This window comes from Peromyscus maniculatus, chromosome 1 (assembly GCF_049852395.1).
Source record: "Peromyscus maniculatus bairdii isolate BWxNUB_F1_BW_parent chromosome 1, HU_Pman_BW_mat_3.1, whole genome shotgun sequence".
Taxonomy (NCBI): domain Eukaryota; kingdom Metazoa; phylum Chordata; class Mammalia; order Rodentia; family Cricetidae; genus Peromyscus; species Peromyscus maniculatus.
In genome coordinates, this window is record NC_134852.1 from 119767811 (window position 1) to 119911989 (window position 144179).

Genomic DNA, 144179 nt, shown 5'->3' on the forward strand with positions numbered 1-144179 from the left:
CCCAACACCATAGACGGGCCCAAAACAAAACAGGCTGGGAGTGGTGGTGCACACTCAGCACTTGGGAGGCAGAGACACGTGGATCTCTGTGAGTCTGAAGCCAGCCTGTACACAGAAAACCTCAAGCCAGCTAGAGCTACACAGTGAGACCTTATCTCAAAAAACAAACCAAAGCAAAACACAACAAAGGAAATCTCAGACCCGGGAGATAGCTCAGCAGGTAAAAACACTTGTTGTGCAAGCCTGATGACCTGAGTCCCATCTGACTCCTATAAATTATCCTCTGACCTCCACAGGTTCATGTACACACACATATACCCCCCCCCCACACACTCTCTCACATACACCCACACCTAACCACACACATGCACTCTCTCTCTCTCTCTCTCTCTCTCTCTCTCTCTCTCTCTCTCTCTCTCATATATATATATATATATATATATATATATATATATATATATATATATATATATTCAAGCTAACAGAAGTGGGAAGTAGGATAACTGAAGATTCAAAGAACTGAAGGTACACAGATGATCTCGGACACAGTCTGAGCTGAAGTCAAGACCTGTTCCCTAAGGTCTAGGTGACCGCGCTAGGTCAGGAATATCCGGGGACGGCACCTTCCTGGTGAGTCACTGCTCCGTGCACAGACGGCGGTATCAAATTAAAGTTGCCAGTTCCTTTTGGCCCAGAAAGAGTGGGGAGACAATTCTCTCCGGGGAGGGGAAGCTCCACCCTGTAAGGCCTGCAAGGACCCACATTTCTGTTAGCTCCCCATGCAGGGGCAGTAAAGCCGTTTTCTTTCATTTTGACTTTGAATTATGACTTTTTTGCTATACACCCCTGAAAATATGGCCAAAGATGAGTGTTTATTGACATGGAAAGGCGCTCATAACAGTACGTGAGGTAGAAAAGGCAGACTGCAAATGCGCAGGTTAAATCTCACTTCAAAAGTCACATGTGCAGGGGCTGGGGAGACGGTTCAGCAGCTGAGGGTGCTTAATGAGGACAGGAGTTCTGCTCCCAGCACAGGATCAGGTGCTCAAACTGTAACTCCAAACAGGGGATCTGACACTTTCTTCTGGCCTCCAAGGGCGCCCCTACATATGTGCACATACACACAAACTCAAGCTTTTAAAAAATTTGCCAAGCCTGATAACCTGTGTTTATTCCCCAGAACTCATGGAAGGAGAGAACTGATTCCCAAAATACACACCGTGGCACCTGTCCATGCTCCAGACTCCCCCCCCACACACACACACACACTAGAGTTTTAAGTTAGATATGGAAGTATATGTATACATAGGAAAAAGTCTGGTGGGGCCGGAGATATGACTCACCTAGCATGCACTAAGCCCTGGGTTTGATCCTAGCACTACATAAACTGGGCATGGTGGTATACACCTGTAATCCTAGTACTTGGGCGGTGGAGGCAGGAGGATCAGGAATTCAAGTCATGGGAGCTGTGGGAGGCGGGGGGGGGGGGGGGGGGGGGGGAGAACCCGGGGGAGCAAGGCCAAGGGCCAAAAGACATGCAGAAAATATGCGCTAAAATGTTAGGAGTTATTCGAGTTATTGTCCTCGTGGTGGATGTGGGGACTTTTCCTTCTCCCTTTGTGCACGCCTGTAGCTCATTTGTCGGCTGCCCTTGAGTCCTCAAGTCCTCCAGACTTTCAGATCATCCTTTGGCAAGCATTCACCCCATATAGTGCGCACATTCCAAGGCCCTCCCCCGGCCTTGCGGTAAGTTTCCTGGTTCACGCTCAAGTTTGCTTCTCCTTCCTCTTCCTGCGTCTCCCTGGCACCCCACTCCCTGCAGCTGTTCTCTCTGTCCTCAGTTAACCCAAATGTGGAACGCTGCCCCCTTTCCTGGGTCCCCTCCCCAAAGAACATCTTACCCGAGGCGCTCCTGAGAGGCCGCAGCTCCACGCGGTGCTGTAGCCAACTTAAAATCAGCAGGAGCACCCCTGTGCATGCCCTGGCAGCAGCTGTTTCAGGAAATGTCTCACTGGACAGGCTTCTCTCAAACCTGCTTCTCATTACGGGAGATCAGTGCCCTCGCTTCTGCCCAAGGACCCACCCTGCATCCACCTGGTCCCTACCTGCCACCGAACTTCCACATTTTTAAACATTTTTTGTTTTCTTCTCTATGGTAGGTGACCTCCCTTGTGGAATCTCCTTTTCCCAGAAGGAAAATCTTACCATACCCAGAAGACTGTCAAGAAATCTTTTGGAGCTGGAGACATGATTCAGAAGTTAAGGTCCTTGCAGAGGACCTGAGCTCCATTCCCAGCCCCAGGACAAAAAACAAACAAACAAAACTGAACAGGTAAAGACAGAAGACCAAGCCCCAGGGAAACGGAAAGTAGCCAACCACTTTATCCCTTTGGAATGGGAGGGGTCCCCCAAACAGATGCTGGCTTGGGTATTTTCTAGGGCCCTGGGTCCTCCCCTTTTTCCTATGGGTCCTATCTGGATACTTGCCTCACGCCTCCCTGACATTTCACCTCACAACGTCTTCCACGATAAAGCCACACTCTTAGATTTCCGGCTTTCTACTGACTTCCCACTAATTCTCCTTCAGCACCATGACTCCCTGCAACCCTCAGCTTCCCCCCAGGCTAAGAGGAAAGTCACCGGGACCACTTCGGGTATACAGACTACCACAAGCCCAGTATGCCATGGGCTGCTGAGTTCAACCCTGTAGGTCAAGGGCAGGACTACAAAGGAGCAGGTGACCAGTGCAATTAAGGTAGGACTATATCCCAGCTAACCAGGACACCTCCCTCTTCCCTCCCTACTGATATTACCTGCCCAGGCCCAGAACAAGGATAGTCCTTTCTTCTGTCTTGCCCAGATGTTCAGTTTTTGTCTGTGCCAAGAAATAAGCTCCGTGGTCCCCTGGACATCCACATAACGGTGTCATGGAACTTGGTATTCATACAGTTCACTGGCCGCCTTCCCCAAGGGCTCCAGCCCCCTCTTCTAGCTCTGCCATTTGTCAGCAGTGTGGCAAGTCTGTTTACTTCCCACCAGGCCTTAGTTTTCCCACCTACAAAGCAGGGATGATAGTTGATAGAAGCGAGTGAGTACTCTGTGTAAAGTACTTGGATTGGTGCTTATGGGTTAGTGCTCCATCACTGTCCTAGTCAGCTTCCTGTTGCTGTGATAAACACCATGACCCAAAGCAGCCTGGACAGGAAAGGGTTTATTTCAAGTTATAGCTATAGTCCATCATAAAGGGAAGTCAGGGCAGAAGTCAGGGCAGGAGCTCAAGGCAGGAACCTAGAAGCAGGAACTAAAGCAGAGGCCATGGAAGAACACTGCTTAGTGGATTGCTCTCATGGCTTGCTCAATTCGCTTGCTTGCTTTCTTCCTTTTTTTTTTTTTTTTTTTTGGTTTCCAGACAAGGTTTCTCTGTGTAGCCCTGGCTGTCCTGGAACTCATTCCAGGCTGGCTTCAAAATCCTCCTGCCTCTGCCTTCTGAGTGTTGGGTTTAAAGTCACGTGTCACCACGGCCAGCTCAATTGGCTTTCTTATGTAACCCAGGACCACCTGTCCAGGGATGGAGCCGCTCACAGTGGACTGGGCCCTCTCACATGAATCATTAATTATGAAAATGCTCCATAAGTTTGCCTACAGGCCATTCTGATGGAGGTATTTCTTCCGCTAAGGTTCCCTCTTCCCAAATGACCTGACCATGTGTCAAGCTGAAAAAAAATCACCAGTACCATCATGTCAGCCATCGTTCCCAGCACCGTTACTAATTCCACTTATCATGCCTTCTGGTGTACAGGCCCCGGTGCCATTCACTTCTGTTTCTACCCTTATCAGCAGAGCCAACAAGGAGCCTGTGCGCACTACCCGGCTGGATTAAAGCTTTGGTGTGAGGCAATGGACCTCTGAGAAACCACATGGCATGTCTTTCCTGATACCCTTGCCAGCTCCTCAACATCCCTTCTTAGATAGTCTGTTTTCTTCCTCTACAAATCCTTTCTATCTGGCTTTGAAAATTACCACCTACTCCTCATAGAAACGTAAGAAGAGAACAGCTGGAGGAGAGACATCAGGGCTGACTGCTCTCCACGGAGAATAGGAAACTCTGTAAAGGGGAGAGGCCTGGAGTGTGGCTTGGTAGCTGAGTGCTTGCATACATGAGAGATGTCTTAGTTTGGATCCCCAGCATGGAAAAAAAAAGGAACACAATTTTTAAAGCTGCAATTTATATAAGAACTAATTTATTCTGAGTGATCCCCTAGGGCTGATGAACCCCTCCTCAAAAGGTGGCTTTTGTTCAGTACCTCTCTGAGCTGATAGCTAAAGGAACGCCATCTGACCATGGGCCATTGTGAACACAAAGGAGGGGATTGCCTCCCAGACATGGATGATGACGATGTGGACGTACTTTTGTGACTGGCAGAGGGCGATTACCTGGGAGTTGGTTCTTTCCTTCCACTGTGGGATCTGGGGGTTGATCAGGTCATCGAGCTGGCACAAGAAGTGTTCCTACTGCAGTGTTCTCAACCTGTGGGGTGAGACCCCTTTGGGGTCGAATGACCCTTTCACAGGGGTAGCAAATCAGGCTGGCCTCAAACTCACAGAGATCCACCTGCCTCTGCCTCCTGAGTGCTGGGATTAAAGGCGTGCACCACCATTGCTTGGCCGATGAAAATAACTTGATGGTTGGGGTCACCACAACATGAGGAACTGTATTAAAGGGTCACAGCATTGGGAAGGTTGAGAACCACTGTTCTACTGGATGGATGAGCCATCTCCCTGGCCCTAGACTTGTAATTTTATTATTAAATACCTATGTCCCACCCAAGCTCATACGTTAAAAGCCTGCTCCCTAATGTGATGGTATAGGGGACATTCTTTGGAAGTAACCAGTTGTGGTGGTTTGAATGCAAACAGGCCTCCACAGGCTCATATACTTGAATGCTTGGTCCCCAGTAGGTGGAACTACTTGGGAATGGTTAGGAGATGTGTCCTTGTTAGAGGAGGTGTGTCACTGGAGGTGGGCTCTCAGGTTTTAAAAGTCAATACCATTCCCAGTTAGCTCTCTGACTCATGCTTGTAGATCAAAATGTAAATTCTCAACTACTGCTCCAGTGCCACACCTGCCTGCCTGCCGCCATGCTCTCTGCAATGGTGGTCATGCACTCCAACCTTCTAAAACTGTGAATTGTTGTAGACTATTGCTTTAACTGGGTAAAGGTGTGTTACATTGATTTATGCTGCATTTGTTTAACTATGTAAGGATGTGTGTTTCACTATGTAAAGATGTGTTGCATTTGTTTCACCTTGCCTGCCCAAGGCACCTGATTGGTCTAATAAAAAGCTGAATGTCCAATAGCTAGGCAGGAGAGGGATAGGCAGGGCTGGCAGGCAGAGAGAATAAATGGGAGGAATCTAGGCTCAAGAAGAAAGAGAGGGGAGAATGAAGCACAAAGAGAGGGACACACCTGGGGCAAGAAGCCAGACAGCTGCCAGACAGACAGACAGACACAGAAGAAGCAGGAAAAGTAGGACACACAGAAAGAAAAGGTTTAAAAAAAACCCTGAGGCAAAAAGTAGATAAACAGATTATTTAAGTTAAAAGAGCTAGCCAGAAATGAGCCTAAGCTAGGCTGAACACTCTTAACTAATAAGAAGTCTTCGTATCATGATTTGGGAGCTGGTGGGTAAGTCAAGAGAAATAGCCTGGTACAGTAAGCCCCAAATAAACTCTTTCTTCTGTAAGTTGCCTTGGTCCTGGTGTCTTATCACAGCAATAGAAAAGTAACTAAGACAACAGTATTAGACGAGGTCATGAAAGTGAAGCCCTCATAAATGGGATGAGCATCTTTATGACCCAAGAGAGCTTGCTTCCTTTCTCAATTATGTAAAGGCATGACCAAAAGATAACCCATCTTTGAACAGAATTGTGCCCTCAGCAAATACCAAATGGGGAAATATCTTATTCCTGGACTAAAGTATAGGAAAGCACCCAGACCCATATCACTCTGTGGCTGAAAGGCACTCCCCTGTTTTCCCAGGGAAGCCTATAGATTCTTGTTCCTCCAGCTCCTTTGGCCTTGGCAATCCCCTCCTTGTGGCCCCCTGAATCCGAGCTAGAGGCTGGAAAATGGCCGTTCTCAGGCCACAGCTCCTTAGACCAGAGGACAGCCAACTCTCCAGCTGCTCTCTGCAGTAATGAGTGTGTAAAAGTGTTGTAGAAGCACTGTGAGTAATTTAGCAAAAGAGCTTTGGGATAAGAGTTAAGCCATGGTGGTAGTCCCAGAGCCTGCAAATCAGAAGTGCTGGTAGCTAGGAAGCGGAGCCGATGTATGTTAAAGGGAGAACCATGAAGACCTTCAAGAACACATCAGAGCCCTGTCTATTTGTGCTGGACCAGGACTGATCACATGACCCTGCCTAGCTTGGAGAACATTGGAAAATACCTGTGGGGAGATACAAGGATCTGTTTAGTTTAAGTCTTTCCTGCATGAGACATTAGCTGTTATTGTGTGACAATGTAACTGTGGAGACAACTGAAGCCTGATGGAACATTCTCTCCAAGGTTTGGTCTCTAGTTTGCTCTATGTTTTAATCACCAGGCTTGTTTTACTGCCTGGAGGTGAAGGAGAATGTTTCCACCACTCCATCTCTCTCCCAAGAACAGAGCTGGGAACACAACAGTCCCTGAACCTTCCTCGGGTCAGGCAGATGCTGGACTCCATCCTAAAGGAATATCCCCTGGAGGAAGGTGTCCAGCTCATCCCTATTTGTTCTGGAATTTGTGGGCTTCAGTACAGACTGTCCTGTATCTTAAGGACCCCTCTCAGAATGATGTCCTACTTGAAGGGGATGAACTGGACTGTAGGCTGTAAAACTGGATTTAGGAATTGATGACATTTGTTCTGTTTCTGCAGTGCTGAGGATCAAAGCCAGGCTCCACACATGTTAAACATGTGCTCTACCACTGAGCTGTGGCTCTAGCTCCTGACTTAAACAAAATATATAAATAACAGTTTTACTGAGATACAATTCACACACCACAGAGTTCACCGACTTAGACTGCAACTCAACGGTCTTAGTATATTTACAGAGTTGTGCCAACTGTCAAGATTGACTTCAGAACATTTTCACTCTCCCCCAAAGAAACTATCCGTGTCCACGTTGTTATTCTCTGTTCGTTCTCAGGCCTACAAGCTCTTACTTTCTGACCCTGCAGATGTGTCTATTTTGGACATTTCAGACGAATGCAGTTACAATACACATGTTCTCGCTACATCTGAGTGCCATCCAGTATGCGATGTGTTTAACACACAGCAGTGTGTGCTGACCATTGGTCAAACAGCAGTGTGTTAACCACTCCTCAGTTGACAGACATTTAGTCTGTTCCCACCTTTGGAACAATCCTCTATAAACTTTCAGGTCCAGCCTTTCTGTTAACATACATTTTCATTTCTCCTGGATGGATACCTGGGGATAGAATTGCTGGGTCATTTATTAATGCTTAATGTTTAACCTTTTGATGGCTGCTCCAATGTACACTGAAGGCTTCTATTTCTCTGCACCCTTGCCAGGAACACATTTATCTTTCTTTGCTACTCCATTTTTCTTTTTTTTATTTTTCTTTCTTTCTTTCTTTCTTTTTTTTTTTTTTGTGGAGGGGGAGGTTAGGATTCAAACCCAGAGCCACAAGAGTGCTAAGTACATGCTCTATGCTCTACCACTGAGTAACAGTCCCAGTGAGCTGCCCTCAAACTCTCAGGCTTAAGCAATCCTGCCTCAGCTTCCCCTGTAGTAGCTGTGACTACAGGCCATCGGGTCCTCTGGAGCTAGAGTTACAGATGGTTGTGAGATGCCATGTGGGTGCTGGGAATTGAACCTGGATCTTCTCAGCTCAGTGATTAAGAGCAGTTGGTGCTCTTAACCACTGAGCTATTTCTCCAGCCCATTGTTTTTGTCTTTTTTTTTTTTTTTCTCTTTTTAAGGCATGGTCTCATGATATACCCAGGCTGGCCTGGAACTCTCTGTGTAAATCATGCTGGCCTGGAACTCTCTGTGTAAATCATGCTGGCCTTGAACTCACAGAGATCCAAGTGTTGAGATTAAAGGCATGCACCACCATACCTGGATCAGGTTAAATCATTCTGATATAAAGAACAGATATGGCTGGATTTTTTGTCTCTCTATAGGTTTTGTTTTTGTTATATTGGGCCTTGAACCCAGGGCTTTGCACATGCTAGGCAAGCAGTCTACCACTCAGCTACATCCTCAACTGCCCGTGAGCTTCTTATACACGTGCACGCACCAGAAGTTTCAACCTCATGCTCCACTCGTTCTTCTGTGCTCTGTCTAAATGAACCTTTAGAAGCCGGCTGCCATCCAGTTTCACACAGATCCTCTTCCTCACAATTTCACTTGGGAAGACCAGGTCCTCAAGGATGGCATCATGCACTGTTGTCAGGGTGTGGCTTCTGGGGAGATTTTGCTTTTGGCGGGTAGGAGGGATTGGGACAGGGTTTCTCTGTGTAACAGTCCTGATCATCCTGGAATTCGCTTTGTAGACCAGGCTGGCCTCGAACCCAGAGATCCACCCGACTTGCTTTTGCTTATCTTTCGTATGGTTTTTCTGAGTTGGCTTGGGCAGAATCCTCCTCTGAGGTATAAGACTATGTGCTTCCCACAAAACTTTTTCTCCAATTCACAAGCCACACTTGGATTTTCTGGAAAGATTTCGGCTGAGGAACCTGTACAAAACTTATGATAGTTTTCCTACCACCAGCTTCAAGGTCCTTGGCCACAGTGATGTTGAGTTCCTGTACCTACACCTTGAGATCTGAGTTCATCTCCAGCTCAAGCAGCACCCAAGAGATGCCAGACTCGAACTCATCTGGCTTCTTGCCATTGGACTTCACAATATTGGCACTCGAGCTGAACATGGCCTCATCCTTAAAGAGTACGAGCTTAGAAAGAACTCTTTACCCATTTTTAAACTGGACTGTCTTATTAAGTTATGTAAGATCTTTATATATTATAGATATTGGTCCTATGTCAGATATATGATTTAGAAATATTTTGTACTATTCTGTGGATTGTCCTTTTAACAACAATCCTTTGAAGGATAAAAATTTTAAATTTGAAAAAAAAATTGCTTCTGTTTTGGATAGCATAGCTAAGACTATTGCCTAATCCTAGGTCACAAAATTTTACTACATTTTTCCCAGGAATTTTATAACACTAGCTATTACATGTAGATCTTCAGTCCATCTTGAGTTGATTTTTATTTGTGCTGTGAGTTAGGGCCCAACTGTACTCTTTTGCGTGGGGTAACCAACCAGCTGTGCTGGCACCAGGTGTTGTAAACGTTATCTTCCCCACTGGACTCTCTTGGCACCGTGGCCAACAACTGATTGACCATTAGCATGGCAGCGGATCTCTAGACTCAGTTTCATTTCACATCTCTGTATGTCTATCCTTATGCCTATACTACACTAACTTGATAGGAAGTTTTAGAATGAGGAAATTCAAGTATTTCAACTTTAGTCTTTTACAAGTTTGCTTCGGCTAGCCTGCATCTCTTGATTTTCACATGAGTTTTAAGATTGGCTTTTTCTTTTTTTTTTAATTTATTTACTTTTATTTCATGTGCATTGGTTTTTGCTTGTATCTATATCTCTGTGAGGGTGTTGGAGCCACTGGAACTGGAGTTACAGACAGCTGTGAACTGCCATGTGAGTGCTGGGAATTGAAGCCAGGTCCTCTGGAAGAGCAGTCGGTGCTCTTAACCGCTGAGCCATCTCTCCAGTGCCCAAGATTGGCTCATTGTGTATATAAAGAAGTCAGATTGGATTGTACTGGGGAGACAGTGTGAGCACGCTGGTGTCATGATGTGCATACTGAAGTCAAAGGACCTCAGGAGTTCCATCTTGCTGCTCCTGAGCTGTATTCCAGCCTCACTGGGAGAGTCTCCTGTCTCCACCTCCCATCTCATCATAGGAGTGCTGGGGTTACAGTGGACACCCCACACCCAGTTTTTAACGTAGGTTCTGGGGGTCAGAATTGACTTATCAGGCTTGCGTACCTAATGCTTTTACCTACTGAGCTATCTGCTGGCCCCTGGGTGGAACTGTAACAGAGACTGCTCAGTTGGGTGATATCTTACCAATACTAAGTCTTCTGATCCATGAACATGGGCTATTAATAAGGTCTTTTCCTATCTCGCAATGATCTTTTGTGGTTTTCAGAGTATACATACTGTATTTGTTTTTTCTAGAGATTCCCTAAGCATTTTATTCTTTTGGATGCTATTATAAATGGAACTTAATTTGCAGTGTGTTTGTTGATATTGTATAAAAATATAATTTATTTTTGTATACTAATCTTGAAACCTTCCTTATCTCTCCTATTTGTCCTAATAATAGTCTTTGTAGATCATTTGGAATTCTCTACATACAAGATCACATCATAATGTTAACTGTGGTGTTGCACACCTGTTTGGGGTTATTATGTGTGTGCCTCCATGTGTTTATGTACACCATGTGCATGTAGTACCCACAGAGGCCAGAAGATGGCTCAGTAGGTAAAAAGTAGGGTATGTAGGCAGAAGTTTCTCCTCCACCTGCCTACTCCCAAATACTAGGTAGCTGCTTCCCACATAACTGACTCCAAGGCTTAATATTACTTATAAATGCTCAGCCAGTAGCTCAAGATTATTACTAATTAGCTCTTACACTTAAATTAGCCCATAATTCTTTCTATGTTTAGCCACATGGCTTAGTACCTTTTCTCAGTGTGACATTCTCATCTTGCTTCCTCTGCATCTGGCTAGCAACTCCCTAACTCTGCCCCCCTTCTTCCCAGAATTCTCCTAGTCTGGTCGTCCCACCTATACTTCCTGCCTGGTTACTGGCCAATCAGTGTTTTATTAAACCAATTCGAGTGACAAATCTTTACAGTGTACAAGAGCATTCTCCCACAGAAAGGGTGTCAGATTACTTAGAACTAGAGGTATAGGTGGTTGTGAGCTACCTAGTGTTGGTGCTGGGAACCAAACGAGGGTCCTCTGGAAATGCAGTTAAGTGCTCTTAACTCTTTGAGCCATTTCACCAGCTGTGATGGTGCACATCTGTAATCCCAGCTCACTTGAAGCCAGACCAGGTTCCATGGGATCCTGTCTCAGAAAACTAAAATTAAACAACCACAAATCACATGCTCTGCAAATACACATTTTTAATTCTTTACTTATCTGAGTGTCTTTTTTCTTCTTTAAGAGAGTTGTTTTTGTTATTTTTTAATTTTAGGTATATGGGTTTTACCTACATGTTTGTCTGTGAATCATGTGTATGCTTGGTGCCCACAGAGGCCAGAAAAGGAAGTCAGATCTCTTGGACCTGGAGTTCCAGATGTTTGTGAATCTCCACATAGGTACTGAGAATTCAACCTGGGTCCTCTGAAAGAGTGGCAAGAGCTCTTCACTGCTGGGCCATCTCTCCAGCCCTGTATTTCATTTTCTTACCTAATTTGCTTTGCTTATTTTTGGAGACTGTGCTGGCTAGTTTTATGTCAACCTGACACAAGCTAAAGTCATCTGAGGGAGCCTCAACTGAGAAACTGCCTCCATAAGGTTGGGCTGTAGGCAAGCCCTCAAGGCATTCTCTTCATTAGTGATTGATGTGGGAGGGTCCAGCCCATTGTGGGTGGGTCTACCCTTTAGCTGGTGGTCCTAGGTTCTATAAGCAAACAGGCTGAGCAAGCCATTGGGAGCAAGCCAGTAAGCAGCACTATGCTGACCAGGAGAGACCAGCTTCCATGATCTGCTCAGGGTAATAAAAGGAATGCCTCAGAGTAGCGAGGGGAAGGAAACTTTTTATCGGAGGGTAATTAGGAACAAGCATTAGTCTATCTATCACATTTTACTCACTCATTCTTTCACCCACTCACTTCCTCACACTTCTCTCTTCATGCTGCTTCTTCATCTCTCACTCCTCCACGGCCTCTGCATCAGCTCCTGCCTCCAGCTTTCTGCCCTATGTGAGTTCCTGTCCTCAGTTTTTGATGATGGACGGTTATATGGAACTGTGAGCAAAATAAACCCCTTCCTCAAGCGGCTTTGTGTTTCTTCGTAACAACAGAAACCCTAATGAAAACAGACACCATTTACTGGCTCATCCTTTTGTCTTCAGGTTGAAGTGCTTATTTCATACATAAAAGGAACTGGAGAACAGAGGCCAGGCTGTGTGGGTTCCACAACAGGCTGAGACTAACGCTTCACTGACTCAGGTCTCAGATTAATGCCCACCCTTGGATTCACTAACATTAATAAATAAAGAACACCCTCAAAGACTCACTTATAGTCACAAAAACCAGTACAGTATTTTGTGAACAAAACAGAGCATCAGTCTTCACTTAACCTTCTGTTGGCTTCTTGCTAACAAAGCTGTACAAACTCACAGTCTCAGGATGGTTTAAGCTTGAGCTTTGCAATGTGCATGGCCAGGGCCTCAACTGCAGCCCAGACCACTCAATTTCCAGCCTCACCAGAGGGAACCCCAACTCCCAAATGTAAACGAAGAGGCACAAATACAAGGCCAGGGGAGAGTGGTTTTTAGAGTCTTGTAAGTAACATTTTTTTTTAAAGGCGAGACAAAGTTTTACTTTTAAATGATTACAAGCAAACCAAATAACATGTAACAAGTTCTTGTGTCCTAGCATCTAGTAATTTGGGTTAAGATACACTAACAGCAGCCTGAACAAGCATATCCACTGTCCTAAATTAGCCAGAATGGACGACTGGAAGGCTGGCCGCTGCTTCATAGGAGTTACAAATGCTTTTTACTACTTTTTCATAGATAACTGCCCCTGACCTTTAAGAAAGTGGAAGGAAACAACTTACTCTCTCTTTCTCTTTCTTCAAAGAATTGATTTGTTTTTTTTCCTACTAGACTAGTAAAGGAACAGTGATACCTGCTGTTTGCACAAACACACTGGAAACATACACTCCTTAAAGACACACAAGGTAAAAAGGTGGAACTTCAGGTACTTGCTAAGATGTACAAAAAGCTAGATTTGACTCTCAACAAGTGAAGGGATCTCCACCAGCATAGCGAAACTGAATGCCTTCCCGTACAGAACTAGAGCTCTGGGAGGTTTTCCTGCTGTGTTCGGGCATCTCCCATGCCAACCCACAAGGCAGGTGCTTCCACCTCCCATCCGTTTATGCACTAGTTTTCATGGATTTCTGGCCGGATGTGGCACACAAAGGCCAGGAGGTTATCCAGGACTTCATCCCTGTTCTGCTAGCAGTAATTCTGGAGGACGGTCATCTTCTCCTGGGTCTCCCTCTCCATCTCACTGCTACAACTGCCATGGGACCCCAGGGACGCAGCCTCCTTAGCCTTGACCTCCTCCTCCCTCTGCAGGCGGTACTGTTCACTCAGCCTGGACTTCTCCTTTGGCCTGCTTCAGCCTCCGATTCTTTCACTTGTGGGTCTCAGACACCTTCTCAGCCGCCCGCTTCTTGGCATCCAGCAGCTGCTGAATGCCCCAACTGACTCGCCATCGCTGCAGAAACTCTCCACCAAAAGACGCAAGGGATCTTTTTAAATGTTGTTTGGTTGGTTGGTTGGTTTTTTCAAGACAGGCTTTCTCTGCGTAGCTTTGGAGCCTGTCCTGGAACTCGCTCTGTAGACCAGGCTGGCCTTGAACTCGCAAGAGATCCACCTGCCTCTGCCTCCCAAGTGCTGGGACTAAAGGTGTGCACCACCACCGCCTGGCTGTTTTGTTTTTGTTGTTGTTGTTGCTGTTGTTGTTGTTGTTGTTTTCGAGACAGGGTTTCTCTGTGTAGCTTTGTGCCTTTCCTGGAACTTGCTTTGGAGACCAGGCTGGCCTCGAACTCAGAGATCCACCTGCCTCTGCCTCCCAGAGTGCTAGTTTTAATGTGTATGTGTTCATATGTGAGTCCGGTGTAGGTCCTTGCCTTCTGTGTGGTTGTGTCTTAGTTTAGGTTACTGTGCTGAGAAAAGACACCATGACCAAGGCAACTTATAAAAGAAAGCATTTTATTGGGGTCTTACTTAGTTTTAGAGGGTTAGTCCATGATCATTGGGGTGAAAAGCATGGCAGCAGGCAGACAGGCATGGTGCTGGAAACCCCAAAGCCCACCCCCAGTGACACACCTCCTCCAATAAGGTGACACCTAATCATTCCCAAACAGTTCCACTAACTGAGGACCAAACTTATGAGCCTATGGGGGCCACGCTCAGTCAAACCACAGTTTCAGAGGGTCTCTTGATTATCGCCTATGCCAGGCTAGCTGGCCCACAAACCTCCAGGGACTCACTTGTTCCCATCTCACATCTCATTTTAAGGGCACTGCCCTGGGATTACAGACACACACCACCACCACCACCTACAGCTTAAGTGTGTTCTGGGGATCTGAGCTCAGGTCCTCATGGCTTGGGCAGCAAGCACTTTACCCAAGGCCATCCCCCAGCCGCTAACAGCTTACTGGAAGGCCTGCCCCTTGTGCATTCTTGGCTTCGATTCTAGTTGATGACCTCACCAAGAGTACAGTACAGAGCTGCCTGGCCAGAGTGAGCTGAAGGGTGGGGAAGATAGAGCCACTTCCTGAGGACAGAGAACGGATCAGGAGGAAAAGTTTGAAGCAAGATGGAAAGTTTGGTCAGGGGATAGATGGGCCAGCTGTAGGGCTGGGAGCAGCAGCCTAGGATCTGGCTGAGAAGTTCGTGCAGGTTCAGGGGAATTAATCCTGGAGTTCCAAGGCTGCTGCAACTGTCCAGCCTGAGTTAAAGGTCAGACCCTATAATAAGCCTTCAGGAAGCTGAGATCCCTGGGACCCTACAGGGCCAGGGGGAAGTTTTCAGGGCGTACTTGCTCCACCCGGAAGGAAACTTCAGAAACTGCCGGCTTCACTTTCAGGGTCAGTGGAAGGGAAGAACGTGCCCTCAGTTCCCGGGGCTTCTCCAAGGTCAGCCAGCCCCAACCTTCTTTTTGATAGTATAAGAACTGAAGTCCCAAACAGCCTGATGATACACCAGCAGGGGACTGGTTCGCTTACCTCACATCCAACCCAGCTAAGCCTCGGCCTCTAGGCAACTGTAGGATCCTCCAACTCCCTCCATAACCACTCGCCCAAGTCACGCTCACCTTCTTTGACCCCTACTTGGAATGTTCACGTCCTTCCTCAAAATGCTAACCTGAACATGTCGCTCTTCTCCAGGAAACCTTCTGTGACTTCTCAGGCTCTAGAGGGAAGATGTAGCTCTCTCGGGTGTCACCTCTCAACTGGGAAGCTTTGCAGAAGCAGCGGGTACCTGCATCTTCACAGGGGAGCACCAGTCTTGAAAACGGCTCTGAGAAGCTGGGTGCTGCTTGCCTTTCCTGCCCAATCCCATGATGTAATCATCAGGATGGTGTCTGGTGCTCTGTGGGCTATCCAAACGGCCACAACCTCTCTGGATGATGCCTGAAGCCAAGAGAGTTAAACACAGCTCTGGTGCCAAATCAAATGGCTGCTGTCTTTTCCACATGAATGCCTGACGTGTCCAAACTTCTTCTTTTTCCATTGGAGTAGATAAGAACATATACACAAGTTTTAGGCAACCAGGGGTCACACTCTGCCAGAATATCCCCCTTCAAGGTAAAATCCACAGTGAAAGGTGAAACTGGTCGAGTATACACTGAGCATGCTCTAGAGTCTAGACCTGGGGTTCAATCCTTGGCACCAAATTAAATGAAAAAATAAATAAAAAAAATAAAAAGAAGTGAAAGATAAGCTGAATCCTCTTGCATCTTCTAGAAAGGAAATGAGCCTCCTTGTATTCTGGAGGGCGCATCCCACTCCTAGGAATTCTCTGGTGACACGGAAAGCTGCTAGCTTGCAGTGAAGCCCTGAATGGAAAAGATCTCTCCAGGAGGCCCGGGAGGCTGGGCAAAGGGCTTGGCACTGGGCTCCTAAGATGTAACAAGCCCTATGTGCTGGAAGTAGCAAATGGGAGAAATTCAACATGGACCTCTCTCTACAAGCCACAGCAAGACACTAGACAGAGCTCCTGGGACCTAGAGTGAACTGGGCCATCTGTGGCAGGGGATTTTTAAGAAACAGCTCCTGTTACATGAATGGGCCCTCCTTTTGATGACAGGCTCAACCATAAAGTGACAGGACATCCAGAACTGCCTGTATGAACTGGGTAACTCAGACTTGCCAAGGTAGAACTGTTACCCCAGCTTGCTTGCTGATGGGCCAGGTAGAGGGCCCAAAATGGACAGTGGCTGCATGACAGGCACATTTAAGGGTCATCTGAAGGACAAGACAAGACCTCTCCAGCACACAGAGCTGCTGCTGTGCACCTACTCACACAGGAAGAAGACACAGGAGACTTCTCACATCCCTGGGCCAGGGCCGGTGAGCTCCGTGATCCTGACTTTGAACAAGGGTTATTGTTCGAATCTTAGATGGTCTTTTAATAAAAATAAAAAATAGAAAACAGAGCCATATATCAGGGTGAAAGCTGAAAGATCAGAGAAGCAGAACAGCCAGCCAATAGTTCTTACCTCTATGAAATCTTCAGCCTAAAGAAAGTGAATTCCTGTTTCCTCATTCCTTACATACCTTTCTCTGCCTTGAGTATTACTTCCTGGGATTAAAGGCGTGTGTGCTTCTCAAGCAAAGGCATGAGATCTCAAGTGCTGGGATTAAAGGTGTGTGCTACCACTGCCTGGCTCTGTTTCTCTCCTATACTGGATCAATCTCATGTAGCCCAGTGTGGCCTTGAACTCACAGAGACCCAGACTCTGCTTCTGAGTGATAGGATTAAAGGTGTGTGGCGCCACTGCCTGACCTCTATATCTAATCTAGTGGCTGGCTCTGTCCTCTGATCCTCAGGCAAGTTTATTAGGGTACACAATATATCACCACAGGTTATCACTTTCCGATCCCAGGATAGTCAGGGGTCGGGAAGGAAAAGGTCTGGAAGGTTTCTGACAAGAAGACCTGGTGGAGGCACATGAGGGGGACACTTAGAGGGCACAGAATGTGGAGATTTTTGTTTCACACATAACACCCACCAGAGAGCAGGGCCACAAAGGAGAACTGAAAACTGAGTAGCCCAGCCATCCTGGAGCGGGCGCACTGAGCACAAGCACAGCATTGGTGATGGTCGTTGGACTGGACCAACGGTGCAGTTCCCACATACCAAAGCTGCCACCATCTGATTTCCACATGCACAAGTGGCTTCTATACCCTCACATACATACAAAATTAATTCATTTTTTAAGAATTATTTCGGCTGGGTGGTGGTGGCGGCACACGCCATTAATCCCAGCACTCGGGAGGCAGAGCCAGGCGGATCTCTGTGAGTTCAAGGCTAGCCTGGGCTACCAAGTGAGCTCAAGAAAGGCGCAAAGCTACGCAGAGAAACCCTGTCTCGAAAAACCAAAAAAAAAAAAAAAAAAGAATTATTTCATGTAGTATTTTGCTTGCCTGCGTCTATATACGTGTGCTATGTGCATGCCTGGTGCCTGTGAAGGTCAGAAGAGGGCAGAGGATCCCATGGAACTGGATGGTTGTGAGCCACCATGTGGGTGCTGGAAGCAGAACCTGGGTCCTCTGCCAGAGCAACAAGTGCTCTTAACTGCTAAGCCACCTCTCCAGCCCCTAATTAATTAATTTAAAAATGTTTTTAAAAACTGTCTAGCAGTTTTAAGGAGGGAGGCCCCTGGGACTGGGACGGGGACGGGGAGGACATGTAGTTGGGGCTGGCAGAGGTGTGGAATGACCTGTGTGGAATGACAAGTACTGCACTGAGTTCACGTGCTTGTTCACTTACCCAGAAATCTTGGCGTGTGAGCAGCATGGGATGAGAGCAGGCACAGACGCTGAGGCAGGCAGGGCTGTGTGCTGGGTGAACGGATCCATCCTTACCCAGAGCTGCTACAGCTCCTGACTGGGCCCCATGCAGGATACAACTGACTCAAGAGTCCTTGAAATCTAGAGTTGCTGGATGTGGCTGGTCTCTTACGCCACTCCTAATTCCAGTGATGATAAAAACACAGCAGAGAGAGACAGTCCCAGCAGAAGCAGCTGTTAGCAGCAGCAGCAGCAAAGCCCTAATTTAGGAAACATGTTCACACCCACCTTCTCAGCAACCCTCTCTGCTCCTGGCCGACCCAGGCCACCAACTCCCTCACTGAAACTCACAGCTGAGTTCCATTGCTGTGCAGAACCACAGCCTGTTACTCCGTTGTCCCAAGTTAGGCCTGTCCCACATTCATCAGGGGCCACACAGTGTGAATGCTGGCTCAAGTTATTAGCTCCTAAGAGCTGAGAGAGGATGAAGAATTGTGATTCCGAGTTTTGACTGTGAACTTGACGAAATCTAGAATCATCTGGGAAGACTGTCTGTGAGGAATGATATAATTAAGTTGGCCTGTGAAGGACTGTCTTACTTGAGTTGAGGTATGAAGACTCACCGATAATGTGGGTGGCACCATTTCATGGACTGGATCCTGTACTGAATAAAAAGGAGTAAGCTGAGCACTGGCATCTGTCCATACATCCGTCCATCTGTCCATCCATCTGTCCGTCCATCCCTCCCTCCCTCACTCCCTCTCTGCACTTTGCTGTGGATTAACTAGCTGCTTCAAGCTCCTGATGCCTTACCTTCCCCCAACCAGGATAACTCTAACCTGAACTGAATAAACCTTTCTCCCTAAGTTGCTTCTGTCCTGAGTCCTGTGACTTCCTGACGGGCAGGGTTCGACCAGGGAGACACACTCCCCTTCCTGCCACCCAGCTCGGCAGCAGCATTCAGGCCTGGAGTTTCCACTTCTCAGTTCAGTGTGAAACAAGGAGGACCAAGAGCAGGACCATTGGTGGGGCGGAAACGTGTGCTGAGAATGTCAGTCCCTGTGTTGTGCTGGTGTGTGCAGCACGTGGAAATTCCACATCAGTCCACAGATCCGGAGCGTCCATTGGATGGGTGCCCTTCCATACCTCTCGGCCACTGTCTCTGACCTTGTGGCTATGGGGCCCACAAACCTGCACCCCTCCCCAGATCAGGCTGACCTCTCAACTGCTCCAAGCTTCCAACCCACTGGCCCTTTCATACCTCTTCGCTCCTACTGTTCTCTCAGCATGCCAGGACCACTCCCCTGATAATCTGCTACCCAAAGCAGATCTCAGAGTGAATTCCATCCTCCCTAAAGTCGCATTCCCACCACCATTTGCCTCTGGGTTTCAATACCAGGAAAAGACAGGATGTAACACAAGGTAACAGCAACAGTAGACACTGGCACACACCTGACATTTCCTTTATTACATTTACTGTGTATGTGCACATGTGCATACAGAAGCATGCCACAGGGCACGTGTGGAGATCAGAGGGTACTTAGCAGGAATCAGTTCTCTCCTACCATATGGGCCCCAGGATTGAACTCAGATCACCAGCAGCAAGTGCCTTTACTGCTGAGCCATGTCTCTGGTCCATGCCTGACTTATTTAACCTTTGTCGCGTCCCTAGGATGCGGACACTATTATTGACCTGTTTCTGTTTCTGAGGTTTGGGGGAATTACGCAGCTTGCCCTTGGTCTGAAGCCTATGACCAATGAAATCATTTATTCCAAACACTTACTAGGTTCCTACCATATTGCCAGGCACAATTTAGTGAACAAAGTAAATCAAGTCTCACCTTCATAAAGCTGACACTCAGAATGAACAAATAATCAGTGTAATGCTTGTAAGTAGAGGCAGGAGAAGTGAAGGACTGACGGGGTCCGCTAGGGCAGGTCTCTAAAATCATAAAGCGTGGAACACTCACTCAAACAAGGGACTAGCTGTCAGGAGGGAAAACCACGAGCTAGGGTTAAGACTGCTCTAATAACCACAAACTACTTACGAGCTATGTGGCCTTGAGCAAGGAATTCAACTTTTCCAGGCCTTGGTCTCGTCCCAAACCTGGGATAATCTACACTCGCTTTGCAGAGTGTGTCTGTAAAGCTCCTGGTTTTAGGTGTGCCTGGCTTAGGTTCACAACAGGCACACATACAGCTGAGCTTCACGCTACCCTTCTTAGGGGCCAGAAATTCTCCTTTGTGCTCTGAAGACACGACCCACCCTCTCCTCTCTTTCCCTCCCCAACGTGCAAAGGAACTGAGGTTTCACTATGCAGCCCGCTCATGCCCCCTTCTGGCAAGACACCAGTGTGGCTCTCCTGAAGCCTCCTTTTCCTTATCTATTGCAAAAACACCCCTTGTGCACTCCCCAGATACCACAAAGAAGACAGAGATGTGCTGGAGTCCTCTCCGCCCTGCAGAAGCTCACAGTCCAGGGATGGCCCTGGTGTCTGCCAAACTCTAAGAAACTGCAGAGCCGTAATCTGAAAATGACAACTGCCTGGGAGGCTGGGGAAGACATCATAGCAGGTGCCTCCTAAAAGTAAACACTGCACAATGTACAGGCAGTGGGCAAAGGAAAAGCAGAGAACGGTATATGCAGAACCATGAGAACACTAACGAAAGCAATGACTGGTTTGAGGGCTCTATGTGCTCAGGCCATGCTTCTGGAACATTCTGCCAAAGGGGTCTGACTTAAAAATAAAAACTTAGCTGGTTACTAGTGTCCTAAGGCTCTCCCGCTGTTACATCTGACACAGCAAACCCTTCACGAGAAAATGGGCTTTTGCACCACACACACACACACACACACACACACACACACACACACACACACACGAGGGCAGACAAGGCCACCCGTGTTCTATGTTCCCACTCAGTCTCCCTACCCTTCTAAAGAAATGGCCCAGAATCATCCATCAAGTGACAATCTTTGTAAGCTCTTGCCAAGTCTCCTCCCCCTGCATAGTGGGAGAACCACCCTCCCACATCCCCTTCTTCAGTTGACTAAATGAGCTATGAAAGCCTTGGGCACCAGGGAGGGGAGGAGGGCCCAAGGACACAGGTCCTCAGGGGTATCCTAGGCAGTCCAGAGCCCAGCCAGCCTCGGGGAGAGAGATGCAGAGTTTGGTCCTCAGGCAGGCCACACTGCACCCTCCACAGTCCCCCCCCCCAACACCCATTAAAGCCAGTGACCAGTGAGGTTTGTCTCAGGTGTTTTATTAAGTGGGCCATACTGTAGCTGGTTTCTAAGTTGCAAAACAACATAAATTTAACAGTAATAACATAGCCAGTTAGATTGTGACAAGCTTTTCCTTTTCTTAAAGAGAAAAAAAGAAAAGAAAAACAAATACTTAAAACACACAATGGCAGGTTAAATAAATAAGATAGATGAAGAAGACAAGCCTGTTAAAACATGCTCATGTTTACTTCTGCGCAACTTTGTGCCAACAGGAAACATGATTTTCCACATGACAGCGGCACAATGACACGTCCTGGCATGTCTCCTTCCCAAATAATACTGACCAAAAAAAGGGGAAGGCAGGGGAACAGATGTGGGCCGACTGCAGCGCTTGATCAGAGGCACTGCTGCGAATCCCTTTGGAGCATGGATTTCCCGCTCGCACACCTGTGCATGGCCCGTGAAAGCCAGATATTCAGAACAATGTTAATATAGAAAACATTAGTTTAAAAACGACGTGGAATGGCCTCATCGACGTGACGGGGCAGCATGTGGACTAGCCCCCACGTGTGCGCAGGCTCAGTCCAGGAGGCCACAGGCTCCCAGTGCGTGGCCGTGCAAGGGAGGGCACCAGCTTCAAAATAAGCAGTGCCAGCCTCGCTCCCTCTTCCTGTCACTCTTTCACATCAAAGTGTGTAAAAAGCAGATCAGCAAATAAACTCTAAAATAGATTATTTTTTCCAAAAATCCTCTAGTTTTCTTTTTACAGTAAGTACACATCTCTTCTTGTCCCTTACAAATGCTTAGGTCCCTTTGGGACGAAGAGGCAGAGCTGCAGGGAGTCTTTCTGGGCCCTGCTGCTGGCTGGTGCTGGGAGGTCAGATGTCAATGCCCTTAACAAGGGAGGTCTCGAGTGTGATGTTGAACTCTTGCAGGGTCTGCAGCACTCGGATCAAGGAATTGACGAGCGTGTGGTCTTTGATCAGTGCCACGTCCTCATACATGTGTGCGGTGATGGGGCAGTCGGCCAGCAAGGCAATCCAGTGGTGCAGGAGGTGATCTCTGGCAGGGTGGGAGTAAGTGGTCCAGGCAGGTCCAAGGGAGGGAAAAGGAAGAAAAACAGGACAAGGCCCAGGGGGATCCTTGAGCTGAGTCTGAAGATGAAGAAGCTGGCACCTCCCCATAGCCCCACTTCCCTCCTAAAGGAGCTTGCCTCCACTGGGACCTGCTCAGCCTGGAACAACCAACCCAGTTACCCCTGTCACCTGCCTCTCCCTCCACCTCCTTCATCTCCCCAGATAACCTTAGTACACACCAGTTACTAGGCTGAAGGAAGGCCATTGCCTCCAGGCCTCTTGCCTTCATGCTCTCAATGCTGTCCACTCTGATGCATAAAACCAGGATATCAGACCCACATTATTTCAGCCTTCTCATGAGACAATGCTGTCGTAATCCAGGAGGAATTTTCTGTCTCGGTCTTGGAGAGCCCTGCTTCCTCTGGAACGTGCTTCCTAACACTGCCCGTCCCTCATCATTCTACCTGTCACTTCCTCACACTAAAGCCTCATCTCAGTACCACCTCCTCCTGAAGCCTTCTCTGGACTCTCTCCCCTAGGGTTTCAGCACATCTTACAAGGCAGTCTGATGGATTCTTGTCACCTTTTGCTTTTTAACATGACAAGTAAACTTCTCAGTTCAGTTTTCTTCCTACCACTCTCTAGAAGGCCTGGGACATCCAAATTTTACTGAAAGAATAATTATATATATTTACTTCCAATTTCCTCAAGGGGTGGTTTTAAATCTTCCCATCAAAATATGGCCTCTGTCTTCCCTAATTCTACACGTTCTCCTTCACAGATCCACAAACATACAGGACACAGAAGGAATGAACAGCCTAAAGGAGCTCTCCAAAGGTGCCTGGGCCATGGCCAGTGCCCCTGCATGACAGCCCTACTGCTGTGATCTGAGTAGCGGCTACCCTGCACTCTGCCCTGCAGTACCTGGCTCCCAGGCACACCAGCATCTGAAACTTGCCGTCCTTGCCGATGTTCCGGGGCGTGTTGTTGATCGCAGTGACAAAGCGGCAGAAGTTGCGGGCCCTCGTGTGCCAGTTTTCCTCGGGAACTACGTCATTCTGCTCCAGCGTCTCATAATAGGTTTGTGCTTTCTCTGTGAAAAGCAGAAAAGTTGTGACAATGGTCCCCAAAGCCTGTTCTACACGTCACTTGCTGTGGGACTCTCCAAGCCCAAAAGGCAACTTCAGGAGAATAAAGCAAGTATACTGATGTCAGTGAGTATATTTAAAAATAATCTCTAGGGCTGGAGAGATGGCTCAGAGGTTAAGAGCACTGCCTGCTCTTCCAGAGGTCCTGAGTTCAAGACCCAGCAACCACATGGTGGCTCACAACCATCTATAGTAGGATCTGATGTCTTCTTCTGGCATAAAGGTGTACCTGCAGATAGAGTGCTCATACACATAAATAGACAGACAGATAGATAGATAGATAGATAGATAGATAGATAGATAGATAGATAGATAGATAGATAGATAAATGAGTGAGTGAATGAATGAATGAATAAATGAATGAATAAATGAATAAATAAATAATCTTTTAAAATACATAAAAAAAATTAAGTAAAAATAATCTCTAGTTACAAAATGTATTTATGTAGCCTTTGGCATAAACATGGTCTTTTCCCCTGGTCTGAAGAGACAAGAAAGCTCTGAAGACTCTCTCAGGATAAAAAAATCTTCCAGTGGGGACCACACAGGGCTTGGGATCCAATACTCTGAACTGTCCTTTTGGATCTATAGGGACAGAGGGTGAGGACTTGGGACAAGTGTGGAAACCCATTCTCGGGTTCCTCGGGGCTTTACCCAGCAGGTCCGAATAGAGGATGATCAGGACCACGGGCCTGAGTGCAGGTGTCTGAGATGGTCTGCACTTGGCTGTGCTGGGGGGAGGAGGTCTTTTGCTCCACCCCTTGGCGTCTCTATAAAAACCCTGGGCCAGAGACAGTCGGGGGCCGTTGGAATAGGTTCCAGGCCCTCTCGGGGCTATCCTTTATTTTCTATCTGTTTATCTCCGCTATAAATCCTTCTATCTAATATTTCCTGCTTCTCGCACTCAAGAAAACTCTGGGGAACTGTGGGGGTGGTGGGTAAACACCCCACAGACAAGCCTGCCTATTATAGATGAAGGATACTTAGAATTTCTTCTGTCAAGAGCTCATAAAGGATGAGCATGGAGTTGGAGTGCTCCTGGCAATCCTTTCAAGAAAACCAAGGTAGCCGGGCGGTGGTGGCGCACGCCTTTAGTCCCAGCACTCGGGAAGCAGAGCCAGGCGGATCTCTGAGTTCGAGGCCAGCCTGGGCTACCAAGTGAGTTCCAGGAAAGGCACAAAGCTACACAGAGAAACCCTGTCTCGAAAAAAAACCAAAAAAAAGAAAAAAAGAAAACCAAGGTAAACAAAGAGCAGACTCGAGGGCTGCCTGACCTGACTTCTACAGCCAGACCCCATGATGCAGGTAAGACCTCCACAGCTACATGTTTTTCCCATTCTTGAACAACAGACCAGCTCACCCAGGAAATCCCAAATGAAGACATTTTTGAAGAGCCGGGGTGATTTAAATCCATGCTGGAAAGCTTGTTCCAGGGCTGAAACGAGACCACACTCTCCACAAAGCAACAGCGTCAGACTGCCACGCTAGGAAAGAAAACAGAGTGAGTGACAGGCAGATGTCAGCTGAGCTGCCCTTCCACCCCTGCGTCCCCAAGCCCACAGCCAGGCCAGGCAGAAGTCACAGACCACGAGGCTCTCATCTGTTGTCCAGCACTAACCACAGTGGCCAGCACACTCTCTTGGTGAAGAACTCCTGAAGGGCATGTGATGGAGTGGGGTCACACACAGGACATTGCCCAACAGAGCACAAAGCCAGTGCAGTCATCTTCTGGACAGACACAAGCAAATCCAGAAAAGGACAGGAAGAGGCTGTGTTTCCCAGGGGGCCCTAGAGACTCCACTCGGTCATCAGCATGGAGGGAAAACAGAACAACTGAGGCTAAGGCTCCTGAGGAAGGCATCTGCCCCATCCCAAAGTAGACTCGGCATATGTTGTACTGGGCTCTGGCTGGGCACGGTAACAATGCCTGTAATTCCAGCACTCGGGAGGCAGAGGCAGGAGGACTGTGACAACTTTGAGGCCCGGATGGACTACATAATGAGCTCCAAGGCTAGCCTGGGATATCCTAGGAGACCTTGTTGATATCTCTGGACTAGCCACAGCACATGGACCTTGAAGAGCATAACAAGGTTAACTGCAATATTAAGATGACTCCCTCTTATTCAAAAGGCTCTGGGCTGGAGGGCAGGAAGGCTCACCTCTTTCTCAGGTTTATGGAAGTGCTTCACAATGCCATTGACTGCCTCCCCGATGGACTCCTGGATCTGCCCAGTGTTCAGCTCTGAGAAAATCAAGCAGACATCCTTAAGGAATCTCAGAGGTCACCAAGCAGGAGACTGGGGACACAGGAAACAGGTCCATGGGAGAAGCAGGACAGTGGGAACTTAGGAAGCAGAGACTCTTGCCCAACTACTTCTGCAGAGAGAGCTTGTCCCACAGTCTTGGGGGGCAAAGTCAAAGCTAAGAGCGCTCTGTCTCTATGTGATCCTGGCCAGGTTTACTTTCCATTTACTCTGAATTCTTGGCTTCCATAAGAGGGCCATGACTTGGCAGTGAAGAGGCACCAGGAAGGAGGCAGCCAGAAATGACCCCTCTCCCCGACAGGAACAGGGAAAAACAGGAGAACATCAGATTCTCCTTCCAGGTGTTCAAGGCAAGAGCCGCATACATATGATGATCACGAGATGAGATGGCTTTGTCAATAGTGGTAGCTCCTAGGGCTGCTGCACAGGCTGGGACCAGGACTCACAGCCATCTGCCCATTCCCAGACTTTCCTCCTACTTACTGGGCTTGTTGTTGGGCGAGATGGTTACAAGTCTCCGGATGACACTGGGGGACTGCTGCAGGGGCGGAGTCCGGCAAGGCCTCTCATCTACCTCGGGTAGAGAGGTGAGCAGCTCCCCAACCAGCACTCGCTCCAGGCTTCCATCATCCATCCCTTTCCCTAGCCATCGGCCACATGGGAACCTGGAAGTAAAGCAAAGACCCCTGAGAGCTGCTCATTTCTCCAGCATCCTCCCTTGCTGCTCAGGAGTGCCATCAACAAAGCCAATCCATAGGGACATGTTACAAAACCAGATTAAGGGCTCCCCAGGCTCTCTTTGTCCCACAGTGTATTATCACTGGAACTACCTGAGTGGCTTGGGTGACTTGGGACCTGTGTCCAGCAATGTTATACGTGTTTACTTGGTTGGAAACCATCCTGTATCTTTCAAGTGCACAAGGCAGAGTCAAACCTTAAGAGGCTCCTTGAAAAGCTCATACTCAATCACCACAGACAGCCCTGAGGGTGCATACTCAGAGTCACTCACTTGTAGGTATGTCCTGTGATCTCATTCCTGACCATCACATACTCCACAAGCCATTTGGCATACAGCCCAGAATTATCATGGCCGATCTGGACAGTGGTGAGCTTCCCCAGGTTCTGGCACTGAGTGAATAAAGAAGTCAGGTCAGAAAAGCAGGAGGAAAGAGTGGCAATCCTTGAAGGCACAAATATGACTGGCTGCCTGCTACCTGGCAGGCTCAGCAACTGCAGGAGCAGAGCTCACAGCTCCATCTCCTGCCAGATCTGGCAGCCCAGCACTGTCTCCTAGGCAGCTCATGGCTGAGAAAGAAGATGACAGCCTTAGAAAAAGACCAGGGTCTGGGGTCAAGGCACTCCAGAGGTTGGTCCTGAGGCTTAACAAATACCTGTGTGTAACAGCTGAAAGAACTCTAGGGAGTTTCCCAACACTCCACCCCACCCCACCCCATCCCCATGTGTGCCCTAGGACAAGGGAGTACATGAGTTCTGACAAACTCCTTCCAGCCAGTGACTCCACACAGGATGCCGATTCTTCCCTCAGGGCCAACCCTGTCCTGGCCTCAGACTGTCTCAGAACTGTGCTGACGCATATGGCTGGGAAACAAGGCCTCCATAACGTCCTGCAGAAAACTCCCACTCAGCTGTCACAAACTGGAGTCCCCACAGCCTTGGGATAGGACCCCCAGGTAACACATACCTCAAAAGTCATCTCTAGCACATTCCTGGGGATCTGCAGGATCTGTGTTTCACCCAGTTCTCCTGATATACAGATCCATGGGTTGGCGGTGAACATGGAGCCACCCAGCTTCTTGCTTGGGACGATCAAAATGTGGTACGGAATCACTGTTTAGAGAAGCCACAGAGGTACTGGTGGGACTGGAACTCTCCCACACCTGATGGGGGGACCCTGACCTGCTCCAGGGTATACTGGCATGACTACTGCTGCCCCTGCTGTGTGGCTGTCAGCAGAGTTCTGAAGCATCACAATCCCTGACTGCTTCCAACACCAGCCTGGCTCTCACTATTCCCAGGGTTATCACCCAATAAAAAAAACAAGCCTATCTGGAGGCCCAGCTTTAAATGTAACCACCTCCTAACTGAATCCCATCTCAGAGTACTTTGCAGTCTCTCGCCTCATGACCCCTAATAACACAACAATAGTGATCTTAGCAGGCTACACAGCAGCCACCTCTCTTCTGCAGGGCAGAGTGGGAAACAGTTTACCTCGGGTCTTCTAATTGTAGTTCAGTGCTACACCTACCAAGCCCACAGTCCTAGTGTCTAAGAGGGAAGCTCGCCAAAGAGAGAAACAAGAGTCTGAGTTGTAGCAGCAGAGAGTGGCTGGCCAGAGAACTAGCTTTGAAGCCAACTCAAAGGCTACCAAGCGAGGAAAGAATCTTGGCATCAGACAGAGATGAGGCTCCAAGACCTTAGGGTATTTGGAAACCTCTTCCTGTGAGAGTGGCAGAGTGAGGTCCAAGGCAGGGACAGGCTCCACTCACAGGAATATATGAGTTAGGGGCAGAGCTGGCCTGGCCTAAATTACATACTATCACCTGGAGTTCTTCCTGCTACTTCAGGAAGAGATTTCTCTCTCTCTCTCTCTGAGGCTACTACAAATCTGTGATGCTGAGACACCTCTCAGGCCAAAACAAAAGAAGGACTCTTTAGAAGTATGCAGGGTGGAAAGGAAATGTAGCTCCCTGGCATACTTTTATGTCCTCCAGCTCCAAGAGCAGTGATTGGAACAACACTGACATGAGAACAGAAAGTTCAGAGAAAACAGCAATCAAGAAGGAACTGTACCCCCTTACTTCTTCCACAGACACACAAGGCAAACAGAAAATACAAGGGGAGCCAGGCATGGAGGTGCATGCCAGTACTTGGGAGGCAGAGGCAGGAGGACTGTCATGAGTCTGGTTTTGACGCCAGTTTGGCTACACAGTGACACTCTTTCTTAAAAATTAAAAAAACAAGGAAATAAAGAACAAAGGAGACAGCCAGCCTGGGTAGGTGTAAAAAGCCTGGCTAGAGCAGGCCAGCAGGGAGCGGAGGACAGAGTTACTCACAGATGGTTGTGAAGACGTTGGTGAAGCAGAAGTAGTCCACTGCATTGAAGGAGAGCAGGTGATAGAGGAACTGCTCCTTCTCATCATCACAGCGCAGGAAAGCATAACGCTTGTACAGCTTCCTGTTAGCAGGAGGCAAGACATCAACACATCAATCCCCAGCCAAGAGGAGAGGAACCAAGCTAAGCGTGCTCACTTCCACAAACAGATGGGTAAGGGAAGCACGAGATGTCAAGCCTCAAGCTTCTTAGGATCACTTTGTAAAGGCTGAAAACTAGCCAGTCTGCATGGCTGAGGCTAGAGGAAAAGGGCTCAGGCTGCAGCAGGTCCAACAAAAACACATGCTGATGTTATGATACTGTCCCATGGGACAGGTCATGGAATCTCCTTTTCTAAACCAAGGACTGGTCTGCAGTTCATCCGAGATAATACAGACACTGTTGGCACAAGGTCTGTGGTGACCATTCATTACCAGGCCACATCTCAAAGCCTTCCACAGACCTGAGAGCTGTAAGTCAGAACACTGCATTCCAGAGGTGATGCAGAGGAGGCTCCTGAGCCTACCTCAGACCCAGCTTGCAGGTAAGAATCAGCACACCAAAGACCAATTCCTTTGCCTAATTCTAGGCCCTCTGTGGCTTGACAACAATACCTTCCACAGAAAAGGGGACACTGAGAGCAGTGTTCAGGCCCTTGTCAAAGAGAAATACAGAGAAAAAGAAGACAACCATTCTAGTTGCCCATACTACAATCCCCACCAGCCAGAGAAGGATATAAAGTGCCTTACCCACAGGTCCTAAAAAGGAAAGAACTTGCCCTCAAATACACTGATAGAATAAACTGGTAAGTGCCAATACGCATAATGAGTTACTAGATGAAAGGCTCTTTCTGGGAATTTAAAGAACAGTGAGCTTAGTACTGTAATGTTTTCTAGATCAAGAGGGATCTAGAGGACAGCATAACACCAGACAGATGTTCTAAGTCACAGGAAAAGAAAGTGTAGAAATCAGGGTGGTTAAAGTTGAGAGCCCAGAAATGATCAGGTAGCAGTAGGGCTGGAAGTTAGGCTAGAACAAAACAAAGGAAGGCCCTACACCCTCAGGCTGAAGACTCGCACTGTGCTTTGTTAAGTAATGGGTTTCTGCATTGTGTCCTAGAGGTATGGCCAATGCTAGGAAATTTAGTTGGTGTAGCAGGAGGCTGAAAAGAGAATGATGACTAAAATAAAACAGAGCAGGAAAAACCAAGGAGCCAGAGAAAGGGGGAGCTATGGACTCAGCCTCTTTAGAGGGAGCAGAAGAGCGGGATCAAAACTGACTCTATTCTGGATTGTGGATGCTGGGGAGAGTGGGGAAGATGTTGAGATTTTCACAGAGAACAGTAACGACACTGCAGACTGTAAGGAAGTTAACCATGGGATGTGAAGCCTGCTTTTATTCTCTCCAAACTACTCTTAAGGTCTGAAAGGAAATAAATACAGGACTAGAGCTCAGAAGAATGGTCAGGGCTAGAGCTTCAGAGACGAGTCACCTGCTCAAAGGTGACTGAAGTCACGAGTGGGTGAGATCATCAAGTGAGGGAGAGCAAGTAAGACAGAGACAAAGAAATGGCACATATGCAGAGGCCGCAACATCCTGCAAAGAGCAGGGGGAGACAGGGAGCAGGAGGCAGGTGGTGAGATGCTCAGGGAGTAAAAGGGCCTGCTGCCAAGTCTGAAGTCTGAATCCCACCCTGAGACCTCCACGGTGAAAGGACAGAATCAATACCCAAGAGCTGTCCTATGACCTACACACATGCACACACACACTGGCACAGCAAATGAGTACTGCAATTTTTTAAAGGAGGAAAAAGAACAGCGGAAGGGTAATTGCAGCCTTTACAACATCACACAGCTGTTTCAAGATAAAGGAAGCTCTACACAGCAGCAGGAGTCATCATGGAGAGGTCAAGGTAAGGGGACACTATACACCAGCAGCAGGAGTCACCATGGAGAGGTCAAGGTAGGGGGACACTATACACAGCAGCAGGAGTCACCATGGAGAGGTCAAGGTAAGGAGGACACTATACACAGCAGCAGGAGTCACCATGGAGAGGTCAAGGTAAGGGGACACTATACAGCAGCAGCAGGAGTCACCATGGAGAGGTCAAGGTGGGGGGACACTATACACAGCAGCAGGAGTCACCATGGAGAGGTCAAGGTGGGGGGACACTATACACCAGCAGCAGGAGTCACCATGGAGAGGTCAAGTAGATCTGGACTCACAACAGGGGAGCTAATTTGTTCCTCTAGAGTTTATGGCTCAATGAATTTCATGAACATGAGGCCCCCTCCACCTTCTTCAGTCTCCAAGCTACCAGCAGTCTTAGGAGCTGGCTGAAAATGAATGCCAGAGGTTCAAGAACAGTCTATCAAGCCTGACTCTTCCAAGACGGTTGTTCCTGCCCAGGCAGCTAGGCACACAGTTTACAGACAGTGGTTGATTCCTTCTAGATACGAAGCAACACACTAGACCAGCACTGGAAAAGCACACAGCTCACCTTCTCAATGTAAGCAAACTGTCATAGGCAGCCCACGAATAGATAACGCAGCATTTAAGTGGTAAAGGAGGGACCAACAAATGCTGTAGCAAATGCCTGCCTGGAGAACAAAGAACTCCGGGAAAGAAAACTTCTGACAGGTCCTAAAGCAATTGGTAGATGGAGGGAGACGGGGCCACACGGGTGAAAAGGGACAACTGCAGACAGTTGACAAGGAGGAACACGGCATGGCTGACGCTCTGAGTCAACGGGAGAAAAGATGAAGCTACAGGATGCAGGTGCTATGGACTGGGCATGGTTTGGCTCAACTCCCTGAAAGGCCTATCTATGTGCTGGAAGTTTGGGCCCAAGTGTGGGGTACTGAGACAGAATACATTAGTCGGACCTCAAAGAAGGTAACTGTGTCAGAGGAGCATCACTCTCAGCAGGCATTATTACTGGCCTTTGGAGTGAGTTCTCATCAGAGCAGCAGATTATCACAAATCGAGACCACTCCATGCACTGTGTCCCTTCTACATGTGGTGATTACCTTTTCTATGCTGTGATGTAACCAAGGAAGCCCTTGCCACAAGTCAAATAGATGTGGCTGCCTGACCTTGAACTTCCAGCATCCCATTTATTTTAAGATAAGTAAATCGTTTTTTCTTTATATAGTATCCAACACTGGGTATTCTGTTGTAGCAATGCCAAATGGGCTAATACCAAGGGACTATGCTTAATGTAGTACTCTTTTCTCTCTCTTCCTATCTGTGGAAGCAAATCTCATTTTCTAGTTATTGGAGTAGTTTAAGGATCAGAACACTGGGTAAGAAAGTACTGTATACTGAGTGAATTTTAAGCTAATGTCCTCTAATAGGGCTATGGTTTCAGAAAAACAAACAAAAAACAACCAAGATTAGGGCTGAAGACTTACTAGCTAAGGAGTACAACATTTACCTCACGTGTATGAGGCCCCTAATCCCTAACACCACCACCAAAAGAAAAAGAAAGAGCGAGCGAGCGAGCCAGATGTGCTGTATCTGAAAGGACACAGAGGAATCATTTGAGAGGCAGAGAAAGAAGGACCTCTCATCCCTTGATGTGCAACAATGCAGGAGAGGGGGAGAGGTCACAGATGGATGGACAGGGGACTGCAGATTTGGTGGCTCTGGGAAGTGTAAGCACCTTGGGCTCCCTCTCTATCCTAGTGGGAGGTGTAGAGGGAGGTTCTAGAGGGCTATCTGAGAGTTTTGAGAAGGCCCAGTCAAAGAAGAAAGGTAACTGGCTGTTCTAGGTTGACCTGAGGCTCAGGAGAGAAGAGATAAGCGGGTAACTCAGAAGTTTCCTTTGAATTCTCCAACCCTTTGCTTCTCGAGACAAGAAAGAAACAAGAAAAAATGCCTCATGACCAGACGGCTCCAGGAAGGAGAGGAGGACCCACTGGTTTAGTCATGCAGACTGCAAGGAGGGAGCAGAAGGCAGAAGTACAGCTCTGCTGTTGGGGGGATGAGGGGACACTGCAGGACTTCGTCACGGCCTCAGTCTGACTGCATGCTGCTGCAGTAATGCATTGCCTCAGTAACACGCTGCACCTCCCTTCCCACCCTGGAGCTCTGGTCTCCTCCCAGCTGAGTGGCCTTACTTGGTGAGCTCGTGGTCTGAAAGAAGCTGCTTCAGGTGTCTGGAGAGTAACTTCTTCTCCATGGACAGTCGAACCCATGCTCTGGCCTTTCCCACATCAGTTTTGATTTCCCCAATATTCTGGATGTGCCTAGGGAAAAGGTGTAGGGTAGGGTAGGAAAGGAACTCACTGTCTTAGCCTCACCTGTGAGCCAAAGAAGCGCACAAGACAGCCCTACCCACCCAGGGAGAGTCACTCTCATTGTTCCACGTGGCTTTGCCAGACAGATTTCCCACTATTGGGGAGAAAGAACAGAGAGTACAGGGTTCAACAAACCAGGCTAATCCCAAGCCCTGGGATGGTGAGATGCTCTCCTGTGCTCTCTCTCCTGGTATAGTTCACCAAAATGCCAGGAAAACCACCGTTTTATAAACTATACAAAGACCAGTAACAAAGTTCCTAGTTAGCTGGGTTAGCTAAAATGCTTTACCAGCCACCAAGATCTTGTGGGCTGAGTGTCATACCCAAGCAACACCAGAGACAAGACTTTAGTGGCTAATTCACAAATGAGCACAGACGGACCTCATATCCTGAATTAGGGAGATCCTCAGGGGAGACATGACAGCACTGGCATCAGACTTTCTCCGTTCTGAATCAAGAATTATTCCTGGAACAACAAAGATGGTCATCTCCAAAGAAACCTGAGTATCCAAATAGCTAATTCTCTCACATGTCAAATCACAAATTCCTACAACAAACAGTTGGTTACATCAAACACCTTAAGCAGTCATTCACAAATATTCTTAAGTTTCCAACAGAGATCAGATTTAAACTTTTGCATATTATTTAATTCTTGAATAGCTTGTAAGATAAGCTAAAAAAGGTATAGTCTTCCCACTTAACAGAGTGAGCCACAGCAAAGCTGATTTTGTGGCAGAAGGGACTTAAGCACAGATATGGCAGAGGGAGGCAGATGTCTGAGTTCGAGGCCAGTCTGGTCTACAGAGTGAGGTACAAGACAGCCAGGGCTACACAGAGAAGTCCTGTCTCAAGAAAAAAAAAAAAAAAAAGAATAGCCGTAAACTCCCTCTGTATAAAGAGAGTTGTAAAGGAGCCAGTGTACCTGTGGAAAGAAACACTTCAGGACAGCATGAAGGACCCTATCGGAGTAGATAGAGGTCTGCTCCCAACCTAGACTTTTTCATTAATTTGTTGCATGATCTTATAACAATCCTGTTCATTTTTCTCATAAGTAAAATGGCTGGACTAGATGGTCCCTGGAGTCTCTACAACTACAGGTTGTATTTGTTTTTCTTTTGTTTTGTTTTGCAGGGTGGGGATGGATCTAGAAAGAAGGCTAAGCAGTTAAGAGCACTGGTTGCTCTTCTAGAGGACCTGTTATTTTTAACAAAATCTCAATTGTTCTATTTTACCAATAAAGACTTGGAGCCAGGTGCTGGGGTGAAAACCTGCTAGCTCAGAGAGGCAGAGAAAGCACCCTGCTGATCTCCTCCACCAAGATCCTAGAAGCCTCCCATCTTCTCCTACACCACAGCTCTCCTCAAACTCAATGTCCCTCCCTTCTCTTTCTGTGCATCTCTCTCCCTGTCCTCCTGATTCCCCCTTACTCTCTATGGTTTTTTTCTTAATAATGCTATGTTCACTTCCTGTCAACTGTTTGCTTGCTCTGACTCTTGACCTATGGTTGACTTTATTTAATCCTGTTTACAGTATTCAAGCAGAAAGCTCTTGGATTAAAGGTGTGTGCTAGGGCTAAGCCACACCACAACTAGAAACAGGTTTTTCCAGTAAATAATGCAATCTCAGGGTTCACAGTGTGAACAGATGATCCTGTAACAAGGAACGAGGGTTTAATTCCCAGCACCCACATGGTGGCTCACAACTGGCTCACAACTCCAGTTCCAGGAGACACAATGCCCTGTTCTGGTTTTCATGGGTACCAAGGCATGTACGTGGTGCACATACACACATGCAGGCAAAATACTCATACATAATTTATAATAAGAGAAATAAATTAAAAGTTTTTAAAAATCAACTCCAGTAATTTTAGCACTGCTGGTGAATGAACCCGGGACACTCAGCATGCCATCGGCTCTATCACTGAGCAGCAACCCTAGTCTGACATTTTTATTAAATTATAAACAGAAAGGAAGTATAAAGATTTGTTCATACTAGTCTCTTGACTTGAGTTCCAAGGAAGGACATTGAATTGACTAGTAGAATAATTTCCATGCCCATGTCAGAGAAATAAAAGATGCTAAGAACAGCTTCCTGCAAACACCAGGACCACAGTAAAACCCAATTTCATTTTTCTTTAGTTTACAGCCCATTCTGAAGCCAAAACAGGATGCTTACTTTTACTGATGAAAAGGGTCTAGAACAGATAAGGAAAGCAAACCTGTGGTGCAGCTGATGCTCTGTGTTTCAGTAAGCCTATGGCAGCTCCCTTGTTTGTTTGTTTTTTTAAGATTTATTTTATTTTAATTTGTGTGTGTATGGGGGTGGCACTGTGTGTTTGAGTATCCATGGAGACCAGAAGAGGATGTCTGATACCCTGGGGATCTAGTTACGGCTTTGATCTACCTCACATGGGTGCTGGGAACTGAACTCTAATCCTGTGCAACAACAATGATCATTTTTTATAAAAAGATTTTATTTTTCTTTTATATGTATAAGTGCCTTGCCTACATGTCTATATGTATGTGCACTGCATTCATGCCCAGCAAAAGAAGGGTGTAGGGTCCCTCAGAACTAGAGCCACAAATGCTGTGAGCAACCATGTGGGTTCTGGGAATCCAACCCAGGCCCTCTGGAAGAGTAGCAGGTATTCCTAACCACTGAGCCATCTCTCTCCAACCCCACAACAAACAGTCTTTAACTATTAAGCTGAGATCTCTCCAGCCAGGTGACTTTATTTTTAAAACAGAAAGCATTCAGAGCCAAAGCATCACTGGCCTGGACAGGGAATTCAAGATCATTATAGCGAGGGGCAGGAAAGTAAGCTGAGACATTCTCTGCACATGTGAAGAGATGGCCTTACCTGAGGTACTGAGGCTTCCTGACGTGAGTTTTCTCTGCCGGTTTTCCTGATAATGTAACAGGTGAGACCACAAAGCTGATTTCCCCTGGAACCAATGGGAGAGATGAACAGCTATTATGATCTTCACCATGCAAACATCAGCTTTTGCTAAAAATATCAGTGCTGTGTCTGGTTTCAATTCCCTCAAATACATACAATGTGCATAAATACATCTTCTACTAAAATCCAGGAAAAACAGAATGGAAGAGAACAAAAAGCTGAAATGGTTCCCAACTAGAATACAAAGGAGATGGGATATGCCCAAAAGGGCATGGAAAGGACCATGAGTAAGGAAGTAAAAGGCAATCTCTAAATGCTCTAGTGGAAAAAGGGCACCTCTTGCCCACAGAAACATATATCTAGCCTATGAGAGTCTATAAACAGCTTCTAAACTTCCAATTATATTTAAAAGCATCCTTGCCCTTAGTTGCAGGCTGGGATGAATAAGCCAGGCTGGCCTCAAACCCACAGAGATCTTCTTTCCTCTGCCTACTGAGTGCTGGAATTAAATTATGTGCCACCACACCCAGCTTCCACTTGGGTTTTTTGTTTGTTTGGTTTGGTTTTGGTTTGGTTTTTTGAGACAGGCTCTCTCTGTAAAACAGTCCTTACTGTCCTGGTACTCACTCTGTAGAGCAGGTTGGCCTCAAACTCAAAAAGAACTGCCTGTCTCTGTCTCCCAAGTGCTGGAATTAAGGGCACGTGCCCCTACTGCCTGGCCCCATCTTGTTTTTTAAGACAGGTTCTTTCATTGGCCTGAACTGACTCATCAAGTACTGACTGGCTGTCCAGGCCCTCCCTCCCCCCATGAGCACTCAACACCATTAGCTTTTTTACAGAGTCCTGGAGACAGGACCCGGGTCCTCATGCTTGTACAGCAGCATTTCACCAACTAAACCTTCTCCCCAGACCTCATAACTATCACAGATGATAAAAATTTCAGATTCACGGTGATGTTCCTATGTGGTTGATAAAAAAATATAGTATGCATTATGTTGGTAACAGAATTTATAATAATCTTACAAAGTCTTTTAGTTTTGTATTTAATGAAAGGAATAATGACAGATGCTATCATAACTCAGCCTTGCAAGTAATATAGCAGTCTGTTAAATGTCTAAACTAGAGTATCTTAGTGCTGTGGATGTGGCTCCGCTGGTAGTGTGCTTGCCTGGCAGACACCAAGCCAGTACCATATAAATCCCCAATGTAGCAGCCCATGCCTATGATTCCTACACTCCAGAGGTGGAGGCATCAGGATCAGAAATTCAAGGACAGCAAGGGCTACATAGAGAGACACTGTTTCAAAAAGAAAATTTAAAAAAGGCTGGGCCCTGGTGGCACACAACCTTTACTCCCAGCACTTGGGAGGCAGAGACAGGTGGATCTCTGAGTTTGCGGTCAACCTGGTCTACAGAGTGTGTTCTAGGACAGCTACAGCTACACAGAGAAACCTTTCCTTAAAAAACAACAATGCCCCCCTAAAAAAATTAAGTACCTAAAGGGCTGGGGATACAGATCATATGGTGGAGTGCTTGCTTAGCATACATGAAACCCTGGATTTGACACCTAGCATTGCACAAACCAGGTATGTACATATCTGTAATAGCACTTAGGTTACTCTTGAATACATATGGATTTCAAAGCCAGCCTGGGCTACATGAGACCTTGCTTCAAAACAAGTACATGAAAATAAAAGATGCTACTTTGACTCCCACTTAAAAGTACATCACTGAAATAAAGAAATTCTTTGAATATTATATGGGAAAAACAAAACAAAACACTCAACTCCTCAGGGATCTCTCTCAGATCTTCAGATGATTAACCCTCAGTGAGAGCCTCATTTTTACTAGGGCTGTAAAATCAGCCATGGCTGGTCCTTCCTGAGCTCAGGCTCTCCTGTTCTATCTCCAGACACACCCCAATAGCTGGAGAATCCATCAAACTGACCTGCAACTTACTCCCAAGAAAGATGCCATTTTTAAAAGTTTGAAAAACACAGATGTATAAAGTTTATTTATAAGAAAAAAACAAGGGCTGGAGAGATGGCTCAGAGGTTAAGAGCACTGACTGCTCTTCCAGAGGTCCTTAGTTCAATCCCCAGCAACCACATGGTGGCTCACAACCATCCATAAAGAGATGTGGTGCCCTCTTCTGGCCTGCAGTCATACATGCTGTATACATAATAAATAAATAAATCTTTTTAAAAAACAAAAACCCTGAACTCACATTTGTTTAGCTGTTTCACGACTCATTCTGGAAGCCCTTTGTTCACCTTTAAAACCAGCCAGCTAGCTAATAATATGGGGCAGCAGTTCTCAACCTGTGGGTCAAGACCCCTTGGAGGGGAAATCAAATGATCCTTTCACAGGGGTCAAATATCAGATATTCTGCATATCAGATATTTATATATGATTCATAACAGCAGCAAAATTACCCTTATGAAGTTGCAACAAAAATAATTTTATGGTTGGGGGTCACTACAACATGAGGAACTGTATTAAAGGGCTACAGCCTTAGTAAGGTTGAGAACCACTGGTATGGAGAAACTAGTAAGTGAAACCAGAAGCTAGACCCATTACCTGTTTCACTTGTAGCCCATGGCTCCAGATCCTTTCCAGAAGGTCACAGAGGCTGGCAATCAAGGTGTTCTCTTCCACACCAGTGATGTTCACCTCTCCGTGCCCCAACTCCACAGCCTCTCGGCCCATTTTCTCCACCAGCATCCTCTTGGTCTAGGAATGGGTAAGTAGGATAGATCCCCACAGTGAGTAGGACCACACGCAATTGCAGAAAGGGCTGTGGTAGCCTGCAAGGCATATGTGCTGGCAGGGAAGGACAAGATGAAGAGGCCCCAGGGACAGTGTATTTACAGACATACAGGTCAGATTAGGGGGAGTGCAAGCTTTCAAAGTCCAGGTAAGAAGGTGGTTTAAAAAAAAAAAACAGCTATCAGCATGTAACCCTAGCAAGAGATTTCATCACTCTGGAGTCAAGCCTTTGCCTTTATGAGATGAAAAGAGTTGAATAAAGTCCTTTGCTCATGCCCACCTCTGATATTCTACCATTCTCATTGCTTAAATAAATGTACAGAACCAACCTTCAAGTACACATATAACCTAGAAATAAATCTGAAATAACCCCAAGGAGACACAAAGTTATTGAGTATAATTTCAGGTAAAAATCTGCAAATGCTTATTGTAAATATGTAACAACATCATCAATGTCAAAGATGATCGAGGAACATGCAATCTTTCAAGAAATGTATCAACAATGTTCTTGATGGCAGGAAAGGAAACATTATATGGGAAAATCACAAGTGACTCAGAATGAACTGTCAATTTAAAAAAAAATTTTAACTTAGGGGCTGGAAAAAAAATAGCTCAGGGTTAAGAGCCTGTGCTGCTCCTGTAAGAGGCTTGGGCTCAGTTCCAGAACCTACACTGGGCAGATCACATCAGCCTGTAACTCAAGCACCAGGAGACCTGACACCCTCCTCTGGCCTCTGAGGGCAGTTGCATTCAAGTACACAGAATCACAGAGATGCACATACATAATTAAAAAAATAAAATCCTGGGCTGAAGAGTTGGCTTAGTGGTTAAGAGCACTTATTCTTGCAAAGGACCCAGGTTCAATTCCCAGTACCCACATGGAGGCTCACCACTTCCTTCGGCATGTGCATGTGGTACACAGATAAATGCAGTTAAAGCACTCATACACACAAACTAAAATATAAAAAAAGTTAAAATCTTGAAATAAAAAAAGTCTGAATTTAAAATATCAATTCTGATAGAATAAACTAACTTTTGTTATTTGTTTTTGAAACAGGGTCTCTCTATGTAGACCAGGCTGGCCACAAACTCAGAGATCTGCCTGCCTCTACCTCTTCCGTGCTAAGATTAAAGGCTGTGCACCACCATGCCCTGATTAGTCTAAGTTTGTTTGTTTTTAAGTTTTTAGTGGGGTGGGGTGGGGGGTTGTGGAGTGAGTGTAAGGTACATGTGTGAAATCAGATGGCTTGGCAGCCAGTGCCTTCACCTGATGGACCAGCCTGACTCCATCTTAAGACTAAGGCATCTTGTTACAAGGTCAAAATAAGTTCATTCCTGCTTTCTGTGACACTTGGGGTTGGTCATGTTTTGACCCACACCCTATACTGAAATCTTCACCCTGATAAGATGTTCTGCCAAATAACTTTGTTCCTATGCAACAACAACAACAACAACAACAAAAAAAAAAAAACAAAACTTGAAAACCCCCTAGCCTTGCAGTTTTGGGCTAATAAAAACCCCACTTTCTCCTATGTTCATGCTATTCTCTTGAATCCTGCTTTAGAGAGAGAGCCCTGTATGACAGAAAATAAAGCTTGCTTAATTTGACCAAAGAATTTGGGTAATGGTCTTTACTCTTGTTCAGTGGGATTAACAAACCCACTGAGCCATCTCTCCAGCCCAAGTTTCTTAAAGTAGGAGTTTCTTCTAGTTTTACTGATAACTATCAGGACACAACAAACACCTGAGTTGTCCTAAAAATTATGATACTCTGACTGCATGAGGATTTTTTGATTATAAATTATATTTATAGTCCAGGAGGTAGTGGTGCACGCCTTTAAGTCTAGCACTCAGAAAGTAGAAGCAGCAAATTTCTGAGTTCAAGGCCAGGCTGGTCTACAGAGCAAGTTCCAGGACAGCCAGGAATACACAGAGAAACCCTATCCAAAAAAAAAAAAAAAAAAAAAAAAAAAATATTAAAGAAATTACATTTATATAAAAAAAAAGAAATTACATTTATTACTTAAATATTAAAAATTAATCTTTTGCTGGGTGGTGGTGGTGGTGGTGGTGGTGGTGGCGGCGGCGGCGGCGGCGGCGGCGGCGGCGGCAGCGGTGGCGCACGCCTTTAATCCCAGCACTCAGGAGGCAGAGGCAGGTAGATCTCTGTGAGTTCGAGGCCAGCCTGGGCTACCAAGTGAGTCCCAGGAAAGGCACAAAGCTACACAGAGAAACCCTGTCTCAAACAACAATAAAAAAAAATTAATCTTTCTTTTTATAATGAGAAAACCATCCACACTACTAAGCTTAAACTGAGTAACAACAAATGTTGAGTTAACATGGAGTAAGAATCCCACAAACTGCTTTTTTGAGACATGAAAAGTGATTGCTGTCAGATTACAACAGAATACAAAAACATTTCCACACATGCAAAGCAATCTGTAATTAATAAGGCAACAAGACTGTAAGGTTAGTATTGTCCCCTTATATAAGGAGTGGGGCCAGTTAGATGGTTTGCCAAGCAAACCTGATGATATGAGTTCTTTCATCAGGACCCACAAGAAGAGGGAAGGAGAGAACTGACTTACAAATGTGTCCTGACTTTAGTTGGGTGGTGCACACCTTTAATCCCAGCACTCGGGAGGCAGAGGCAGGCGGATCTCTGTGAGTTCGAGGTCAGCCTGGGCTACAGATAGAGTTCCAGGGATACTCAGAGAAATCCTGTCTCAAAAAAACAAAAGTTGTCCTAACCTATCTCTTTGTCTCTGTCTGTCTCTGTCTCTCTGTCTCTCTGTCTCTGTCTCTCTGTCTCTCTCTCTCTGTCTCTCTCTCTTTCTCTCTCTCTCTCTCATACACACACACACACACAACACATTTTTTCACTAAAAAAGAAGTGTTTGGAGCCAAGCAATGATCTCCTTTTTGCTGCCAAGGGAAAAGCAGCACTCAGGTGTGCACAGCTCACCTTGTTGCGGCATTCCTTCAGCAGGCCTTCTACAAACTTCGAGTTGGTTTGGGCAATGACTGATGGAGAGAGGTTGGACAGTTTGGGCTGACGGATGGTACTGCCCATATTCCTGGCTTCCTGGATGTACTTCTACATCAAACAGAAAAAGCAAAGATCTTTTATGTCCATGCACAGAAACCATAAGCAGCCAGTACTGCTGGGGTCCTGAGCACAGCACTATACCCACACTTCTTTGCCTGCCTCTGCCTGAGCTCAAACATACTTCTAAGCAGGAAATTTAAGTTCAATTCTTGTACTAAAGGGAAAAACCAAAATGCTATGATTTTTGGTTTTGCTGACACAGGTATAATAAAGTACCTTTGATTTAAAGACATAAGAGGGACTTAGACACATGCTCCTGTGCACAGGGTGCGCGCGCGCGCGCGCGCGCACACACACACACACATACACACACACTAGCAGGCATACTCAACTTTTTGACATTATGACATGATCTTGTCCTCTACAAAGTTTATACTTAAGAATCCTGCAGCGGAGTTATAAACTGCAATAAATAAACAAACTGATCTCACAATGGTTAAGTACATTTACTGTTTTACATTGGGCTGCATTCACAGGTATTGTAGTGTACGTATAGCCAGGAATCCACAGGTTGGATATGCCTGCTACTGCATACACAGCTCAATGAGCAAATCCAGTCAGACCTCAATGTGACTGCAATAATCATTTCACTCACCATGATAAAAGGAAGTGAACTATTCTCACCACATAAAAAGGATCTATTTGTCCTAATCTTGCTAAATCAGGAACTGAGGAAACAACCATACTTCCTACTCTTCTACAGTATGTTGCTGTTTCTCTGTATGCTGTTTGTTTTAACACAGAGTCCACATCAATTTCATAAACTACACATGGGCATTCTTGACATCTCAGGTTCATGACCAGCATTTTATCCCTAATATTGCCCCCCCCCATATTATCTCTAGTATCACAACCTTGTCCATTCTATGTTCTGACCCATTAATCTGCCCCTACTGCCAACTGCATCTGGCTCCTAACTGGCTATCTATCTCTATGTTTCCCTCCTCCAAAACAGTCTTCCACAGCCTGCTTTATACAATACACACCAGTTTTAGATCCTGCCCTCTCCCGGAAGTGTTGTTCTTTCTCTGTAACAACCCTATTGATCCCTAAGGCCTCAATAGACACTGGCTCCTCCTCCAAGTAGTTGTCTGTGGGTTATCCCACTAGAATTGACCTCTACATTCTCTCACCAGTGACTGTGAGAGGATTTGCCCTTCACAGGGCTCCTTCAAAAGATTTTTCTACTTGATTTACTTGTGTACCTGACTCTACTCCCTAACATACATGTTCTAGGAGGAAATGGCTGCCTCCTTGTCATCTTGGTCTTTCAAATGCTTACCCCAGTGATTCTGACTACAAAAGTACATTCAATAAATACTGCTAAAAACAGTCCTACTGAAGTGAGGCAGAAGATAGAGGTGAAATATTTAGAACATCAATACCAATTCCCTTATGCCAACAGCACAAAAGTCTAAGCATAATTATTTCCTATAGACAAGTTGTAAAAATTTCATAACCATATCTTAAAAGTTGAAAAAAAATTGTTTTGTGGTGCTGGGTTGAAACTCCAGTGGCCTACTCCTGTAAGACAAATGTTCTATCTAGCACTGAGCCACAAACAGCCCTTCAAACTTCATTCATTTCTTTAAAAACAGCCAAGAATCAGCCAGCCCCGAAGTTGTGAGCATGGGAGAGCTGTCCTCATTACTCATCTGTCATGCAGCAGCATGGCCCCTTACCCCCACCCATCAACATCTGAGGCAGGTGGGAGAGGTGGCCCTGTCCCACACCAGCTGCAGCACTCAGAAGAACAGCCCTGCACCTCGCCTGGGCAGCACAATAGAGCCAATCCTGTTGGTGGAGGTGTGGGTGAACCAGCCCCAAAGTTATGAGCATGGGAGAGCTGTCCCCATTACTCATCTCTCATATGGCAGCATGGGTGGGGGAGAAATGCCGCCCCCCATTCCTCCTGCGATCAACCTCTGAGGCAGATGAGAGCTGGCCCTGAGGTAATAAAAGCAGGAGAGCTGTCCCTGCCTCTCATCAGCTGTAGCACTCAGGAAAGTGGCCCTTTTGCCACGCCTGGGCAACACAATAGTGTGGTGATATTTTATTTATGCTGAAATGTGGTGATATTTTATTTGTATGTTAATGAAGTTTGCCTGGAGATCAGAAAAAATAGCAAGCTAGTAAACACAAAAGTCAGGCAGTGGTAGCACATGCCCTTAATCTGATCACGTGGCAGACAGAGTCTCTGTGTGTTCAAGGACACACTAGGAAACAGCCAAGCTGGTGACACACGCCTTTAATCCCAGTACCAACCATAGAGACCTGGAGGTCTGTACAGACAGGCAGTGACAAGGAAGTGAGGTAGCTGGGCTAAGAGCCAATGAGAGGGCACAACAGCAGGCAATAAAGGCGCAGGTAGACAGGAAGTCACTCCCTTTTGGTAGCTGCAGAGCTGGAGAAGTAAGGTTGGTAGCTATCACTATTTCCCTGATCTCTAAGGCTTTCATCCCTATATCCCTGGCTCCATGTTTTTTATTTAATAAGACCATTTAGAAATTCGTCTACACAATAGAGCTGGCCTTGGGGCTGGAGAGATGGCTCAGAGGTTAAGAGCACTGACTGCTCCTCCAGAGGTCCTGAGTTCAATTCCCAGCAACCACATGGTGGCTCACAACCATCCGTAATGAGATCTGGTGCCCTCTTCTGTCCTGCAGGGGTACATGCAAACAGAACACTGTATACATAATAAGTAAATAAATCTTTAAAAAAAAAAAATAGAGCTGGCCTTGAAGGTGCAGGTGTGGGAGAACCGCCCCTGAGGACATGAAAGCAGGAGAACTGGCCCTGCCCCTTGTCATCACTGCAAGGAGTGAACTAGCCAGGGCAATGCAGGAGAGCTCCGCCCTAATGGCAAGGACAAGGAGAGCTGGCATGCTGACCAACCCTGCAACTACTTGGCCCAGAACCAGGATAATGTGTTGGCCAACCCCAATATCCACCCCATCTGTGATCTGCTGGAGTACATGAAGGGACTGGTCCTGCAGACCCAAGTCTCCAGGATCTCCACAACACAGGGCAACAACACTACATTCAAGGAGTTTCAGTGAGGGCCCAGCATCAATAGTGTAGCAGAAACCAGAGGCCTTGAACCAGACCAATTACTCTTTGCAATGAACACTTGCAAAGATTAAAAATAAGTTAAAAAAACATAAAAGTGTATGGATAAAAGGATTTACTTTGTGACTCACTGTGTCATACTACAGCTTCCATGATGAGATTGAGTTTTCCTTCTTCTTTTTTTCTCTTAAATTTTATTTTATTTTATTTTATTTTATTTTATTTGCGGGGGCGGGGGGGGGGGGAGTTGCAAGGGCAGAGGACTGATACAAAGGGATGGGAAATGAATGGAATGGAGATGCCTGATGTGAAAGACACAACGAATAAATAAAAAAAGTTTTTAAAAAAAACAGCCAAGGAAAACAAGCTATTTTCCAACTCACTGAGGTGCGAGACACATGAAAAGTCTTCTTGACTGAATTTTATTAGTTTAAGATGAAAATCACAGTGTCTTTTAAGTTCCTGAAAGGCTTTGCAACAAATCTACAGCAGGGTCTCCAGCCAGAATTTAAACTAGAGACTACACTGAGAAGCAGTAACTCAGCTTGCAGCAGAGAGAATTGGGAAGACAAATTCAATCGTCTGTGATACCACCTGTGATGGTTTGCACCTGTGAGGATGACCCCATAGGCTCATGTCTAAATGCTTGGTCCCTAATTAGTGGAACTGTTTGGGAAAGGTCAGGACAGAAGGGTCAGGACTCAACCTTCCTGATGCTGTGACCCTTTAATACAGTTCTTCATGTTGTGGTGACCTCCAATCATAAAATTATTTTTGTTGCTACTTTATAACTGTAATTTTGCTACTGTTATGAATCACAATATAAATATCTAATATGCAGGATATCTGATTTGTGACCCCTAACTGATGGGTTAGAAGGTGTAGCCTTGTTGGAGGAAGTATGTCACTGGAGGTGAACTTGAGATTTCAAAAACCCAATCCAGACCCAGTGTTTCTCTCTCTGTCCGCCCCCCCTCCACACACACACACACACACACACACACACACACTTTTTTCTTTCTCTGTCTGCTACAGGAAGATCAGGATGTAAAACTCTCAGCTACTGCTCCAACATCTACCACCATGCCCCTCACCCTGATGATAATGGATCAACCCTCTGAAACTGTAAGCAAGCCCAAATTAAATGCTTTCTTTTATAAGAGCTGCCTTAATCGTGATGTTTCTTCATAGCAGAACAGTAACTAAGACACCATCCCTCTCCTTATCCACATAAGGGGCAAAAATAAAGTCAAGTCCACTATCTCCATTCTTTTCTATTGCTGCGATAAAATACCCTAACAAAAGCAAGTGTTGATTCGGGTTCAAAGATGCACATCACAGTTTTATCCTATCAGGAAGTCACAACAGCAGGGCCTGAGGGAGCTGATCTCATCACATCCACAATCAGCAGAGAGCAAGGATGCAGATATGGTGGTCCTCTGTTTGCTTTCTCTGCTCATACAATCCAGGATCCCCTGCGCAGGGAATGGTATCACCCATAGCAAGAGGACCTTCCCACATCCTCTTGCTAAGGTAATCGAGATAATCAAGACATGATCACAGGCCCACCTAATCTAGACAACACCCCCCAACTCTGGACTGTGTCAAGTCAGCATGAAAACTAAGCATTACAGCCACCTAAGGCACAGGGAAATGTCCTCCATCTTCAGACTCAGACTTCATCTTAAGAATCAGTGTCGCAGTACACACCCCAGTTAACTTTCCTCCATTATATTTTAATAAAATGAGTTCTTTCCTAACATACCACATACAAGAAGTCCTAATTTTAAAAGCATTTCTCCTAAGTTTCAGACTGTCATTTTCTGAGGTCTATATTACACTCAGCAGGGAATTAGCATGGAGAGAATGCCATGTGGAAAACTCTCCAGAAGCACACTTAGACCCTTCTCTAAGGAGACAATGACGACAGCAGGTGGAGTCCTTGCCGCACACATGGTGTCGTACCTCTCTCTGGTCATTGTCTAAGCGCAGGTGTTCTGTATGCTGCTTCTGCCGGTCTTTCCGCCTCCACTGGGCAGGGGCATTCCTTTTTGTCCACCTGACAATATCAAAGAGGCCATTAAGAATATCTACTACTCTATGAGTTCTAAGCCAACCTGGTCTACATTGTGAGAGACCCTGTCTCAAAATAGGAAAAAAAAAAGCCACTGAAAAGTAAAGCCAACTGGGGCTGGAGAAATGGCTCAGAGGTTAAGAGCACCGGCTGCTCTTCTGGAGGACCTGGGTTCAATTCCCAGCACCCACATGGCAGCTCACAACTGCCTGTAACTCCAGTTCCAGTGCATCTGACACTCTCACACCAATGCACATAAAATAAAGTTAAATAAATTTAAAAAAAAAAAAAAGCAAGGCCAACTGACTAAAGAAAATGAGAGTATCTAGGCAGCTGATGGCGAGCACAGAAAGCCACCAGAGGCCATACAAAGTCCTCAGGGATGAGCAGCTAAAAGAGAAGTGAATGAACAAAAGAGAGAGCACTCTCCAAAGAGTAAGACATTGATTTGTCTTAAAATATATACCAAAACTTCACATGCAGGTACGAAACTCTCTCCCAAAGAAACTGAAAAGGAACCATCGGGTGTGGCAGCCACTTTCAGTGCCGGCCCAGTTATCTCCAACACCACCTTTTAAGAACAGAAAGCTAGACAGTGTTCTATGGGGTTCAGGTGTGAGGTCGTTTTAACTCCGCTGCAGCCTGGCTACTCGCTAGTCCTGGGATACAATTATCTCAATTTGTACAGTGGAGACAAACACCAACAGATACTCTTGACACCTACATAGTTTGGGTATTGTCCACACTTGTTTTTAGAACGTCTGAGGTCTTTTGTTCAACCACTCTAGTTTAGACTCTGGATGCCACTGGCTGCTGTGATCAGCAGTTAGGTTGGGGCATCTCTAGGTTTACTCACTTGTTGCTGGCTGGCCCAGTGCAAAGTACATCAGACTGCAACCTAGGGAAAAAGCCAGGTTCATATTTTCCTTGTCCGATTTTCATATCAAGTAGATGTGGGTGAACTGCAGTGTGGTCAATTTTTGTCAGACGTAGTTCAATTGCTTTTTCTGAATAAGATTTAAAAAAAAAAAATCAAGTCAAAATTTTAAAAGTGACTACTCTTTCACTTCTAGCCAAGATAAGAGTGAAAAGATTGATTTTACCCTCCTGCCTGAAATACACACACACAGGAAAACCAACAGATAAAATATGACTTCAAAACACTGGCCACTAGGCAATGAGGGGCAGAAGTCCCTAAAAATAAGAAATAGATTAGGTAATTCTTACAAATGTCTCAGCTAACTGCCCTGAGAATTTTCTGGGACACACAGAGGGGAAACCTAGACAGAGTCTAGTTCAGTCACAAAGGCTGGGGACATGTCCAGTGACAAGGAGTCTGCTCTAGTAACAACTGTAGTGACCTCTGGTGCTCTGGAAACAGCATATAGCTGCTTCAAGTGACACTCTGACACCTCTTTTTCTGAAAGAGCCTTAAAAATGAGGGCTAGTTAGCTCATCATCCCATAGCTTAAACCCTGTATTCTGACAGACCCATGAGACTCCACATTCTGATAACAGACAAGAGTAACTCAAATGGTTATGCTGCAGATTCAACACATGGATTAGAGATGACTGAGAACTAATTGGCAGGTAAGTAGAGCCTCAAGTGACCACAGCCCTTGGCTGTTTGAATACTGCCATTTTTAAGTATAATACACGATGAAAAGGACTGGGAATCCTGATTTTAAAAATGATTTTGAAGCCAGGTGGTGGTGGTGCACACCTTTAATCCAGCACTCAGGAGGCAAAGACAGGTGGATCTCTGTGAGTTTGAGGCCAGCCTGTTCTACAGAGTGAGTTCCACGACAGCCAGAGCTACACAGAGAAACCCTGTCTCAAAAAAAAAACAAAAACAAAAATGATTTTGAGAAGCAGGTAGATCTCTAGGAGTTCAAAGCCAGCTGATTTACAGAGCAGTTCCAGGCTAGCCAAGACTATGTAGAGAGACTCAGTCTCAAAAACAAACAAACAAAAGAAGATTTCCAGGCCAAAAGAAAGCAAACAAAACATAAGGAAGAAAGCAATGCATGGTGATGCACACCTTTAGTCTCTGTACTGAGAGGCACAGGCAGGCAGAGCTCTGTGAGCTGAGGCTAGCCTGGTCTAGATAATGAAGTCCAGGACAGCTAGGGCTACAGAGATCCTGTCTCAAAAGAACAAAAATAAAGGCCGGGCATTGGTGGCGCACACCTTTAATCCCAGCACTCGGGAGGCAGAGGCAGGCGGATCTCTATGAGTTCGAGGCCAGCCTGAACGCAAAGCTACACAGAGAAACCCTGTCTCGAAAAACCAAAAAAAAAAAAAAAAAAAAAAAGAACAAAAATAAAATAATAAAGAAGAGCACCACAGGCCATGTGATAACATACTCAAAAGCAAAAATAGAGAAAGAAGCAGACATGTTTAGGTAAAGGGACATGTTAACAATGGAGTCCCAGAGGCCAAGAGGTCTTACCTGCTTCATCCACAGTGGTACACTTCTGGTACATGGATGTCCGGAGAGTAGGTGTCCGAACATTCAACAGTCTGATCTTGTCTACCCTCGAGTCAAAGACCCGGAGGACAGGGTCTTTATCATCATCATCATGACACATGATCTTGTTGTCAATAAAAGATGCAAACATCTGGGTCTCTAAGAATCTTGAGAGGAAGGGCAGGTAGGGCTCAGGTTGATCTGACAGGAAGGATGCCTAGTGGGACCAAAAGGAAGCAATCAGCAACGGAGAGGAGAGCATGGCAGCCCTGATCATCACTGGCAACAGGCCCAAGGGCTGAAGTGGGACAATTCTGTGAAGCTTTATGAATAGCCAACTACAACCCTCCTCCCCTTTGTTAACTCTCCTAAAAGTTCAGATTTCCTCCGAGTCTGACATAGTCAGCCCTGATGGTCAACTACACATACATCTTTGCCTGGAGAGTCCTTTCCAGCACCACAAAGCAAAACAGAAACAAAGGAGGGGCACTCTGGCTAGGGGTCAATCACAGTAATGATCTGCACGTCTGCTTCTCCATTTGACTTCACTTGTCAAGCTGTAACTAGCTCTCATCCACACCTCGCAGGGTCTCACTCACTTTATCAAAGTTCTGCATCTGCTCCCTGTTGGTGAACCAGGACTCCTTATCCTGGCTGGGCTGGATGACAAACACTTCATAATCAGCAAACATTTGAGTAAAGCGATTGGCAAAAACTTCCCGGATCTGAATGTTTAGCTGGTAAATCCTGAGTTCTTCTTCATCACACTGAACTTTGAAATCTTTATTGCTACTGGGGTCTTCCCGAACTTCCAGCTAAAAAAGAATGGAAGGGAAAGAGGGAGGGAGGGAGGGAGGGAGGGAGGGAGGGAGGGAGGGAGGGAGGGAGGGAGGGAGGGAGGGAGGGAGGAAAAAAGAGAGAGGATAGCTGAAAATACAAACAATTATACTTGGGTTTCTCTGTGTAGTTTTGGTGCCTATCCTGGATCTCACTCTGTAGACCAGGCTGGCCTTGAACTCACAGAGAGCCACCTGCCTCTGCCTCCCAAGTGCTGGGATTAAAGGCATGTGCCACCACTGCCACCACCACCCAACGAGCAATTATACTTTTATGCCAAAGAAAAACAACTCATCTGATTTTTTTCCTTTTGGTCTCAGCAGCAAATGGTGAAGAGGTGAGAACCAAAGAAGGAAAAATGGGAAGAAACATAAAAGGAAAGAATTCTAGGAGTCAGAGATTTAGCTTAGTGGTACAACCTTGCCTAGCAAGCCAGAAGGAAGTAAAGACAGGGAAGGGAAGGAGACTCTGTAGAGAAAAACAGAGCTCAGTCTGAAGGTATCCAGCAACTCAATGAAGTGGAGATGCAGTCACTGGGAGTTGAGTGCAATCCAGCTAAGGGAGGAGAGGAGGGAATCACTCCTGGGCCAAGGAGAAGAGAGAGCCTGGAAGTCAGAGCAGTGGATCAAACTCTGGCTCTCGGTTCCTCCTGGTAGCACCTTTCTTTTTCTTTCTTTTTTTGGGAGAAGGACAGGTAGGGTTGAGGGTGGGAGTGAGAGTGGGATATCATTTTTCTTACCTTTCAAAGACTATCCTTTTTTTAAAAGGATATACATTTCTTATCTTCCTAAATATTTCTTTGTTCAACTGGTATAGCTTTTTTAATCTGCTGTACTTTACAAAATAAAATAGAGAAATGAAATTGCTCACCACTAAAATCATTATATTGGCCTAACATTTATATATAACTAACCAAAGTCACTTAGCAATGAGAATGGGAGAGGTAAAGAGATGGGCAAACAAGCACAAAAAGCTTAATTTCATCAAAACCAGAAACTGGAAAGCCAAGTGCGTCCCTAGAGAGAGGTCAGCATTACAGGATCTGTTCTAAACTGTAACTGAACTCCAGGCGAGGCTCCCAATCTAGGGTAGAAATGCTTAAGGCCTCTAAGCCCCAGCGTCAGTCAAGATGTATCTCTATTAGGCTGTTGTGACCTCACAGGGCAATGGATATGAAAGGTCTGCACTCAAGGCTGACCCCCACCATCCTTCCCGCTGTGACACACGCTGCGGAGTGTCACACAGAGTGGCAACAGGCTCTCCCTGATCTGCACAAGGAGTCACCCAGACTCCCCAAGCAACATTTGCTATAACAGCTGCAAGCACTAAGTCAGTTTCCATATGGAACATTTCCTTCACTGCTCACAATAAGCACTGTCCTGACCTGGGCACTTTCTCATCTTAAATCCACCTCCCCCAGGACAGCACTCTAACAAAGAATAAATCTGTCACAAACTTATTCCCAGAATCTTACTTTTTCCAAACTCACTCCAGTCCTCTTGACCAAAGCTTGCAACCGGGCGATAGTTTCATTCTCCTTGAGGAGCTCATAGGAATGCAAAGGGGAGCCCGCAATATTCCCATTCCTCTTGTCAGACACAAGCTCAGAGACTCGGATCCTCTTCAGCTTTGAGGCGCTTTCGCTGCAATGGAGATTTCCTTCAGGGGGAATCCCAAAAGCCATGAGGATCTCAGAGACCTCCTGGACAAACTCCAATTTGTTGGGAAATTGAGGCAAGTCCTCTGGCAACTCAATGAAGTGGTTGTCAACATCCACAAAGCAGAGGTTGGCCTAGAAATCAAAACAGGAAGGGGCATGAACAAATAGAGCACCATGAGAGAAGTTTTAGAGAGGACAATGAATACATCTAAATGATATACATGAGACATAGGGTAAGGGAGATGGAGTGAGGCAATGAGACCGCCCTATCTATGCTCAGAGCTGCCCCTGCCTTTCTGAGTCTAAAACCTTAGGAACATGACATGATCTCCGACCACTTTCCTCAGAAGTAAAATAAATGCTAGGGGAAATAGCTAAAAGTAGTACAGAGACCACGATGGTATCCTTGTGAAGCACACAAGAGCTCCACAGTGAATGCTGGTAAATGTCTGACAGATTACTGAATTGCACAGTCAGTGAGAAGAGCGTCAAAGTCCAGGCACCGGTACTGACTGCCACCATCTTCAGTGTGGCCTGAATGCACTGAGTGCTGTACCTTTCCCGTCTCAGCTTCACTCCTGATTTGTGAGATCTGACCGTCACAGTCTCCTTATGCTTCCTTCTGACTTGAAGACTGCCTCAAAGAGGAAGTACAGTCAGCATTCACACAACGCTAAAAGGTAGGCAATAGGGGTTAACAAAGGACTTCTTACCATCCAGCTAGTCTCCGTTTACAAATGAAACTGACAAAAAGAAGTCATGCAGGGTAGAGCATGCCTATAATCCCAGCACTTGGGGAAGTTGAGGCAGGAGGACTGCTTAGAGTTCCAGACCAGCATGGGGCTACATAGGTCCAGGCCATCCTGGACTAACCTAAAAGATAAACTTTTAAAAACAAGGTGTGGGGACTGACCCAGGAGCTGGGAAGATGTTCAGCAGTCTAGCACCCACATGTTGGCTCACAACTGTCTGTTAACTCCAGATCCAGTGGACCCATTGTCCTCTTCTGGTCTCCATGGACACCAGGCACAGACAGATACACATGCAGGCACAACACCCTAAATCAATTAATTTAAAGAACCTGACACAGGTTTTTTAAGACATTAAGACTAAGTAACATACCTAAAACCACTACTTGACAGAGTTGGGATCTGAACTCAGCTTCACTCCAGTCATATACTTAAACTGCTCACTATCACCACCATTCATCCTCAGAGGTCTTGCACATTTCTTAATACTTTAAAAAATGTGGGTGCTAGAGACTGACCTCGGGTCCTCTGGCAGAACAGCAGTGTTTTTGACTGCTGAACATCTTCCCAGCTCCTGGGTCAGTCCCCGCACCTCCTTGCTTTTTTTAGAGCTTATTAATCAACTTAAAGCTTTAAAGTTCTCGTTCCTGCCCGTTTTCTTGCATTATAAATTAGAAGAGCTGTTCATATGCCTATTAGCCTGTCCTCACAAGACAAGTAACACTGCCTTCACTCCAATAGATTACTAAAGGGCTCAGGGTATGCCTGTCTCGTTTATATAAGAGAGATACATGTTACAAAGTTGTTTTTGAGAATTATAATGTCAAAGATTTTTTTATAGTACATTTACATGTGTGTTGGGGTGAGTGTGTGTACACAAGCAAAGTTAGAAGACAACATGGGGAGTAGGCTCTTTCCTTCCACCATGTGGGTTCTGGGAATTGAACTCAGGTTGTCAGGCTTGCTGGCAAGTGCCTTTACCCACTGAGCCACCTCAATGGCCCCCCATTTAACTTTTTAATCTACCTGAAATAGGTCTCCTTATGGCAAAAGGTAAGGGTCCTTCGTCAGCAAGGCACTGATACTATATACCCAAACGCTGACCCAGTGATCCACAAGTTTATCCTTAGCTCAATAACCTTCATGTTTTGGAAGAAGCAGCCAGAGTATAACATGATCAGCTGGCCAACAGCCATTCCATAAACTAAGATCTATTACAACTACATTTTGAACACTCCCTGCATCATTTAATGCTGAGTGCACAAGTTACCCTATCAACCTGTATCTATAAAAAGAAAGATTTCCCATCTCAAAAATTCAAAGACTAGAAGATTAACTTTAAACTATACCTGAGTTACTCTACTAGATAAAAAGTTGGCTCCTGCCAGCTTAAAAGGCCACTGTTTATAACCTAAAAATAGACTACTTCTTACTCTTTTAAGATCTGAACATTATAAATGCTATTACACAGCTGGGCGGTGGTGGTGTATGCCTTTGAATCTAGCAATGGGGAGGCAGAGGCAGGCGGATCTCTGAGTTCAAGGCTAAGTTGGTCTACAGACAGCCAGGGCTACACAGAGAAACCCTGTTTTGAAAAACCAAAAATAGAAAAATAAATAAATGCTACTAGGCTAAGCCATCAAAAAAGGAGATAAAAACAAAATCAACTCATCTAGTCAAGAGCCCTTTACACACAGCTGACAGGAGGAGAGGCACACACCTCCATCGCTGCTACTCGGCTGTCTCTTCAACAAGAAACATGGAGGCCACTAAAATAACCAGATCCACCCAATAACGCTTGGTGGCTTCTCTCCCAATGCTGTGAGTCAAAGAGAGAGTGTCCCTAAACATTTTTTTTTAATTTATTTATTTGTATGGGTGATTTGCCTGTGTTAGGTCTCAGGCAGTATACATCCAGAAATGACAGTCTTGGCCCAATTCAAGCTACTATAGAAGGATTTCTGGTGGTTAGATAAAAGCCAGCATTCCTCAGGAACTTTTGAAACAGGTTCCTATCAACCAAAAGGAGTCATTTCCCTTACCACTGGCAGAAGGGGCATATAGCTCTCCACTAACCTGTGGCGACCAGCATATCAAAGTCCATGCTGGCCTCCAGGCTCTTTCAGTCCCCATTCACAAGTATCCATCATACATTTCAAAGCCCCCACACTAGGCCCCTGGACCTTCTCACCACCACCCTAAACGCTCAGGCCTGCTCCAGCCCACAGGCTTCCCTCCCCACAGCTACTCATCCTCCTTACAACCCACTCTTCTCACTACCACCGCTTCCCTGGCCCTGGCCATGCCCAGTCTGCTTCTATTTCTCTCTGCTCTGGACTCTTCCAGAGGCCTCTGGATAATTTCTCTCTCTGATTCACAATAAAAAAAAAACCTTGGGCTGGAGAAATGGCTCAGAGGTTAAGAGCATTGACTGCTCTTCCAGAGGTCCTGAGTTCAATTCCCTCATGAACATTGATGCAAAAATACTCAACAAAATATTGGCAAACCGAATCCAAGAATACATCAAAACAATCATCCATCACGACCAAGTAGGATTCATCCCAGGGATGCAAGGATGGTTCAACATACGGAAATCAGTCAATGTAATACACCATATAAACAAACTGAAAGAAAAAAACCACATGATCATCTCCCTAGATGCTGAAAAAGCCTTTGACAAAATCCAACACCCCTTCATGATAAAGGTCTTAGAAAGAATAGGAATACAAGGAACATTTCTAAACATAATAAAAGCAATTTATAGCAAGCCAACAGCAAACATCAAATTAAATGGAGAGAAACTCAAAGCGATACCACTAAATTCAGGAACAAGACAAGGCTGTCCACTCTCCCCATATTTATTCAATATAGTACTAGAAGTTCTAGCTAGAGCAATAAGACAACAAAAGGAGATCAAAGGGATACAAATTGGCAAGGAAGAAGTCAAACTTTCACTATTTGCAGATGATATGATAGTATACATAAGTGACCCCAAAAACTCTACCAGGGAACTTCTACAGCTGATAAACTCCTTCAGTAAAGTGGCAGGATACAAGATCAACTCAAAAAAATCAGTAGCCCTCCTATACACAAATGATAAAAGGGCTGAGAAAGAAGTCAGAGAAACATCACCCTTTACAATAGCCACAAATAATATAAAATACCTTGGGATAACACTAACTAAACAAGTGAAAGACCTTTTTGATAAGAACTTTAAATCTCTAAAGAAAGAAATTGAAGAAGATATCAGAAAATGGAAGGATCTCCCATGCTCATGGATAGGTAGGATTAACATAGTAAAAATGGCAATCTTACCAAAAGCAATCTACAGATTCAATGCAATCCCCATCAAAATCCCAACACAATTCTTCACAGACTTGGAAAGAAAAATACTCAACTTTATATGGAAAAACAAAAGACCCAGGATAGCTAAAAGAATCCTATACGATAAAGCAACCCTTGGAGGCATCACCATCCCGGACCTCAAACTCTACTATAGAGCTATAGTAATAAAAACAGCTTGGTACTGGTATAAAAACCGACATACGGACCAATGGAATCGAATTGAAGACCCTGACATTAATCCATGCACATATGAACACCTGGTTTTTGACAAAGGAGCCAAAACTATACAATGGAACAAAGAAAGTATCTTCAACAAATGGTGCTGGCATAACTGGATGTCAATATGTAAAAGATTACAAATAGATCCATATCTGTCACCATACACAAAACTCAAGTCCAAGTGGATCAAAGACCTAAACATAAATCCAGTTACACTAAACTTAATAGAAAAGAAGATAGGAAGCACTCTTGAACGCATTGGCACTGGAGACCATTTCCTAAATAAAACACCGACAGCACAGACCCTGAGCACAACCATTAATAAATGGGACCTCTCAAAACTGAGAAGCTTTTGCAGGGCAAAAGACACAGTCAATAAGACAAAAAGACAGCCAACAGATTGGGAAAAGATCTTCACCAACCCCACATCTGACAGAGGATTGATCTCCACAATATATAAAGAACTCAAGAAACTAGACATCAAAGCACTGAACAGTCCAATTAAAAAATGGGCTAAAGAGCTAAACAGAGAATTCACAAAACAAGAACTACAAATGGCTGAAAGACATTTAAAGAAATGCTCAACATCCTTAATCATCAGAGAAATGCAAATCAAAACGACTCTGAGATACCACCTTACACCTGTTAGAATGGCTAAGATCAAAAACACCAATGACAACCAATGTTGGAGAGGATGTGGAGCAAAGGGAACACTCCTCCACTGTTGGTGGGAATGTAAACTTGTACAACCACTATGGAAATCAGTATGGCGGTTTCTCAGAAAATTAGGAATCAAACTACCTCAAGACCCAGCCATCCCACTCTTGGGCATATACCCAAAGAATGCTGATACATACCATAAAGATACATGCTCAGCTATGTTCATAGCAGCACTATTTGTAATAGCCAGAACCTGGAAACAACCTAGATGCCCATCAACGGAAGAATGGATGAAAAAAATGTGGTACATATACACAATGGAGTACTACTCAGCAGAGAAAAACAATGAAAGCATGAAATTTGCAGGCAAATGGATGGAACTAGAAAATATCATCCTGAGTGAGGTAACCCAAACCCAGAAAGACAGTTATGGTATGTACTCACTCATTGGTGGATTCTAGATATAAAATGAACAATCAGACCACAACCCTTAGAACCATAGAGGCTATATATATATAGCATGGAGGTCCGTAGGACGACTGTGGCATATAATAAATTTCAGTTTTACTCAATTATTGAAAAAAAAATAGCCAAATGAATGGAAACACATGAACTATGAACCAAAGACTGAGGGGCTCCCAGCTGGATCAGGCCTTCTGAATAGGTGAGACAGTTGATTGGCTTGATCAGTTTGGGAGGCATTTAGGCAGTGGGACCAAGTCCTGTGCTCATTCCATGAGTTGGCTGTTTGAAACCAGGAACTTATGCAGGGACACTTGGCTCAGTCTGGGAGGAAGGGACTGGACCTCCCTGGACTGAGTCTACCAAGTCGATCACAGTCCTCGGGGGAGGACTTGTCCTGGAGGAGATGGGAATGGAGGGTGGGCTGGGGGTAAGGGGAGGGCGTGGGAGGGGGGAGAATAGGGGAACCCATGGCTGATATGTAGAACTGAATGGTATTGTAAAATAAAAAATATATATCACAAAAAAAAAAAAACAAAAAAAAAAAACCTTGGGCTGGAGAAATGGCTCAGAGGTTAAGAGCATTGACTGCTCTTCCAGAGGTCCTGAGTTCAATTCCCAGCAACCACATGGTGGCTCACAACCATCCATAATGAGACCTGGTGCCCTCTTCTGACCTGTAGTCATATATGCTGTATACAAAATAAATAAATGAATCTTTAAAAAAAAATAAAATAAAAATAAAATAAATTAAAAAAAAAAAACCTTTCCCCTAATCACGGTGCTTTCTTTACTGTACCCCTCCCACACAGCCTGAATGTATGTCTGCACCACCAGTGTACTTGGTGCCTGCAGAGGTCAGAGGAAGGCATCAGATCCCCTCTATAGAGAATTTTATCAACCTCAAATTCTGGGTCCACATATGTGGGTATCTCTGGTCAGAGGAGGCTGAGGAAAGGAGCTCAGGCACACACTTCAAAGGTGGCTTAATTAAGATACACAGGAACCCTCTAAGTAGACCTCACAGGTCACTCCACAAAACACAGCTGAAAGAAGAGGGTGAGAAGACAAAATGAAAAGGCCATTTAATTTCTAGGCTCATAAAACAGTCTTATGCTGCTTCCTCTCAGCACACAGTCGGGCTGGCAACTGAAAGCCATTTATAAACCTACGACCAGCTCCTCAAGCATCCCTTCCTTGAACTGAGAAAAGGGCTGGCACCTGGGTGACAGCTTTATGAAGATGCAAAACCTGGCGAAGACACTGAAGGCTAAATGACCACTTCTCTGCTCAGCCCTGCCTTGCTGAAAGGGCTCATGGGAAAACTTAGCCAAGGAAGTAATTTCCTGTATCCTCCAAATCCCCCAAACTCTCCCAAACTCTTCCTTCAGAGGGTCACAAAGCCCTTTGCCAACCTGAGTTCCCAGACCCAATCCCAGCCAGCTTCCCCTCAGTGCATCTTTGAGTTCATCTGCTGTGGGATGTTCTGTATGTCCTGTGGGAGCTCGTTCTTGGGTTCCTCATGGCTTTACCCAGCAGGTCCGCATAGAAGATGATTAGGACCACGGGCCTGAGTGCAGGTGTCTGAGATGGTCTGCACTTGGCTGTGCTGGGGGATGATCTGTATGTCAAGTTGCTCTGATTGGTCAATCAATAAAGCCTGATTGGCCATGGCTAGGCAGGAAGTATAGGCAGGACTAACAGAGAGGAGAAAAGAAAGAACAGGAAGGCAGAGGGAGTCACTGCCAGCCGCCTGCCAGGACAAGCAGCATGTGAAAATGCCGGTAAGCCACAAGCCACGTGGCAGGGTATAGATTTGTGGAAATGGATTAATTTAAGCTGTAGGAACAGTTAGCAAGAAGCCTGCCACGGCCATACAGTTTGAAGCAATATAAGTCTCTCTCTGTGCTTACTTGGTTGGGTCTGAGCGGCTGTGGGACTGGCAGGTGACAAAGATTTGTCCTGACTGTGGGCAAGGCAGGAAAACTCTAGCTACATTCATCCCTGAAGGGGACCTCAGCACACAGGATCCTGAAGGGAGAGACAGAAGGAGAAGAAAGAAAGGGGACAGGCACAAAGTGACAGCCTCTTCCTCACTCTACTGCTCTCAAGATCCCTTTTCTGACATGGCTGTGGCTTTGGACAATGAAACCCCAAAGAGAAGCCAGAACAAAAGAAGCCTCACAAGAGCAGCTCAGGCTCTCACTTGCTCAAGGCCAGCTGAGATCATGTGTTGGTTCGAAAAAGAACAAAGGGCTTTTTACAGACTTCTGCCGGCTGAAGATACGGCTGCAACTGATGGATTCTAATCTGAGGGTCTAAGAAATGAGCATTCTCTGTCCCTCTATAGAAAGTCTCTTTATAAACCAAGCTTACCCCACCTCAATGTCCTGAGGCCACCTCGCACAGACCCACATCAATGTCCCTCATCTGCCTTAATGCTTCCTTCTCACAGCGGAGTTTAAAGATAACCTTATAGTATAACAATGCCAACTAAAATGCTAAGTTAAATTATCTCTGGGTAGTAAGACATGAGCTAATTCTTATTATTCGTTTTGTAAAAAATGTATTCTTGGGCTGGAGAGATGGCTCAGTGGTTAAGAGCACTGGCTGCTATTCTAGAGGTCCTGAGTTCAATTCCCAGCAACCACATGGTGGCTCACAACCATCTGTAATGAGATCTGGCATGCAGGCAGAACACTATATACATAATAAATAAATCTTTTTTTAAAAAATGTATTCTTTTGGGGAAAAAAGCTAAAAGTGTGTTTCAAGGATACCATTACTCTTACCTCATCATGTATAATGGTTTACTCTTTTAAAAGGAGTGACCCGCAGCTCTTTACCCCCATAGAGGTTATCTGCTATAAATCAGGGTAGAAGATACCCAACTAGGTAACTGCCCTCAATAATGTGTGACCTTCACTGAGGGCAAGCCTGGGTGAATGGGACTGAGACCACAGACAGACCTACTTATGAAGGACACATTGGTACTCTTCAATCCCACTATCTGAGCAAAGGAAGAGGCTGGGAACAGGTGCAAAGGCTGTTCTAGCAATGGAGAAAGCCACAGAGTAGAGGATCCACACATCAGAACACACAGAATGCTGGAGTCTCTTACACAAACTATAATTTCTCAGTCCCATTAAGAAAACTGCTAGCTTCCCAGCAACTTTTTTTATCTGTTTTTTTAATCTGTTTTCTTTTATTTTTTTTATTTTTATTTTTTAAATTACACTCATGATATTCATTAATTTCACTCATGATATTAATCACATTTGTGGTGTTCATAGATTACATTCGCAGTATTCATTCAATTATATATATATATATATATATATATATATATATATATATATATATATATATAAATTTTAAATGCCAAATGTCATTTATTGAAGGAGGGAGGAGGTCTTAAATACAGGCTTACAGCACAATGGGAGAACGCTGGAGGGCAGAAGTTCACTACTGATGTTTTACAATCTTTTATCTAAGCTGTTAATGCCCATTATTCAGGATACACAGACAAGGAACTTCCCTTAAGCATTCAGGAGGGTGGAACTTGGCAGGGAATTAGCATAGGGAGAATATCAAGGTCAAGGTCAGCAAGCAAGGCAACAGTTACCAAAATGGGGGCCAGGGACCTACAGGTCCCTCTTTTATTAAAAAATGAGCTTCTGACTTGGGTTGTGTGGGACGTCAGCAGGTCACCTTACCCGTCATGGAGATGACTGCCCAGGCCTCACAGGGGCTCTGTCTTAGGTTGGTGAGTGCCCCCCAGGCATTACCCGTCTCTGAATACTCATTATCATACCGGCTCAATCGTGTGTGAGCTGCAGAGTTAACTGCTGCCAAAGATCTCAAAGTGGCACTGGGCTTGCAATCTGTGTGTTGGACACAGAAAAGACCCAGAGAGGTCCTATCTCACCCATAGCCAATAGGCTAAAGGCAACTGAACCATTCCCTTCCTTAACGAGCCATACTGTACGTTGGAGTCCTTGTAAGATAGTATCCCAAAAGCAACTGGAACTTGAGTTTATAAATTTATAATTTTCAAAGCCAATAGAGATGTATATAACTACTGAATTAAATTTATCATGCCCAATAGAATGGAAGATTAACTAACTGTGGTAGCTACTTTTGTTGCCAGGGTCTCCACTGTGCTAGCTGTAGTAAGCAATTATGAAATGGTAATCCCAGAAACAAAAGCAGCGGTGGCCGCCATTGCTATAACAGCAACAGCGGCAGCAGCAATGTCAAATTCTCTTGTGGACATCAACTGGCATGGATACAACTCTAGTAACACAAACTGCCAAGGCCCATTTTTCTTGATCCCAGCACAACTTTAGCTGGCAGCTCTTCTGGAGCATCCAATCTCATGGCTACAGTTCCTAGGCTTACATTAATGCTTGCCAATCCAGCAACTTCTTCACACACACACACATACTTGAAGTTAACAGAGAATGAGGATAAAGAGTCCTAAAAGGAACAGAATGTGTCCCATGTATACAAGAAGCCAAAGATGGCAATAAAAGTGGGAATACGGTGCTTGAAAAAAATGTGTATTAAAAAAGCAATTAATAAAATATACAAACACAAAGGACATGCCAAGTGATGAAGAATCTCTAAAATGATATAAATTGGCCTAAAAATTCATTGTACTTTTTCCTGAAAAGTTTTTCATATTCCCTGTCTTCACCTCAAAAAAGGCCCTTGGTGATACCATGCTGGGTTCCCCCCCCAAAATCCTTGTCCCTCCAGTGCTGGAGAGGGCCATTGACCCACTCAGCTTCTCTTCTCACCTCCTGAGGCAGCTCCAGCTTTGACCGGTCATCGAGGCCATTGGAATGCAAGCCCATCAGGTATGGGACAGGAGCATCTAAGAAATGCAGGAGAGAAGCTGGGAGGATGGGGACATAGACATGCTGCCATTGGAAAGGAAACATAAGAGCTGTAATTGTCTCCGCCACGGTCATCAGTCTCTGGTAATCTAAGTCAGGAAAAAAAGACAGAAGCATGATCAACAAAGCAGTCAAATGAACACTTGCTTCTCAAAGAGAAAGCTCAAACTGCCAATACAATCCAACCGACCCAGGGACCACTGTGACTCAGACCCTGGTAGACCACAACTTGAACTATAACCCCTATCACACACACAGGTCCAGCTGGTAATAGAATTTGATATATAGAAATAATAAATGGCACCTTTCTTTAGCGACTACTCCAGAACATTAGTTATATTCTTTAAAGTGGGGGTGGGGGAGGCTAGAACAAAAAGAACAGTGGTCAGGATTTTCTGTTCACCAGACAACAAAACAAGATTGTTCACTACTCAGACACTTCTGCACACTAATAAAACTTTGTGAGTTTAGCTGGGCATGGTGCCTCATGATATAATCCCAGCACTGAGGCTGAGGCAAAAAGAATGCCATGAGCTTAAAGCTAGCCCGTGAGACTCAAATATATATTCCTCACACTAACAGCAAATTAATTATAGGTCACACTTTTCTTTGATATATTTGACCTTCATCCTCAGTTCCTAGCACACAGGTCCTAAGAATCCTGATATGTTGTTTTGTTGTTTTGTTTGTATACTGAGATAACTGGTGGCTGAGGGGTGGTGTAGAGGCCTCCCTGGATAGCTTTCAAAGTCACCAGAAAGGCAGGATTAGAGGCCAGGTTCTCAGCCCAATTTTGATCTTAGGGCAGAGGGGACAGACACTAGAAACTTAATCTCCAAAGAGCAAAGAGTTCATCACTCAGGCTTGTGTAGTAATAAAAAAAAAAATTAAAATTAAAAAGCAGATTCAAGCTGGGCAGTGGTGGTGCACGCCTTTAGTCCCAGCACTCGGGAGGCAGAGGCAAGCAGATCTCTGTGAGTTCAAGGCCAGCCTGGGCTACAGAATGAGTTCCAGGACAGGCTCCAAAGCTACACAGAGAAACCCTGTCTTGAAAAACAAAAACAAAAACAAAAAGCAGATTCAAAGAGCTTCTAGGCTGGCGCACACACTGAGGAGCTGGAGCGAGGTACACCCAAAGGTGGCATGGAGTACCTGCACCAAGCAGTTCCAGTACACTGGTCTCAAACGGTATCTTTGTAATAAATAATGTCAAGTATTCTCCTCTATTCTGTAATCCACTCTAGGAGTTTATCAATATGAAGAGGGAGCGGTAAGAACCTTAAAAATATACAAAATACAGACAGCCCAGGCTTGCCATTAGTATCTGAAGAAAGATGGGCCTGATCTGTTGGTCTGGGCTAACTCCAGATCCTTCATCCCTTCCTCTGGCACTTTTTATTTTTAAAGGGTCTTATTATGTAACTCTGGCTGACCTAAAACTTGCTATGTAGACCAGGTTGTCCTCAAACTCACAAAGATCCACTTGCCTCTGTCTGCTGAGTGCTGAGATTTAAGGCAAGTACCACCACGCCCAGTCCTCTATTACCAGTAAGTATCACTAATAAGTCTAATAATTCTCCAGATGATGATCATTCTTATATTTTCAATATTTTAATATTTATTACTTGCTTTGAAAATATCTATAAATAAAAGCTAAAGTCTTATGATTCTCAGACATCTGAAAAATGTAATTTAAAATCCTAAAGACGAAGGGCTGGGAGATGACTCAGTAGATAAAAGCACTAGTTGCTCTTGCAGAGGACCCAGGTTTGGTTCCCAGTACCCACATTAGCTCACAGTCATTCCTAACTCCAGTTAAAGGGACCCAACACCTCTTCTGAATTCTGAGGGCACCAGACATGCACAAGGAACATAGATACATGGAGGCAAAACACATATTCACATAAATAATTTGTTTTAGTTTTTTAAAAAATTCAAAAGAAAAAATCAAAAGAATACTGAAACATCGGAGAAAACCTTTAGATGACATCTAAGTCCAGTCCTACTATTCCTAATACTGGCACTGAAACATATTCTGAATAAATACTCTTTTTTTTTTTTTTGGTTTTTCAAGACAGGGTTTCTCTGTGTAGCTTTGCTCCTTTCCTGGAACTCACTCTGTAGCCCAAGCTGGCCTCGAACTCACAGAGATCCGCCTGCCTCTACCTCCAAGTGCTGGGATTAAAAGCGTGCGCCACCACTGCCCAGCTCTGAATAAATATTCTACACACCATTTCAAGATTGGGTGTATGGGATGGAGGGAGGGTGGGATGGAGCAATGGAGGAAGGGAAGAGAAGGAGGCAAGCAGAGGCCTTTTCTTTTTTAATCACAAGAAAACCAACGAGATTCTGTTGGGAATATTTAATTACACTGTGAACCCAAGTTAGCACTTGCGTTAAATAAAATTAACCATGGAGGCTGAGTTAACAACTAGTTGACAGAAAGTAATCACAGAGCATCAGAGGGCATCTAGAAGAGATAGAGAGATGCATCAGAAGTAGTAGGGAGGGATTTTGAATGGCGGAGCAGAAGGATGTGCTTTCTGGGAATGCTAGCAAAGAGAGGTTAGCTAGTTGCTACTCAACCTCTCTGAGCTAGCAGGTTTTCACCCCAGCTTTGAATCTCAAGGTTGAAATAGCAGTAGATTAAGGTGGAGTCACTGTGTCCAAGACAAAACAACAAGCTTCCCCTCTCTTGCCCTAGCCAAAGAGAATGAAGCCCATGCTACTATATTCCATGGCTAGCTGCTCTCAGGACAAGAGCATCCCACGGTGTGCCAAAACACCATATGAGCAAAACAGTGCCAAAAATACCATCACCATGAGGTTTTCTTTGTCCTGGATACTCGTTCAGTAGTTCCAGTGGCTGGGAACTCAGCATATTTCAGGGCAGGCTGGGGTTTAAATAGGGTCATTCTCTGCTATATATAAGCAGGCTTTTCAACAGTGTAAAAATCTAAGTCTCGCTTTACCCCTCCTCTTCAGGATAAACCTAATCTAGTATCCGAAACTCAGATAATTTTATTTGCTCTAGATTTAAATCTCTGAAGAACTTCTTGTAGTGAACTCAAGACTGTGGCATCCATAAGACAGAATAAGATGATTCCTATTTTCAATACCATCTTCTTTCCATTTGTGTGGTCTGTTTTAACAGTTAAGAAATATTCTGAGTTTTCTAGCCTGTAGGTCTGTATGAGTTTGGGTTTTCCTCCTCCACCTTTTAAATGTTTTACTGTTGTTGTTTGTTTGTTTGTTTTAAAGCAACCTCCCATTTTGAAGGGTGACTGAACAATGCCCCAGAGATCCAGCAATCTGTGTACCCACTAAAATACTAACCTCCAGGAGTCATAAACACAAAACCCTTTTCTGTACACTAGTACCAATAACAAAATCAGCATCTCCTTTGCCATAGTATTCCACAACCCTTAACTACCAAGGTAACTGGTTAAATTCTCTCCATTTCCCACGTTGTAATGAGCAGTTACTTCTAATAAAGGAGGTAACTCAAAGCCCACTGGAACTAGAGACACTAAAAAGAAATAAACAAGTCTTTGTAACTCATTCTAAAAAATTAGACACAAGGACACACCACACAGTATACAAACTAGGACAGCTATGACTTGGTGACATAATCTTATGGGACCACTACTGGACCACATAAGCGAGCAGTCTGCCACTGACCAGAAAGTTATTTTTTGGTTTTTTGAGAAAGGGTTTCTCTGTGTAGACTGGCTGTCCTGGAACTCATTCTATAGACCAGGCTAGCCTCGAACTCATAGAGATCCGCCTGCCTCTGTCTCCCGAGTGCTGGAACTGAAGGTGTGTGTCATCCCTGCCCAGTAAGACTGTATTTTTAATCAGAAATTACGAAAGGAAGCCTCGGAACCATTCATCAACGGATGCTTTTGTTTGACCTATGTTATTTCTTAACAACATTGTTGTCACCCAGAGATTTCATCTAAGAAAAACTAGAAGACTTACTAACATCGGACCAGTAGCCCCTCAAGAAATTAACTGGAATTCGTGGCTGTTTATTTTAGATGGGTATGTGCTCTTCAATTTAAAATAGTCCTACAAGTTGTGATGGATCATGCCTGTAATCCAAGCACTAGAGAAACAGAGACAGGAAGACTGAGTAGAGTTGTACAGACTTCTAGGTCAGCCTGGCTACATACTAATAAGTTCTAGAACAGCCAGGGCTACAAAGTGAGATCTTGGCTTAAACAAACAAAAAAAGACAAACAGGAGATTGGGGGAATGGCTGGGGGTAAGAGAGTACTGCTCATCCAGGGTACCCAAGCTTGATTTCCAGCACCCATATCATGAGACTTACACTGCCTGTCACCACAGCTCAGAAAACCTGAAGCCTCTGGCCTCCATGGGCACCTGTACACATCCACACAAACATACAAATAATCAAAAACAAAATAAATCTTCATGGGGGAAAAAGACCCTATTTGTAAACTAATGAATTTTATTTTAATGAAAATAAAATCTGTTTTAAAAATCATTCTATTGCCAGGCAATGGTGGCATGCACCTTTAATCCCAGCACTTGGGAGGCAGAGGCAGGTGGATCTCAGTGAGTTCAAGGACAGCCTAGTCTACAAAGTGAGTTCCAGGACAGCCAGGACTATTAAACAGGGAAACCCTGTCTCAAAAGAAAAAGAAAAAGAAAAAGAAAGGAGAGGAGAGGGGAGGGGAGGGAAGGGGAGGGGAGGGGAGGGGAGGGGAGGGGAGGAGAGGGAAGGGGAGGGGAGGGGAGGGGAGGGAAAAGGAAAAAGGAAAAAGGAAAAAAAGGAAAGGAAAGGGAAGAAAGGGGAAAGGGGGGAAGGAAAGGAGAGAGGAGAGGAGAGGAGAGGAGAGGAGGGGAGGGGAGGGGAGGGGAGGGGAGGAGAGGAGAGGAGAGGAGAGGAAAAAGGAGAGGAAAAAGGAGAGGAAAAAGGACAGGAAAAAGGAGAGGAAAAAGGACAGGAAAAAGGAGAGGAAAAAGGAGAGGAGAGAAAGAAAGGAAGGAAGGAAGGAAGGAAGGAAGGAAGGAAGGAAGGAAGGAAGGAAGGAAGGAAGGAAGGAAGGAAGATCATTCTATTGCCAGGCAGTGGTAACACATGCCTTTAATCCGGAACTCGGGAGGCAGAGGCAGATGGATCCCTGAGTTCAAGGCCAGCCTAGCTTACAGAGCAAGTTCCAAGACAGCCAGAGCTGTTACACAGAGAAACCTGTCTTGGGGGGGTGGGGATGGGGGTTGGAACCTGGACTGGAATGATGGCTTAGTGGTTAAAAACACTTGCTGCTCTTCCAGAGGCCGCAATTCAGTTCCCAGCCCTATAGGGACCTCACAATTGTTTATAACTCCAACTCCAAGGAGATCTCAGGCCTCTAGCCTCTGCAAGCACCTGCACTCATGTGCACATACCCACATGCAAACACAAACACTTACACAAACTTAAATAAAAATAAAAATTTTAAAACGTCCAGAACTTTTGTTCCCCAAGTATCATCCTTCTATCTTATCTTTCTCCAAAGTCTTGAACTACCTTCCATTCTGCATGTTTATTTATTAACTCTTCTTGTCCTATTAAAATATAAATTCCACTACAGAAAGACTATTTCTCTATTTTGTCCACCACTTTTATCCACCTCCCTTGAAACAATGCCTTGAATACTGTACACTCTTAATAAATACATGCTAAAATTCATGATCCCGGTCTGGCTCACTCAGTAAGCAACTGCTCTTTCTCATCTACCTTAGTATGCTTTCTAAATCCACTGTTTACATCCCACTTGCCTTTACAGAAACAATTCAGATAACAAACAACAGAAAGAAGTAACAATTCATCTTCTCTATAGAAAAGAATCATCCTTTAGGAAATCCTTGATTTTGCTGTCAGGCTGAGGAATAGACAGAATAACGGAGTATCACTAATGGTGGCTACTACCTCCTAACTTTTTCTAGGGTCAATCAGAAGGATGTGTGGAGACAGTGGTACCCTCCCAAATTAGATCTATTCTTACAAAAAGATCATAACGATAGCCAATCAGAAGACAGCTTCTTGGGGTCCATCCATTCTCCTCCCACCTGCAAAAGACTGTAACAGCCCTTGACCTTTATAGTCAGGCCCATTATATGTGAATACAGAAAGCAGGGACCCCTCATGGGTGGAGAATTATAGTCAACATTGACTTACGTTGTGAGTAAAGCAGGATTTGAAATTCCAGAAGGGCACAAGTAAAAAGCTGAAACACATTCTCCACCCCAAGCAGTTCAAAGACCTCTTTGACAGGAAAGTCAAATAGAGGAAGCTCATTGGTACTTGGTCTCTGGCAGATTACTGGCCCATAAACCCCAGAAAACTTCAGAGAGCGGCCAGGAGGTGGAAGGGGCACCTCATAGAGTACGTTGTATATGTAACTCTCAAGGGGCAGAGGAGGGGGCTGAGGTGATGTGACCGCCTGGTGGAGCTGCTGCAGCACACTCCGACATGCCTTCATGAAGGACATGGGTGTGATGAGGCAGATGCATTTAGAGACATAGAGCGTGTCCCGGCTAATGTCATAGGAGTTGAAGCGCTGCAGCTTGGTCCCAGGAATGCCTTCACCGTCTTCCATGGCACTCTGGTCTCCACCATCAGCAAGTGGGGCACGAAGGACATCATACTCAGCATTGTGCATGTGGTAGAGGGTCTGCATTGCACTGCAGATCTGCTTGCTGGTCACTTCTTCATAAAAGGTGAGGGCAAACCCAAATGTCCGAGAGCCATCCTCCCTGGTGATAATAAAGGCATGGAACTGTGGCTCCCTGGGATCAGCCTGGGTCTTGAATGCCAGCCCTTTGGGCATGCACAGCTGCAAAAGGCAACAGAAAAACAAGTAGTGAGAACATTCCTTGACCTCTTCAGAACACATACCAGCTAGCAAGAAGCTACTGTTGGACATCATCTACCTACAGCTCTCCCACACTAATATAATTCACACTGACTCACTAGTATATATTTGTCTGACACAATAGAAACACGATTTTTCACCAATTTGATACATTAATCAAATACAGAATCATGAGCAATGTGTTCTGTAATCCTTTTTTCAAGAACTACTAGTGTTGGGGTATACCTCAATGATGTTGTTGCCCAGCATAAATAAGGCCCTGAGTTTAAGCCACAGCACCCCCAAAAGTAAAATAAAATAAGTACTCGATGAAGAAGCATTGCTCCACACTTAGGATTCATACCCTACTATACATTACTCTGCATAATTCCACGACTAATAAATACTAACCATTCCCACTGCATCCTGGTCAAAGGGATTCCAGTCTACATTCTCAGGATATCGGGCAAGGACCTTAGACTTGAATGTTCGTCTCAATGGCGTCTGCTCAAAATTTTCTCCTGTAAGAAAAAGAAGGAAGCAAATCATCTCCACAAAGTCCCTTTAAATCACAGTTATGAACACAGAGTGTGGTAGTCCAGCAAGGAACAGAAATGAAGGCAAGGGGTTAGTATGCCAGCTGCCCAGGTAGAAAAGGCATCAAAAGTTACTATGTCAATAAGAAGCTGAAAAAGTATAGTGCAGTTAATAGTGGACACCACTACCTTCAAAGTGAAATCACTGCTGCAAGCCCAGTGGTTAATTTTCTTATAAAGGAGGGAGAAAGCACAAGAAATAAAAGTGGATTGCCTATCCTCCACCCCCAAAAGCCACATTTAATTTGTCTAAAATCAACTGGAAACATTGTAGAAGCATACCATTTTAAGAGTAAGCTATATACTTCTGTAATAATAAAAATACAAAGGCATTAAGAAGACTTCAGGTATGCTATGTAGTGGGCTATTTTCTCAGTTCAGAATCATCTGAAATTGCTAGAATTCTTAGTTTCTACCTGCCTCCTCGTAAAAACACTAGCATATGCTAAAGTAATAACATTAAAGTGAGGAGGGAAAGAGCCAAAAAAACTGCTACCTAGAGAAACACAAATCTGAAAAAATCTACTGCTTCAAAAAGCACAAGATGGTTAAAAGGCCAAAGAGTCAAAATGCCACTAGAGAGACTGAGAACCGGAAAGCTCTGGGTGTGCTCAATTTTGTTTTGTTTTTACCTTCAGTCGTACTTGAAATGAAAGGGCTGGCACCATCCCTGGCTTTAGAAGCCTGAATGTACTGGCATAATGCTATATGATAAATGAAATAACAGAGTATTACAATAAAGCAGTGTTATTCAAACTTTTTGACCATGACTCCAGCACAAGACACATTTCATGTCACAAAGCAATAAACACATACAGGTATGTGTATATATGTGTATATATTTACCTAAAACAAAAAAAAAATTCACAAAATAATACTTACCCTTACTTCATATATAGCTCAGGAGGCTAAGGTGGTATGGGGGCCTGTTTGTGCATACTAACAGGATTCTAACTATAGTTCAGAACTCAAGAGTGTTGGTGTATGTGTGTGTGACACACACACACACAGGGTCTCTCTACATAGCCCTGGCTATCCTCGAACTCACTACGTAGACCAGGCTGGCCTCAAACTCAGATATCCACCTGCCTTTGCCTCCCAAGTTCTAGGATTAAAGGCGTGGGCCACCACACCCATGGGGGGCTAGAAATTATTAAGGGAGAAGTATAGCTCATCATTACAGGAAAACACAGAGCTAAGGACAAAAAGCTGCTCAGCACAAATCATCCCACAGGCATCTCAGAGGTTTCTTTTTTAGAGGTAGAGATGTAGCTCAGTTGGTAATGTCTGCTTAGCATGTACAAAACACCATCTAAAACCAGCTATGATGGTGCACATCTGTTACCCCAGTACTGGAGGTGAAGGCAAGAGCATCAAAGTTCAAGGTCAGGGTTCAACAGTTAAGAGTACTTGCTACTCTCCCAAAGGGCAAAGGTTCAGTTCTCAGAACCCACATCAGGCTCACAACCACCTCTAACTCCAGTTCCAGGGGGAGCTGATGTTCTTTTCTGGCTTCTATGGGCACTGCATGCATATGATAGACCCCAGACCCAGGGTACTACCTTCTCGAGGGGGCGCCCCAAGAACCCAGACTCCGATCCAGTTGATGCAAGAGCAAGAGGTGTTTATTGATGCGGCTGTACAGTCGGGCAAACTCTGCTCCTAAGAGCAAGAGTCTCATCTTACTGTAGCCACATGAATGCTTTTAAAGGAAAAACCCACAAAAGCCATAAGATTACAATTCCCATACAATTTTGTTTCATAAGATCATGGTCTGATCACAGAGTGGGTACAGTCACGGACATGTACATTCTTCCTGAAACCTCAAGGGGGGTATCAGGGCAGGAGTGGAGTTTACACAAAGGTCACAGTGGTCATTCCTGGAACACTTGCAACTATCCCAGTCACAGTTGAGCAAGTCTCTTAAAAGAAATCTTTTTACATTGTTATATTGTTACAGGGGTGGTTGAATAATGATTGAGTCAGCTTGCCCTTGGAACTAGATTTTCTTTTTAGTTCCTTATTCTCCTGGGGCTTGGGGAGTGTAAGCCTGAAGAGTTAGGGTCTTTCACATATGGTACACATATAAACAGGCGCACACGCACACCTACATAAAAATAAATTAAAAATTTGTAAGTACAAGATCTTCTTGCCTACATAGAGTTTGAAGACAGCCCAGGCTACAGGAAACCCTGGAGAGAGGGTGGGGTAGATTCTAAGGCACCTATTCAAAAAAACTAAAAACTCCAGTTAGACATATTGCTTTCTAATTAAAATCTTTTTCATCTACTCTGAGTTTTGTCCAAGCTTAGAAGCAGCAGCCCATTTCTTCATAATTTTTTCAACTTCTGTCAACACACAACTTTCCTTCTGTTAGTAAAGCAAGTACCAACCACACTTTCAATTTCTCCCATCTTCCAATTCCATCCTCCCAATAGATTCCTCTGAAACTTTCTCTTTTAGTGCATTTCATCTCTCAAAATATACTTAGTAATCTTCACTCAGGAAGACTGGCACAATCAGCAGGCAGCTGGCAATAGCTACACAAAGGCCTGATGTAGAGCTAGTCAGTGCTCTCCACAGCACCTGCTGAGATCCACCCATGGCAGGCCTGAACTTACTGCATAACATAATCAAGCAGCAAGTAGCCAACATAATGATCCTGTCTACAGTCAAAATTCTCACAAGGTATTTTTAAACCACCTTCAGTTCTGAGAGAGATAACTATTTCTTCTTTCTAAGCTTCCAAAACTTCCTACATTTGCTCATTTCTTCCTAGCTTATCTAGAAAATCCAGAGTAAAATCTACAAAATATCTGAACATACACAGGGGGCAGGGTGGCTACCACTAACTAAAAGTTGCTGGAAAAAGGTTTTCTAAGATGGCTTATAAGGAAGAGTGGAGCCAAGGGCTGGGGAGATGGCTCAGAGGCTAAGAACACTGACTGCTCTTGCAAAGAGCAAGGGTTTAGTTCCCACATCTACATGGCAGCTCATAACCATCTATAACTCCAGCTCTAGGGGATCTAACACCTCCAGCCTCCACAGGCACCAGGCACACACATGATACATACATACATGCACACAAAACACTTAAAAACATAATTTTTTAGTATCTTATATACATTTTGATAATTTATAAAATTTTTTCATATATTTTATGGAAATAAATTTCTCTTTTTTTAGTGTCAAATAAGAGAGGAAAGGAGTTCACAAACTTGAGGTTTTTTGTTATGATTCAATCCTTTATTATTTATGGAAGGCTGCATTTTTAAAAGCAGCAGTGAGAAAATAGTAACTGAAACACCTATAGAGATCACTGTCTGAAGCCAGTGTACACAGGCACCTTAGTCCCTCTATTGTGTAGATCTCTAGAAAATTCAAGCTGGGGGGTGGGGGGGTGGGAGTGGTGGTGGTGGTGGTGGTGGTGGTGGTGGTGGTGGTGGTGGTGGTGGTGGTGGTGGTGGTGGTGGTGGTGGTGGTGCATGCCTTTAATCCCAGCACTGAAGAGGCAGAGGCAGGCGGATCTCTGTGAGTTCAAGGCCAGCCTGTTCTACAGAGCGAGAACCAGGACAGGCACCAAAACTACACAGAGAAACCCTGTCTCGGAAAAAAGAAAAAGAAAAAGAAAATTCAAACAATACTAGGAATGTGACATCACACCATAAAATCCTGCTGTTCTAGAAACAACAGGTAGTTCTTTGTGCAACATATATAACAAACATAAACAGGAGGCTGGAGAGATGGCTCAGCAGTTAAGAGCACTGGCTGTTCTTCCAGAGGACCCAGATTTAATCCCAGCACCTACATGGAGGCTAACAACCATCTATAACTCCAGCTCCAGGAGATCCAGCTTCCTTTTCTGGCCTCTGCTGGTATTGCGTGCAGATGGTACACATAAACAAGCAGGCAAAATCCAAACACATAAAACAAAGTTAAAAAAAAAATTAAAACCCTTAATTTTTAATTAAGGTGTAATGGTGCACACCTTTAATTCCAGCACTCAAGAGGTAGAGGCAGGTAGATCTCTGTGATTTTGATATCAGACTGATCTACACAGTGAGTTCTAGGACAGCCAGGGCCACTCTGAGACCCTGTTTCAAAAGAAACCAAAAAGCAAGCAAGCAAATAAAAACAAAAAACCTGTAATAGGAACAGATGTAAGAACTAAATTCCAGCTGGGCGGTGGTGGCGCACACCTTTAATCCCAGCACTCGGGAGGCAGAGGCAGGCGGATCTCTGTGAGTTTCGAGGCCAGCCTGGGCTACCAAGTGAGTTCCAGGAAAGGTGCAAAGCTACACAAAGAAACCCTGTCTCGAAAAACCAAAAAAAAAAAAAAAAAAAAAAGAACTAAATTCCATTAGTAACAACAACTTAAATGTTAGGTGTGGTGCTCCTCTATCTCTGTGAATCTGCCTCTACAGAGATACATTTCAGGAACCCTAACTAATTCTTTAAATCTTACATGCCTTAGGACATCTAATGAGTTGTATACTTTTTCTGCTTTAGCCAAGCCAAATCACAAACTAGTATTTGGACTGCTGTTGATCTGTTGGGTATCAGCTTGATTTAAATAAGCCTAAATTCGGGGAGAGGGGCTTATGTTGAAAGTTTCAAAGAACTCCTGAATTCTCTAAAGTGATTTTATGAAGACATGAGCATTTTTCTGGGAAGGGAACCATTATTTCTATCAGATTCTAAGTACCAGAATTCAAAAAAGCAGGAATCACAGCTCCAAATAGTTCTCTTAATTTGGGAAGGAAATATCCCACTATAAACAACCTAAGTGTGCATGCTAACCACATGCACCACTACATAACTGCTTCCCAGGCTAGTGCTGACCCAAATTAGAGTAATAGTATTTTCTTCTTTCCTTTTTAAAAATTATTTTTAATGATTCCTTTTTATTTTTTATGTGCATTGCTATTTTGTCTGCATGTTATGTGTGATGGTGTCAGATCCCCTGGAATTGGAGTTACACAACAGTTGTGAGCTGCCAAGTTGGTGCAATGCTGGAAACTGAACCACAGTCCTCTGGAAGAGCAGCCAGTGCTCTTAACCTCTGAGCCCTTCTTCCCTTTCATTAGAAGCCTATACTGAAGCCAAGTATAGCAGCACATGCTACATGCTTGTAACTCAATACTTAGGAAGCAGGGGCGGGAGGATCAGAAGTTCAAGGCCATCCTCAGCTACACTATAAACTGAAGGCCAGACTGGAGTACATGGAACCCTGTCCAAAAGAGTGGGGGAGGAAGGGGAGGAATGAAAGGAGGAGAGAAGGGAGGGGGAGGGGGAGGGCAGTAGAGAGGCAGGCAGGCAGGAGGTAAGGAGAGGGAGGAAGGAGAGGAGGAGAGGGAGAAAGAGAGGGAAGTGATAGTGTTGGAGGACATTTCTGAGTGTTTGTGAGAAAACTCCAAGAAACTAAAACAAGAGTCTTAGGACCTCAGTTTCTTCAAAAACACGGAATTGTTCTTGGATTATGCTTTTGTGCCCCTCCCAGGTTTAGCGGGTAGGAGTGAGTTTACTTCATTACAACTGGCTATCAGTATTTGTTTATATGCCTCTATGGAAAAACTTGTTTTTGCCATGTGCTGCTTGTCCTTGTGACTGTACTTTACTCATGTGACTCCTTTTAACCCTCAGAGTATAAACTGTCTGATGCTCTGAATAAAGTTGGCTATTGCATGAGACTTCAATCTGTCTCATTTATCAGCTCCATTCCTCCAGGTCCCACCCCCTCTAGAACAGTACACAAGATAGAAGTTAGAGGCTCTGCTTATAGTCATGACAGAATAGTTCCTACCACCACAACAATTTTCCTGCAAACAACCACGAACCTGACAAAATTTAAAAGAAAGAAACTATTTGAAAATACTGGAGAGTGAAGAGCAGGCAGGATTGGCAGAAGAACTAACATTTCAAAGAAAATAGCTCTGCTAAGTTTCCTTTTGTCTATGGCTTCCCACTGTGCCATGAGCAGCATCCATAGCTCTAACAAAACCCACACCAGCTTTACAATCTTCACCAGAGGGCAAACCTGAAAACTATGACAGCAGCTAGAAAGCCAAGACAGGAAATTCTAAAGAGAACTAGAGACAGGGAACCTGAAACTTGTATATAAACTCTGCCCATACTCCTTCCTGCCCAATCCGTGAACTGCACACACATGGAGCATACATCACACAGTCAATCTAAAAGAAATGAGATTCAGCGAAAGTTAACAAAATAAACACAAAACCAATGCCCTCTGAAGAAAGGTAACAGAATCCAGAGTTTGCCGATATACTAAACTCAATGTCAAGGGTCCGAAGTCCACATATGATAGTACATCTCTGCAATCCCAGCAGTTGAGAGGCAGAGGCAGGGAAAGCCTGTAAGTTCAAGAGCAGCAAGTTCTAAGACAGGGTAGGCTATACAGTGAGGCCCTATCTAAAAAAATAAAAATAAATTGCTCAGGATATAAAGAAAGACGAAAATATGACCCATTCTCAAAAGAAGAATCAACCAGCAGATAACAACCTTGAGTTGACCTAAATATTGGAAATAGAAAAGATTTTAAAACAATTATAGTCAGGGAAGGAGAGATGGCTCAGCAGTTAAGAGCACCAACTGCTCTTCCAGAGAACCAGAGTTCAATTCCCAGCACCCACATGGCAGCTAACAACTGTTGTAACTCAAAGATCTGACACCCTCACACAGACACATACACGCAGGCAAAACACTAATGCACATAAAATAAAAATAAATTGTTAAAAAACAAACAGTTATAGTCACGATTAATGAAACACAGGTCTCAACAGAGGAATAGACAACATCATTGTGTGACCAGGCTTGACAGCAGATTGGAGATGTCAAAAGTAGCAAACTTAAAAACAATAAAGCAATTATCCAATCTAGAGAGCAGACAGAAGACTGGATGCAAGGATAACATGGAAAATTCATGAAGCATTATAGATTCTGGGGGCCAGCAAAATGGCCCAGTAGGTAAAAGCACTTGCTGGCAAGCCTGATGATCTGAGTTTGAGCCCCACGATCCACATGGTTGCAAGAGAAAACCAATTTCTCCAAATTGCCCTCTAACCTCCACAGGTATGCCCACACACATACACATACATACACACATACAAACTAAATGATAAATGTAATAACAAAATAGAAGTTCACTGAGATGTATAGAGTTTGGGTCTGTTTAATTTGACACATTCAAGAACGGCTTGTTTTGTTTTCAACAGGTCTGTTGCCTGTATTTCTATTGTACCTGTCTTCTAGATAATTTGTGAACCCCAATTCAAAACCAAACAGCATTTCCTGTCATCTGTGTGTGATGGGGGCACAGTGCAGAATAGAAAGAAACGGAAAGTACTAGTTAAATGAAAATTAACCTTGAGATTACTATTAGATGTCTTTTTAAGTAATGACACCTTAAAAACATACATTCAAGCCAAGAGTGGTGATACCCAAGTGTCTGTCTGTCACTTGAGGGCAGAAGCAGAAGAATGGGTCACAAGTGTGAAGCCAGCCTGCGCTTTTTAAAGCATGAATGGGTCCCAAGAAAACAAAAACAAACAAAAGCCACACACAATAAGGGTTGTGAGTTTTGGAAACTTTCCCTCGCCCTTATCTCCTCTTGCCATGAAACTGAAGTAAATTTGTAATAACATAAAGTGAAGCTAACTAAATGCTCCTTGCAGAGAGCCTGCACCTCAATCTCCATCACCAGCTGACTGTGTGCTCAGGGGTCATTCAAGAACACCCAGAAGCAGGGAGCAAACGGCCCCGACCCCAGAAAGGCCACAGAAGCTCCCTCCCAGGCACCAACCCAAGAAAGGCACTCTCACCAAGCCTTTCGGAGGAAAATCGAGACCATCTGTTACTCCTGTGTTTTCCCCTGGAGGCAGATTTGCTCACTTCCTTTCGCAGTGTGTTTTCTTTGTCACGTAATTTATTACTTGTGTTGGGGCTGTGCCCACTGTTTAAAATCTTATAGGCACAGACTTAAGCCAACTCATATACCCCCTATCTAACAGGTTTTAACAAAGTGACTGAGATTTGAGAACTTACCCAGACAGGACTGCTCCATATTACTAGACTACAAACTGTTTTTTGTGGGGTTTGTTTTTATTTTTGTTTTGAGACATAGTTTCAAATAGCCCGAGTGGGCCTCAAACTCCCTATGTAGCTAAAGATAACCACAGAACTTCTAATCCTCCCAGCTTCACCTCCTATAGCAGTGCTTCTCAGCCTTCCTGATGGGGTTGGGGATTTAGCTCAGGGGTAGTGCCAGCGCTTGCCTAGCAAGTACAAGGCCCTGGGTTCGGTCCCCAGCTCTGGGGAAAAAAAAAAAAAAAAAAATCAACCTTTCTGATGCTGCAAACCTTTTTTTTTTTTTCATTGTTTTTTTCATTGCTATTTTTATTGCTACTTCTTAATTATTATTATTATTACTATTATTTTCATTGCTATTTCTTAACTATAATTTTGCTACTGCTATGAATCATAATGTAAATGTCTGTATTTTCCAATGGTTTTAGGTGACCCCTGTGAAAGGATCATTCGACCCCCCCCTAGAGGTCAAAACCCACAGGTTAAGAACCACTGTCCTAAGGGCTGAGATTGTAGGTGTGCTCCACTATGCATAGCTAGGACACTTGAATAGCAAGGACTACTACGGTGTTTCCTTTTAGCACAACTAACTATCCTACAGTGAACACACATCTACTGAGGTAGCATCTCAGATCTGGAGAACTGCTATGTTTAATAGGTAATGTGACAAGCTGTAGAAGTCATGGTCTCTAAGGCAGGACATTCCAAGATTTTGTTGCAACAAGCCTGGCAAACCAAAATACAACCCAAGACTGATTTGATGGGGCAGGCACAAAGATCTGAGGCTTGCCAGGCATGGTGGAGCACACCTTTAATCCCAGCGCAGGGGAGGCAGAGGCAGGCAGATCTCTGTGAGTTTAAGGCCAATCTGGTCTACAGAGTGAGTTCCAGGACAGTCAAGGCTACACAGAGAAACCCTGTCTCAAAAACCAAAAAGGAAAAATTTTAACTTATTTTTATCGTACGTGTGTTATCTGTGCACATGTGATATAATTCCCTGGAGCTGGAATTATAGGCAGGCTGTAAACCACCTGACATAGGTCCTAGGCACTGAACTCTACATTCTTGACAACTGAGCTATCTCTCCAGTCTGTAAGCATACCAAATATAGTTAAACAAATTTTCTGTGACATAGGGCCTTTAAAATCCAGGAGAAAATGTCTGCTTTTATGCTTTGGCCCAGTGCAGACTGGACAGCCACACGGAAGTGTAATCGGGTGAAAGGGTGTGCTCAGATGAGAAGGCCCATCTGTTCTTCGACTTTCTATGCAGCTCTCCTCTCCTCCAGACTAGGGCAGAACCAAGGGAGAAACTCTTGCCCTTCTAGGTTTTCAAGTGTTCACTGGGGGGCGGGGGGACCTCAGTTTTTGTGATTCACCTTAAGGAAGGTTGGATTCTACAACTCACTTCAGAAGAGGACAAGGGAGAGAAACAAAAGGACAAAAATCAGAAGATTCCAATGCTGAGGGCTTCCAGCTTCCTTGACTTCAAAGAGCCACAATTCAGTGTATGTCTTCTGGGCCCCAACACTTTCTTCCAAAGTGCAGAGTGGCATTTTCCTGCAACATGTGATATTTTTACATAATTCACCATGGGCTGGAGAGGTGGCTCAGTCTTTAAGAGCACCTACTGCTCTTAACCAGTTAGCCCCAACAAACTCTGGATGGAGTCAAAGCGTGAAACTGGCTTGCACACATCAGCAAGTATTCTGCCACTGTGCACTACATCCCTAGTCCTGAAACACAAACTGCTAACACTGATACTTGAGGAGACTGGAATCACCACAAAATAAAGCTCTGGGCCTACCTATAATAATGGGAAGCATTATCTAGGTGAGGTTAACTGAGGTGAGAAGACTCACCATAAAAGAGGGTGAGGTGGTTGGAACAGGAATGGCCCCAATAGGCTCACATGTTTGGATGCTTGAGCATTAAGGAGTGAAACTACTTGACAAGGATTAGGAGGGGTGGCCTTGTTGGAGGAAGTGTGTCTGTCAGGATGGGCTTTAGGGTTTCACACGCTCAAGTCAGGCCCAGGGTCCCTCTCTTCCTGTTGCCTGCGAATGAGGATGTAGAACTCTCAGCTACCATGTTCCCCGCCATGATGACAATGGACTGAGCCAGGCGGCGGCGGCGCACACCTGTAATCCCAGGAGGCAGAGGCAGGTGGATCTCTGTGAGGTCAAGGCCAGCCTGGTCTACAGAGCTAGTCCAGGACAGGCTCCAAAGCTACAGAGAAACCCTGTCTGGGGGGGGCGGAGGGGGGCGGGAATGGACTGAACCTCTGAACTATAAGTCAACCCCAGTTAAATGTTTTCCTTGTTAGAGCTGCTATGGTCATGGTGTCTCTTCACAGCAACAAAACCCTAACTAAGGCAAGGTGATACCATTCAAAGAGCTTGGACTGAAAGCAAAGAAAGCCAACAAGTGCAGCACCAGCCTCCAGAGCTCCACTTTCTGAGTGCATACCAGTGTGACCAGTACTCGGGTTCCTCCTGCCATCACCTCCCTGTCTTCATGGGCTGTGAGTCAAAACATACTGTTCCTCCCCTAAGCGGTTTTCATCCCAGCTTATTTTGTTACAATAATGTGAAAAATAAGTAAAACACACCATCTATTACCTTTGGGAGGCAAAAGTATGAGTACTGCTAATTTTTCTTTATACTTTTCTATACTTACTAAAGTCACAAGTTTTGTGCATAATCTCTGTGAAAAGAGTATAATAATAATAATAATAGGCCGGGCGCTGGTGGCCCACGCCTTTAATCCCAGCACTCAGGAGGCAGAGCCAGGCGGATCTCTGTGAGTTCGAGGCCAGCCTGGGCTACCAAGTGAGCTCCAGGAAAGGCGCAAAGCTACACAGAGAAACCCTGTCTCGGAAAAAAAAAAAAAAAAAAAAAAAAAGTAAAAAAAAAATAATAATAATAATAATAATAATAGTAAAAAACAGGATCTTGCTTATGTGGTACAGGCTGGCCTCAAATTGGTGGCCCTCTTGTCCCAGTCTTATGAGCACTAAATGCAGGCATGTGCTTCCATTCTAGCTCAATCTGACTAACTTAATTTCTTTGGACCTAGTAATGAGATTTCATCTAAGAATTAGAATATTAAATTAATTCCTCATTTCTATACTATAAAACTCAATTGATTTAGTACTACAGAAGCATGTGGGGAGCAGGTGTGGTGGCGCATGCCTTTAATCCCAGGACTTGAAAGAACAAGGCAGCTGGAGATCTGTGAGTTCAAGGCCTGCCAGGGCTACATGACAAACAAATAAATAAATAAGAAAAGTCTCCCAAAACTGGATTATGTTTCCAACTTAGTTAGTATTGGTCTCCCTTTCAAGACTACCACAAATGAGGAAAACAGGGTCCTTTAATAAGTAAAATTTAAGTTGTTTTTTTTTTTTAATTAGCGTGTGGGGGGCTGGAGAGATGGTTCAGTGGTTAAGAGCATTAACCGCTCTGTCAGAAACTGGGGTCTCAGCACCCACCTGGCAGCTCACAATTCCAGTTCTAAGGGATCTGATGCCTCTTCTGGCCTCCATACACACATTGCACATATATATTCATACAGGCTCACACACATACACAACAAATAAAACAATAATAAATATTTAAAATGTGTGCTTGTGTGTATGCATGTGTGTGTACTCATGCTGAGGGCATGAATATGCCACTACATACATGTAGCAAACAGAGAAGGGCTTTGTGGATTCTGTTTTCTTTTTCCACTTCTACATGAGATCAAATTCAGGTCAGCTTTTACCCACTGAACCCTGCCCATGAATACAAGTTAACATAACAATTACTTCCTTCCCAGATTTCTTCACCCATTGTCCATTTTCTGTGTTTTGCTAAGATTTTCAAAAAGGAAAATATGGATGGATACATACCTGTTCCTCAGACTTCAAGCTCTGCGCCCTCCCTCTACCTCCTCTAAGTGTCAGCTATATAAAAGCATTCTTCCTCCTGTCAGCATGGCACTGTCTGCCCACATTTTCCATAATTACCCACACATCTCTACATAGCTCCTCCTCTCTTCGAGAAAACTGACTATAAACCAGCCATGGAAGCTCGTGCCTGCAATCCCGGCACTTGGGGAGGCTGTCTGAAGCCAGCTTGGACACACTTCTTGAAGCTCACTCCACAGATGCACTTGTGAACAACAGGACATTCTCTCATTGCCACCCTCTGAACATCGCAATGGTTCTTCTGACCATCCTGCATTGCAGGAGAAATTTTTCAGGCCCTCAGTTAGACAGGAAGAGAGAGAAGGGTTCCATTCTAAATTTTAGCTGGGAACATTTCAAGCTTCCTTTGTTCTTGGTCTTGAAAATGTCTTTTTTTCCTGGTTATTCTGGTTCTTTAGAGGTTTCTAACAGTGAGTGAATTAGCTCATCCCCAAATACTTTGGAATTTTAAAGTGCAATGTCTGGGTCAGAGACTGCAATTCATTCACAGCAAAATTTAATGTTTCTAGTAAGTGTTTAGAGATCTCAGTGTCAGTCTTTTCTTACCAATTCATTCTTTCCAAACTATACATAATTTACCTGATAATGGGCAAAAAAAGATTTTGCAGTTTCAGGTTTGATTTGCTTTTTTCAAATGTGCTTTTGGTGCTGTTTTTGAGGCAGGAGCTCATGTATCCTACCCAGGCTGGCCTCAAACCTACTATATAGCCAAAGGGGACCTTAAATTTCTGATCTTCCTGTTTTTTTTTTTTTTTTTGGTTTTTTTTTTTTTTTTTTTTTTTTTTTTTGGTTTTTTCGAGACAGGGTTTCTCTGTGTAGCTTTGCGCCTTTCCTGGAGCTCACTTGGTAGCCCAGGCTGGCCTCGAACTCACAGAGATCCGCCTGCCTCTGCCTCCCGAGTGCTGGGATTAAAGGCATGCGCCACCACGCCCGGCTGATCTTCCTGTTTTTATCTCCCAAAGGCCACAACTGCAGGCATTTGCCACCACCCTGCTTTCAAATGTGGTTGAGATTTCACATTTAGTGCCATCTAGCATAAATATACTTCTTGAAGAAATACTGAACAGAATCAAAGTTTTCTTTTCTTTTTTGGCTCATGAAAACAAACCTAAGAAACTGAGAAGCTGCACAGATTCTAACAATGCAAGTTTTCTTAAGGCAGCAGAAGCCACGTTAGCCACTTTATCATAAAATGAGCTCCAAAGTTTCGATCTCTAACATGCCAACAAGAAAACAAAACAAAGTTCTGAAAACAGACATACTTCTGCCAGCACAGGAAAACAGAAGAGGGCTAGAGACAGAGCCCTAAGGACGGGATGCAGGCTCTAGCCCTCCCTATACCCTGCCCTTTGCAGCTCCACTTTGGTTGTTTCTCAATTACATCCTTTAGAATAAATAGTAAGTAAAGCACCCAACAAATACTGGCTCCTTTTTTCCCCAAGGGCCGCCATATGTATGTCCCTTCCAAATAGTAGTAGTTCTGAAAACAATGCAGGAATACTCTTGGAGTTCCCCAATACTTCCCAAGAAAGAATACTCCGCAGGGCAGTGGTGGCGCATGCCTTTAATCCCAGCACTCAGAAGGCAAAGCTAGGCGGATCTTTGTGAGTTCAAGGACAGCATGGTCTACAGAACGAGATCCAGGAAAGGCGCAAAGCTACACAGTGAAACCTTGTCTCGAGGAAAAAAAAAAAAAAGAATACTCCACTGCATGGACATGGTAACACATATCCACTTCACAGAACATACAGCAGAACCCAAGGTAGCCAACATCTCAAATGTGGTGGCGCACGCCTTTGATCCCAGCACTTGAGAGGCAGAGACAAGCAGATCTCTGAGTTTGATGCCAGCCTGGTTACAGAGCGAGTTCCAGGACTGTCAGGGCTACACAGAGAAATCCTGTCTCCAAAAACCAAAAATAGAACATGGGTGCCTGGTGCTAATGTAGCCTCAAAGACAGAAAACTTCCTTACCCTTACCATCTTTTATAATAATAATTTTTTAAAGCAGAATTTTCAAACCACTAAAATTTTATGAATTGGTATTATCAAAACACAAACCAGCACTTGTTTTACAAAATGTTCCTTTAAAGCACTGTACTGGTCTGATCAAAGCCTTGTTGTGTTTCAAGCCCAGCTGTGGATGGGAAATGGTTCATTCACTCTGTAGAATACCAAACAACAGCCAACAACAGGGAAAAAAAAAAAAAAAAAAGTAAAGGGGAGTTGGGCAGTAGTAGCACACAGGAAACCTTTAATTTCAGCACTCAGGAAACAGGCAGGAGGATCCCTGTGAGTTGAAGGACAGCTTGGTCTACAGAATGAGTTCCCGGACAGTCAGGGTTACACACAGAAACCCTGTCTTAAAAAATTAAAATTAAAAAATTAAAATTAAAAAATTAAAATTAAAAAAAAAGTAAGGGGGCTTTTTTCCAGCCAGTAACAGAATAGTTGCAGCACAGTATTTTAAAGGGTTAGCTCTGAATTACTTGCCCGTCTAAATATGAAAGGTAAAACAACCTGGCCTTTGGAAGGAAACACAGAAGAGCTTCCTTACCTTGTAATCACCGAAAAGATACAAAATAACAACACTACACATAAAGAGAGAAAACTAATAAACATTACAATGTAATAATGCTTTTGTTCCTTGGAAGTCATCATCAAGAGACTAGAAAGGGGGTGGGAGGAGGGAGGACAGGAGAATCCATGGCTGATATGTAAAATTAAATCAAATTATGAAATAAAATAAAAATTAAAAAAAAAACAGACTAGAAAGGAAATGCTGGTAAATCCCAGCACTGGAGAAGCAGAAGCAGTTAGTTACTTCTCTGTTAGTTCAAGGCCAGCCTGGTCTAAAGAGCGAGTTCCAGGACAGCCAGGCTACACAGAGAAACCCTATCTCAAAAAAAAAAAAAAAAAACCAAAGAGAAAAAAAGAGAGAGATAATAAAAAGGGAAGGCACGGATTAGAAAATACCTACAATATACACCACAGACTCCCACCTAGAACATAGCAAGAATTCCAGTAAGAACTTCCAGAGAAACCCTGTCTGGAAAAACAACAACCACAACAACAAAAAGTTAAAAGTACTCCTATGAAGCAAATTCTAATGAAATAGCAATACTCAAAATCCTGAAACTACCCATGTGCCTAGCAAATGTAGAATTCAGAGACAAAAATGTAGCAAAGTAACACAATGGAAAGCACACAAAAGTGAAAATGAGCAATCTGAAACTACAACCAAAGTCAATGACTGGTTATGGTTAGGCTCTCAAACATAAGCTGTGAAAAAAAAAAAATCAAAACACAAGGACTGGGCTGTAAAGCACTTGTCTAACATGCTGGAAACCCTAGATTCAATCCCTGGTATTGCCAGAAAAAAGGAAAAAGGTCCAAGACAACTCAGAAATAAAGCAAGGACACAAAGAAAAAAGAATCCAAGACAGAGCTGGGTGTGGTAGCACATGCCATCTTACCCAGCACTCAGCAGGCTGAGGCTAACACAAGATAATATCAAGGTCGAGACCCACCTGAAAATAAAGCCAGGCCTTGTGGAGTATGCCTGTAATACCAGCACTCTGGAGTCCAAGGCAGGAGAATAGAAGAGTTGAGAGTATAGCCTGGGCTATGTAGCAAGATAAATACATATTCATCTCCTTAATGTATAAATTATGAAATAATCAGACTCCAAAAGGAAATGTTCCTCCCATCAACATCTCAGCTTCAAGTTTGACTTTGGCTTTCAGACTTTTAAAAATTCAGGAACTTAGCCGGGCGGTGGTGGCGCACGCCTTTAATCCCAGCACTCGGGAGGCAGAGGCAGGCGGATCTCTGTGAGTTTCGAGGCCAGCCTGGGCTACCAAGTGAGTTCCAGGAAAAGGCGCAAAGCTACACAGAGAAACCCTGTCTCGAAAAACCAAAAAAAAAAAAAAAAAAAAAAAAAAAAAAAAAAAAATTCAGGAACTTTAATCACAGTCCTTGTTATTCTCTCTTACAAACCTCTCTTACATTCACTACTCAGCACTCAGGAAAGTGTACGGTTTAGCTGATTAAGTTCCAAGAGGTTAAGTATGCCTTACATCAGAAAACCAGAAAAGACAAAAAAAAAAAAAAAAAAAAAAAAAAAAAAAAAAGATGAAAAAAGCCTAGCAAGCACAAGGTCCTGGGTTCGGTCCTCAGCTCCAGAAAAGAAAAAGACAAAAAAGAAAAAAGAAAAAAAAAAGAAAGAAAGAAAGAAAAAGAAAACCAGTTAAGATCTGAAAAGAAGCTGATGTCTTTTCATAATAATACAACAAACTATCATTAAGCACTTACTATATGAACCACTGTCGCCAGCAAAGTGAAGAACTTCGCCTAGCTGACTCTGGGTCAACTGAAATTTCTAAGTTGTATAATGATCAGGATTTTAGAATCAAGAGAAAACTCAACTTCTTTTAAGAGTTTATCACACTTATTTACTGTATGTGGGGGTCGCAGAACAAATTACTTTGGGAACTGACTCTTTCTCTCCACAGTGTGGGTCCCCGGACGGCAGCGTTGGTAGCAAGCAAATTTACTTTCTGAGCCATCTCATTGGCCCAGAAAAAAAAAAAATTTTAACTTTTTAATGATCATGTTAAATAAAAAGTAGAAAAAGTACGGGAAAAAGACACTTTCCTAAAATTAAATCTCTAGTATATAACAGTATATGACAAAATTAATCCCTATCTACATAGTAGGCTATCCCAACCTTATAGCTATCACTTGCAAACTACAAAAACAGAGTCTTGTCCAGCAGTGATAGCACTCACCTTTAACCCCAGCACCTGGGAGGCAGAGGGAGGCAGAGACAGGTGGATCTCTGAGTTCGAGGGCAGGCTGAGCTGTTACACAGAGAAACCCTGTCTCAAATAAATAAATAAATAAATGAATGAATAAATAAATAAATGAATAAATGAATAAATAAATAAACATCAGAGATGATACACTGACCTTACGAAAAGAATAAATTCAAGGCTTTAGAGATCAATCAGTGGTTAAGGGCAGTTGCAAAGGATCTGGGTTCATGTCTAGCAGCTCACAAGCACCTATAACTCTAGTTCCAGGGAATCTAATGCCCCCTTCTGGCCTCAGTGGGTATGGCATACACATGATACACATACAGACAAGCAGGTTCACAAACAGAAAAGTAGGTACATACACATAAATAAAACTAAACTTTTTTTCCCTTTTTTTTTTTTTTGGTAGTTTTGTGAACATGACTGTTTCATTGATTTCTTTTCAGTATATTTGTCATTCATATAGGAAGGCTAATGGTTCTTCTAATTATGTGTGCAAGTATGTCTGTGTAGTGTGCTCAAAGGCCAAAAGGCATCAGATGCCCTAGGACAGGAGTTATAGCTGGTTGTGAGCTGTCATGTGAGTGCTGGGGATAGAACATGAGTCCTCTGAAAAAGCAGCCAGTGTTCTTAACCACTGAGCCATTGTTCCATCCCAATAGAACCGATTCTCTAGACTTTCCTGAAATATCAGCTTAATGTATTATAATTAAAATGAGTGGAATTTGCCATCTATCTTATGAATCCTGGCCTGTGATTATTATTTCTAAATCATTTTCTCCTGTTTCCATCACTTAAAATATTCTCAAAGTTTCTTGGTTATTTCCCCTATCATTTCTTTACAAGACCACAGAAATCACAAGCAGACCCCTGACTACCAACACAGAGGATGAGAACTGCACACTACACCAAGTACACCAAGGGACTTCTGAGGTTAGGAGATGCAAATCTTGTCCTTTCTTCTTCAAAGAAAACAGACCACATGCAAAAAGCCTGAAACATCCTGAAAACACAGAGACACGCTGGGGTGGGGAGAGCACTAGCCTTCTTAGAACCAAAGCTCTACTCACTTTTTGATCTAAGATTTCCAAAACTGATAAGAGAGGGGAGAGAAGAAAAACCCACAGCCAGCCTTACTAACTGTATGTAAGGAAGCAGATCATCTGCCTGATCTCCTGACACTGCAGCTCTACTCAGGTATGAGCTGGAGACCGAACCACAAAAAAACCCACAGCATGTCATGACATGCCAAACTCTGTAATTCAAGTCACTAGTCAAATGCCCCATCACCAAAATATTTTTTACGTTTTAATTAAAAAGTAAAGTCACACTGGGTGGTGGTGGTGCACGCCTTTAATCCCAGCACTCGGGAGGCAGAGCCAGGCAGATCTCTGTGAGTTCGAGGCCAGCCTGGGCTACCAAGTGAGTTCCAGGAAAGGAGCAAAGCTACACAGAGAAACCCTGTCTCGGGGGAAAAAAAAAAAAGGAAAGTCACATCAATACTGAGACAGCAGAGACCTGGATTCTAACAATTCTTTTCTAACTTGCTGGGTAAACATTGAACAAAAGATTTCTTTTTCCTTTTTTATTTTTTGTTTGCTTGTTTTTCGAAACAGAGTTTCTCTGTGCAACAGCCCTGACTGTCCTGCAACTCACTCTGTAGACAAAGCTAGCCTAGAACTCACAGAGATCACCTGCTTCTGCTTCCCAAGTGCTGAGATTAAAGGCATGTGCCACCCCCACACAGCCAGGAGATTTTTTTTTTTTCAAATGAAACTGAAAAAATTAAAAATTGTTTAAAAGTACACTGGAAAAACTATAAGGTCATTTAGAAATATTAATCATTACCATCTACCAAAGTGGTAAACAGAGTCTCTGACTCCTAGCTCTTGATACTTTTTTGCTTCTTTGACCAATATACACGAATGCATGATCATGTTTTGCACACTGGGAAGTTTAGAACTCAAAGAATACTAAATGACAGCAGCCTCCACAAACCTTCTCACTGCTTATACCACTCAGCATTCCACACAAGTATTTTAGACTAAAGTAGCTAGTCCCATCTAAACAGTAGACCGCAGATTGTGTGTGTGTGTGTGTGTGTGTGTGTGTGTGTGTGTGTGTGTGTGTGTGTAAGTGTGTGTAAAAAAGTTGGTTTTTTGGGACAGGGTTTTTCTGTGTAGTCCTTGGCTGTCCTGGAACTTGCTCTGTAGACCGGGCAGACCTCCAACTCACAGAGATCCACCTGCCTCTGCCTCACAGGTGCTGAGACTAAAGGTGCTTGCCACCACCACCTGGCTGCTAGCAATCTTGTTTGTTTGTTTGTTTGTTTGTTTGTTTGTTTGTTTGTTTTGAAACATGGTCTCATGGTCACTATGTAGGCCAGTCTATCTTTAAATCATAGATCTGTCTTCCTCTGTTTCAGGCAGGCACCACCATGCCTGTCCTGGCCTAGTAACATTTTGACCAGACCACAGTGTTTATATTCATTAACCAGATTTAGAATCACCTATGACACAAAAATGGGTAAGTCTTCAAGGGTGTTTCCAGTGAGGTTTAACTGGGGTGTGGAGACTTACCCTAAATGCACATGGAACTGTTGCTGGAGGGCTTCTCTCCAGGTTCCACCAAGCCCCACAGTCCCACAATTCATGTATAAAATAATCACTCAGACACTTATATTACTTATAAACTGTATGGCCGTGGCAGGCTTCTTGCTAACTGTTCTTATATCTTAAATTAACCCATTTTTATAAATCTACATCTTGTCACGTGGCTGGTGGCTTACCGGTGTCTTTACATGTTGCTTGTCCTGGCGGTGGCTGCAGTGTCTCCTTCTTCCTGTTTCCCCAATTCTCCTCTCTCCTTGTCCCGTCTATACTTCCTGCCTGGTCACTGGCCATCAGTGTTTTATTTATATAGAGTGATATCCACAGCATGGAACCATCCCTCAGCTAGAGCCCAGACTGACTAAAAAAGAGGGAGAAAGTGAGCTGAGCACCAGCATCATCTCTCTTTGCTTCCTGGCTGCAGATGAAGTGATCAGATGCCCCATGCTTCCACCATAATAATCTCCCTGCCATGATGGACTGCATCACCCCAGACTGAGCCAAGATAAATTCTTTCCTTCAGTTGCTTTTCAAGCAAGTATCTTAAGCATACTTACAAATTCAGTGGTCAAAACTCTATCTATTGCTATTTTAATTCCTGGAGCTCTATTTGATCCCCCAAGAACATTCTGAAAACAGCTTGCGATCCAGCATACCCTCTTACTGTCCAGCATGCCAGGATCCTGTGGCTCACAGGCTTAAATACTCTAAACTAAAAGCAACAACTGGCCAGACACAGTGGTGCATGCCTTTCTCTAGAGGCAGAGGAAGGTGGATCTCTGTGAATCTGAGACTAGCCTCTACATACTGAGCTCTAACCCAGCCAAGGATACATAGTAAGACCCCACCTCAAAAAAATAAAATAAAATAAAATAAAAATAATAAATTAAAAACTGGGCCAGTGCCGGGTGGTGGTGGTGGCGGCGGCGGCGGCGGCGCACGCTTTTAATCCCAGCACTCGGGAGGCAGAGCCAGGCAGATCTCTGTGAGTTCGAGGCCAGCCTGGTCTACAAAGCAAAATCCAGGAAAGGTGCAAAGCTACACAGAGAAAAAAAAAAAAAAACTGGGCCAGCAAGATGGCTCAGCATGTAAAGATGCTTGCTGCCAATTCTGAGGACCTGAATTTGAACCCTAGAAGCTACACAATAAGAGAATCAACTCCCAAAAGTTGTCCTCTGATTTCCACATACATGCTATGACACATGTACACCCATATATACACAAAAATAAATGTAATAAAAAATTTTAAATCAACACAAAATACCTGGAATATGGATATTCTACTAATATCTACCTCATTTAATACCTGAAAGTAAACCTGAAAGTTTAGTAATGACAAACAAAATTTCATCACTGAATGGAAGTCACCAGCTTCTGTGGAAAGGCAAGCCTTTGGCAGGGACTGTTCCACAGCAGCAGGAACTGAAAGCACAGGGCCCCTTCTGTGTAGTCCTGAGAGCTCTATACTCATCTGATAATTACAGGAGCAGCGCCAGGCAAGAGCCAAGCAACGCCCAACTACACCTTCTACCAGACTTAACCAAAAAGGAAGTTTCTAAAAGGAAATGGGCCTGGAAAAGAATGTTACCAAAGGAGACCTTAGGCAAAGAAACTATTTTTAACCTAGGAAGGAAGGAAGGAAGGGCTGAACAGAATAAAGAATTTGATTTAAGCACCAAACACTGACTCAGGATCTCCTCAAGAAAGGTGCAGAGCCCCGAAGTCATTAAAGTGAAGTCCACTCATTTTCTACGTGACCTTCACCACCTGAGGAAGTCAAGGGGGGGCTCTCTCTGGTGTACCAGTTCAGTCTAGGAACAAATTCGGTATGAGTTTGAAACTGCCTTGGGCTGCATCTTCATTTCCTGAGTGCTAGCCTTCTTCAGACTTCTTCCTTGTTCTGCCTTGCAAAAGAAACACATGACCTTATCCCCTACTACAGCAGCCTTGACTTTGGGCAAGCAGAAGCCTGAGGTGAGCCATCAAGATTGGTGGGGTCTTACTATGTTTCCTGTAGCTAGTAAGCTAGGTTTCAGGGCAGAGACAATGAGAATTGGCCTGGAACTCACAGACTGGTAGAGAAAGATCAAAATACTTTCCATTCATATTGACTCCCAGTTTGAAGAAACTCGCTCACCAAACATTTCTGGGGATCAAACCCAGGATTTCATGAATGCCAAACAAGCATTCTACCACTGGTTCACAACCCCAGTAATTCATCAATCTTTATTTTAGTGGGAGGGGGCGCAGAGATGAGATGGAGAGTGGGGATGGAGAGGGAGCTAATCTCTCTGTATAGCTCAGGCTGGGCTGGAACTAGGGACGTACTGCCTCTGCCTCCAGTGCTGAGATTACAAGCATGCACTGTCACACTCAGCTCTCAAGCTTCATCTGTATAAAATGATAAAAAGTCTATTTCTTTTAAATAAGATATCTTTCTTTAGCGTCAGGAATAGGAAATCAAAACCCACATTACACACATAGGATGAATAGCTATAACCAAAAAGACATTCAGCCAGGCCTGATGGGTCACACCTATAATCCTAGCACTCAGGAGGCTGAGGCAGGAGGATCACCATAAGGTCAAGCCCAGCCTGAGCTATATCTTAAGTCCCAAGACAGTCTGCCTGTGCTACAGGGTAAAAAACTCTTGTCTCAAAACAAAGTAAAACAAGACAGAAAGACTGTACTGTTGGGAATACATGGATGCTAGTAGAAACAGTGGCTGGGGGGGGGGGGGGCAATTTTGGAAAACAAACTAGCAAGCAATTGCTCAAAAGGTTAAACAAAGTTTCCATATGACCTAGCAATTTCATTCCTAGGTATGCAAGCCAAGGGAAACCGAACCATATGCCCACCAAAAACCATGTATGAAATGGTCACAACATTACTCATAATAATTAAAAAGTAGAAACAACTCAAATATTAATCAAGTAATTGCATGATTTATGTCACAGAATACTAATCAGCCACAAAAAAAGAACAGTAGAGTCATGTGTGGTGGTGCACATCTAATTCAAGCAGGTGGAGGCAAGAGGTAGAGGCAGAAGGATCCAAATTCAAGGCCAGCCTTGGCTACATGAGTCTCTGTCTTAATTGGGAAACAAAGGGAAATCTTAACGTCTGCTACTGTCCCATCATACAAATATCTTACTTCTCTCATCCCCATTAGACAACTGCAAAGCACACAAACCATCACTCAAGTAGCAGAAAAGAAGAATGGGTAGTGGCATGGAAAACAAATACTCTCTTCCTTTCTCTGGACCTTGGTTTCTCATTTGTAAAATCAGGTTATATGATCTCTAAGTATGCTTCCCTGTCTGACATTTTGAGCCTTAAAGTTCCAATTTTATCCAGGTACAGTGGCACACACACAAATCCTAGTTCAAGGAAGCATACTTAGAGATCATAATGGCCTGAGCTTCCTACATAGGGAGTCACAGGTCAGCTTGGACTACATGGCAAGACATCATTTTCAAAAAGAAAAACCATTCTAATCTCACTGCTCAGTACATCTAAGAATTTCCACCTGACAAGCCCTCTGCTCTAGAGTTCCTAGACAGAATTTTCCCTCTCTTCAAAAGGGACATTCAGAGTGCTAGAGAGATGGCTCAGTCGTTAAGAGCATTGGTGGCTCTTCCAGAGGACCCTGGTTTAATCCAGCACCCCACATGGCAGCTCACAACTGTCTGTAACTCCAGTTTCAGGGGATCTGGCATCCTTACACAGACACACATGCAGGCAAAACACCAATGCACATAATTTTTTAAGGTGACATTTAGAGATTATTTCAGTGTATTCTTTCAATACCATGCCTTCTCTCTCTCTCTCTCTCTCTCTCTCTCTCTCTCTCTCTCTCTCTCACACACACACACACACACACACACACACACACACACACACAGGGTTTCTTGTGTAATAGCCCTGGTTATCCTGGGACTCACTCTGTAAACCAGGCTGGCCTTGAACTCACAAAGATCTGCCTGCCTCTGCCTCCCAAGTGCTAGAATTAAAGGTATGTTCCACCACCACTCGGTGGTGCCTTTCTTTTAATGTGACTATTAGCTAATCTTCTCTTCCAGCCCACACTTACCTTTCAAGTCAAAACAGCTATTTACTGCATCCCTAGCCTTTTATGATCTTTGACTGTATCTGCATAGAAAAGATTGTGAAAGGATTTTTTTCCCTAATTTTAATTTTTACTTTCTGCTTTTTTTTATAATGGGGGTCTCACTATGCAGGCAGACTGGTCTGGAATTCACACACATCTGTCTCTACCTTCCTGATGATGAAATTACTTGGAAGCATTTTTTTTTTTTTTTTTTTTGGTTTTTCGAGACAGGGTTTCTCTGTGTAGCTTTGCACCTTTCCTGGAACTCACTCTACAGCCCAGGCTGGCCTCGGAACTCACAGAGATCCGCCTGACTCTGCCTCCCGAGTGCTGGGATTAAAGGCGTGCGCCACCACCACCCGGCCACTTGGAAGCATTTTTAATTTTGGTTTCTTTTTCTTTGAGATGAGGGTCTCATGTAGCCCAGGATAAACTCAAACTAGCTATGAAGACAAGGATGACCTTAAATGTCTAACTCTCCTGCATCTTGAACCTTCCCAGTGCTAGGATTACAGATGTGGACCACTATACCCAGCCTGTTTAAGCATCTTTGATTTGCTTTTTCTGGACACAGCTTGTTTTGTTTTGTTTGTTTTGAGTATTTGGAAACTACCAGAGAAATAATACAACTTAACTGGGTTGGAGAAAAGGACACAGGTTCCTCTCAGTGCCTAACCAGAGAATCTGAGCGCAATTCCTAATTTCATATAGTTTCACGGACTATGACATCACCAATTTGGGAGCAATCAAACAGGCTAAGAAGAGAAAAATGCACCCTAGAGAGTCTCAGCATGGACTGCACAAAGTTATTTGTATTCTGTTTTGTTGTGCTCAAAGAGTCCCCATGGGTCATCCAGATTCCCCAATCAACCCACCAGAAGTGAAAAGGGTAGAAAAAAAAAAAAAAAATCCCTCAATCAGCGTCTGCTCTGACAAAGGCAAGCTACTGGATAAACGAGCTTGGCATTACACTACTGCAACCAAATTTAAAATACACAAAATGCCTTCTTACACCTTTTCTCAACTCATCTTTATTTTCCCAATAAGCTTGCACAGAGATAGAATTTTAACTTGCTGAGAAGCCAGATAATTAACAGATATTCATAAAGAGAATAACATTTCTTTTTTAGTAAAAGATAATGCTTTTTTTTTTTTTAAGTTTCAGTTTAAGTTTTCAGTAAAACCTTTTTAGTTGCAGTGCTGGTTATCTAATTTGCTTGAGGCACAAATATTGCCAACAGCAAAACAACACTGTCTCATCCCAACCCAAACCCCATTTTCTTTTCTTTCCTTAATGTCCTGAGAATGACCTGGAACTCCAGACTCCCCTGCTTCCTCCTCCCAAGGGCAGGGTTTACACCACCCCTTAAGGCTGTCTTTATTTTCTAAAACCAAACATCTACACAATTTAGCATACATTCAATGGCACAATATAAAAATAACAATAGTTATTCTACCTTTGAGCTTCATCCAGAAAATTGTTATTTTTATTGTTATTTTATTCATCCAGAAAAACTGTTGTTTTTAACCCTTCTCAACATGTCAGTTTGCTTTTCTTTTTTCTTTTTGGCCAGGGTCTCACTATGAAGCCCTGTTTGGCCCTAAACTTGTGGAATCCTCCTGCTTCTGCCTCGCAAGTGCTGGAATTATAAATGCACACCAGCACTGGTGACCATGTTACTGTTTTTTAAAGACTTCCAGAGGGGCTACTGTATACAGCACAATGTCACCACAGAAGCACTGGACCAACGGTCAAGAACTACAAGCCCTGCTCTCCTTGTGGGCCTCATTTTCCTCTCAGATTCTCTCCAACACCAAGACCTAGAACCGTATTCCAATAACTACATCATCCCAAAGTCTAAAGTTAATACATATGAAACAGATGACCACATCTGTCTGTAGTGTAGAATTAGACGGCATAAAAAGGTGAGCTTGGAATACTAAAGCTGCCCCCAACAAGAGGCTCAGCTAGCATCAATCCATTACTACTTCATGATTTTTTTAAATAAAGTATCAGTTTCTCATATGTTAAAAAAAGACAATCCATTTCTGCCATCTGAAGTGTGCACTTAGTTTTTTTTTTTTTTTTCAAAAGAAATACTGGAATTTTTCTGATGACAAAAAAAAAAAAAGCAAAACTGTCCTAGCATCTCTTAAGCAGTGTGAAATCAGTCAACAGGATGATCAAAAGGGGAGACACTGTACAGCGCGCGGTGACCACACCGCGACAGAAAGGGAAAGGAGTTCCCCTCATCAAATCGGCATGACATAACTTTAAAAGTCTAACGCAAGCCTCCACCCACTGAAACATGCTTACTGGCCACTCCAGACAAAAACTTTTCAAAACTGTCGCAACTCAAAGGTTTCAGTGCGGGCGCCGAGGAATTCACCGGGGATTTCATAATTCTCACACTTTCAAGCAATGGGTGCCAAATCTCGTCAGGACCTCACTGTCACTCCCCCACCACTTCCCCTCTGAAAGATAACTTGAGAGGCATCAGAACACAGCACAACATGTCCAACTGGGACGTCGCCCTTCTATTCACAAATGACCCTCGCCTGGTAAAGGACATAACTTTCATAAAAAGGCACGGCCCCGGGTGCAAGTTCTTTTCTAGTGCCAAGGGAGAAATCATTCTTCGTGTAACTCAAGTTCAATTTGTCCCTTGGTGTCTCGTCCAGAGGGGCCGAGCTGTGGGGGGAAAAGCCCGGGGCCTGGCCTGCTCAGAAGTGAGTTATAACGGTTTTGAGGAACTGGTCTCACCGGCTTCTTGGGAAGAGGCCAGATAAACTCAAGTTTTTGTTTTGCTCTTTTGAAAAGTCTGGGTGGGACTAACTCTCACTAGGACGTGAGCTAACTTCTGCCCTCCCAAAAGGGTGCTGGAAGGCACGCTCCCCTTCTTTCTGCACCAATCCACTCGACCTCCTGGGCGCACACAGCGCCCGCGTCTTCTTCGCAGGTCGCCGACGCCGTGCCCACCGCGCGTGGGGACAGCAGGCCCTCGGGCCCCGCGCGCGTCCCGTCCCCTCGTCCGACCCTCGCCGAGCTCCCGGGACAAAGCGAGGACCGCGGGCCCCCGCCCGGGCTCGGCGCGCACTCACCCGACAGCTCGTCCGGCTCCAGCCCGGTCTCGGTGTCCAGCCCGCAGATGACAAAGTAGTCGGCGAAGCGACTGGGCGCCGAGCCCCCTCCGCCGCCGCCGCTCATGGCGCCGGGCCGAGCCGGGCGAGCCGCGCGGAGCCGAGCCCCCGCCCCCGGCCGCCCGCTCGCCCTCGGCCGCCGCTCCCGCCGCCGCCGCTACCGAGGCTCGGGCCGCCGCCCCCGGGCCTGGCCGGGTCCCAGCGGCCGCCGCTGCCGTGCCGGGGCAGGGGGGCGCTGGACCACCCCGCGCCGCATCCTGGACTGTCCTCCGCGCCGCGGCCCGAGCAAGCCTGAGGAAGGGCGGAGAGCCGCTGCCCGCCCCACCGCGGCCCCCCACCCGCCGCTGCCGCCGCCACCGCGTGCGCACGCGCGGTCGGGGAGGGGCGGGCGCCGGGCGCAAAGGATGACGTGATGCTCTTTGGGCCCCGGGGGCCCGGGCTTCCAGAGCAGTCGCCGCAGTGTAGCCAGCGGCCGGCCGCCGGGATCCCGCGACTACGGCAGCCCTCACGGGACTGCGACGCCCTTTGGAAGACTGGGAGGTTGCGGGAAGAGTGGACTGTGGGGGTAGAGCTGAGACCCTGGCCCATGCTGACGGTGTCACCGGGATGGAGTTTCAGGACTGAGCTGTGAAGCCCACCGGATCCTGGTCCTAGACTGTCACCACACAACAGCTTCTTGTCCCCGTGCCTCGGTGTCAGTGACGGGGCTTTCCCAAAAGATCTGAGGAAACCCTGTTCTTTGGAGAGGGTGGGTCAGTTTATCTTATATTTACCCTTAATTTGCAGATAGGGAAACTGAGGTTCAAAGAAAAGCAAGAGACAAGACCTTCTCTTGAATGCCGAGTTCTCGGACAGCTCACCACCCCGCACCCCACAAGGAGCGCTTCTTCCATGCACCAAGCTGTCTCTCCACCTTCTAAGAGGCCCCAGCCACTTAGAAGTTCTTTCTTTTCATGCTGTCAGAATTTGCCCTCCCTCCCTTTTTCCTTCCTTCCTTCCTTTCTTCCTTCTTTCCTTCCTTCCAGTGTGCCTGAGAGAGTGAAACCTGACCCTGTCTCTGACCTCAACAACAGACCCTCTGATTTCATTCCCCCAGAAGCTAGACAGATGTGTCATTTCTTTTGTTTTTTGAAAGGGGTCTGTGTAGACCTGACTGACTCAGAATTCACTATGTGCTTGTACCGACCTGTAGCGATTCTCTTACTTCTGCCCCCTTGGTGCTGGGCTTACGGGCCTGTACCGCCACACCAGGCTCAGGTGGGTCTTTTAACTTAACATCAGACGCCACGAAAGCGATACACTGTAGTGATTGCTAGCATGAGCTGTAGAAACAATCCTCCGGTCTGAATCCCTACTTTTTTATAATTTACAGTGAGTGATGTTGGCAAGTTATTTATGTAATCTGTAGGTGCCAGCAGGCATTGTTTTTGTGAAAGCATAAAACAAATGCCATGCATAGGTAAAGTGGTGAGGATCATATCCAGAACATGAAAGACACTCCAGAAGCATTACACTTCATCATCATTGTTGCAGAATGGTGCGCTCAAGGTCTACTCTGGCAGGCAGCCAACTAAGGACTATAGAAAGCAGTTGGCTTTCCCAAGGGCTGAACCTGGGCGCTCTCCTGGGTTCTGTCTCCAGTATTTCTCTCAAGTACTGGATCCCTTCGGGAGCATGGTCGGGAGGTCACAACCAACATCACTGGAAACCATAGCATCTGCTCCCTGGATCTCACCTCCCTGAACAGATGGAAGAAAACTCGAGAGATGAGGGCAGCTTTACAAAGTCCATCTGAGGTGATGCCACCTTATACTGCATGCTTGCTTGGGGCAAGGACTGTGCAGGGGGCTCAGAGAGCTAAACAGAGCAAGGACAAGGAAGCCTGTTGCTGTTGGGGCATGATCAGGGAAGGCTTCCAGAGATCCAGGGGATAAACAAGAATTCTTACATCAGATACATAACATGAGCCACAACAGAGTGGAAAAAACCCATACCTTTGGGCAGCATCAAGGAATGCACTAATATGGAAGGTAGGAAAGTCAGGTATGATGGAGCAAGCCTATAATCCCAGCATCCTGGAGGCCAAGCAAAAGGATTATAGATCTGAAGCCAGCCTGACCACACAGTACAGACCCCATCTCAAAAAAAAAAAAAGCAAACCAAGCCAGAGTATTAACAAGGGTTGAAAACTGAAAACAGAGAGGGAGAAAAGGGTTGGGGCAGGACAGGCTTCAAGTGCCAGGTATAAAACTGACCCCAGAGCCGGGCGGTGGTGGCGCACGCCTTTACTCCCAGCACTCGGGAGGCAGAGCCAGGCGGATCTCTGTGAGTTCGAGGCCAACCTGGACTACCAAGTGAGTTCCAGGAAAAGGCGCAAAGCTACACAAAGAAACCCTGTCTCGAAAAACAAAAAAAACAAAAAAACAAAAAAAAAAAACAAAAAAAAACTGGCCCCAGAAAGAGTACAGATCACGTAAAATTAAAGGATCACTTGGAGGTGATATTATAGAGGAGACTTGGGGTTGGGGTGGGGGATTTCAATCAAAACTAAAGAAAAAAAAGAAGAGATTTGGAAAAAGAATAAATGTCCTCAGTTTTAAACTCCAGAAATGTTTTACGCAGACTAGCCAGCTGCTAGAAGATCTCTCTTACACTAACTCAACCCATAAGACACAAGTTGAAAACAAATCTATGACCGTATTAATTCATCTTGAGAAATGGTAGCTGCTCAGAGGCCTAGAATACTCAACTGTAAAGTGATCTCCTTCCCAGCAGTAAATAGAATAATTGCTTCTTAGAGAGTCAGAGGAAATATAGAAGTAGACGTCACCAGTTAGTGACTAAGTCTCTGTTCCCACTCCTCAGACTAGCTCTGTAAAGGAGGCACATCAGTTAACCTCTCCCGGACAAGAACTGTCATTCTTTTGTTTTGTTTTGGTTTTAATTATTGTGTGTGTGTTTTTTTTTAATTTATTTATTTTTATTTTATTTGCATTGGTGTTTTGCTGCATGTATGACTGTGTGAGGATATCAGATCTTGAGTTACAGACAGTTGTGAGCTGCCATGTGGGTGCTGGGACTTGAACCCAGGTCCTCTGGAAGAGCAGTCAGTGCTCTTAACCACTGAGCCATCTCTCCAGTCCCCATCACTACTTTTTTAATTACTTTATTTTTATTTTTTATTTTATGTGTATTGGTGTTTTGCCTGCATGTATGTCTGTGTGAGGGTATCAGATCCCCAAAGCTGGAATTCCAAGCAGGTATGAGCTGCCATGTAGGTGCTGGGAATTGAACCCAGGAACTCACCCTGTAGTCCAGGCTGGCCTCGAACTCAGAGAGATCCGCCTGCCTCTGCCTCCCAAATGCTGGGACTAAAGGTGTGTGCTACCACTGCCCCGCCCATTCTTGGTCCAGTCATTCTTACCTCTCAATAGATTACAGTGCAGATTCAGAAATTAATTGAAGAATTAATGGATTTTAAATATTGAGAGTATTATATACTTGCATTGTTTTGTTTGAAACAAGGTCTCTCTCTCTCTCTCTCTCTCTCTCTCTCTCTCTCTCTTTCCCCCCACAGTCTATGAAGGCTTTTTATTAATGTGTTTTACATCTCTAGAAAATGAATCACAGGATTTTTCCTCCTGAAACCAAACTGACGGCATGGGAGCAGATCGTTCTGCCATTTTTCCAGGTCTTTGAGTTGCACATCAAATCTAGGGCTTATCACTCCACACTTGGTCAAGGTGTGTGTGTGTGTGTGTGTGTGTGTGTGTGTGTGTGTGTGTGTGCCTTTGTATAATTCAGGCTGTCCTGAAACTCCATATATAGCTAAGGATGGATTTGAACTCCTAATCTGAGCTTCCTGGCTCTACTTCCTGAGGGCTAGAATTACAGATCTATGCCATAATACTTAGTTTATGTGATGCTGGGGTTGAATTCAGAGCTGTCTTCTGACTAAACTATATCCTTAATTTTTTTCCCTAAGTGAATTTGTTTCCAAGTATTTGTTTTTATATCATGTGCACAAGTGTTTGCCTGCTTGTATGTATACCACCACATTATGTACTGATCTCCTGGAACTGGAGTTACAAACAGTTAGGAGCTGCCATGTGGCTGTTGGGAACTGAACCCTGATCTTCTACAAGAGCAGCAAGTGCAACAAAGTCACACACACACACACACACACACACACACACACACACAGAGGCAAGGTACATTGAGTATGATGGTACACACCTATAACCTGGGACAGAGAAGCAGAATTCCAGTTCAAAACCAGCTTGAGCTTCATAGCAAGACTCTGCCTCAAAGCAAAGGGCTGAGGTACAGTTCAGTGGTAGCCTAGCACACTCAAAGCCCTGGGTTCAATCCTCAGCGCCTAAGAAATGTGTAAAAAGTTACAGAATTGTACACAGTAGCTGAAACATAGAAGCAACCCAAGTGTCCACTGGCAGATTAATGGACAATGGATAAACAAAATGTAACATAGACCACAAGAGAATATCATTAAGCCCTTAAAAAGAAGGGAATCAGACTAGGGTGTAGCCCAGTTGGTAGAATGCCTGCTCAGCATGAACAAAGCCCTGCACTCCATCCTCAGCATGGCAGGAACGAGACAGCAGCGCAGACGTTGTAATTCCAGCACTCGGGGTGTACATGCAAGAGGAACAGAAGTTCAAAGTCATTTTTAGCTACATAGGGAGGTAAGGGTCAGGCTAGGCTACAGGAGAGACCCTACTTTAATATATATAGTATTTAGGGTCTGGAGAGATGGGTCAGGAGTTAAAAGCACTTGATCTTGCAGAGGACCAGGGTTCAGTTCCCAGCACCCACACAGTTGCTCACAATCAGCTGTAAACTCCAGTTCCAGAAGATCCAACCCCTTCTTCTGGCCTCTGTGGGCCCTGTACACACAATGTACACAGACATGCAGACAAAACATCCTGTCTTAGTTAGTGTCTCTATTGCTTCAATGAACCGACCAAAAAGCAACTTGGGGAGGAAAGGGTTTATTTGGCTTATGCTTCCATATCACTGCTAGGAAGTCAGGACAGGAATTCAAACGGGGCAGGAACCTGGAAGCAGGAGCTGATGCAGAGGCCATGGAGGGGGGCTACTTACAGGCTTGCTTCACATAACTTGCTCAGCCTGCTTTCTTATAGAACCAGGACCATAGCCCAGGGATGGCACCATCCACAATGAGTTGTGCCCTCCTCTATCAATCCTAATTAAGAAAATGCTGCCAGGCAGTGGTGGTGCATGCCTTTAATCCCAGCACTCGGGAGGCAGAGGCAGGCGCATCTTTGTGAGTTCAAGGCCAGCCTGGTCTACAGAGCGAGATCCAGGAAAGGCACAAAGCTACATAGAGAAACCCTGTCTCGAAAAACCAAAAAAGAAAAGAAAAGAAAAGAAAGAAAGAAAGAAAGAAAGAAAGAAAGAAAGAAAGAAAGAAAGAAAGAAAGAAAGAAAGAAAGAAAGAAAATGCCTTACAGATTTGCCTGCAGCCTGATTGTGGAGGCATTTTCTTTTTCTTTTCTTTTTTTTTTTTTGTTTTTTTTTTTTTTGTTTTGTTTTTTTTTTTTTTTTGTTTTTTTTTGTTTTTTGAGACAGGGTTTCTCTGTGTAGCTTTGCATCTTTCCTGGAACTCACTTGGTAGCCCAGGTTGGCCTCGAACTCACAGAGATCCGCCTGGCTCTGCCTCCCGAGTGCTGGGAGTAAAGGCGTGCGCCACCACCGGCCCGGCTTGGAGGCATTTTCTTAATTGGGGTTGCCTCCTCTCAGATGGCTTTAGCTTGTGTCAGGTTGACATAAAACTAGACAGTACATACCCATACACATAGAATTGAAAGAAAAAATGTTTGTGGTTTTTCAAGACAGGGTTCTCTGTGTAGCCCTGGAGGCCCTGGAACTAACTCTGTAGACTAGGATAGCTTTGAATTCATAAATATCTGCCTGCCTCTGCCTCCCAAGTGCTGGAATTAAAGGCATGTGCTACTGCCACCTGGCTTAAAAATCAAAAATTTTAAAAATTTAAAAAAAAAAAAAAGTGGGGGGGGTGGTGGCCCACGCCTTTACTCCCAGCACTCGGGAGGCAGAGCCAGGCGGATCTCTGTGAGTTTGAGGCCAGCCTGGGCTACCAAGTGAGTCCCAGCAAAGGTGCAAAGCTACACAGAGAAACCCTGTCTCAAAAAAACCAAAAAAAAAAAAAAAAATCTTAAAAAAAAAAGTATTTGCTTTGCTCAATGAAAAGTTCTACTGTGTAAACAAAGGAACCCACTGATCCTCCACCAATACAGTTTGTTGTTTTATTTCTATTATTTGTTTTGAGACACAGTCTCACTGTTTGGCCACGGTCTCTGGAGTGTTAGGGTTATAAGCATGTGTTACCATGCTCGGTACTCCTAGCCATCTCTGATTGATTTTCACCAAAGAGGTCACACCTATTTCCCGTTCTCACACCCTGCTGCCCCACCTTGCTTATAAACAGGACTCCTGTCTCTCAACAACTCACTTTCTAAAGGAATTGAAAATCAGGCCACACTCCCACGACGCTCTAGGCACAGAGTTAAGCAGCTATGCTATTTTATGGTTTTACAGTTCCTCAATGATGGCCTTAACCAAGGCCTGGTGCCTCCGTGTTCATTTGTTACCTATCTAATCCTAAATCTCATGGCGAAAAATTTCTTGTGAGCCCCAGAAGATGTATACAGTCAGATATTTTCATTTGTTCACTGATTTCTCTGAAGCCTCTTTTGGGGGAGCCTTTCTCTGTCATCCTTATTATGGCAGCTCTATCTGTATCACTTTAATTCTTACTTTGAACTAAACCTCTTAATGAAACTCCTCTTGAGGCTTTTTGTTTTTGTTTTTGTTTTTTGTTTTGTTTTGTTTTTTTCTTCGAGACAAGGTTTCTCTGTGTAGTTTTGATGCCTGTCCTGGAGCTCACTCTGTAGACCAGGCTAGCCTCAAACTCACAGAGATCCACCTGGCTCTGCCTTCCAAGTGCTGGGATTAAAGGCGTGCACCACCACCACTCAGCTCGAGGTTTTTCAAAACAATTTATTTTGTGAGTGTTTTGTCTGCATATATGTGTACTGCATGTGTTCCTGGTGCCTGCAGAGGTCAGAAAAGAGCATTGGAGTCCTGGGAACTGGAATTATAGATGTAGCTCTGGCTTGCCTGGAACTAGCTATGTAGACCAGGCTGGCCTTAAAATCTGAGATCCACCTGCTTCTGTCTCCTAAGTGCTGGAGTTAAAGGCATGTGCCACCATGCTTGGTCACCTCTCCCAGTTTTAAAAGAAAATTTCTCTTTATGGTTAAAGCTTCTATTGAGCTATTTCTGATACTTTATTCCCATGTGTGCATGTGTCTGAAGAAGCCAGAAGAGGATATTGGATTGCCTGGAGCTGGCATTCCTGAGCCACCTGACTTGAAGCTCTGTGTAGGAGCCCGACTCCAGGAGGAGCAGAAAGCACTCCTAACTGATGAGTGGTCTCTCTAGCCCTACTGTTTTTTTCTAATGGTCTCCCACCTCACAGCCTGGTCACAGTCTAGGTGGAGGTGCTTTCACTTAACAAAGCTGATTCCTGGAGGGGAATTATGTGTCAGCTCCTTTTCTGACCATCAACCACCTCTGCTCCATTTATATTTAGCAGGCATCACCTTTTAGCCATGTAACTAACAACAACAAAGAAGCCTCCAAAATCAGTCAGCCTTAACCCATATCTGAAGCTGCAAATGAGGAAGGATGAAGTTGAGGAACAGAAGCAAATGCTGATAATGTCCCCAAGGGTTGCAACCTTCCGTAAAGTAGTGTGTGAACATGTGAATGTGTTTGTGTAAGAGTAAGTCTGAGTTCTTTCTGTATGGGTGACTGATCTGGTGCAGGATTGATCTTGTATGTAGACGCATACATATAGAAATGTGTTTGCATGAGTGTGTGGTGTGGTGTGTGTGTGTGTGTAGGTTGATGTAGGGTAGGGTAGTCAGACCCAGAAAGCAGAGGAGTGTCTTTGGCTCTCCAAGCCCAGGAGACATTGAATGATCGCTTCTCTCAGCCCCTCTCCCTTCCCCCATGTCCCATTGGACTTACAAAGCTTTTCAGAAGCAGACCAGATGGCCTCTTGTGTGCTGCACCCAGCCTTTTCCCTTAGACTGTGAACACAGTGGCACCGTTATTCTCATCAGCTTGGGGCCAAGAGCTTCCTGGGAAAGGCCGGATGGTCCTAGTGAGGGAGAAATGAAAGGCTCTTGGACCGGATCCCAAAGGGGAGATATATTTAGCTGTCGCTGAGCTCTGAAGGATTTTTGTTTTGTTTTGAGACAGGGTCTCAGTATGTGTGTGTGGCTGGCCTAGCCTCAAACTCTCTATATAAGCCAGGCTGGTTTCAAACTCATAGCTACCTACTTGTCTCTGTCTCCAGAGTGCTGGGATTTAAAGACCTATGCCATCACATCCCACTTCTGAAAGATTTTGAGACGGGGTGCTGGAACTGTCGTCTATCTTGATTGTAATGGTGGTTACATTATGGTGCATGATTGACAAAACTGAGAACTCCCACTAAAAATAGTAAATTTCACTAATATGAAAATACATACAACTTATAATTGACTATTTTAGGATTTGTTGTTTGGTCTTTTGAGATAGGGTTTTATGTAGCCCAGGCTCACTTCAAACTCAATCACGTTGTAAATTAGTATTTGTGATTCTGGCTCCTAACACCCTGAAAGTAACACAGGCTGCCTACTAACTTTTGTACAGACTTCCATCCGATAGGTCTCATTGTGGGCACCATTAATTTGCATAGTTATTATTGACAGTCTTCCAACAGGTGGCAGTAAAGTATCTGGAGCTACATCCTTTTCACATACACAGTATGCGGTACCAGCAGGGCTACTGGATATTTGCCAGCATGTGGCTGGTAGACAGAATACAGATTTGCAGAGCTAAAGTCAACATCTGTTATGCTCTCCCATTACGGCTTTCTTTGTGCTTCTGCTCCATCCTCCTCTCACCTTTGACCCTCATCATCTGGTTGCAAGCACAGTGCTGGATATGGTCAGTGGGCAGGCAGTATCTATAACTACCTCTTTCTTCTATGCCCAAGGCCACCTGCATCACCATTCCACTCACGTACTTGCTTAAAAGGGCCACGTGTTGTGGAATATTTGTTTACATTGTGAAGATGTGTCTTTGCCAAGGCACCTTCTGATTGGTTTAATAAAGAGCTGAATGGCCAATAGCTAGGCAGAAAGAGGTTAGGTGGAACTTTCTGAGAACAGAGAGGACTCTGGGAAGAAAAAAGGTGGAGTTGCCAGCCAGACACAGAGGAATCTGGATACCAAGCCACGTAAAAGAACAAAGATTAAAAGATAGGGGTTAATTTAAGTTCAAAGAACTAGTTAGGAACAAGTCTAAGCTAAGGCCAAGCTTTCATAAATAATATGCCTCTGTGTCGTTATTTGTGAGCTGGTGGCCAAAAGAAAAATCCGTCTACAGTCACACATTTGGTTTAATGTTTTGCCATGACCTTACAATGCTAGTCTTTCAAAAAAAAAATTGTGATGTATGATGGGACAGACTCAGGCACAGAAACTGAAGGTCTGTGAGCCATGAGCGTCTACCTTTTTTCCTGCTTTCACTCCTTTAAAACATTTATAAAACTATCCGAGCAGAGAATTCCAGTACCAGTGTGATATATAGGCCAGTACAAGTTGAGCATCTATATCCTCAACTGGAATATTGAAAATCTGACAAGGAATGCCTGCCAGTCTGTTAAGGGCTGGTGCATAGCTCATTGGCACAGTGTAAATTAGGCTGAGCTCAAATTTACTATGTAACTAAATGCTAGGATTACAGGCGGGTACTATCAGGACAGATTTTTGTAGTGCTGAGAATTAAACCCCATGGTTCGGTGTATGCCAAGCAAGCATACTACCAACTGAGCTACAGTCCAACCCTTCACTTACTATGTGACTCTTTAGTTCCTATTCCCTGTAATACTTCCTTATTCAGCATTATTTAAAAGAGATTGTTGGTATATTGGGAGGTACAGACGGAAGGATCACAAGTTCTAGGTTATTCTCAGCAACAGAGTAAACTCAAGGGGGAGGAAGAGTAGAAAGGGTCTCACTTTATAGCTGTGGGTGATATGAACTTGGTATGTAGACCAGGTTGGCCTCAATTCAGAGATCCACCTGCCTGTCTCCTGAGAGCTGAAGATACCACCCCCCAACTACCCCCCGGCTCACCCAGTTTTCTTGCGCCACTCAGGGATCCAGCTCACCAAGCCTTCTCCCCAGCACCTATTTATTCTTTAGACAGGATGTTATTTTGTCGTCTAGCTGGTCTGAATCTCACAACCTTCTGCCTCAGTTTTCAGGATTGCAGACATGCACCATTATGTTTTAAAAACTTAATACTTATTTTTGTGTCTATATAGGTGTCCCTTGGAGCAGGAGTTCCAGGTTTTTGCAGGACATAGCTGCTGGAATCCAAACTCCAGTACTCAATTGAGTGTCTGCTGAGCTCTCTCCAACCCACAATGATTTAAGATTTATTGTATGTGTATGTATATTTTGCCTTCATGTGGACATGTGTGCACCACATGTGTCTGGTGCCCACTGAGGTCAGAAGAGGGCATTGGATCCTCTGGAACTGAAGTTACAGATGGTTGTGGGCCACCATGTGGGTGTTGAAAATCAAACCTTTGTCCTCTACAAGAGAAATAAGAGCTCTTGACCAGTCATTTCCCCGGCCAATATATTTTTAAAACCACCTAAAATTGCTACCTTAAGTTCTTTTTCGCTTAATAGATACAGTCGTTCAAAATCAACTTCAAAATGTCACACAACAGACTGTCCCACTATAACACTACCAGTAATGATGGACTAAGTTGTTACCTGTGGTCAATTTAAAAGCCACAACTCAGCCAGGCGGTGATGGTGCACACCATTAACTCCAGCGCTCGGGAGGCAGAGGCCAGCCTGGTCTACAGAGCAAGTTCCAGGACAGCCAGGACTGTTATATAGAGAAAACTAGTCTCGGGAAAACAAAAACAAACAAACAAGACCACAACACAAACCTTATAGGCATTCAGATCTTTATTTAAAATAGACAAATGTGGAGTTTTGAGGACATGAACTCCTCCACTGTTCCAACTCAGATCTCTGGGCTTCATGTTCAGAACCTTTCCAACAGCACTTCTGTCAGTAGAACGGAGAACTTGGGCTCAGCAATGCTACTAGGCTTCAGAGGGAGAAACAGAGTTCTCTGAAGTCACTAGGTACATATCCGATAGCCTCCCTGTCTACTATCATGCAAATCATCCCACTAATTCCTTTTTTCTCTTTTCCATGACTGGGGATTGAACCTAGGGCCGCACCATGCATGCCACACAAGTACACTACTCCTGGGCTATATAGTCCCAGCTACTCTTCCTTTTCTTCATAGATCAGTTTGAGGAGACCAGATCAACCTTACTTCTCATGGGTCTAGTTTCCATCCTCAAAGAGACCATGGTTACCTGAGACAGAAGAGCCATCTTTCCAGCCCCTGTATGTTTTTCAGATAGGTTCTTGCTACTAACCTAGGCTGGCCTTGAACTCAATGTGTCTCTCCAGCCACAGTTAGTATTACAGGTGAGTATCACACCTGGTCTCTAATTTCTACTCTTCAATCCTATGCTTTCTAGAGGTTGAACCCAGAAGCCTTGGACATGCCAGACAAGTACTTTACTATTGAGCCTATCTTATGCCAAGAGATTGAGACAGTAGAGGAAATGAATTTTGTTTGCTTTGAGTTTTAAAGATAGGGTTTCATTATGTAGCTTAGACTGGCCTTGAATTTCTATTCCTTTTATCTCTAGAGTGCTGCCACACCCAGCTCCTCTTTTATAGTTTTTTTGTTTGTTTGTTTTGGTTTGGTTTTACAATAGGGGTTTTCTCTGTGTAGCTTTGGGGCTTGTCCTGGATGGAACTCACTCTGTAGACCAGGCTGGCCTCGAACTCACAGAGATCCATCTGCCTCTCTCTGCCTCCCAAGTGCTGGGATTAAAGGCATGTGCCACCACTATCCAGCTTTATGTTTTATCTCAATTTTGCTTCCTTTTTAAAAACTAGTTCATTGAAGGACATTTGGATTGCTTTCATTTTTGGTCTAGTTATGAACAGTTGCTAAAAGGAGAAACTGGATCACGCATTCAAACATCACTGGTAGGGACGTTATTTCCAATTTTATAAATATATAATTTATTTTTATTTTATGTGCATTGGTATTTTGCCTGCATGTATGTCTGTGTGAGGGTGTCAGGACCCCTGAAACTGGAACTACAGACAGGTGTGAGCCACCACCATGTGGGTGCTAGAAACTGAACCCGGGTCCTCTGGAAGGGCAGTCAATGCTCTTAACCACTGAGCCATCTCTCCAACTCCAATTTTTTTGTTTTTAATTAGGCTAGAACTCAGAGATCTACCTGCCTCTGCCTCTTAGATTACAAGTGTGTGCAACCACACTATAATCTTAATCTTTTTGAAACAATCCTAATAATTGTCTATTTATTTCTAAGAAATAAATCGTATGTACTCACTTTCATCCAAAGGCAACATCTCACAAAGATACATACTGACATCAATACCAAGACCCATAGCAGTCTAGTCCCCTGGTCCTCATTCTCAAGGTTTCATGAAGAATTATATTAAAAATATATAACTTATATACTTTGTTTTTGTTTTTTGAGACAAGGGCTAGCCCAATTAACCTAGAACTTGCTAGGAAGCCAAAGATGACCTTGAACTTCTGATCCTTTTGCTGGACTTACAGTGCCTAGGTTACAGGTGTGCACCACTGTGCCAGACTTATGAGGTGCTAGCTAAGGTAGGGGTGGAGATGTTGAACCTAGGGCTTCAAATATACTAGGCAAACATCAACTAAGCTACATCCCAGCCCTTATGCTCTTTGTTCTTAATAGTAAAATGTATGTTAAAATCGTTGAGGGAACCACAAATAAAGCTCAGTGGCAGAATGCTTGCCTACCATGCACAAAGACCTGGGTTCAATTACCAAGTTAAAAAAAATCAGTTAGGCAGGGGTGCTGCATGCTTTTGATTCCAACACTAGGGAGGCAGAGGCAGGTGGATCTCGGGGCTGGAGGCCAGCCTGGGCTACAGAGTGAGTTCCAGGACAGCCAGGGCTATGGAGAAACCCAGTCTTGAAAAAACAAAACAAAACAAAAATCAAAACAATTCTTTTAATCAAGAAATGTTATTTGTTAAAAAATGTATATACTCTGATGAAATGAATCTAGAGCATGACACTGATATTTCTTCAGTGTAATCTACATTTTAGTTTACATTTATTAAGCATCACAGATAAGTTACAAATCAAAGTAACAAAGCTCCATGAAAGAGCCAGAAACTAAGAAGGTAACAGTCTTATGCATCTGGACTGCCTACTTAGCCTATCTGCCTCTCCATTACAATAGGATGCTCTCTTTTGGTTATTACTAGGAAATCTCTTTGAGATGTGGCTATAAACTGGGTGGTGGCAGTGGCGACGGTGTACGCCTTTAATCCCAGCACTCAGGAGGCAGAGGCAGGTGGATCTCTGTGAGTTCCAGGCCAGCCTGGTCTACAAAGCGAGTACCAGGACTGGCTCCAAAGCTATACAGAAAAACCCTGCCTTGAAAAACCTAAATAAATAAATAAATAAATAAATAAGAACGTGGCAATGGTTATACCTCAGTCATAAGGTACGTATTTAAACATGGGCAAGGCCCTGGGTCTAACCCCTGGCCCAAAGATAGAGACAGTGCTTACAGATTGGATTTATGTTTGGCATTATGCCAAATCTGTGCTCTATGAACACTGGTGACACACTGTATTTGGGGTATAACCTACTACTGCCAAGTTGTGTTTTCCTGAGACAAGATCTCAGGTATTGAAGCTGTCCATGAACTCCATCTCTTATCTTCCTGCCTCAGCCTTCCAAGCACTGGACATTAGTCATGATGCTTGGTCTAAGTTCTCTTTCTTTTAAAGGTTTATTTATTATGTATACAGTGTTCTGTCTGCATATATACCTGCATGTCTGAAGGGCATATCAGGACCCATTATAGATGGTTGTGAGCCACCATGTGGTTGCTGGGAATTGAACTCAGGACCTCTGAAAGAGCAGTCAGTGCTCTTAACTGCTGAACTATCTCACCAGCCTCCCTAAGTTTTTTTTCTTGACAGTCAAGAGTGAAATGTTAAAACAATGGTTACTCTCTCCAGGTAGAAGAAAATATATCCAACTAAATTGGCAGCTCCTGTTGTATGTAGAAAAAAATATAGCAAAGGAAAAGAATTTATACACTAGAGGATGGAGGGAATATTCTCAGCATAGACTAAACACCATATACAAACCAAAATAAACAGGAGGGTTTCCCCCAAACCCAAGCTTTTATTTATTTATGTTTGTTTATTTATTTATAAAGGCCTGATAAAAAATTTACATACACACATATGTGTGTATACATGTGTGTGTGTGTGTGTTTGTATAGCCTAGGTTGGCCTCAAACTCACTATGTAGCCAAGGTTAACTCTGAACCTCTACTTCCAAAGACTTGGGATTGCAAGCATGTTACCATGTCCAGCTTCAACGATATTTATACAATAATATTAGCAAACCTTTGTCCCAAACAGCTATGTGTTTAATTCATTTATAAAAATAACAAAAGCTTTATCACTTGGTCTCTAGTTATTAAGAAAGAACTTTGCTAGACATAACAATTTCACACAAAAGGACACAAGACTACACTATTGATCAATATTATTTTCCTTGTATTTGTAATATATCCACATGTTAACACTGTGACAGAAAAAGATTAGTCCATATTATGCAGGAAAAACGGACTTCGATGATCAGACTATGAAGATAAAAACACAAGGACTTCCCACACCGCTAAAGCAATTGTTCAACACACCAACAGCATCTTGGAGTGCTTCAGGTCACTCTGTCCTGGCAAGGAATGAAGGGCATACCCACTCAGACAAAATGAGTCTCCCAAGGAATGGTAGAACTGCTAATCACCATGTAAAAATTGTTTCACTTCGTGAGGTGAAAAAGCTCTACAGTTGGGAAACTGCACTAATCAAGTGCTGTCCCAAACAGGAAGTCATCAGAGGAAAGGCAACAAAGCAATCGTAGATTTATCATGCATAAGGTAATTACACAATATACTCTTTAATGAGCAGACATATTAATGAGGCAAAATTTACAGTCATTGGAACAAATAAACTAGAGTAAACCACTGTTTCTGCCAGATGTTTCAGTATAAAATAATAATGTCTAAAAACTATATGCTTCGAGTATTTACTTTTAGAACCCCTTCAAGATAATAAAGACACTGTAACAAAATATTATTATCTGAATATACATTATCAACACCAATATGATACAGGCATATAATTCTCATTTTATATATGTACGGTGGAAATACTGTAAAGCCTAGAAAAAGGATGAAAACAGACTGGCCAGAATTTAAATTATCATACTTATCCATGATAAAAATCTATAAGGAAAACTTTAATAACTCATCCTTGCTACATTCACTGGCCTATGGAAAGTGCTGTCTGAAGAGAAAGAAAATAAAACCTCCTGTTTGCTTCAAGTATTCAGTTTATGCTGTGAATTTTTCTATTGTTTGATTTCACTGTTCCTTATTTTACTTTAATATAGGGTCTTGTGGCATTGTTCAAGCTGGTCTCAAACTAGCAATCCTCTGGCCTTAATCTCCTGAGCAGCTGGGATTACATGTATGTGCCACTGTACCCGAGTTCACTATTTTAGTTATTAGACAGAAAAGAAAAAAAAAAAACACTCAATTCAATGAATCATTTAGAGTAAGAATTCCAAACCAAGTCACATGAATGCTATCTCAGAGCTACTCTTGGAAGAGTAATGGATAACATACACCTCACAAATCTGATGGCAGCACTTCTCATAGTATAACAATTTCTGTTCTCCCTCGTCACATAAATGCATTGTTTTAACTGTCTCCTGGGATATTTTACTTTACAAATCCTTCTTTCAGTTACTGAAGAGGTGATTTCAAAACATAACACGGATACACCTGCTAATCCTGAGATGATGATGGTGGTGGTGGTAGTGGTGGAAAACAAAAACTCATGATTTTTATTCAAATTTCTGTTTTAGTTTTTTCTGGAAGATGGCTGGCAGAATAGAGAGAAGAGCCAAAACCATTAGAATAAATACTGAGTTCCAGGAAACAGCTTCCCCCGCTGTAGTAAGCTGATACAGAGTTGTTCCTGCCTTTATTGCTACAAAAGAGGGAGGTGCAACACCTAAAATAAAAAACAAAAGACAGTGAGTGAGTGGCACTGGGAGCCTGTCAAATAAAGTAAAACCACCATTTCTTCCCATATCTTTTCTTGTGTATCTATGTTTTGCTCACATGTATGTAAGCGCATGCAGTGCCCATGGAGGCCAGAAGAGGGCATCAGATCCCTCCATAAGCCTCCATATGGGTACTGGGAACTGAACCCAGGTCCTCTATAAGAGCAACAAGTACTCTTAAGCATTGAACCAAAACTCCAGACTCCCCAAATCACATTTTAAAAATTAAATTTCTATATGTATATACTGTCTTTTAGGAACACAGCTATTTGCATTTTGAAGAAAGGATTGTGAATTTAAAGCAGGTACTTATTAGCATACTGGAGGCCTCAGCTCAATCCCAGCACACATTAGCATTCACATGGATAACATTTTGAAATGATAAAATTATCTTGACACATAGATTGAAGTACAACATAGAAGTACAATTAATTTCAATTGTTACTTTTTCTCATGGTCCTAGATGGCTCACCCAGTTCCAATAGCCCCGTGCTAGTAAAATGAAATCTTTGTTATATGCACCAAGATCAAATCTCTCTCTGTTGTTCACTTAATTTAAAAGGTGCACCTTTTCATACTGAGAAAAACAAGACGGGCTATCGAGATGGCTCAGTGGGTAGAAAACTTCAAGCTTCGTTAAGTGTAGTCCCCTAAAGGTAATTCCGTTTTTCATAGGCACCTCCTCAGGATAATGAAAAATTTTAAAGCCAGAATATTTGAGAAGGCAAATGAAAACAAAATATAAAAACATGTCATCCACAAAATAACTTCACAACTTTAGCATTTTTAAAAAGCCAGTCAGCCCTGTAATTCCAACTACTACTAGGGAGGCTGAGGCAGGAAAGCCATTCGAGATCAAGCTTTGCCTAAGCAATCTGTCTCAAAGTAAAAAATGGGAGGAGAAAGAAAGATGGCTGGGGATCTAACTCAATGGAAGAGTATTTGCCTCACATGAATGAAGCTCTAGGTTCAAACCAGCTAGATCAGAGATGACAGGCTCTCAGGGCCATGAGCTTTATTGGCTGAAAGCTCCTCTCATGAGCCTGGATTGCATGTTGCCTTGTGAGCATCCCAGGCTTCAGGTATCCTCTGGCCTTCCAGAGGACTTAGTGAGTGATGACTAGTAACTGGCCAAAGACAACTTTTTCTTAGTACTTTTCTCTGATCTAGCTGGCTCCAGCTGGCAAAGAAAGGGCCAATGGGCCAGAGTTGGGGTGGATATAAAAAGTCTCCTTGGGCTAAGGATGTGGTTGGTGGCACAGAGCTGCAGGGTCGGCATACACAAGCCCCACATTTGAGCCCTGGTATCACACACACACAAAGGTGGTGAGGGGTTCTGCTTAATCTCAGGTTACTAAAATAATATCTAGTAGAAAGTGCTCATTCTTTATAGAGGTAACACATTACAATACACTGAACAAGCTATTTATCTAGGCCAGGCTTTGTGCCCAAGAGTTATATATGGTAGTGGTGATTTTGCACATAGCAGGCAATCTAGGCCAGCTGGACAGTTGGACATGTGCATGATGAGCTGTCACACAGCATGAAGTCTTACCTAGAAAAGTGCCAATAAAAAACACTTTCAATGGCACATTTATCACAGGAGATGTAATATTAATAAACCAGTTAGGCAGAAATGGTGTGATTCTCAAAAATATAATGTAGTTAATGAGATGTTCTCTATGACGCTCTACCTGTCATAAGAAAAGAAGAGGAAAAAGTTAAGACCAATACTGAAAGTAAGTTGCTTAATATAAAATACCTTCAATTCTCATCCCTGATATGTCACAATTTACCCAACAGAAACAATGTGTGCTTTTCTGGGTATGTAACTCAGTGATAGAGCATCTGCCTACCATGTTCAAAGCCCAGGGTTAAATACCCAGACCCATACACACACATACACAAAGTTAAAAAATTATTTCCTTCACCCTTACATTGGTTCCAGGGATCAAATTCAGTTGTTAGGCTTTGGGGCCATGATGTTACAGAGGCTTTTTTTTTTTTCAGAGCTGAGGACCGAACCCAGGCTTGCCTAGCAAGTGCTCTACCACTGAGCCAAATCCCCAACCCCAAGACTGAGGCATCTTATCAGCCCCAATTTTAGTTCGTTTGGTTTTTTTTTTAATTATTTATTTATTATGTATACAGAAGAAGGCTCCAGATCTCATTACAGATGGTTGTAAGCCACCATGTAGGCGCTGGGAATTGAACTCAGAACCTCTGGAAGAGCAGTCAGTGGTCTAAACCTCTGAGCCATCTCTCCAGCCCCTAATTTTAGTTTTTATGGTTATGGGAGAGGGAGTGATCCTAGGGACTCGTTCATGCTAGCCTCCAGTTTCCAATTTTAAAAAATTTTCACTTCATCTTATGTTATGATATGAGTGAATTAAATAAGTAAACAAAATTTTCACTAAATATAAATACTAATTACTTGTATTTCTGTATAACTTACACAGAAATAAGTGATATTACTTATACAAGTATATTTCTTCTGATATTACAGATTCAATGTGTAAACTAAAAGTCTAGTCATTAAATTTCAGATGTTTTACAAATACGTGACCACAAATTGAAATAAAATACAAAATTTCCCTTTCTTCTCTTTTTTTAGAGGGGATGAGGAAGGATGATCTCTGTATTTCCTATATGAGACACAATTATTTCTTCTGATCTTTTTATAAAAATAGAATTCTCCTCCTGTTATTGTTTAAAAGTAAAACGTCCCCCAACAACTATAACATGTGTTGAAGCCTAGGTCTCTAGTTGGTGAAAATATAAAAGGTTATGGAAACTGAGTGGTAGGGCCTAGCTGGAAGAAGCAGGCTACTTGAAGGGTGTCCCCCTTTTTTTGTTTGTTTGTTTGTTTTTCAAGACAGGGTTTCTCTATGTAGCCCCTGGCTGTCCTAGAATTAGATATGTAGCCAAGACTGGCTTCAAACTCAGAGATCAGCCGTTGCCTCTGCCTCCTGAGTGTTTGGGATTAAAGGCATGTGCCACCACAACCTATCTGAAGGGTGTTCTTAGAATTGTATCTCGGTTCCACCCAGGAACCTCTACTGGGTTCCTCTCTGCCAGGAGGTGAATAGACACTGTCACAAACTTCCTCTGCCTAATGCTCTGTCCCACCACTGGCCTAGAATGAACACAGGTAAGGACTACAAACTGAAACCTTGTAGCAAAATCATGCCTGTGTTTTTCTCCAGCATTTGGCACAACAGAGTCTAATACACTCCAAAGATTATGGTTGCACTTTTCTGCATACAGTACATTAATCATTGCTAATCTTTTCGGAGATCCTGATTGAAAACAGCGTTTTTCCTACTAAAATGCTCAAGAGCAGTGAGCTAAAGGTTTTTCAGTTACCCACTGACAATATGCTACATCCACACAAAACATAAAGTGCCTAATTTTGGGATGCTTTCATATTGACATTGACTTCTGCTAATTGAGTTACAAACAAACAAAAAACAAACGTGTGTGTGTGTGTGTGTGTGTGTGTGTGTGTGTGTGTGTGTGTTGGCATTCAGGCCTGCCCCTTGGGGGCCCGCCCAGCATCCTGAAGTCATCTTACGAAAAGCCCCCTTTAGGAGGGGAAAAGCCCCTCCCCTTTCTCGAGGCTGTGGGCACCTCTGCTGGCCTTCTCTCCTTTTCTTTCTTTCCCTCTCCCCTCCCCCTTTAATAACAAACCTTTCCACATGGATACCCTGCCTGCAGTGTTAGTAACTTTCCGCCGTGCCCCCCTGACCGCCACCAGCATGGCATGTCTCCTCGGCTCAAACTCAACAAGGCCTCTGGAACACCGTTTCACAACACTGGTGCTATGACTCGTCAAGAACCCTGGCGTTTTCTCCCACCTGCCGGCAGTCTGAGAAACACTGGGACCCTGTACCTTCCAATTCCAACTGGAGGATTGCTGGGACCCTTATCCTATAGGTAAGCTCCTCCCTTCTGGCCGTTTTCCACCAGTAAGGATTTGTCTCATCTTCTCAACCGTGGTTTCTTGCCTTTAGGCCTCACCCAAAAGTCCCGGTACTGGGCGACCATGTGTCTCGGGGCTCTGCCCTTAGGCATCTGTTCCCACATGACGACATACCGTAGAGTTTGCCCCCATTGACCCCCACAGTCCCTAGATCTTTGGTCATTGGTCCTCGCTGACCCTCTGGGACGCTGGAGTTCAGTCTGTTGGATCTTCTACCTCACTCATGGAAATGAGCCTACCATCAAACCTCTATCTAATACCCCAATCGTTACAACTTCTGCCTGCAATGTTCACTCCTATCCCAGCTCGAACCTGTTGGATTCCTTCTTATCACCCGCTCTCTCAAGTTCCTCCAGACTCTGCCAAAATAGTTACATCATCACCTATGGCCAGGTCCCTTTCCGGACATGGGCACCCTTTAAAATTGGCCACCAGGCAGAACTCGTTCTTTTTTGCCTGTCCCTTGCCTCTAATTCATTTCCTTGTCTGTAATTTCATCTCTTGCTTCTTTTCTCTCTCACTTAACTCTGTAGCCAGACCATATCCGTATGTTCCACCACAGCAGATCTGCTCCAAGAAGGAGCCTGGCACCAACATTTTCCTGCAGCTGCCTGTCCCTTTTGTCCAGGGAAGGGGTGGGCTGAGGATCAGGAATTCAAGGCCAGCACGGGTTACACGACACCCTGTCTCAAGAAAAGTAAAATCATTGGGGCTAGAGAAAGAGCTTAACAGTCAAGAGCATCTGCTGTTCTTCCAGAGGACCCAAGCTCAAATTGCAGCACCCGTATCAGATGGCTCACAACTAACTCCCTCTATCTCCAGTTCTAGGGGATCTGACATTATTCTGGCCTCCACAGACATCAATATATATATACACATGACATACTTATACACATAAATAAAAATAAAACTTGAAAGAAAATTTAAAACTAAAATAAAGTTGTTAGCAGGGTGGCACACACCTTTAATCCCAGCACTTGGGAGGCAAGGGCACACAGACCTCTTTGAGTTCCTAGCCAGCCAGGCTTCAGAGTGAGACCCTTTCTCAAAACCAACCAACCAACCAACCAACCAACCAACCAACCAACCAACCAACGAACCAAAAACAACACAAAGTCAGAGGAGCTATGGATGCAGTTGAGTGGCAGAGTGCTATGTTTTGTATGACTGAGGGTCTGGATCCTCAGCAGAACACCAACAAAAGAGAAAGAGAGAACATAATCATGATAAGCATGAACATTTATATTTGCATCCCCCTAATATTATTCTTGTCAAAATATAATTTTTATAAGTTAATTTCATACATACAATTATCTGATAAATAAATTTATAGTCTATACAAATGAATGTTTTCATAGGGATGATCTATCTACTTATAACCCAAGTTATAATTCACACTTTAAAAATATACCAGGGTTCTTCACATCCATCAGCATATGAACAGCACCAACTAGACTCAGTGTGATATATTAAAAAAAAGGGGAAAAAATGCTTAGCTAGGCCATGGTGGTGCAGCCTTTAATCCCAGCACTTGGGAGGCAGAGGCAGGCAGATCTGTGAGTTCGAGGCCAGTCTGGTCTACAGAGTGAGTTCTAGGACAGCCAGGGCTACACAGAGAAACCCTGTCTCAAAAAAAGAAAAGAAAAGGACATGTAACTGGGAAGGGGTGTGTTGGAAAGTGAGTCTAGAGGGAATTAAAGGGAAGAAATAGGAGGTGGTGAAGATCAAAATACATTGTATGCATGTATATAACCACATAACAAGGTTATATCTCCAAAAACTCAACTGTAGCCATTTAAATCTGACCAAAGCCTGTGGCTAGAGAGGTCACAGGGACTAGAGAGGAACCCACTACTGTTGTGCTGCTAAATGTGCATGTTGTCAAAGCCTTCTGAATCTTCATGTTTACAGCTGTAGATTAGTGCTGCTTTCAAAAGCTTCTTTTTTGCAGTGGGCAGCAATGCAGAGTCATAACTGGCCGAAGTGCTGACAGTAAGTGACTGCTGAGTGCTCAGACCTAAATGGGTCTCCGAGAACATCACAGAAGAAGAGAGTAGAAAGAATTTAAGAGCTGGAGGATGAGAATGAAAACTGTGAAATGATGTTGGGAATAACATGGCTACTGCACTCATGAATTACAGCAGCAGCTATGGCTACTTACACAAGATTAAGCAATGTTTAACTACACAATAAACATTCCAGCACAGATGGAGAGGGACTTATGAGGTTCTACCCCTAGCCAAGAAGCTATTGGTAGTTGGTAGCTGCTAGGAGAGAAGGGGTCATTTTTCTGAGGTGGCAGGTTGGTTACCTATGCTCCAGTGGATGACCCTATTCCCATGAACACGCAATACTAACAGACTTAGCAGGTTGGGGGAGAGGGGACAGATTATAGGAGGGGTACGTATGAAAGGAATGGGGAAGAGCAAAGTCAGATTTGGGTTAAATATAATCAAGATACACTGTCAAAGATAGCGATGAATTAATGCACAGTCATAGCTTAGCTTGCTCTCCTTTTCATTCAGGTCTTCCCATCTCAACCCAACAAAGAAAACCCCACAAGCCAAGCCAATCTAGACAATTCCTCATTGAATCTCTTTTCCCAGGTTATTTTACTTTGTGTCAAATCAACAATTTAAACTTTATTTAAACATGCTTTAAAATCAACTTCTTATAGGAATGGTGGCCCAAGCCTTTAATCCCTGCACTCTAGAGGCAGAGGTAGGCAGATATTAGAGGTGAATCTGAGGCTAGCCTGGTCTACAAACTAAGTTCTAGGCCTGCCAGGGCTACATAGTAAGAAAATAGGCATGTGTGAATATAATCAAAAGACACTGTGAAATTCTCAAAGAACAAAAACACCATTTTAAAAATTTCTTATATTATTTTTAAAAATGATGACAAAGCCAAAGAACCACAAAGAGAACCAAAAGTACATGCCTACCTGCTGCGACCATTTTACTGCTTTCTCTGTTAGGTATTTGTATACAACAGGTCTTCCAACTAAATAGGAGAGCATGTAGCAGAATGAGGCACCAAGTCCAGAACACTGGAAAACAAAACAACACATGCACTTTGTATCTTCCCATCTCATTCCTGTACATTATTTACTTAGGTGACCTCTTTCAGGGCCAGACAGAGCAGTCTATAGAACATCTCTTATTTAGAGAATCAGAACCCATTTATCTAGTCCTTTCTCAAACTGTAACTCAAAACAACATCAGTTAAAATAAATGGGCACTTGCAATTGAACTCTGTGGCCATATCCAGTAATTACTGCTATCCTTTAGCTTAAGGAAACTTGCTGAGTGGTGGTGGCACACACCTTTAATCCCAGCACTTGGAAGGCAGAGGCACGTGGATCTCAGTTCCAGGCCAGCCTGGTCTATACAGCAAGTCCCAGGACTGTTAAACAGAGAAACCCTGTCTCGAAAAACCAAATAAATAAATTAATAAAATAAAATAAAAGCATAAAAAGAATAAAGAGGGCTGGAGAGATGGCTCAGAGGTTAAGAGCACTGCTTGTTCTTCCTAAAGGTCCTGAATTCAATTCCCAGCAACTACATGGTGGCTCACAACCATCTGTAATGAGATCTGGTGCCCTCTTCTGGCCTGCAGGGATACATGCAGACAGAACACTGGATACATTAAAAAAAAAAAGAATAAAGATCCTTAGCTGGGTGTGGTGGCACAGGCCATTAATCCCAGCATTCCACTAGGGAGGCAGAAGCTGGCAGATCTCTGTGAGTTTGAGGGCAGCACAGTCTACAAAATAAGTCCCAGGACAGTCAGGGCCCTGTTACAGAGAAACCCTGCCTCAAACACAACCCCTCACCCCAAAATAAGTAGCCCTTCCCACTCTCCCCTATAGCTATGCACAAAGATACGACTTCCAGCCTAGGGGCTCACTGTGTCGACCCATACTCTTAAACCATCTGAACTACAAAAAACAAAACAACCAGAAAAGAAAGGCTATGTAATTACAAGTCAGTCTATAGTACCCCATTCTAGGAAACCAAACTCTTAACAGCTCTATATGAGAGACTTAACAGGAACCACACTCCTGTTAATTGACATTAACTCCTCAAAAACGGATGAATGTTAAGATGACACAGAGTGATGGGACTAGAATGCCATTATTATCCTCAATGTTCTATTTATTTTCCCAGTCTCCCAATTCATTTCACATACTTACCAAACAGACAAGGAATAAGGCTAGTGGAAAGGGATAAAGAAACCCCGAGAGTATACTGAGGAATATGGAACCTGGAATAGCAAATGTTTGCAAGCTGTTAACTTCTAAGTTAAGGATTAAAACATAATGAAGTAGAATTTTTATAAGATAAACTCAACATCTGAGGAAAATTATAATACAGAAATTGTTAATAACCCATAATAATTTTATGTAGTAGTATTATTTTGTGTTGGACTAAAACCTGCCCCAGGAGCTCAGGTGGGTTGTTCTACTCGTAGTATCATATCTGCACTAGAACAAGTTGCATACTCTGGAGATTCTGGATCATTAGTTTGGGAACTAGGAATACCAACTTGCAGTGAAGGATAATGAATGTCTCTGGCTCTAAATAAGATACCCACACATGCCGGGAGGTGGTGGCGCACGCCTTTAATCCCAGCACTCGGGAGGCAGAGGCAGGCGGATCTCTGTGAGTTCGAGGCCAGTCTGGGCTACCAAGTGAGTTCCAGGAAAGGTGTCAAAGCTACACAGAGAAACCCTGTTTCAAAAAACAAAACAAAAAAAACCAACCAAACAAAAAAAAGATACCCACACACTTCAGCAAGAAAATAAACACAATGTTGGTGTTGTAGAATACAACAATTTTAAAGTGTGTTATTTTGTTTATGCTGCATTTGTTTAACTCTGTGAAGCTGTGTTACTATGCCTGTCTGAAACACCTGATGTTCTAATAAAGAACTAAATGGCCAACAGCAAGGCACGAGAAAGGATAGGCGGGGCTGGCAGGCAGAGGGAGGATAAATAGAAGGAGAACTCTGGAGGAAAGAGAAAGGAAAGGAGGAGTCAGAGAAGGAGGTGGACTCTAGGGGCCAGACACCCAGCTACACAGTGAGGCCCAGAGTGAGAGTAAGAGTTACAAGAGAAGAGAACGGAGAAAAGCCAAGAGGCAAAAGGTTGACGGGGTAATTTAAAATTAAGGAAAGCTGGCAAGAAACAAGCCAAGCTAAGGCTGTACATTAATAATTAAGAACAAACCTCTGTGTGTGATTTATTTGGGAGCTGGGTAGCAGGTCCTCAAAAGAGAAAAAGAGCAAAAACAAACATGTTGGTAAGATTATGCTAAGAGGAAATCCAGAACAAACACCCAATAGACACTGGGCAGAGACAAATTAGGCAGCTAAGCAAAAAAAAAAAAAAAAAAAAAAAAAAAAAAAAAAAAGTCTTCAGTAAGGTCTTTTTGGTCTTGTTTTTGAGACAGTCTCATTTAGTAGTCTCTGGCAACCTGGAACGTTCTTTGTAGACCAGGTTAGACTCAAACTCAAGAGATCCACCTGCCCCTGCTTCCTAGCGCTGAAATTTAAAGGCATACTAATTAATATGTGCTAATGCAGACTGGCTGTACTAACAACTATGCTATGGACCTATCACTCTCCCATTATTCCAGGTGCTTAGCAATTTGGTTTTTTAATACTCAAACATATATACTTACTACTTAAAAACACTGGTTAAATAAACACTAGGATTAAAATAAGAAATTTTAAAAAGAGACACCTCTCCCAAATATTTTTATATACAAGTTTGAGACTATAGGAGCTACATGGCTACTGAGAGACACTGATAGGTGGCAAATCTGAGTTGAAATGTGTTATGAGTATAAAGTACAAAGCATATTTCAGAGAAGTAGTACGGAAAGAGGAGGGCCAGCTTGTGGTGCACACCTTTAATCTCAGCACTGGGGAGGGAAAAGCAGGTAATCTTTTTGAATTCAAGGGCAGTCTGGTCTACATAGCAAGTTCCAGGTCAGTCATGGCTATAAAATGAGACCCTGTCTCAAACAAAACAAAACAACTAACAAAAAACTCAAACAAAAGAGGAAATTAAATATCTCATCAACAATTTTTAGGGGCTGGGCTAAGGATCAGTAGTGAAGCAGGTACTCAGTGCACTGGAGGCCCCGGGTCAATCCCAGCACACACCAGCAGTCACATGGGTAACATTTTGAAATGATAAAATTATCTGACACATATACTCAAGTACAACATGGAAAAAAATTAATTTCCGGTGTTACTTTTTCTCATGTCCCTAGATGGCTCACAGAGCTCTAATAGCCCTGTGCTAGTAAAATGAAATCTTTGTTATATACACCACAATCAAATCTCTCCCTGTTGTTAACTCAATTCAAAAAGTGTGCCTTTTCATATTGAGATGGCTTAGTGGGTAGAAGCACTTGCTTTGGAGCCTAGTGGCCTAAGTTCCATCCCTGGAACCCACAAAGAAGTAGAAAAAGGAAATCAGGCTGGATGTGTAGTGGCACATACCTTGAATCTCAGTACTTGGGAGGCAGAGGAAAGAGGATCTATGAATTTGAGGTCAGCCTGGTCTACAGAGTGAGTTCCAGGACAGCCAGGGATATGTATCAAGACTCCAGTCTTGAAAACAAAAAAAGAGAAAACCACTCTACAAAATTGTTCACTGGCCTCCATATAGCATGAGAGTGTACGCACATGCACACACATAAATAAAAACAATACAAATAGAGCCGGGTGTGTGTGTGTGTGTGTGTGTGTGAGTGTGAGAGAGATGGTGCACACCTTTAATCCCAGCACTTGGGAGGCAGAGGCAGGCAGATCTCTGTGAGTTCGAGGCCAGCCTGGGCTACAGAGTGAGTTCCAGGAAAGGTGCAAAGCTACACAGAAAAAAACCTGTCTCGAAAAGCAAAAAAAAAAAAAAAAAACCAGGGCTGGAGAGATGGCTCAGAGGTTAAAAGCACTGGCTGTTCTTCCAGAGGTCCTGAGTTCAATTCCCAGCAACCACATGGTGGCTCACAACCATCTGTAATGAGATCTGGTGCCCTCTTCTGGCCTGCAGTCATGCATGCTGTATACATAATGAATAAATAAATCTTTAAAAACAAACAAACAAACAAAACCCAAATAAACGTGAGTATTTTAACAAAAAGGGGTTAACAAACTACAAACAAAACCCGCACAAATACCTAAAATGGGCTGACAAGATGGTTCACTGGGTAAAAGTGTTTGCCGTGCAATCCTGACAACCTGAGTTGGATCCCAACAGTCTGAGTGCAATCTCTAGAACCCATGTAAAGGTGGAGGGGAAGAACTCACTCCAAAAAGTTATCCTCTGACCTCTATACAAGTGTGTGCACACACACACACACCATAAGAAATTTAGAAAGTGGCTGGAGAGATGGCTCAACAGTCAGGAGCACTGGCTGTTCTTTCAGAGGTCCTGAGTTCAATTCCAGCACCTACATGGTGGCTCACAACCATCTATATATAACTGTAGTTTCATGGGATCAGATGACTTCTTCTGGTGTACAGATAGATGTACATGCAGACAAAACATTCATATACATAAAGTAAATAAATTTTTGAAATAAATAAACATAAATAAAATAAAAAACCTCAAACAAATGAAATTACTATTATTTATCAAATGAATTACTATTGTGTGTAGTAAGACTTGCTGGATTGCTTAAAATTTTAAACTAAATGCATTTTGTAGTAATAAACCCTAGGATACAAGTGTATGCCATATGAGCAGCACTGATAAATTTCTTAACACTATTTTGTAGTATTAAATAATTACCTAAGCCAAGCGACTACTCTGAAAAATAATGACATGGGGCTGGGGCTCAACAGTTAAAAGTGCTGGCTATTCTTCCAGATTCCCAGCACCCACACAGAAGCTCACAACAGTCTCTCACTCCAGGTCCAGGAATCCAATGCTCTCTTCTGACCTCTAAGGGTACCACACATGTAAGCGGTGCACCAGATATCCATGTAGGTGAAATACCCACACACATAAAAATTTTTTGAATGAAGCTGGGTGGCAGTGGCATAAGCCTTTAATCCCAGCACTTGGGAGGCAGAGCCAGGCAGACCTCTGTGATTTTCAGGTCAGCCTGGTCTACAGTGAGAGATCCAGAACAGGCACACTAAAACCCTGTATCAAAAAAAAAAATTTTTTTTTTTGAATGAAATGGTAACTCATAATTGAAGATAACCCTTGAAATTTAAAGATTAATTACCTATAAAACTTATAAATAAAAATAAATATTCTAGGGGGCTGGAGAGATGGCTCAGCAGTAAGAACACTACCTATTCTTCCAGAAGACCTGGGTTCAATTTCCAGCACCTACATGGCAGCTCACACCTGTCTGTAACTCCACTTTCAGGGGACCTGACTCCCATGGCAAAACACCAATGCAAATTAAAAAATAAAATAAGAAAAATATTCCAAGTAAGAGGAAAGATAAGCAATATATATATTTATACACACATATCTATAGAGATCTGCCAGCTTCTGGCTCCATAGTGCTGGGATAAAAGGTGTGAGCACCAATGCCCAACAGAGTTTTAATGTTTGAGAGCTCACGCCTATAATTCCAGCACTCAGGGAGGCTGAGGCAGGTAGATTTCTATGAGTTCCAGGCCAGCCTGGTCTAAAGTTCCAGGTAAGCAAGGGCTACACAGTGAGACCCTGCCTCAAAAAAACAAAACAACCTCAGTTTTATTCATTTTTAAATATTAAATTATTTGTGTGTGTGGACCTAAGTGGAATGTGTAGAGGTTAGAGGACAACTTTCAGGAGCAGGTTTCTCCTACCATGTGGTCCTAGGAATCAAATGCAGGATGTGCTTAGTTGGCAACAAGCCCCTTTATCTGCTAAGCCATCTCACTGGCCCCTGCATCAACATTTTAAAGGAAAACAGTCATTACTTAAACAGTAGACCTTTAGAACTTTATCTTGAACAAATTAGAAAACATTTTTTAGATAAAAGGATACAAAATATATGTAGCAAAATAAGCAACCAATACTTGTACATAAAAGGTGTCCTTATATTTGGAGAGAACTTTTCCTAAAGCCTTGGCATCATCCATATCTCTTGGAACCTTCATATTCGCTCTTTCTTCTCTGAAGAAATAAAATTAATAATGTAAAAATTTTAAAAACCAGAATTCCATGATAAAAATCAAAGTCAAATTCAAAACATCAAGTTTTAAACAAAAATGAGGCAATGCAATTTAGTTGTAATAAGGACAAATTCACAAATTTTAGATTTTACAGTCTGTAAACATATACACGTATAAATTAAAGTTCAAAATGGTACAAATCAGCCAGGCAGTGGTGGCGCACGCTTTTAATCCCAGCACTTGGAGGCAGAGGCAGGCAGATCTTTGTGAGTTCGAGGCTAGCCTGGATCTACAGAGAGAAGATCCAGGAAAGGTGCAAAGCTACACAGAGAAACCCTATCTTAACCCCCCACACATCAAAAGGTACAAACCAAAGATTAAAAACATTTCTTTCACTATTGGCTTTAATTTTAATTTAAACATTAAGAAATGTATTAACATATTAAAAACATACTTGTGGGGCAGTGGTGGTGCATGCCTTTAACCCCAACCCTCAGGGAGGGAGAGGCAGGCAAAACACTGAGTTATAGGCTAGCTTGATCTACAGAAGAGTTTCAGGACAGCCAGGACTACACAGAGAAACACTGTCTTCAAAAACCAAAAGCACCCAGTTGAAATTTTTATAAGCAAGAAATCATTTACTTCTAAACAAGGCAGCAAATAGAAAACAAAATTAATAGCAAGGCAAAAGTAAAAAGTCAGGGAAGATAGATAACCCCAATTAGTGTGTAGGCCGGAGTTTGAAGACAATCTGTGCTTCATTGGAAGATACCGGTTCCAAATAAATGGGGTAAGCAGGATGTAGTAGTGCATGCTTTTAACCCCAGCATTAGGAGGCAGAGGCAGACAGATTAAGAGTCTAGCTTGGTCAACATAGTGAGTTCTAGGGCAGTCAGGATTACATATCAAGACCCTGTCTCAGAAAAAAAGTTAAATAAAACTAGAAAGTGGTGGCACACCCCTTTAATCCCAGCACTCCAGAGACTAAGGCAGGTAGATCTCTGGGTGTTTAAGGTCAGCCTGGTCTGATTAGTGAGTTCCAGGACAGCCAGGGCTACATAGTGAGACCCAACAACAACAAAATCATTAAATAAATAATACAATGTATTTCTTATTTTTGAGACAGGGTTTCTCTGTGTAGTTTTGGTGCCTGTCCTGGATCTCAATCTGTAGACCAGGCTGGCCTCGAACTCACAGAGATCTGCCCATCTTTGGCTCCTGAGTTCTGTGATTAAAGGCATGCGCCACCACCCCGGCTGAATTTAATGTACTTTTATGACTGTTTCCTCTGCAGGATAATGACAGAATGTTATTTTCCTATTTTTTTTATATTTTTGATGCTCAAGCTAATCTACAGTTTATGGATCTACTGATGTTCCTGCTTCAGACTGAGCAGCTAGCTTGGTAGGACTACAGATGTATACCACCACACCTGGCTGCATGCTACCTTTCTTAGTACTATAAAAATACCTAACTAAAGCGGCTTCTTGCTGATGCAATTTAAAACTAGAAATACTCCACAGAAGTGTGCACACACATATACACACACAAATATATAGAAAAATAGCAGACTTAGAAAAGGTACCTAACTACATTATTATGTTATTACAGAGATTGGAAACAAAGGTTACCTTAAATCAGCTCTTTATTTCCTATTCCTTTATTAAAGCCAGAAAGGATCTAAAATTAAAATCATGTCAGGAGGCAGAGACAGGAGTACCTCTGTTAGTCCTAGACCAGCCTGGTGGATATTGAGAGTTCCAGAATGAGGGTACATAGAAGGATGGATAGATGAATGAATAAATGAATACATACATACATACATAACCTGTCTCAAAAAAAAGTTAGTATTTGTTTAACAATATAAACAGGCAGGCACCTCTCCTTTGAGAAGCCCACATGGGTGTGTTACTTTCTTCCTCATAGCCTCTATTAATCCAGTGTGTAAGATCTGTTTAAATGTCTTTAATAAAAACTTCAATTCTGCTTCAAAAACTAATATACATACACTCTCAGCTCACGCACACAGAAAATTTAAAAATATACACTGAAAGAGAAATCACATGCATACAGATTCACTTATAAAAATCTCCTCACTGGGCATGATGGGAAACACCTACATACAACCCCAGCACTCAGGAGGCAGAGCAGGAGGATCTTAAATTCAAGACCAGCTTGAGCTATGTAAGAGAACTTGACTCAAAAAACATAGGTTAGCTGAGCAGTGATAGTGCACACCTTTAATCCCAGTACTCAAGAGGCAGAGGCAGGTGGATCTCTGTTTGAGGCCAGCCTGGTCCACAGAGTAAGTTCTAGGACAGCCAAGGCCACACAGAGAAACCCTGTCTCAAAAAAAACAAAACACACGCATATAAAATAATAAAATGTCTTCTAGTAATCATGTTTGGAAAAAAAAAAACTTGAAAGCCACTAGAAAGATGATTTTTTTTTTTAATGATTAAAGGCAAATGTATTTGGTTCCTTTCCATGTAGCACATACTAAAGTAATTACATGCTGCTTTTCCAAATCAAGTTTGGAAAAGGAGCTTACATAGAGGAAAGGGAACATTCTTACTAAGCTACTCATTGACCAAGTAGTGAGGAGTATACTGGGAGAGTTAACATCTATTGTCTTTTCCAACATGTAAAGCTCAGAAGGCCTGTATTAACCTTGTACCAGAAGAAGCCTATGGAAGCCATTCAGATTTGCCACATCAGGGAGGAAGGCACAGGAGGAAGAGGAGGAAGAGGAGTGTCGATTGTCCTATGTTTGAGTGTAGAAGCTGCTGGCAAGAAGAAAAAAAAAAACAATAAAATGAAGTTGTATTTCTTAGGGTGCCATGCCAAGCAGAAAGCCTCCCAAAAAATCCTCCAGTCACTAGAACATTCTTCTTTACAAATGACACAACCTCCTCAGCTTTGCTCTTGACCTCAGTTGATATTTGGTTATTCTTATGAATCTTCAAGTGCTCTTTAGCTTTTTTCATGTCTTTCTCTACTCGTTGCCAGTCAACTTTGAGGAACCCAGTATGGTTTGCCAGCTGAAGTAGAAAAAATCCACCTCCTACAGCTGTTGCAGCCAATTTTCCAACTTTCTGGAATATGAAACCAATGCACCTTTAATTTCAGCACTCAGAAGACAGAGGCAGGTGGATCTCTGAGTTCAAGGACAGTGTGGTCTACTGAGCTAGTTCCAGGACAACAAGGACTATACAGAGAAACCCATCCAGTAATACCTCCAATTAACAGCTGGGTTGCTACACTATACTTTTCAGCTGACGGCCCAGATTCCTGCCCAAACAGCATACACTACCGTGGTTGCTTTTTAGTTAATTCTGCAAGATCCAGTGCCTCAAATTTTCCATCGAAGTTTCCTTGACTGGTCCTGGCCATTTTTGAAAGATGACTTCTTAATTAGGGAACTGATACTAGAAAAGCCTTCCACAGAAAAATCAAAGAGTCAAAAGGCAATTTTCTAGCTTGAGAAACCTTTGGTAACCCTTGGATGTGAACTATTACCCTGTTCTTTGAAGACTATGTTAGCCCTGAATTCAGAGACATCTACCTACCTCAACCTCTGCCCCTGCAGTGCTGGGATTAAGGGCTTGAGCCACCACATTTGTCCTATCCTTTTCTTAATAAATTCTAATTTTCTTTCATTTAAAGAAAGAAGGTTCTGTATGCTGTGAATATATGTTGCTCTGATTGGTTGATAAATAAAATGCTGACTGGCCAGTAGCCAGGCAGGAAGTATAGGCGGGATAAGCAGACAAGAAGAATTCTGGGAAGAGGAAGGCTGAGTCAGGAGACACCAGCCTGGCATCCAGGCTGCAGCATGTAATGGCACACAGGTAAAGCCACAGAACACAAGGCGACATATAGATTAATAGAAATGGGCTGAGTTTAAATGTAAAAACTAGCCAGTGTTAAGCCTGAGCTAATGGTCGAGAAGTTTTAATTAATATAAGTCTCTATGTGTTTACTTGGGTCTGAGCGGCTGCAGACTTAGCAGGACACAGGAAAACTTTAGCTACAGGAAGGAATGAAGGAAAGAAAAGAAAGAAATAGCCGGGCAGTGGTGGTGCACACCTTTAATCCCAGCACTCGGGCAGCAGAGCCAGGAAGATCTCTGTGAGTTCGAGGCCAGCCTGGTCTACAGAGCTAGATCTAGAAGGAAATAAAGAAAGGAAGGAGGCCTGGGGGGGAGGGCATATCTCATTTAGTAGATTGTTTGCTTAACATACAGGAAAACCTGGATAAAAAATCTGGGATCATCTCAGACTAGGGAGGTGGAGACAATAGAATTAGAAGTTCAAGGTCATTCTTCATGAAAACAGGGAGTTTAGACCACAGAGGGAATAAGACAATCCGTCTGAAAAACAAAAGGGTAGGAAGGTGGGAAATCTGATGTAACAGTGCTCATGGACTTTTATAATCTATGAGAGCTGGTATAATCACCTTAACAGTTCTGTTGCCAAAGGAAATTTAGCTTTTAATTCACTTAACATCTAAAATACGTAGACATTTTTAGTTTCTCTTGTTGTATACTTACTCACTAAGCTGAGGAAAATTTTTATATACCAAAAACATAACAAATGCTGCACATAAGAAAATGGACACCAGTATAAGGAGTGACATTCTTGCTGACCCAGCTTCTGCACAAGGTTTGTCTGAAAGAAGAAAAAAAGTGTAATTAAAATAAATAGTATTTCATAACTAACTAATAACTTCTTCATAACTTCTTCAAATCCTTTCCTCCCAAAAACTGTTCAAACTTTTACCTAAAACCATGACATTAAACCAATTACTTCAACTGCTGTAAGAACCACTTACTGGTCATCTCTCAGCATTTTTTTTTTTTTTTTTTTTTTTGAGGAAGATACCTCTGGCCTGCACATGCATACACCCAGACAAAAGTACATACCACATACACATACATAAATTACAGGTCAAACCTGTAAACCCAACTCTTAGAAGGAAGAAGAACTGCTCAAGGTCTGAGGCCAGCCTGGGATAGATAATGGTGTGGTGATATTTTATTTGTGCTTAATATAGTTTGCCTGGAGATCAGAGGAAATAAGAAGCCATTTTAAGTAAAAAAAGAAGTCAGGCAGTGGTGTAGCACACACCCTTAATCCTATCACTTAGCAGGCAGGATCTGTGTGTTCAAGGCCACACTAGGGAACAGAGCCAAGCTTGGTGACACACACTTTTAATCCCAGTACCAACCATAAAGTTCTAGAGGCCTATACAGACATGAAGTGACAGAGCTGGCCAGGAAGAAGTGATGTAGCTAGACAGAGCAAGTTCCAGGACAGCCAGGGCTATACAGAGAAACCCTGAACCTTGTCTCAACAAACCAAAAAAAGAGAAAAAAAAAAAAAAGATTACATAAAAACTGAGTTCAGAGAAACAGTTTTCAATGGTCTGGCATCAAAGCAAAGACATTGTCATACATGTAAGTAGTATATAAGTAGTCTAGTTTTTTTATTATGCCTGTTGTCTTTTAAAGACACACTATTTTTAAATCTATCTGGAGAACTGAGGAGACAGCTCAGCAGGTAAAGGCACTTGCCACCAAACCTGACAGACGACCTGAATTCCATCCCTGACACCCACAGAAAAGGAAAGATAGATCAGACTCCTGCAAATCGTCCTTTGACCTCTATATGTATGCCTTGGAATACTGTGTTCTGGCACATACACATGTCCCATCTACCCACCAATAAATAAATAAGCAAACAAATAAATGTAAAAAACCTTTTTAACCTACCATCTAGAATTAACTTGTCCCAGTCCAAAGTTTCAGCTTATTTTATTGAGAAGTCCATGAACTCAAAGTATTTGATAGGAATAAAATTTTTTGTTTTTGGTTTTTTGAGATAGTTTCTCTGTGTAGCCCTGGCTGTCCTGGAACTCCCTCTGAGACCAGGCTGGCCTCAAACTCAGAGATCTGCCTGCCTCGGCCTCTCAAGTGCTGGGATTAAAGGTGTACACTACCACTGCCCAGAAATAATAATATAATTTAATATTAACTTAAAATTAAAACTAGTAATAATTAGTTTTTACTGTGCAAGTATCTGTGAACCCAAGAATGATTTCTAAGAACAAACAGTTGATCTTCTCTCCATTCCTGGTTTCTATAGAAGTCACAGACTGAACACACTTCTCTGTATGCTCGGCACTACTATGTTCAACCTGTTTTCAAGAAGCAGGCCAACACCACCATAAAGAATACAAATCCAAAAGGACTTAAAGATTTCATAGGAAGGCCAGACAGAAAGATTACTTGGTGGACACAATAAAGGCAATTTTTAGTTGAAGATTAAAAGATGGGGAAAGAATCTTCTAACCTGTACTGTATGTTCCTAAATACATTTTAAGGACTTAAACAGTCTTTTGAAGTTAAAACTTTTTTTTCTCCTTTCTGAGACTCACTGCCATGGAATTAAAGGCATGTGGCCCAGCTTTGAAGTAAAATTTTAAATAAGGCATTTGTTATATTATCTGGAAAATTAATTTTTTTCCTCTGCACTAAGAATTCACCAGTCCTAAGTTAGGGGTCAATGGGGACATGTTTCAGAAATGGTTCACTGGACTACAGAGCACTAACTAACCAGAGTTTTCAGTACACATCTACTTGCTACTTCTTTGACAGTGACTTAACTTCTAAGGTTTAACTTTTTTTTTTTTTTTTTGGTTTTTCGAGACAGGGTTTCTCTGTGTAGCTTTGCGCCTTTTCCTGGAGCTCACTTGGTAGCCCAGGCTGGCCTCGAACTCACAGAGATCCGCCTGGCTCTGCCTCCCGAGTGCTGGGATTAAAGGCGTGCGCCACCACCGCCCGGCCTAAGGTTTAACTTGACACTTGTTCTCTTCACTGTCTGAAAATGAGCCCCTTCCGCCTCTATCAGCCGTTATTATGCTCACCAGCAAAGTAGGAAAACACGGGAAAAGGTTCACAAACACTTGAGTGACATTCAATTCTGAGGCTCCACTTTTTCACATGTAGTAAACAGTGCTGATAATTATGATTTAACAACGCTTCTGCATAATCCTAGTAAAACCTAAAGGCTAGCATGCAATCCATTTATAGTTTTAATTATAATTCATTTATAAATTGTTTTTATAATTTCCATCTGAATCTGCACCATGTATACTACTAATGTATCTTTGTACAAGTATGTTAGATGGGTGTGCTTTAGCTCTGGCAGCCACCAGGCCTGCACATGAAATGCATTAGCTTCTAAATCTTCCCCAACACTACCATTATGCTGGTTAATATTATCATCTAATAGTATCATACTCATCCAACTACCTGCCTATCCAACTTCCTCCCAGGTCAAAGGTACTGACTTGAGAAAGAGTCATGCTCTGTCAACCTACAAGTCCATCTACTTTCTCTGCTTCAATCTCTGTTCATCTAATTTCTCTGCTTCAATCTCGGTTATCACTGACAACCCTGTCACAACAGTCTCCCTGTACCCAAGGACCCTGCCCTACTAAGTCTATTCACAAAATCACCGTCCCTTGTCTTATCCTTATCTTTTTGTTAAAAGTTAACAGACTTCCTTCTAGATCCTGCTCTATGGAATTTTTCCATTCATCAACATCTTCAATACAGTCTGAGCACTCAGGAGACAGAAGCAGATGGATCTCTACACAGTGAGTTCCAGTTCAGTCAAAGTTACGCAGTGAAAAATCCCTCTCAATAAGAAAATAAACAAATGAGCCGGGCGGTGGTGGCGCACGCCTTTAATCCCAGCACTCGGGAGGCAGAGCCAGGCGGATCTCTGTGAGTTCGAGGCCAGCCTGGGCTACCAAGTGAGCTCCAGGAAAGGCGCAAAGCTACGCAGAGAAACCCTGTCTCGAAAAACCAAAAAAAAAAAAAAAAAAAAAAAAAAAAAAAAAAAAAGAAAATAAACAAATGAATGCAGCCTAAAAAAATTAAAATTAACCATATTGTACCTCTGTGTTTTCTATTTTTTGAGATGGTTTCATGTAGACCAGGCTGGCCTCCAACTTAAAAATGTAATCAAAGGTGACCTTGAACTCCTGACCTTACTCAAAAAATATAATCGAAGGTGACTTTGAACTCCTGATCTTCCTGTATCCATCTTCCAAGTATAAGCACCCACAGACATGCACATTTAACACACACACACACACACACACACACACACACACACACACACTCACACCAAAACAAGAAACAAGAAACAAGGAAAGAAAAAAACCAAAACCTCACAAACACAAAAGGTTACTGATGGTGGCACCTATCTGCAATCCCAGTTCTAGGGAGACAGAGACAGGACTGCCAAAAGATGGATCCCAGCCCGGGCTAGGCTTGGCCTATAGAGTAAGACCATCTCTACAGAGTAAGACCATCTCTGTAGAGTAAGACCATCTCTACAGAGTAAGACCATCTCTATAGAGTAAGACCATCTCTATAGAGTAAGACCATCTCTCATACAGACAAAAAAGTGTCATGGCCTGGTATACAGTGGTCCATTCTTAGGAATCTCAGTACTGAGGAAGAAGGATATCCAGGTCATCTTGGGATATATGGGAGACTATCTTAAAAACAAACAAAAACATACACTAAATTGTTTCAGAATTTGTAAGAAGATTCTATCACTAAGTAGTTTTCAATCCAAGATTATTAGAATCTTTACTTCTTCTTTGCCTTTTTTTTAATGGCAAGTTGCTATCTATAATCAATAAAAATTGTTATTCCAATCCTAGAAAATTGGTTGGTAACTAGTTACTAATGGCACCACAACAGAATACTAAGTAAACTAAATCCTATCACATAAGAGGGCCACAGAATTTTTTGCTACAAAGAGAATTCCTAACATTAGGAAAAGGCAGGGGGTGGGGGGAGAGAAAAAATTTGAGTCATGCTGGGCGGTGGTGCACTTGGGAGGCAGAGCCAGGTGGATCTCTGTGAGTTCGAGGCCAGCCTGGTCTACAAAGCGAGATCCAGGAAAGGCGCAAAGCTACACAGGGAAACCCTGTCTGGAAAAAATAAAATAAAATAAAATTGAGTCATTAATAAATAAGATTTAAAAAAAAAAAATCTTTTTTGCCTAGTTAACATAATCATATCAAATAGACTAACCTAATCTCCTATCACCCAACAGCAACCCATCCACTGGTGACAAACTAACTTCTTTACTGACACACATAAAGGGGTCACACTAACCTTCAAGCCTACTGTTTCCCCTAGCTCAGAATCCCCTTCCCATATCCTAGACTTATCTAAACCCCACTTTTCCTACAGGGCACATCTTCAAATCTCTATCCTTTGGCTTATGGATGTGTAGTTAGTGTGTAGTTGCAAGTCATTTGATAAAAGAAACCACCATAAAGGAACTCTGGATGTTCTGAGGTATTATTATTATTATTATGTATTTAGTAACTCTAAAACAAACAACAACAAAACAAACAAACCTGCACAACTGAAACTATCTCAAGCCAAATGACAATTATTGTTTCGCTTGCTCTACCTGGATAACATCCTTGCAAGAAACCTAAAGCTTGGATTATTCTCACTCTCCACATTTGAGTCTTCAAAAACAGTGTTTGCTTCATTTAAAGCAGACTTAGGCCTTAGCAACAATTTGTTTCTAAGAGATTTTCATTTATACAAAATTATTTAGCTCCACAGTCTAAATGCAAATACATAAACCTATGAGAGCCAAATCATACTACAACATATTTAAAGTCAGATGAGAACACATTTTCACTGTGTATTATTTTTTAAAGATTTAGTTCATCATGGGGGTGGGGAGTGCACATTACCCAGAAGATAGTGCTAGATACCCTGGAACTAGAGCTACAGATGGTGATGAGCTGACATGTGGGTGCTGGGAATCGAACCAGGATCCTATGCAAGAACAGCCAGTGTGCTTAACCACTGAACCATCTCCCCAGCGCCTCCACTAAATTTTTTTTTTTGTTTGTTTGTTTTTTGTTTTTCGAGACAGGGTTTCTCTGTGTAACTTTGAGCCTTTCCTGGAGCTCACTTGGTAGCCCAGGCTGGCCTCGAACTCAGAGATCCGCCTGGCTCTGCCTCCCGAGTGCTGGGATTAAAGTCCTGCGCCACCACCGCCCCGTTTAGCCTCCATTTCATAGAAGCCAAGCTTATGTGAACTGTTTTGTTTACACCACGCACCAATGACTAAGTAGATACTATTATTACTGTTCTTGTTTAATACAGACACTGAGTTTTTTAAAGTTACAAATCCAGCTCTGCATGGTAGCATACTCCTTAAGCTGAGGCTGGTGGATCTCTGTAAGTTCCAGACCAGCCTGGACTGTCTTTTTTATTTTAGAGACAGGGTTTCTCTGTTAACAGCTCTGGCTGTCCTGGAACTCGCAGGCTGCCCTCGAACTTAACAGAGATCCGCCTGCCTCTGCCTCCCGAATGCTGACATTAAAGGCGTGAGCCACCACCACCCAGCCCCAGACTCTATCTTAATAAGTAAGTAAATAAATAGATAGATATATAGATAGATAGATATGTAGGTAAGTAAGTAAAATCCAAGCCAGGCGCTGGTGGCGCAAGCCTTTAATCCTAGCACCAGGGAAGGGAGGCAGAGGCAGGCGGATCTCTGTGTTCCAGGCCAGCCTTGTCGAGCAAGTTCCAGTACAGCCAGGGCTCCACAGGGGAACCCTGTCTCGAAAAACAACAATCATAAACAAAAATCAAAGTTACAAAGCAGGGTAAATGGAAGCACAGGATCTGACACTTTCAAGTGGCACCTGGAAGGGCAAGTCTTTGCTCTTAATCACTACCTTAGTTTGGCTGTGACCCTGCACAAGTCATTTACCGCATAGTCCTCAGTTTGTTCATCTGTAAAACAATGCAATGAAGCCTCGAGTCTCTTAAACACCTGTCTAATAGGTAGCCTGGGTAACCAACCTCATTGTCTGATCTTCGACAAGTCAACGTCACTGCTTCTTTTAACTGGGGAAATATCTACTAGGAGTCTGACCCTCTGTCGTGCGGTCCCCCCGCCAAGCACACCACTCTCTTGCTGCGGTCCTTGGGAGCTGAGGTCCGTCTTTCTCTGAGACTTGCTGGGGGACTCGACCCTTCGACCTTCGGGAGTAGCCTGAGCTCCGGCCCGCAGGTCCACTCACCCTTCAGGTGGTCTCTGCTGCCTGGCGTGGTGGAACCCCGCGTGCCGGTGGCCGGGTCCCCGGCCGGGGTCGAGTGCAGCGGCCCCGTCTGCGTTCGCTCGGCGACACGTCCTTTCGCCATGGCTGCTGCAGGGGGCCGTGAAGAACGCCCAGTGGTGCCGCGCCCCCTTGAGTGACTAAACTCCCCCAGCAGCTTCCTAACAACACCGAGCGCGCGGCACAGCCACTTCCGGCGCGACCCCCTCACCCAAGACGACCTCGGCAGCTAGACACTGGGCAAAGCCTCCCGGGGACCTCGGGTTAGGGCCCGCCCAGCACCGCCCAGCACCGCCCACGAGCCTCGCGCGCTCCCGCAGGCCCAGTAACCGCGAGACAAGTCACGGCGGGCCCCGCCTCCTCCGGGGCCCCGCCCACCTCCCTCACGCGTGCGGGACGCATGAGCAGTCGCCGCGCCAAGTCACGGGTCTGCAGCCCGCGGTCGGACGTCTCTGCGCAGCTTCCGTCACGCGGAAGTGAGGCCTTGAGTGCTTCAGACTCTTTGTTCCCGCCGACCGGAAGTGTCTGCGCGGGATTAGTTGGCGCTTTCCGATTGAAGGTTCCGCAGGTTCCTCTGCAAATGAGTCACAAACGCAGTGGGAGATGAAAGCCTGGGCTGAAGATCGTGGAAAACGTAAAACATGAGACAAAAAACAGAGGCCCAGAGACAAGGTGCCACCCCTGAAGGTCACTAGGTGGCAGAAATGAGTTTAGAATCCAGGTTTTCTGGTTCAAAACAAATGCTTTCCCGCTGTCAACCCACCACCCTCACATGTAAATTCGCCCTAGCTCTTTCCATTTGGTGTTTTCTGAACCCAGACTTATCTCTTCACAATTTTTCTACTCCTGCCCCTCAGGACACTTTTCCAGCCTCTCGCTGGTAAGTATATTAGAGTCCCGTTTCCCCCCCCCCCCGCCCCCTTTAAGTTTCAGGGTTGTTTTGTTTTTGCTGCAGATTTAATCCGAGACCTTGGACATGCAAAGCACACATTTTGCTACTGAGCATCCCCCTATCCTATTAACTCCTTTACCCGTTAGCATCTTGAAAAGCAGGTATCGAAAGTAATTCTTGGGGACTTTTTAAAATGGGACAAAAGGGGAGGAAATTGGATTGTTCCTGTACAGTAATTACATTTATAAGAAACAGTCTGTTAGCCAGGGAGATTGCGGTTCAGGGGGTAAAGGTGTTTGTCTCCAAACTTGACAATCTGAGTTCGGTCTCTGGGACCAACTCTTGCAAGTTGTCCTCAGGTTTTGACATGGCATTCGTTCACACACACAGTAATAAATGTAGTATTAATAAAAATTTTAAAAAGAAATCATTTTTTTTTTCCTTTCAAGACAGGGTTTCTCTGTGTAGCTTTGGACCCTATCCTGGAACTCGGTTTGTAAATCAGGCTGGCCTCTAACTCACAGAGATCCTCCTGCTTCTGCCTATCAAGTACTTGGACTAATGTCATGTGCCACCACCTCCCAGCTAGAAAACTCATTTTTTTAAAAATATTTATTATGTATCTAGTATTCTGCCTGTATGTATCCTTGCAGACCGGAAGAGGGCACTAGATCTTGTTACGGGTGGTTGTAAGACACCATGTGGTGGCTGGGAATTGAATTCATGACCTCTGGAAGAGCAGTCAGTGCTCTTAACTACTGAGCCATCTCTCCAGCCCAAAAACTCATTTCTAATAACATTAGTATAGTAGTTGTCAATACAAAACAGCTCTCACTTGAAAGGGAGTAAGAATTTATTCAACTCTGACGGTGGTGGTACATGCCTTTAATCCCAGCCCATAGGAGGCAGAGACAGGCAGATCTCTGAGTTCCAGACCAGCCTGGTCTACATAGCAAATTCCAGAACAGCCAGGGATACACAGTGAGCTCCTGTTTCAAAACAAAACAAAAACAAAAACACACCAAACCAAACAAAAAGCTTAGTGGTTAAGAGAACTGCCTGCTCCTCCAGATAGAGGATCTGGGTACAGTTCTCAGCACCCACAACAGAAGTGTAAACTTCTTGAAACTCCAACTCTAGGTGATCCAGCACCTTTTGTTACCTGTGCACACATGGGACACAGACATACATTCAGGCACTCACACATAAACAAATAAATAAAATCTTCTTCTTCTTTTTTTTTTTTTTTTTTTTTGGTCTTTTGTGTGGCCCTGGCTAGAACTCAATCTGTAGACCAGGCTGCCCTTGAATAGAGATCCACCTGTGTTTGCCTCCCAAATGCTGGGATTAAAGGCATGCACCACCACTGCCCAGCCAAATAAATAAAATTATATGTTTACATATAACATATATATATATTGACTCCTTACCTAATGTTTCCACATATATATATACATATATATGTGTATAAATGTATATATATATATATATATATGTTACAGTAGAGTGGGAGAAATCTCTGCTATAAGTTTCAATACTATCTGGTGATAGTCTTAGTTTTTGATTGGTGGAAGCCTGTGTATTAAGTTAATTCATTCCAAAATGATAATTCCATTATCATTACCTGATAATCATAAAAATATGAAATTATGATATGTCAAAAACAGTGGTGAAATGCTCTTTTTCTTTTTCTGGTGTTTTGAGACATGGTTTTTCTGTGTTGTCCTGGCTGTCCTAGAACCCACTTTGTAGACCAGGCTGGCCTCAAACTCATAGATCGCCTGCCTCTGCCTCCCCAGTGTTGGATTAAAGGCATTCACACCAGGCCTAGCTTCAGTGAATGGCTCCTCTCTTAAGGAGACTGAAGACAGCCCAAAATAATTTGGCTCTGGATCTGCATCCTGCTAATTGTCCATAGTCATGATGTTCTAATAAGTCAGTCAACTGAATCTTTGTTATTTGTTTTGCTTTTTTTCTGGGAACTTCAGTTCACATGACAGAAACATGGAAACAATTTGTAACCCAACACACACACACACACACACACACACACACACACACACAAAATGGTTAAGTAAATTCTATAATACCCATTCAGTGAAAATAATTTTGTTTTCAGTGTTGGGAATTGAACCCAAGGGTCTTCTTGTATAGTAAGCATATAGTCACCAGGGAGCTATATCCCACCTCCAACCAGGACCGTTTGCCTGCTTTTATTAAGGCCTTCCATTAATGACCACTCTTAAGACGTGGCTCTTCATTTTCCTCTGAAGTCTTCATTAAAGCCATAAAGCCAGGCATGTGCTAAAGTTTGTAATCTCAATACTTGGAAGGCAGAGGCAGGAGGATCAGGACTTCAAGGTCATCTTCTTCTACATGGTGAGTTGTGGGCCAGCCAGAACTACATGAGACTGTCTCCAAATAAAATAAAGCAACAACAAAAGAGCTAAGTGTGAATGCCCCACCTTGTCATCACAGCTCAGGAATTAGAAGCCATTTTCATCTACATGGTGGGTTTGAGGCCAGCCAGGGAAGAACTACATGAGGTCCTGGAGGGAAGCAGGCAGGTGGGGAGAGAGGAGTTTGAGAAAACCTGTGTAATGAAGTTGCTGGAATCACCAATCCTAAGGCCTGTCTGTGGGTCCAAACATTTGCTCTAATTGAGAGAAAAGGGTCGGGCGGTGGTGGCGCACGCCTTTAATCCCAGCACTCGGGAGGCAGAGCCAGGCGGATCTCTGTGAGTTCGAGGCCAGCCTGGGCTACAGAGTGAGTTCCAGGAAAGGCGCAAAGCTACACAGAGAAACCCTGTCTCGAAAAACCAAAAAGAGAGAGAGAGAGAGAGAGAGAGAGAGAGAGAGAGAGAGAGAGAGAGAAGGACGCTGGGTGGTGGCGCACGCCTTTAATCCCAGCACTTGGGAGGCAAAGGCAGGAGGATCTCTGTGAGTTCGAGCCAGCCTGGGCTACAGAGTGAGTTCCAGGGCAGGCGCAAAACTACACAGAGAAACCCTGTCTTGAAAAAAACAAAGAGAGACAGAGAGAGAGAAGGACTAGTGCGATGGTTTAGTGTGTAAAGGTTCTTACTGGCAAGCCTGGCAACCTGAGTTGGAGCCCCAGAACCCACAAGGTAGAAGAAGAGAACCAATTCACACAAGTTGTCCTCTGACCTCCACACTAATACAGTGTCCTGAGTGTGCACATATACAATAAGTAAATATAAAAAGAAAAATTAAGCTAAGAATTTGGTAGTGTGCTGGACTAAAGTATGTGGCCCAAGGTTTAATCCTTAGCACTGCAAAACAACAATAAAGGAGGAGAAAGAGTTAATTATTTAGTTCAACGGTAGACCACTTGTTTAGTAAACACAAAGCCCTAGAGTCTGTCCCAGCATTGAAAAAAGGAGACAATAAAGCCAAATAGGAAAAGTGCAATTAACTACAAGTAAGATAAAAATAAAGAAAAACTACAAAGTAAATTCAAGACTATCCTGAACTACCAAAAGAGAGAGAGAGAGAGAGAGAGAGAGAGAGAGAGAGAGAGAGAGAGAGAGAGAGACCCTGGGATGGGGACAGAGATTAGTTAATCAAGAAAGCACAAAAAACTTCATTTGGATCCCCAGCACCCAAAAAAAAAACCAAGCATGGTGGCTCACCTGTGGAGTTAGTACTGAGCAGACAGAGATGGGAGGGAGGGTCTTTGATGTGTTCTGGACAGCTAGTCTTGCCAAATCTGTGAGCTCCGGGTCCTGTGAGAGACTGTCTCAAAAAATAAGGTGCATGGGGCTGCAGAGAGCCCTTGGCAGTTAACGTCACTTGCTGTTCTTTCATAGTATCATACACACACACACACACACACACACACACACACACACACACACACACACAATCTTGTGGTAGAAGTAGTTGTGATGGTGCTGGCCATTAATCCCAGGATTTGGGAGACAGCCAGGCAGATCTCTGTGAGTCAGAAGCCTGCCTAGTCTACATAGTGAGACCCTGTTTGAAAAAGACAAAACCAACCAAACAAAATACCATGGAGAATAGAGGAGGACACATGATATTGACCTCTGGCCTCCATATGAACATCCACATACATGCACACATTCGAAATTGTGCGCACACACATACAGAGCCAACTTCTCATTAAAAAAAAAAAGAACAATAGCATGAACATGAAGAGGACAGGACAATGTTATTAAAGTATAAAAAATATTTCTAGCCAAGAATTATAACTCCAGCAGAAATATTTTTATAAGTGAAGGTGCAATAAGGACATTACTGACCAACAAAATTAAGAGCTTCGTCATCCGCAGACTTGGAATGTAGGGACTATTGAAAGATGGTAGCAGAAGAAAATGAAGCACCATGACAGAATGGAGAAGAACCCCAAAGTGGTAAATTGGTGAATTAAAAGAAAGTTTTCCCAACAGGCAGTAGGTGGTTGACACCTTTAATACCAGTCCTCAGAAGACAGAAGCAGGTGGATATCTGTGAGTTCAAGGGCAGAAAGAAAAAAAAAAAAAAAAGCTTTGTCTCTAAACAACAACAACCACCAAAAAAAAAAAAAAAAAAAAAAAAAAAAAAAAAAAAAAGGGAAAAAAAAGTTTTCCTAGCTGAGAGTGGTGGTGCCCTTCAGTTCTTTATTTATTTCTTCACCCTTCTTTCTCCGGCACCAGGATCCCTAGGTGGACTTATTTTTCACCTAGGTTTTTTGTTTTGAAGCAGGGTCATATGCAGATATGCAGCTCAGGTTGACTTCAAAATTGCTTTGTAGCTGAGGATGATCAAAAACCTCTGACGCCCATCCTCCACATCCTGAGTGCTGAGATCACAGGTTTATGCCAACATACCATGTTTGTGTGGTACTAGGAATCAAATCCAGGGCTTCATGGATGCTGGGTTACCAGCTGAATTACATCCCCAGCACCCCCTTTCACCTAGTTTTGGCATGTATCAGTCTAAGTTATCACTGTCCTCTGTTGATATTCTTTTCATTTACATTGGCTTTTGTTTTCATTCCCTGAGACAGTGTCTAACCAGGTAGCCAAGCTGACCTTGAACTTTTGGTTCTCAGGCCTCAGCCTCTGAAGTGCCAGGATTATTAAGCATGTGTCACCACTCAGCCTCTTCATTTGGCTTTGAAGCCTGCTTTGAACTGACCCTCCCCAAGAATACCTTTATCACCAAGTGTGTAAATAGAATTTTTATAAATTATTATAGCAGGCCTAAGACTGCTAGTTGTAGACAGATCTACTGTCAAGGAACCAGTGATTTTCTTGCATAATTAGAAACATGAAAAGGGAGAGAAGTGTTGAACGTGGGAAGCAGAGGCAGAAGGATTGTCAGGAGTTTGAGGATAACCTAGCTTACATAGTGAGTTCCAGTCCAGCCTAGCTTTATAGCAAGACTCAAAGCCAAACACCAAGGAAAAAAAGAAAAGAAAAGAAAAGAAAACAAGTACTCATTTTTCAAGATCATCCTCTACTGCATAAAGAGTTCAAGGCCAAGAGGTAGGAATGTACCTCAGTGTCATAGTGTTTGTATACCATGCACAAGGCCCTGCATTCAAATCCTAGCACCACATTTTAAAAAAATAAAAAACAATATTGAGAGTTTAAGGCCAACCTTGACTACTTGACTAAATTTTTTGTAATTTTATAATACTAAATAATATATAATATATATTATATGTTATGTAATATAGAATATAATACTAAAGTGCAAGTTTTGTTGTACTATCAATATTTCAGTATTGATATTTCAAGATCACCTCTACTGCACAGAGAGTTCAAGGCCAGCCTGGACTACATTGACTAAATTTTTTAAAATTTTGTAATATTACAGTGTATACAAGTTTTGTTGTGTTATTGATACCCAGTTTTATCTCTTTGGCCAGAGCAATTTAATATAACCAGTTTTTCCTTAGCTGTGTGGAAAAAAAAGGAGGGAACCCTAAACTTCATGCTTCCCATGTACAGATGCCTTAGTCTAAAGTAGGAGTGGAAACAGTTTAGGAACAGAAAAAGAAGAACAGTTTCTCAGGGAGCCAAAGAAAGGATGTCCTAAAAATAGACAAGAATGTGGTGGCCCAAGCCAGGCATTTAGAAAGAGTCAGCTTCTACTCCCTCCCAACAGAGTTCTGCTCCACATCCAGTGTGCTGGGATTGCAGGCATA

At 43.7% G+C, this 144179-nt stretch overlaps 2 protein-coding genes and 2 pseudogenes across 4 annotated transcripts; all 4 read right to left on the minus strand.

Annotated features, from left to right (window-relative positions):
* Nucleotides 1-8261: 8261 nt before the first annotated feature.
* On the minus strand, nucleotides 8262-8936 carry LOC102916194 (small ribosomal subunit protein eS7-like; annotated as a pseudogene).
* A 12175-nt stretch (nucleotides 8937-21111) lies between these two features.
* Nucleotides 21112-96557, minus strand: Dennd5a (DENN domain containing 5A). Of its 3 annotated transcripts, none has more exons than XM_042281775.2 (23): nucleotides 96385-96555; nucleotides 70304-70375; nucleotides 69487-69596; nucleotides 68400-69057; nucleotides 62114-62301; nucleotides 51691-52008; nucleotides 49979-50194; nucleotides 49362-49596; nucleotides 47766-47916; nucleotides 46801-46894; nucleotides 41623-41754; nucleotides 38469-38621; nucleotides 35851-35935; nucleotides 33372-33456; nucleotides 32811-32939; nucleotides 28652-28773; nucleotides 27280-27425; nucleotides 26587-26705; nucleotides 26061-26242; nucleotides 25473-25555; nucleotides 24674-24797; nucleotides 23090-23258; nucleotides 21112-22151 (listed from the first exon to the last, which is right to left on the minus strand). In XM_042281775.2, the coding sequence occupies exons 1-23, from the start codon at nucleotides 96488-96490 to the stop codon at nucleotides 21968-21970; spliced, it is 3861 nt and encodes a 1286-aa protein (XP_042137709.2). In that variant the 5' UTR covers nucleotides 96491-96555; the 3' UTR covers nucleotides 21112-21967. The 3 variants fall into 3 exon arrangements, with proteins under 3 accessions (XP_042137709.2, XP_042137715.2, XP_076419545.1); XM_076563430.1 differs by having other exon boundaries at nucleotides 21931-22151; nucleotides 23124-23258; nucleotides 96385-96557; XM_042281781.2 differs by lacking the exon at nucleotides 70304-70375.
* A 14667-nt stretch (nucleotides 96558-111224) lies between these two features.
* On the minus strand, nucleotides 111225-137567 carry Tmem41b (transmembrane protein 41B). The gene is made up of 7 exons (XM_006978578.4): nucleotides 137081-137567; nucleotides 130488-130605; nucleotides 125808-125936; nucleotides 120999-121092; nucleotides 119748-119852; nucleotides 114377-114515; nucleotides 111225-112769 (listed from the first exon to the last, which is right to left on the minus strand). Exons 1-7 carry the CDS (start codon nucleotides 137199-137201, stop codon nucleotides 112600-112602), a joined length of 876 nt encoding a protein of 291 aa, XP_006978640.1. The 5' UTR covers nucleotides 137202-137567; the 3' UTR covers nucleotides 111225-112599.
* Nucleotides 128637-129461, minus strand: LOC107401391 (FUN14 domain-containing protein 2-like; annotated as a pseudogene).
* Nucleotides 137568-144179: the final 6612 nt, after the last annotated feature.

Excerpts from the sequence above, each read along its gene's own strand:
- Tmem41b (XM_006978578.4), bottom strand. The coding sequence starts at position 137,201 with ATGGCGAAAGGACGTGTCGCCGAGCGAACGCAGACGGGGCCGCTGCAC. Across the intron at positions 121,093-125,807 it reads TATTTTGCTACATATATTTT|CTTGCAAACATTTGCTATTC; the intron begins GTATCCTTTTAT and ends AGAAGTTAACAG. Across the intron at positions 119,853-120,998 it reads CCTTATTCCTTGTCTGTTTG|TGTTCTGGACTTGGTGCCTC; the intron begins GTAAGTATGTGA and ends TTTGTTTTCCAG.
- Dennd5a (XM_042281775.2), bottom strand. The coding sequence starts at position 96,490 with ATGAGCGGCGGCGGCGGAGGGGGCTCGGCGCCCAGTCGCTTCGCCGAC. Across the intron at positions 69,597-70,303 it reads CATTTCAAGTACGACTGAAG|GAGAAAATTTTGAGCAGACG; the intron begins GTAAAAACAAAA and ends TTTTTCTTACAG. Across the intron at positions 28,774-32,810 it reads TCAGACCACGAGCTCACCAA|GAAGCTGTACAAGCGTTATG; the intron begins GTAAGGCCACTC and ends TCCTGCTAACAG.